The sequence below is a fragment of the Lichenostomus cassidix genome, chromosome 1, assembly GCF_008360975.1.
Source record: "Lichenostomus cassidix isolate B80296 chromosome 1, HeHo_3.0, whole genome shotgun sequence".
Classification (NCBI taxonomy): Eukaryota; Metazoa; Chordata; class Aves; order Passeriformes; family Meliphagidae; genus Lichenostomus; species Lichenostomus cassidix.
The window spans coordinates 107,844,441-107,969,429 of NC_139479.1; the positions used below are offsets into that span (position 1 = coordinate 107,844,441).

The 124,989-nt window shown below is 37.3% G+C and overlaps 1 long non-coding RNA gene across 1 annotated transcript; it reads right to left on the minus strand.

Annotated features, from left to right (window-relative positions):
• Positions 1-13,147: 13,147 nt before the first annotated feature.
• On the minus strand, positions 13,148-76,153 carry LOC146445507 (uncharacterized). The gene is made up of 3 exons (XR_014852376.1): positions 75,893-76,153; positions 13,470-13,643; positions 13,148-13,386 (listed from the first exon to the last, which is right to left on the minus strand). It is a non-coding gene; the product is annotated as an uncharacterized LOC146445507 (long non-coding RNA).
• Positions 76,154-124,989: the final 48,836 nt, after the last annotated feature.

The following is a 124,989-nucleotide window of genomic DNA, read 5'->3' on the forward strand; positions in this document are numbered from 1 at the left end:
AAAAGTGCTACAAGAAAAGAGGGAAGATGCACAGGAATGAGCAGGGGGATGTGACCTGAAGCAGCTGTGGCCTGAAGGAACTGGATTTTCCTGAAGGTTTATCCCAGAGGACTGTGGCCTGTGGGAAGGACCCACTCTGTGAGGAACAAGTAGGAGCAGAGAGGAGTGATTACAGACTGACCTCCATTCCCCAATCTTGCAAGATCCACATAAATTCTGAGTGGAACAGAAAAATACACAGATCCAAAGAGTGGCATCTGTAGAATCAAGTAAGAGAGCCCATGAAAAAAGGCAGGAGTTCTTAGAACCATTATAAAGGTAATTTAATTAGCCTTCTCTCTGTTAAGCTTTTTCAAAATGTGTTTGGCAAGAGCCCTCTTTGGCAATTAATTGATTCTAAACCATTCATTGTTTCAAAGATTCATTGCCAAGAGAAAGTGACAATAAAACATGACTAAGGAGATATTCTAGAGAGAAAGGCATTGTTGGACCTGTGGAAAAGGCAGGAGTTGTGACAATATGGTATTTGGCATAATTTATAAACTGCCACTTCAAGTTCAAAATTACTCAATAAAGCAAGCTTTTTCATGATTCAGTTTAAATTTTGCCATTTCTTCACAACTGATGGATTCTGTCGTTTAACCATTATACTGTTTATTTTGAAAAACGGAAAACAAGCTACTAAAATAGTCATCTTGGAGTAAAACTAAGTTACAATTTTATTCCAAGAATGCTTTCATAATATTTAGGTTTTTCTCCTTGATTTTCCTTCTGTGCATATATTTGTTCCATCACCCATCTACTTAAATTCAATGCAGTAGCCTATCATTCAAGCTTAGGTAGGCTTAGGTAATTAAAGTTCTTCTAACAATTACTTTAGGAACAGAAGGCTACTTTTTGAGGCTGCAGTTTTGTTAGAAATTAAGAATAAGGACTAAAGAATTAGTTGAGGATAGTCTGTGATACCAAAGGCAGCATCCTGATAACTGGAAGTGCATTAATGACTGTAAGAAGTGACCAGAAACAAGGAGGAGGAGAGCAGAAACAAGCAGCCAGCAGAACTCCAGCAAAGTTAAACAACCAGGCAGTTCAACAGAAAAGCTAAGTCTTGCTCAGCTTCCTCTGCATTATTATAGATTAGACTCGTTTATATCAGAAGACAATTGATCCATACTGCATTTTCCTGAAGGAAATGCAAAGGCATCAAATACTGGCTACCTGATAAAGCAAAGGCAAACTCATAAAATTTTCTATGACAATTTTTCTTATGAGTTTACATAATGTTAACCAGCCACAGTAAGTACTTCCCATATCAATTTTGCATTGAGCCTTACCTCATTCCTCAGAATTTTGCTTTAAAGAAAACATGTTTGCATCATTTGAAGGAAAATATTGAAGCTGTTGTTGAATTTATCTTAAATAAATAATCCAAATCCTCATTTAAAATTGTCCCCATTTTGATCTCTGACTTGTCAGAGAATAACTAATCAGCAGAAATGCATCTGTGCTGCCCAAGTAATTGGCTGACATCTAAAAGTCCCCCATACTTTGCTATCATGTTGTGATATCTAACTTTCTTAAAGCACAAAATCTTAACCCCCACGGACATTTTGTGCATTAAATTAATTAAAACACCACTAGAATAACAAGCCACAACCTGTATAAACAAATAAAGACAACTTAATTGCTGAATAGAATTTCTGAGCTGAAAAATATTATATAGATTTTGTATATCTGTTCTCATAATTTCTCCAAGAGGTAGATTTCAGATTGCAAAGCAAGCAAGCAGTGTAAGTATAGCCACTTTCCCCTCACCTTTTTTTTTATCTTGTAACAATTCTATCACAATGAATGACAGAACTGAAATGAACACTGAGGTAATACATCATGAACCAATGAATGAAATTTAATGTCCTAAAGATGGTTCAGCATGCCTGAACAAGAAAATTGTTTTAATTATAACACTTGTGACCATTAAGTTGTTTACATTGTAGATATTTACTGTGATTCTTCAGAAAGCTTTAAACAACCTAAGTTTGGTAACGTTTGCTAATCTTATTAATCTAAGAATTTTTTTTAAAATAACTGAGATGACTGGTGCTAAGAAATTAAAATGAATTATATGGAAGAGAATGTATGATACAACTCAGCTATTGAAATTGCCTTAGTATTGTTAGCAGTTACAAACCATTTCTCCCAAGTGTTCAACGTGTATTTCCAGAACTATTTTGGGTACTATGCACAGTTAACAATAATGCTGGAATTCTTCTGTGAAGCAGCTCAGGAAAAGATATTTGGATAGCCATTTATTCAGTGTCAGCCAGGATCCTGGCAGATTGGAAGGCCACATGCAGCAAAAATCTTGATGTACATAACCTGACATAAACAGCACTCCAGTTCCCAGAAAAATGTAACCAGAGACCCACATTTTGCACTGGTTCACCTCCAATAGATTATATGGAGAAACACAGCACATAATATGCAATACACTAAATATAACGATTACAAGTTTCTTGTATTTTATTCTTTCCTTTTATACCGTTCTTCAATAATGACCACTTTTGAAACAATATTTAATTCATGAGTCGTAGAACTTCATAACAACCATGCCACTGATTTGAAATGGTTTTGCATCAAACTTGTGTTTCAGCTTGGAACTGGCCCTTGTGTACTCAGCTTTGGCTTAATCCTATCTACTTTTGTATTAGGGAACGTTTGTATCAACAAGGCAAAAGCTTTGCAAAAGAAAACCCAAAACAAAACCCAAACAAATCAAAAAGCAAACAAACAAACACAAACAGAAAAACCCAAATAAAAAAAGCTGTAAAATTCTCTTCACCTGTGCCATTTCTCTTGCTGTTATTAATGTATACCAAAAACCTTTTAAATTGCTAGAATTATTTTTTCAGTGAAAACATCATATAAAATATCGGGGGGGAAAAAAACCCAAACAAACGTGGATAGTATGGGGGGAAAAAAACCCCTCTATTTTTGTTTAGGGGAAAATGTGTTGCTACAGTAAATGTTATTTGTATTTTATTTTAACACCTAAAAAAGGGCTTAAGCTGACTTCAAAACCCTCCTATACCTCACATGCACTGAGGCCATATAGAACCATGGGCCATGGGCATCAGATGGGGGAGAGGGGGAATCCCAGATAAACAAACCCCATAATTATGTAGTTTGCTGAGTGGGAAGCTTATTTCACAAGAAATTAAGGAGTTCTTTCTAAGCAATTGCTAATGTTCTTTCCCTTTAACAGAGCGTAGAAGGGTCTCGGCATAAAGAAATTAAGATGTCAGTTTCTGATGAGTCTCCTAAACACACTAAGAAAGAACAGTCATTTTCTGTGTACATTTTGGGTGTATATCCTGCCAGTTTCTTACCAGGCTGCTCAGCTGTTAAGGAGATATCAGTTAAACAAAATTTTGCTACTCATAAATGTATATTTCAACTCATGAAGAGGAGCCCTTGCAAGCTTTGCTACATCACAGAGTCTGAAGAACTAAATAAATAAATAAATATGTTCTTGGCATATTTGCTGTGCTGAATGCCTCAGAGCCTATGGATCACTGGATCAATCCCAACTCCTATGCTTTCCATCTTCTGCTTCTTCTTCTAATCTATCACCTTCTGCTGGAAACCACTGGCATGTTCTGACCTTCTTAAATACTGATATAAATCCTACTTACATTTTCTCCCCAAGCACAGAGACTGCTGTGCACCACAATAACACCATAAACATATATAAATATATATATATATATATATATGCATACTTCTGGATATAAATGTAATCTCTATAAAAGCAGTAGTGCATTTGCCTTTTATTCAGCTTTAAGCAGAAATTCAATAATGTACTTGCAAATATCTGCGTATTGCTCTTGGCAGTACTAAAAATAAGTCATTTGGATTAAACATTTTCAAGGAGAGCATTTTATAACTTAAATAATATTATTTTTGTTCAAGATCCCATTTGGTTTAATGCAATTTGTCTGAGATCTTGTACTAATTTCTGTTCCCAGCATAGCCTTGGGAAGATAAAAATATTAAATACAATTCTTTGTGGGTTTTAAAAAATCATCTTGCCTTATTTAGAGTAGATTATCACTACTCAGTGAGGCCCATGTACCGATAGCATTCATGATTTTATGTGTAAGAAAAATACCAAAAGAATTGTGTAACAGACTATATTCTATATAGGTAGCTATTGAATTGTAACCAGTATCATAAAATATTGTCACCTTCTCATTTTCTTAACAGTTGGAGTCTTTTGCTCAAATAAACTGCTTGGTCAAATAAACTGCTTTCTTACATCTAACAAAAATTATTGCAGTAACTGCTAAATCAAAAGTTTAATTAAAGTTGCTAAACTGAAATGCTCTTCTAATTGAAAGTGTCAAATACAGAGTAGTCCAAAGGTATGAATGAGGAGTAAATTACAGGTAGGTAAAAAGAGTGACAAGTAAGGAGCCCACATGGATAATTTGATGTTTATAAACTGGATCTTAATATACTATGGGTTTTGCCTTCCTATTCTATCTTTATTGCCTTCATGAGGTGTGGAAGTAGTGACTGGATTTTCACTTTTATAAATGCAAGCCACATACTTTCTTCAGAACTTATTTTTGACAAATGTAAGCAAAACCTGCTGAAAATTGGCCTCAAATTTCCACCTTCTGTTTAACCCTCTGTTAAACATGTATAATTCTCTAGTGAAACTTAAGAACAGAAAGAATATTGTTCTTTCTGCTAGTCTATCAAAGACTGGGTTGCTTCCATAGAATGAAAATACCAGGGTTTTTGCATAGTTTCTAAATATATTAGAATCCATGTCTTTTATCAGTTATCGGTTTGCTTCTGACTGGTAAGACACCAAACTGATTTTTAATTGTAGCCTTGAAACTTAGAAATGGAAAGTAGAAAAATAAGTGAAACAAATCATCTCTTGAAGAAAGCTGAAGGCAGTTCTAAAGTTCAAGAAGCTTTTCAAAAAGGTAAAATGAATATTACCTTCGTGAGAAATGTCTATTCTGGTTATCCGCAGTTAAATCATGAAGAGTTTAGCTGGAAGAGTTAAGAGTTATATGCTCAGAAAACTGTAAGAAGAAAATAATATGGGAAAAGGTTAACATCTTGATAAAAATTATGGGCTTTATTAAAAACTGTTATATATTTTTATATGATCAGGTATAATTGACTACTATGGCAGGTAGTAAAAGAAAAATGAAAATACTTGTTTCATCTGTCAGTATCTCGCTGCACCAGAGACCTGAAAGAAACTTAATCATGTGTGTCTTTGAACTGAGTTAAATTGCTGTGTGAAATAAATCATTTTTGCTTTCAACGCCTCTGTTCTATAGATAAAAGTATTGTATTCAGGCTGGTTTGCCTTGTTCAATAATATAGAAAAAAATTGTCCAAGTTTTAGACTCACCTTCACCTCTTATGGTCTAAAACTTTATTTTTTTTTCAGTTGCATATTTTCATTACTAAAATAATTGAATTAACATACAATTGAAAAAGTGCAATATGGTCCTTGAACCATATAAGTCAATCTTTTATGAGTTGTGTACTCCTACTTTGGAGAAATACTTTTCTAGAAAAATACTGCATTAGTGTAGTCATTAACAGCAATTTTATAGATTTTTTTGCTAAGCCTTTAAAAGACCTTTTTTTTTCCTCCCAAAATTGACTAAATAGATGAAGCCAATGGGAGTAGAGTATCCAACTTATTAAAGATCCTTGAACATCTTGGTGTTCATCAAAATAATCAGATGCTTAAATTCCTTAAGGGATCTGAATAATTCTTTCTACAAACATTTATGACTGATCTGATGTATAGGAAAACTTTCAGTGCAGTTTCTGTATAAAGTTGTTTTCATAAGCACACTTGGAATAAGCTATGCCTTTCAAATCTCCTGCATTTTTAGAATGGTTCCTCAACTTTCTTGTTGCTGTGAAATTGTTCCTAAGAAGCTTTTACTAGTGAAGCTCATTTCTCCTTTGGCAGGGAAATGACTCTATACTGGTATTAGGCATATTCATTCCACTGAGCAGATTTCCTATTTATATTACAGAAGCCACAGTCAAGAGTTTGTTTTTTAATAAATATTTCGAAAACTACAATGAAAAAAAATGTTTTTGCCCTCTGTATCACATATATATAATACACCTCATATAAAAATACATATACTTTTCATTCCAGATCAGTGAACCAAATTCTGGCCTGTAGTTTTGTAACATTATGGTATCATGAAGACTTTCACACAGGGAAAATAAATGGAGCTGTTTGACTTTACACATATATTTGTAGCTGGTTGAAAGAGCTTTGCCAGTTTATTCCTACCAATCTATACATTATTAAATACATACTAAGTATATTTTAATATTTTGACAATGGTATTACAATACACACATTAAAGATATACACTTCATAGTATCATATCATACCTACAGTAGGAATTAATTGTGAAATTGCAAAATATTTTCCAAAAGGAGCAGTATCTCTGAGTTTGCAAGACAGCTCAAATAATATGAACCTTGGCTTCTATGGATCTTGTTAGTAAATCCTGATCTTTGAAGCATTATCCTGTGTTTTTCAATTGGACTCGACTCACTTAAGGTTTGAAAGTATCATCTTTTCTGCTAGCTGCAAAAATTGATGCTAAGGTTTAAAGAGCAGAACTCTGGGAAAGATGAAGAGGAAAGCAGAGATAGAAACCAGCTGAATCCTTTTTTTCTGGATACAAACAAGTATTGAAGGAGCTGTGTGAAACACCTCCAAACAAATGTATCTTAATGTCAATATCAAATTATCAACTAATCCATTCTGTTGTTACCTGCGATGCTCTGAAAATACAAAAAAATGAAGAATTGCTGATGACGACAAGTACGTCCTGTGAATAAGTTGCTCTCTCAGAGCACTGCCAAGATCTGAAAATGGCCAGATTGTGGGAGCTGCAGGCTGTCTGCTTTGTAGATGACAGGTATCCTGAAGAGAACAAAGTCAAACGCTGCACCACATGTAGGCCTGAGATATGACATTGCTGGAGATGTTGTGTGCATTTCGTGACTCTGACAACTGCAGGGATAGCAGACTGGAGAACAGAAATTATAGAGGTGTATGTCCATTTGTTTTGGGGAAAATTTTCAGCAACATTCACTTATTAAGGTGATAATTCAACTTACTCTAGAGGTCTCTCTTCTCCATTTTAGAAATATCTCATAATTATATGTTTGCATAATTTTTCTTTCCAACTATATGACACATAAATGTGAATTATTTCTTTATACATTTTTGTTCAGTAAAACAAAAAAAATTGGAATTTTGCATGTTCTAAAAATAATCCCCATTAAGGAAAAATGTTAAATCTCTTTATAAGCTGCAGGATAATAAATAACTTTTATGACAGAAGGTATTTCCATCCAGAACACCTTTTCAGAAATAGTTTTGTGAAAAAAAATACTAGGAAGTGCTGGAACAGCATAATCAAAATGCTCCAGGTCCTTTGTGATCATACTGATTATACAGAGGTGATGATCAGCATCCAAGAATTAGTAGAGGAAGCTAAAGAGTAAAACAAGGTGTTGTTATGCCCTGCTACTTTTGCATTATTTATTGTTGGAATCAAGAGAAAGATAATCAGAAATGGACATAACCCATTTTGTGTGACCTTCATTTTGCTGGTGATATTAATCAGCGATGGAAATACACAGTTTTGTTAAAAAAGGCAAAACAAATGCATATCTGTTCATATTCCAGTAATATTTTTTATAAATTTCAAGTCTTTTTATTTATCTAGAAAATGATAGGTGCTGTAATAGTGACATCAGGCATAAGCTGGCTTTAAACAACAAAACTCCTTCAAAAACTTGAAATGCTTTTGGCTGCAGAAACATGATCAACTCTGACACAATAATAGCAATTTCCAATACCTTTTCTCCTTTAGAGATATTTCTGAAATACCAAAACTGTGAGGAACTTTGCTAGAATGCACTGCTTATATCAGGAAGGTCCTTCTAATAAAATGAAGAAAATTATCACTGTTTTCGAGAAGTGTAAGAAGCGCAGACAATCTGAACAGATGAGAGATGAAATGTGAACACAGTTAGAGGACAACTTCCACAACAGCTTCAGCCTAAAAAGAAAATGATAGGGTGGGCTACTGAAATCAGATAGAAGAGTAAGGAAACAGCCTCATCGTCACCAAGAGGAGCAAAAATCCAAGCCCAGAATAGCCAGTGGCATGTGGTGCAGAGTTTTGGGGGAACACAAGGTAAGCACAGACATTTTGGAAGTATTGTATGACTTTCTGTATTCAACAGGATCAAAAGAATTCCCCCCAGTGTGGATTACATTTTACTTCTGAATGTTGGTTGATCTCTCCTTACAATCTCAATAAGAACAGCGATTAAAAAAAATGACACCTCTAGTATCACAAATAAAGGGCAGTGCTTACTAAATGTATCTAATAAGAACTGCAGAACAAAATGGTTGTTTTGCATTCTGAAACTGTCAACAGGATTTTGGAGACTATTTACTCAGGTAATCAATAGCAAAGCAGACCTTACCATGACAACTATCATATCACAGATGTGGCACTTTCTATAATCTTTGGAGTGGCCTTTTTTAATAGTCATTTAACTTAAAAGTCGACTTGCTACCTGGTCTTCTCCCAAAAAAATCTTAAAACAAGAATTGAAAGCATTAATTCTATTTTTTTTTCCACAATTAAGGCAGCCAGCTTGCTAGGGTGTATGTCTGCAAACCTAAGGATCTTGGGATCCTTATGTGGGTGAATATATATCTTTAACACTCTTGACACCACTGTCCTTGTCACCAGAGCTACAGCTAGGATAATATCTTCTATTATCTCCATCAACCTAAATGTTATTTTTCCTGGTTCATATTTTCACCTGCAACACTCCCTGCAAGCTGACTCTCTACAAAGTGTTTGTAAAGCAAGTAAGGGTAAGATCATCAGGCCTTAGGTGCATGGGGGACAACTTTCATTAGCTTACATATAAACTATGAGAGGAATGCACAACTTGAAAAAAAACCAAAACCAAACAGAACTGATAACATGTGAGTTAAAAGCCATTCACGAAGAATCAGTGGATGATTTATATTAGGGTTCTATCTGTGCTCCATCTAGACCAGCAGGAGAACTGTAGTTGGTATAAAAATGAAAGAGAAACAGTTCTGAGTATTATGCAAGTGTAAGAAGGAAAAAGAGAAAAATTATAGTGTTAAAAACTCTCATTTTAATAAAAACATGCGAAGTTCTGGAAGCAGAATTGGGCTTTTGGCAGGGGAGCCAGCAGGCTGAATTTAAATGTTAATTTTGATCTGTAGTGCAGAATGCATTTGGTAATAAAGGTTAGATACAATTTTTTGTAGCAACTATCCCATCAAATGGTGTGAATTATATCCTAATTAGTTTACAACACTGTAGCTAGTCCATCTTACAAACAATTAGCTGGGAGATTTTCTTAGCCTAGCATTTGATATGAGTACAATAATTTCTATCTTTTCTTCCTCCAGTCCCCTTCATTTCTTTCCTCTGCTGTTTGCAGCTTAAGAACAAAACCTCCAGGATAAAAACACCCTGAGTACTGAAATGACATTAAAGAATACAACTTACCAAATAGTAGCCTCTATCTCCAAGCCAAGTTAGCCCAATTACTTGTCAGATTACAGCATCTGTGATTGATGCACATTATACATTTTGTGCAAATATCTATATAAAGTTTATAGTGCTAATAATGGGAAAATCCTGATTCCGTATTTTGTGTGGGTCTGAGAGACATGAAGAACTGCATAATATTCTTTAAGATAAATTAATCTCTTCCATTGTTCTATCATCAATTGTCTGTTGATATTTCAAATTCACAGAGTCTACATTTTAATGGTATTGTACTGTGTTGTACAACAGCTTTTGGGCATTATTTACAGAGAGAAACATTTCTGCAAACGCATATAAGACATCACAAAATAAACTTTCAGGAGCAATTGCTTCAGGCTGAAATCTGACACAGGGAAATAAACTTATCCACAGTAAAAGAAATTTAGTAGGCATTTCACTGAGAATAAATTTGGCCTTCAGTTTTAAGATCAGAGCAAGAGTTACTTTAACTTAAAAATTAAATACAGCTGGTGACAGGATATTCCAAGTGAGAATAGAGATGCTTTATGATGACTTGTTTTGCCAAAGCAGACTCAAGAGGGAATGGGCAATACCTGTGAGGTGCCAACTGCTGATGCTGTAAGCAAAGACTGAGTACAAAGCACTCATAACCTTCCAGAGTCAAGGTCACAATTTAATTTGTGTTCAGAACTGACTGGCATCATCATCAGTACACACTCTCAAATCAAGTGATTTAAAAATATATTGTTCTGATCAAGAGAAAAATTAGTTAGAAGAGAATTAACAAAACCATGGAAGGAGAATGTCTTTTAAAGCTACTGATAATTACTCAAATATATTTTGGGACAGAGATAAAAATAAAACTTGGTCACAATTGCTGATGCAATTTTGTAATTACAAGTTCTCACCTTCACTAGAAGACTTTTCCTGGTATATCCTGATGTATCATTTGTGGTTTTATTCCATGAAATCCCATTAGCAACACACAGCCAGCCCATGATCAAAGTAAGTTCTTATTAGGTGTGAACCATGTTTTGTGAGTTGGGCTTGGCTACAAAATAGAAATTCCAAATTTAAACTAGTCCTCCTGCATGTTGGCTGTTACCAACAATAACACCAAAATATTTGTTGATTTTGAAATAAAGAACAAACAGCTTGTGGGTTCTCTAATTAATGGTCTGATTTTGTGTTGATTCACTAATATTTACAGTGCGACTCATTGTGCAACTCTTAGCTGCAAAAAGTTCTTAAGAAAATAATTCTCTCATCCTTTCTTTTAGTGACCTCTTTCTTGAAAAGATAAGTGAGCCAATAGAGTTAATATCTTGACAGATGGGTAATTTCATTTTTCCTTGTGTTAGAATAAACTTTTGGACTCCTTAATTAATTTTTTTATACTCTTTGCAAAATATTACAAGATATAAATGTCCAGTAAAATCACAACTCCTACTACATGATATACTGTAGCAGCTTCCTTGGAGTTCTGCAATCTACAATGTCAATAACGTCTAAATTAAGGTGTTTAATCTGATTAGGGGCAGATTAAGAAAGCACTGACATGACAGAATTAGTCTAGACTCTTAATTATCCATGGATTATGGCATTTGTCTTTCCAAATGAGTCTTACAAGTGAAAGTGCATATATTAAGGAAACAGGTAAGTACTACGCAAAGCAAAGTTGCACTGCCTTGTATTATCACCTCCAAGTATCCTTCTATGATCGTAAAATTAATGCTACAGGCCCAGCAAATCACTGTTAACCAAAGAGAAGTCACATATGGTTAAACTAGGAATTTGAGCAGAGCTTGGAGGAAGAAGCAGCACACAAGCCTTATCAGCAGGAAAGTGATATAATTGACTCCAAGAGGCAATTATAACAAGAATATGAGGTTTATCACAATTTTTTCCCTATTTCTCTCTACTTCTTCAAGAGCCTACTAAGCCTTTTCCTACCCAGCCTACTTTCCCAGGAGAAATGAAAGCAATATGAGGGAAGTTAAGGTCTTATGTTGTTATTTTTCGCCACTCATCAAACCTGGCATTGCTTATGATGTTCTTCCTTCTCAGTTGCAAACCCAGTAAGAAGATGTTTTGTCTTAAGGAGAAGGTAATGCCAGAAAATGGAACATTTAAACTGGAAGAATCCCATGCTATAAATAAGGCTTATTAAACTGGAGCTCAGATTATTTCCCAGGTGGCAACATTTTCATACTTATGTAGTCCATCGTGTATAATTAAATGAAAACCTGAAGAGAATTATGCATCTATAGGGGCAGAATTCTTATTCCTGTTCTACTTTGCTAAATCAGAATATAAGGATTACAACAGCATGACCTTTCCTTAGTTAAACTAGTGAAAAATACAAAATTATTCCTTTTTTACACAATGAATGTATCAATCTTAGTCATGCTGTGAAGAAAAAACAGGGCTTGTAACTCTAATTCTACTCCTGCTTGGCCCAAGCATGCTCTCTTTTTTTGGCTGTGTGTAAATGTGCACTGGCAAGTGCTCATCTTTTGCAGACTGAAAATCAAAACCACAATTTCTACCCTGAAATAAAAATAAATCATATATTCTATTCCAGATTTGACAGCCTTCCCTATAAGGACACATAAAAAATTGGGAGTTATTTAGGCCACATCCCACGAATCATCTTGCATACTCAAATGTCAAGCTATATTTTGCATGAGTCACTGACTATCTCGATTTCTTTGGCAATGTTTTTCTCCAGTTGGATTTGTATCCCAAGTCCATGCACTTTTTCTTCTACTACATGGGAAACCTTCACTCTCTCATGCAAACTCTAAGGGAAAAACTATTAAAAAAAAAAAATCAAACAAAAAACCCCAACTGAACTGAACCCCATACAAAGACCATGAAGTAGCAAATTTGAGAAAATTGTCTCATTTGCAATTAGTGACACATGGTAGCTGCATGCTTAGTTGGATACCAGATACCCCAGTGACACCATTCATACACAAAGCTGGAAGACATCCATTTTTCTTCAAATACATGTGAAATGCAGAATCCAAGCCTGCAATAATTTACACTTCCCTCTTCACTGAGTCTCTTAGCTAGTCTGATCCTCCTTGCCACCTTGATATAGGCAAAACACCTCTAGTCTGAGTACTTCAGGCACTGAAAAACTTGAGCTAACATGAATTTAATTCTCCCATTCCGTGTTGTAGTTACAAGTGGGAGGTCTGAGCACCACACTGTCACCTTTTGGGACCATTCTAGGGTGTAATTTATAACGGTGGGTATGACATGGCCAAAGCTGGTGTGTGGTCAGACATGTAATTAAGTAATTCCATGTGAAGCCCACATTCCCTTCTTTTGCTGCTCCTGGAGGAGCATGGGTGCAGCAGAAAACGTAGGCTCATATTTTCCATGGCTTTTGAATATAATCACTGGCAACATTTAAAATCTGTGACAATTTCTAGCTCGTCAGAAAAGCTTAAAAAAAATGGCATAGCCACCTCAGGAGAATGCCTTTATTATGCTATCTCCTGAACCAAGCAGTTTCAGCTCATTGGGATTCAAGCAATTAAATGCTCGAGCAAGCCCTGCAAGTGGAGATGGGAATGGCTGGATACACAATCAAGTACAAAGTGAGCGAGGCAAACGCCGTTCCAACTCCTGCTCCTTGCCATCTGATAGTCTCTTTGGTCATTCTTTACTGCCCACTGGAGATGGTTACTGTTAGAGAGGGAGCACTGATGAATCATCTTGACGTCTGTTGAAAGAGATCAGACACATCGCTGTTTTTTTGCTCCAGCAGACTTAATCCACAGCTCTGGAAAATACTGCTGAACTTACACTGGCATAAGACAAAGCTTTTGGATTCTCCAATGGGTTGGCATCTGTGAATTGTTCCCCACAGAAGGATATGTCTTGGCAGCAGCGTAGCTTGATCTGAACTTTGAAGAGCAAGGCTGAGAGTACACATTCACTAGGTAGTGACACTTGTCCTTTAAAGGTTGAGATGTGATTCTAAGGCAGAAAAGAGAAAAAGAGAACATGACGATTTTACAAATGAGATTTTTCGGTGAACTTGTAATATGCAAATGTCTCAAAATGTAACTCTTTTTTCCCAGTGAAAATCATGAGACATACCACGATAAACAAGCATTTTCAGAGACATTTTGCAGGGCTTGTTGCATCATTTAAGAATCTTAAATATAAATTTCTTAAGCTGGGTTACCAAAGGTAACATTTAGGCACTTTTTTGCCTTGAAGTGTGAGGAGCAACCAGCCTCTCCACATGATTTGTTGTAGGTTCCTTGCACCACAGCAAAACAAACAGATGCCTAATTACAGCCTAGGGAATTCCTCTTTAGGTTTCTCCTTTAGCAAGCCTTGGCCTTTATCCCTTCCTGCAGGTGGGAAATCCTGTCCTTTTCTATATTACCTTGGAAACATTCACACTTTCTCTTCCCATTTTTCCTTCCAAGATTTATACATACACGCACCGCTAGGTAAAGCAAATAATCTTTTTTAAAATATATATATGCTGTAGCAAAGTAATATATACCACATATGTATTATTTATGTTAGGTATCATTAGGATTATATGCACACTGCAGTAGAATGTTTCAAGACAAGCCTTCCACTGCTCATCTCTCTCTCAGAGATTGTTACAGCTTAAGGAAATTGCAAAATATACTTTCCCATATCCCAGTCTTGGAGACACAGGTAAACAGGACAAATTTAGCCTCTGTGACCACCTACTCTGGTGCTGGTTAACAAGTGCTTGCTGATCTAACATTCAGGAAATACAAGGAGCACAGGTTTTTTCACTACTATTTTTTTTTTTTCTGTTTTCACAGTGAAGTATTGTTTCATTGGAAAGGGATCTCTTAGTTAATCTGGGAATTTGCTTCCCTTCCTCTATGACTCTCCACTAAATTTGTCATTAATGTAGGAGCAGTTCCAGCGTGCGTTCAGTTATTTGCAGTAAAATAATAGAAGTTAAACACAAAGAACCAATTAATGTGAAAAGGCTAAGTTTCTTCATCATGCCAGGGACTGTAAAATTTCAGACTAGGAAAAAATGTTGAGGTAAAACAGCATTAAACTGATCCTTATGATCCTTATGCTAAGTCACTCAGTCAGATCTGGCAAACTAAAACACACAAATTTTCTAAGACAGAAGATAAATGCAGATCCCCAAAGTTTAACACTTGTCAGTGTTCTTGTCCTTTTGAACTCATTTGTATGCAAACACCCACAGAAATGTATGACAATGTTCACCACAGTCTATACTAAGAAAAAAGAAAAGAAAAAAAAAATCACTTGCTTTAATCTTATTTTCCAATACTTTCAACAGATGTCCCCTACTTCCTGTATAAAAACTAGGCGTTGACACTGAAAGATTTTCCCCCCATTAACTGATTTTTAGGCCATACCTCTACTTCAGCCACTTGCTTTCCATGGTAAGTAATCCTAGTCTTTTTAATATTTTCTGTCATGGAAGCCTTATTGGCCTTGCTGTTCTCCACATGCTGTTTTGAGCTCTAATTCTCCTTTTCTGAGATGGGGAAAATGCCATGTCACAACATTCAAACTCTTGATGTACTAGAAATACAGGGTGGTGTGGTTGGGGATTTTTGAGTCCTCAGAAAACTTGATCTTCACAGTTAATAGGTCTCTCCTACATGGTAGCTTATTTGAAGTTCATCAGGGCTGCAAATACATGCATATATGCATGCATGTAAAGAAACATACACAAAACTGGGAATATCTACTGCCTGACCCTGTGTTATCTAATTGTTCAGCACACAAAGCATCTTTACAGCCTGCTTGGTATCACCATGTTTAATTTGCCGATTCATCCCTTTCTCCAAGCTGAAAATATGCATATGAAGCACTGTGAGTCCCAAACAGAGGACCTGGAGCCTCATCGATAATGAATTTCCATTATAAAACCTAACCTCCTAATGATTTATCATCCAACAAAGACACCTCCTAATGATAATTTCCTGTTTTCCAGGAAGCCCTCTGTTTCAGGGCTAATTTACATAACTAGGTAAATGACACTGACTGTATCACCTGTGTCTGTCACATAGAGGGAGAAATCACTTCCCCTTATGAAAAACCTATTGACTTTCATTTGCTGCATCATATTTATTCATGGATAGGCTAATTAATTCTCTTTATTTTACAGCTCCTACCATTTTTATTCTCATGGAAATCTGATTTGCTTGTTTATATTAACTAGGATTGCTCTGGAGTTCTTTTTAGAATTTTCTGTCATACTTACCACTTTCCTTCCTCAGGTACTGAGGATGATTCAAAGAATATATTGCAAGGCAGAGTTAGCAGTTCACCAGCTTCATATTCATGGGTGAATGGCATCTGGCCCTGGCAATTTATTCTTATTCATTTTTTAAATTTGTTTTAAAACCTTTTTAGTGAGGTTTCATCTCAAGGTGCTTCCTGTCCCCCTCCCCTGTAATGAGAGGTTCCTTCTGCTGTGGAGCTCCTGATCTGTGACACAAGCTGCCTCGAGCTGTGACAACTATATTATCTATACATGAAGCAGAGGTTTCCAGCTCAGCAGAAGCTGGGAGCTGCTTTCTTCCTGAGGCTGCCTGTTGGGCAAAATCCTGACTTTGTGGTGGGTTGATCCTGGCCAGCAGCTAAGCCTGCAACCAGTCACTCACTCGTTCCCACACCTCTAGCGGGATGGGGGAAAAATCAAAGAAAAAATGCTGAAAACTTGTAGGTTGAGGTAAAGACAGTTTTGTAAGTAAAACATCACAGAGGCTGCTATGGAGAAAGTTAACTCCATCCCATCCAGCCATGGTGCCATTTTGTAAAAGACAGGGTAGGCAAAAGGAACAAAGAAAATGTGAGAAGAGGAGGAGGAACTGCTTCAGAGGCTGCACCAGAGCTTCTTCTGCAGCCCTTGGGGAAATCATGTGGGCATAGATAGATACTCCTGCAGCCCATGGGAGACCCATGCTAGGGTGATGGATATTTCCTCAAGGAACTGTGGCCCATCAAGAGCCCACATTGGAGCAGCTTTATCCCCAGGGACTGCAGCCCATGGGAAGGGCCCATGCTGGAGCACAGGACAGGTGATGTTAAGAGAAAGAAAGAGCAGAAAGGAGCTGTTATGGATTGACCACAACCCTCCAACCTCCTACACAGCTTGGAACGGGGAGGAGGCAGAGTGGGGAATGAAGAAGTGAGGCTGAACCTGCGAGAAAGTGATGGAGTGAAAGGAAGGTGCTTTAGCTTTTGTCTTTGTTTCTCACTATCCAATTCTAATTTAATTAGCAATAAATAAATTTTTACCATTAACTAATTTCCTCATTAATTAATTAATGCCAAGTCTGTTTTTCCTGTGGCAGTAATTAGCAAGAGATCTCCTTGTCTTTACCTGAGCACATGAGCATTTCTCTTTCTATTTCACCCCCCTTTTCTTCTGAGCAGGGAAAGTGATAGAGAAGTTGGGTGGCTGCCTGGCAGCCAAGTAAGATCAACTCACCCCCTTTCAAGACATTTCAGTGTGGGGAAGGTTCATCAATTCTTCTCCAAATGGCTAAAGCCAGGGATAACTTACTGACAAAACTTGAGTCACAATGGTTTGTCCAGAACCCTCCCAGATATTCCAGCAGGTTTAGGATTAGTTTGGTTATTTCCTCCTTCCTTTAACCATTTTCATACCACCGCAGCATGGAACTCTGAGCCTCTGCCTTGCACAGAGACAATGCACAGGTTTTTTCTGGTGACAACAGCTCTTTTCACTTCTATGGGAACTCAGGCAGAGGAAATGCCAGAGTTCTTTCCAAAAGCAAAGACAACAAGCATGGGATCAGCAGCAAGACACAAGCTTCCAGCTCTCGTCATATTCAGTATCACATTCTCACCCCACACATCTGTGGATTGACAAGATCTAGCTTTTTTTGCTGACTCTTTGGTCATTCATAACTCCCATCAAAAAACAAACAAACAAACCAACCCCAACAAACAATAAAATCGCAATCCAAGCACTACTGCAGAAAATAAGTAAAGAAATATGATGCATTCTTTACACAGCTATTGTTGACCCTCTCCCCTTGTAGCAGGGAAAAATCCAGCTTTCAAAACTATGATGAATATGTTGCCAATATAATGATCTTCTAACATGCAAAAAAAGAGGCCAGGAAATGATTTAAAATGCCATAAACTTCCTCAGAGCAGGTTTCCTGCTGATATGCCTTTCTCCCCGAAGTGCTCCCCATGCTCTTTCTGAAATATTCATTGCCCTAATGATTTCTTCAGGCACTGCTCCTGTACATAAAAATTAGTTCCTCCTATCAAGAAAGAAGTAGTTCCAAGGGAACAGTTACGGGAGAAATCCACAGGATCCAAAAATGTATGCAAAAAGTGTTTGCTTTTCTTCCTTTGCACCTAAGGAGTTGATTTTAACCTTTGTTTTCAGAAGCGGCACTGTGACTGTTATCCATGTGTTTACAAGTAGAAAAGCATATTTCTAATTTCTTTTTTTTTTTTCCCCTAGAGCTGTTATACATCTCTATTTTACCCATGATCTGCCTTATTTCATGGACTTCTTTGTGCCCTTGCAACACTGCAGGGCTAAACACACTAGAATTTGCAGGATCCTCCTCTCTCTAGACACTTCTGCAGCTCTCAGAGCAATTAAAAACATGTTTCATCTGCCGCTTAAACTGAACCCTTTTTCCCCCCACAATGTTTGCTTGCAAGTTCATTGCAGTTTTAGGAAGTTATTCCTTAAGTCCTGACACCTCTGATACATGGCAGTTGCTTTGTGAGCAAAGGGAATATTTTAGCAACTCAAGAAATGGAAACCTAAGAGTCAAAGTGTCCAGTCTGGCACCCACCTGAGCACCTTGAAGGTTGATTCTGCAGCTGAAACATTTCAGTTAAGGGGAGCATCTGCTCTATGTGCAGCTGTTTGGACTTCTGAAAACTAAATTTAATGAAATGAAAACAAATAGGTGGCCTTCCTTAAGATCTGGTTCAAGCAATGATGTACCAAGTCCTGCAGTGCTCATTTGTGGGATGTACTGAGTGCAGTAGAAAACACAAAGAGTATGAGAATAATTCTCACCAGGATGAATCTGAACTGGAAATCAGTGGTGAAGAGCATGATTACATTGGCCCAGAAGAGAAAAAGTTCTGACCTAAAGGAGAGACACAAACACACATCTCAATCACAAGTGTTTTGGTGGTACAATAATTCAGGAATAAATCTGCATTTCACAAAGGTTTCAAATATCTCATGCTGGAAGGAATACAGGACAGATCTCTAATGCCAGGAGCCAGCTCCCAAGAAGACACATTTAAATAATCTTGTCTTCCATATGTTTAGAAAAACATGGGGGTGGATATTCCCTGGTTCCCACAATTTCTCCACGGTTAACTGTACCAATGGTAATCATTTGAGCATCTATTAAAAAAGCACAAATCACAGAAATTTCATCAAATCACAGGACCAGGGACCTCACTTACCTCTTCTCAGTTATTAGAAATGAGAAGAATAAGTAAAAGCTAAACAAACACTGATTTAATCTCAAATGGTAACAGCATATGCAAAATAAACTGATAAGGTTATGAACAAAAATAGCAGCAGGTAAAAACTAAAAAATATAGAAACCCCAGAAATTACTAACACACTTCACCCCAGACTCGGCAGATTAATTCCATTAAAATTTTGATTAGTTAAAACCTCTAATTCCCACTGAAAATACAGATACTTAATATTTGATCAATCTTTGTGCTTGATAAATATTGGCTACAAATTAATCCATTGGTTTTAAAATATATTTCACATGTTTTTTGCTATAGTAACAAAGTTAATTTTAAGCATTTAATTTTAGAAGATAATAAGTAAGTTTACAACCCTAGGGAAAAAAAAAAATACAAAACCAATCAGAAACTAGACCTGTAACCAACAGGAAAAAAAGAAAAAAATATATATTCTGTATTGTAGGAAGAGAAAAAAACATTTGCTGAGAAAATAGGCCATTATCAACCATAGACAGAAAAATCAGAAGTAGACGTAAATAAATATACAGCTGAAAATTGTAATCATACTTGGTACAAAGCAAAAGGATGTTTCTTCATGTAATAAAATGTTATGGCAAGAACAGCAAGTTTAATACTGTTGGATGGAAAAAAAATCATATAATGAGAGAATATGATTCAGTATCAGAATCTCTAACCTTTTAAAAATATTATGTTTTAACTTGGCTGAAATGGATGTTTTCAAAAAAATGTCTGGAGAGCTTATCCCTACTAAGAAGGGATCTTGGCTTGAATCAAGGATCTGAATCAGCCTGAGAAAGTGTTAAAGGATTTTTAAAGTCAAGGTCAAATTTTGATTTTAGAAAATGCTTCTGATAAGGAGACAGCTAGGGGTACTAAACAAACACTGTCTCCATTCAAACTTTACACACAAATAAAAGGCAGTTCACTCACGATTCTGTGGCACCAAAACCAGAAAGTTTTGTGATATGTGTCTCTTATTAAAATATACAGGACTGTTATCTCTTTCTGGACACAATCACGTGCCAAGTTTATAAGGCAGTGCCACCAATGGAACATACCAACACTTCTCAAAAAGAGTTTACCTTGTTTCTACTTTCATCTTGGCAAGATTTTTAACAGCAACATTACAAGGCACAATAGATGGAATAAGAGTTGAATAACTGGCAGATCTCTAAAAATCATAATTGGTTTTAGAGTGTAAATGCACTATTGGCAAAGTCCAGTAAGGATAAATCTATCATCCAAAATTATTGAATAATTTTATCAGCACTCTGTGTGATGCCTAGTGATGTCTGTGGATAGCATGAAGGTTACACTATAGTAAGTAACAATAATAACAATAAAAAGTGATCTGCTACAGAAAGGTATAAATTTACTGATTGAGATGTTATCAAAGTGACATTGGGTATAAATATAGCAAAACACAAGGAAATCCACTTAGTAACAAGGAATGAAGATTTTACCCAGCAGGGCAGAAGAGTTTGCTCCAGAAAACATCAGTGAAAGAAAGTCTACTGAGTTACTGAGTCTTCAGAGGGAGCAGCTTGGGCATGAACTCTAGTGTCAATGATGTAGGTAAATGGGTTAGTAATTGGTTAATTCAGAGTTCACCACAAAACTACAGCACATATGTATTGTTTGGCGGTTGCCAAATACATTGGAAATCTCACAGCACACCATTATTTATAACTGGGGCTGTGTCTTTGTATTCTATGCTCAGATTTCACATGCAGGAAGCTGTTGTGCCTTCCTGCATGAACCTCATGTTCCATTTCCACATTACATTTAGAATTGGCTGACACATGCCTGGAAATCCTGGCGAAAAGAACAAGTTCTCAAAATTGACAGGACAAGGTGTCCAGGTGGAAAAAGAACAGATAACTGGAGAAACAAAATGAAAATCAATACCTAGCTTCCTTGCACCCAATAAGCTGTAGACCTGGGAGGCATAAAAAAGTGAAACAAAATTAGGAATGTGTTTTGCCTCTGGGGACAAGGTAGCTACAGGTGGAAGAAGGTAACATTTACCACCACTTGGTGCTTGTGCTTCAAGGAGAGATTTTAGTAGAGTTCTAAGAAGATCCCCAAAACAACTCAGAGAGTCATGCTATAAATTCTATCTGTTTTGTTTACTATGGAGTAAAATAATGATAAAACTTTCCAGAGTATATAGTGTACTTATACTTTGAAGTAACCTGAAAATCTGCAGTATCAGAATTCATTCACAATACATGAGCTGAAGAAGCTAAAAATTTAATAAATTCAGCATCCAAATAAAGAGCATTTCCATGTATTGAGAGCTAATAATTTAGCCTGGAAAACAGCAGACTCACTCTTGCTTGGAGTATTTAAAATAAGATGCAATATACTTTAATGTATCTTTTGAAGATGGCTCTGTGGTATGTGTATAAGGAAGCTCAGGCTGCTGACAACTTTATTGGATTAAATAATTCAACTAGCATGTAATATGAACCATGCAGCATCATAGGACCAAATTCAGAACTTTCCTGATAAAAGGCTTTGCTTTCAGTAATGACTTCTTTGTTGTGTTCTTAATATTTGAAGCATTCTGTGACAGAAGGGAATCTAAGCCAACCCTGAATTTAGAGGTAAAGGCACACTTCAATTACCCCAATAGATCTGGCAGCACCAAGGGTTGTTAACCATTCTCATTTTCATGACCATGATATTACAAAATCAAACCCTCTCATAGCTGACAAGTTAAAAGAGTGACTGGTAATAAACCATGGTGCTGCTCAAAATGATGAGCTGGTTTTTCCACTGCAATAAATCAACATTACTTCCTTGGCAAATGAAGTCTTAGATTTATGCCAGGTAAGGGTCTGGCCAGCATTTAGTGTTTTGAAATCTGGAGAAACCATTTTTCTTGGTTGCAATGTGCCTCGTTCGTCATAAAAAACACAATAAAACATTCAGAAAGGTTACTTAATACATTGTCAAGGTAAATGCATCTCTGTAAATCAGAGTCAGCATGGTTATGTCTCCAGTGATACTCAGTGTTGCTAAGGTAACTACTAATTTCCACCCTAGAGTAAAAATTACATAAAGCTGACAGCTTATTCAATTTTATGTGTTAGACTTTGGGGCAGAGCATGTCTTTTATTTCCTCCTGTGATATTGACCCTGGTTCACTGGTGCACCCTCTTGGCTTGCTTAAAATCCTTTATCCTTTAACCTTTATCACCTGCCAAAAAAAGTATCAAGGTAACAGCCAGCAAAACTGATCCCTCTGGTCTCCTACTTTCTCATATGCTTTGCTTTTATTTCATGTCAGGTTATGAGTCAAATTTCTTGACTCACACAGTGAAGCTTAGAAACAGCATCTCTAAAATACCATGTAGCTGGTTTCTAAGACATTCAGATGCTATCAACCCAGTTTTCCCCACTTAATTTGAATCTCTGATAAGTAAACCCACTTGTCTGTCCCTTTTACACTTGTTGGAGCCTTTGGTGGGCAGCTGTAAGCATCTTGTTGAACAAACACACAGCAGTACTCACATGTTTGTAGGAACTCCTCTAAAGATGTAACTTCAAATGCAAAGTGTTTGGTGGCAATGGCACCTTAAACTATTCCTCCCCCTGTCTCATGGTGCACTTTGCTTTCTACTATGCTGGCACAATAATTTTCTACTCTGTGCTACAGCTCTGATTAGGATTCTCTCTTAAAAATGAAAAAAGCCTTCCCTGACTGCCTTTTTTATTAGCCCAAATCAATTCCTTGATTGGGTTGAGAGAAAGCCCTATAAACAAGCGTCCTAAACATAACTGAGAATGTTTGTCTGCATGGCAACAGGAAAATGAGGATGTAAGAGGAGAAGGGCAAAGAAAATGAAATCTAAAATTTCAATTTTACTACACTCACACTTAAGCATCCCAAACCCACAATACCCATTTTTGAATTCTACATTTACCATTTTCTCCCTCACTTAAGAAGAGGCTGAACTGCAGATTTCATATTTAGGGCTTGCCTCAGCTTTTGATAACATGGTCTGAATATGCCCAGAACACATACCTGGAATGTGCTCTTCCAATATAATTCACCTGTAGCTAAATTCAGACATATCCTTTGAATTTCATGGAGTGACATCAGTTTACACCAGCAGAAAAACTAACTTAAGAAGATGAAACTTGCCAGGGCAACCAGCACCTGCACACCTGTCAGGCCTGTTCAAAGAAATGCTGAATAGTCACTGGCCTGTAGCTGCTTCATGAAATTACTTTTGAATACAATCAGTTTATAAGAGGTTTAATCTCACTTGGAAATGCAGTGCAAGAGAAAAAAAAAAAAGTCAAGCCTGAGTTTACAATAAAAACCCTTCCTGTCTTTTGCAAAATAAGTAAGTTTATTTTATGAAATACCCACAAATTTGCATGTACCATGAGTAATAGAAAAAAAAAATAGCTTCTTTTTTTGTTTCTATTAGTGGAAAATGAAATAAAGGCAGATAATTTTCCAGGTGTGGAAATAAGCTGGCCTAAATTCCTGAATTTCATACCTTTAAAATGGCTGCAGGAAAGAAGGCTTGCACTAGTTATTTATGTGCTCACATCTATACATTCATCACATTTATGCTGTTTATATTGAGAACAAAAGAACATAGGACATATACTAAAAGATATGGCTTTGACAGCTTGCCAGATGTCTTGTTTTCCTCTGAAAGGAGCTAATCACTGCCTCACACTGAAGATGCAATCCTATAAACATTAAACTGCAACAGTGGGAATGTGGGATTGAAAAAATCTTCTTCACGAGCTTCAGAAAATGTTTAAGTTCTGTATCAGAAAATTATTGCTTTTGGGACAAACAGATCCCCATTCCAACCTCAGTGATTCAATGCAACATCTTTATATTTGTGAGGAAATATCATGGACTCTCTCAAGGAAAACAGCCAAGCAAACTGCCTGTAGTTTGCTTATCGTTCCAGAGCTGCCAAGGTCTAGGAATCAATTAAGGATTCCAGAAAGCTCCCAGGAGGAGCCAGGGCTGTGTCTATTTATTTACACAACCCCGCTGCACCCCTGGGCCTTTTCCTGAATGCTTGTTTTCTATGCCTGTTTAGTCTTTGAAATCTAACCCAAGAGCAGAGATGATTTTATTAAGCGGACAGATGCCCTTAACAAACCAGACTGGAATCATCATTGCCTTTGACGTAAATTTATGGAGCAGTTGTCAGATGGTAATGACTTTCAGTCATCACCATGTCTGAATCCGAGGCTGTGAATTGGGTAATAATAAACTTGGTGTTGCATTACCAGTTTCCTGAGCCATGTAGTGTTCTGCATCCATCTTGGACAGAATAGATCTCAACGTTCCTAACAAAATGTTAGGAAATTAAGATTCTCTTTTCAATGTCCATCTAACGTGCACAGACTGAAGGGCCAATTAAGATTCGTGCAGTCATGCTTGACTTTTAAAGAGAAACTTTCAACACAAATCCTCCTTCTTTGGTAATTTTTGTGATTATCACAGTTAAAATATCCCTTTAGAACCAAACCAAAATAAAAAGTCCCAAAATTTAGTGCAATCATTTGCATATCCCCAAAGTGAGTAGAATCAAGGTCAAAAAAATGTCATTTGTGAATTTCTTAGGCTTAAGGCCATACTGTCAGAAAGAAAATGGACACAAGTGTTTGCATTTTGTGCTGAATTTTCTCAAAAATTATTCAAAGGAATAGATTTTTATTTCTTGAAGGAAATAAAATTAAAAAGAACGTGTTTAACTTCACTTTGTCGAGCAAGTTAGTGTATGGACAGCAAATGATTTTATGCAATATTGATTTATAATACTTGTTTATTGGAATAAAAAAAAAAAATAGTATGACATCTTTTAAATTAACCTATTTTGCAATTGCATCTTGGTATTCCTGTTTCATGGCATAACTTAAAGAGGAATTCTGAAGGACAAATGACCACAAACACCAAAATCACAGTGATCCTCAGGGGTGACATCACAGCATGAAACAAAATTATCAGAATACTTACAAATACATCCTAAAATCTTTGAAGTAATTAAATCTTTCCTCTTTTCTTAGGATGGCTGTAGTTTTGCTAACAACTGAAACAGGTTTTAAAACTCTTTCTTACACTCGTCTGTGGCAAGAAAACCTCCATTAATGATACGAATAGAATAGAGGAGATCAGCATTAAGCCAGTTATAAGATTAATGTGCAAGAAAAGGTCAGAACTAAAGTAAAGTTAGTCAAATGTAAGAAGCTGGCTATATCTGATCTAAGTCAATATGACTACATATTTGTTAACTACTGTGCAGAACAAGGGTTGCTCCATTTTCTCTCCAGGGATAGATGGAGACCTTAAAAGAATGTATTTGGAAATGCTTCCTAGTGTTCCAGAGCAGAAGATTTGAGAAGTTTACCACAAGAGTCATGCATAAACTCATGCAGTTTTCAGCCAGTAAGTGAGTTGCTAATACTTCCCATCCAAGTCCCTCCAAAAGTCCAGAGTCTATTTCATCAGCAGGATATAAATTAGGGTGAGCTCCACTCTCAGTTACACTGCAGACAAAGCTAAGCTATGTGTGTGGTGTGCTGCTTTGCTACAGTCTGTCTTTCAAAGATCAAAAGACTCTTCACAATATTTTGTGGTGGGCAGTAACTGTGGTAGCTCCTGGCCTACATTCACACAAACAGGGAAGTCTGTCTAAAACCTCTTCTGTCCCTGTATCAAACAATTCCCTCTTTTTACATTTTTTTCCTTAGTAAATAATAGATTTGACCATCTAACAGGCCTTTTCTAACGTTATAAATTGGGTTCTGGAATTCTGTGAGTTCTGTTATTCTGTGATTCAGTCTCATCTTCATATGATCATTAAATACGTGAGGTTGGAAAGGCTTTGGGAGTCATCTGTATCCAGCTCCCATCTCAATGCAGGGATAATTTAAATTTAGCTATCTCTGGAAATGGGGAATCTAAAATTCTCTGAACAACTAGGTCCAGTGTTCAACCATCCCCACAGTGAGGAATTTTTTATCTTAGATCTAATTACATTTTCCCTTCCTGCAGCCTCCTTTCATTGCCTCTTGCCCTTTTGCTGTGAAACTCTGACAGAAGTCTAGCTCCATCTTCTCTATAAATCCTTTTTAAGAAGTTGAAAGTGACATTTAGATCTTCCCCTAGCCTTATGTTCTTCAGTCTGCCACTATTGAGCTCCATGACATTTCTGTCAGCCCATTTCTTGGGGTTATTGAATTATCTCTGAATGACAGTCCTTCCCTCCAACTTATTTGTTGGTCCCAGCACTGGTGTCATCTGCAAACTTGATGAGGATTTATCATCATTCCCACCACTCTGCTCATTAATAGAGACATTAATCAGTATTTGCCCCTGTATCAGCTGCTGAGGAATGCCACTAATAATCACACGCCAGTTGGACTCCACGCCACTGATCATATTTGGCAGCCTAGCAAGTCTTCCATCTGTCCAGCCTATTTTTACCACTTTGGCTGCAGAAATACTACTGTGAGAGACCATGTCCAAAGCTCTGCTGCCATCAGAATAAACTACATCCTCTGTTCTCATCCACAAAGCCAGTCGTGTCTTCCCCAAAGCCAAGCAGAGGTTTTTAAGATACAACTTTACCTTGGGGAATGCAAAGTAGATAATAAGTCAATGTGTTGGGGTTTTTTGGTGTCCCTACCAACAGCAAATCAGTAGAATTTGGTCCTTAGTCTTATTAAGGACCAAAGGTGGACTGACTGGCCATTAGTCACCTGAATATTTCCCCTTTCCTTTAATGAATGTAGATAGACTTTCTATTTTATTCGCAATTCGTGACATTCACAAATGGCCACAACCTCTCCCAGATGACAGAAAGCAGCCTTGCAATGCCTTCAGATTGTTCCCTCAGCATCCAGTCCTGTAGGCTTATGCTTCTCCTGTTTGCTTAAGCTGTCCCTTTCCTGGTCTTCTTTTAGCATTGGTATTCTACATTTCCAGGGACAGGCACTGGACACAGGACATGTCAGGGGCAAGAAAGCCAACCTTGCCACGGTAAAGACTGAGCCAAAGAAGGCAGAAATCTACCTCTTGTCATTATGTCACCATCCAAGATCACTTGTTCATTCTTTATATTCTAGCAAATTGAACAAAAACCAATTACGTACTTTACTAATATATTCAACAAAATAACACAAACATTTTTATTGTCTTTACACACCAGCTGGGAATGAATCTGAATTGCTGTAGTAAACAGTGTCATTGTGCAATTTTCATTGATATTGTACATCAATATATATAATTAAACTTTTTTTGGTATCTCTCACTCTTTGCAGCCTTACTAAGGAACCCCTGACCTATTGTAATTTAGTAATGTAGCCATTTTTGATCCACTATGACTTTCGTTTCTCTGCATAAATATTTCATCCTATACATTTACTGTTCAAGCTCAGCTAGAAACAAAACAAATTGCTCCAGGATTACTTAAACAGAAAGTTCTTAAGCTACAGAGATCTTTCCAGACAGCAAATCAACCCGTGATAAAATAGCAATTTTGTTATTCAGGCAGGTCAGTAATTTTGTGTACTGTGAGGCTGGGAATAACAGCTTCATACCAGGAATTAACCTTAGGTCTCTCTGCCAAGTTTTCTTCAAAGATCTGTAAGGGTAGCTGTTATTGTCAGAAAGTGTACTTATGAATCAGCATTGGCACAATTATACTGAGTGAAAGCAAAATTCCCCTTTTAAAGAATATTAATGTTTCAAAATCAAACTTTCAAAAAAAACCCCCAAAAAACCAAACCAACAAAACCAACCTAGGAAAATGCCATTTGCAGTTGCCTCAGGAACTTGAAATGGAAACTTTAAGGTATGCTGTGACTGTGCTTCCAGGCTGGCTTTAATCCTGTGATTTTCCTTTTCCCTACAATACTAGTGCCATTCAGGGCACACAATAGACACTTCACTCTTTGTAACAACTAGTCAATACTTTCTTTACTTCTTCTAAGGATACATCCCTTTGTTCAGGCTTTATTTACTATGCACTCTATAAATCTGCTCTGATTAGCATCACACAAGGACTCTGTAAGAGCAGGAGGAAGAGAAGTGCATTCTCCCTGGCACCTCTCAATAGCTTCAGAATGCAAGTCCTGCAAATACAAACCTTTTCACAATACATGTTCCAAATTATCCACGTAAATGACACTGGAATACATAATTCTCTCCATACATAACCTTCCTTTCAGAGACCAGTTTATTTCCACAACAAAAAAATTCCACATTTTGATCTCTGAAAGAGGTACGGCAGGTGGTGGGAGGTAAACAAGAGCACACAACCATTTGCGCAACAAGGAAGAAGAAAAAGGCAAAACAAAATGCCAAGTGGCTCCTGAGCACAGTTATTTTGTTCACCTGAATCCAAGTATCCCATCATGCCATATCCACACTGCACATCAGGTGTAAGCTATCCCATTCTCTGTTCCAGCAAAGGCAGTTCTCCTGTTCCGAAGCATGGAGGTTATTCCCTTTAGCAAGTTTTAGAGTGAGGGAAAAGAACATGACATATTCTCCAACCTCATGCTCAGAAAGGCTGAAATCTTCATGTTTCCTTGCTTCCTAAGCCCCCAAGGGTGAAGATGACATGCTATAAGGTTATTTTTGTATTGCATGAAAACAGAGGAGGGAATGAAGTGCTACAGCTCCTGCCTTAGTCTCACCAGGCAGGTGACATGTTCCACATGACATTGTGGTGTAAGCTCTGATCCCACTGAAGAGGGAGTTTTGCCATTGACAGGAACAAAGAAGAGAATTTCCCTAGCTCTCGGCCAAAATTAGAAAGTATGGGTTGCTCTATAATACGCAATTGCCAGGAAAGGGCTTTGACTCTTTGTCTGTGTTTAGATATTGTATGAGACATTTTTTCATGAAAAGGGGTAATCTGCAAAAGTAATAAAATATTAATTCTGAAGCATCTACCCTTTATTTCTTAATATAATCACAACTATACATATAAAACATATCATACAGCTTATCCATACACATGCAAATAACTTTCTATATCTCATGTATTTATATGTGAATGGACTTAGGTTATACATGCTCTATGTACACTGTTACAGTCTACAAGAAAAAGAAAGCATTTTCTTATATATTAAGATTCTGTCAGTTCTGGTCATTATTTTTTCACTCCTTCCTGATCCCTACACACAAGGTAAGCCCTGAGCAATCTGGAATTCTGTCTCCTTCTTCAAGATTTTGGAGGTAGGAGGAAATAATTTTTGTTTCTTCATCTCAAACGTCTTATGGGAAGAAGTTGGCTTAAGTGTTTATAACACAAGGTCTCCTTAGCTTGTGTTATTGTTGGGGGAGATGGACTCACTCACTGTGATATGTAGTGAAAAGTATTGCCTTCCCAGGGCAAGAAAGTCAAGATGTCTTCATGCTGTTCAGCAGGGAACCAGCAAAGGAAATTTCCCTGTGGCCAGAATCACAGATTGCAGTGGAAGACAAAATTTGAGCCACATGGTCCTTGAGTACAACCTGACATTTGACCAAAGAGCTGCACTGAGAAGGTCTCAATATGCTAAAACAACAGACAGCTACTTTCATAGTGCGATTGCAGTGGGTGGAAGTAAATAAATTCCTTTTCTGCTACCTGTGCTTCTTGGTCTGTGTCAGCCTCATTAATGCAAATAGGGGCCTTTTGCCTCCTGACAATCCATCACACATGAAGACTGGCCAGGAGAATGATTTTTCACTGAACAAGGAACAAAAAGGTCAGAGAGGTACCAAAAGATGAGAAAGTGACTAAGCCATTGGAGGAAAGGGAGAGCAGCTGTAAAATGCTGTGGAGTGACTCAGTCATTCCTTTACAGAACAGCTCAAAGAGAGAAAAAAAGTTAATAGAGCAGCGATCACACACCCTCAAAGCATCACCTGTGCATTCATTTCAGCCTGGTTCTTCTATTTTTACCAGAATTATCTAATTATTACAAAGGAATTCATCAGTCTATATGGATAAATCTGCACAAGGCAGACTACAGACTATGTCATGTTCTGGGGGATCCCTCTTTCACAGGCACGAAAATAAAATCCACAAATAGAAAAAGGTTTGCAAATTGCCTGACAGATGTCCAGGTAAATAAAGAGAGGATCTTTTTGGTATACAGCAGTATTACATGACTGCAAGGTGCGCCACTGGTTAGTTAGGGGGAGAAAAAAAATATTGCTGAAAAATATTTCTCTCCTTTCACATGTTTCTGGTTTTAGATACACCAACTAAAATATATAGGTCTAGGTGATAAATTGTTTATTTCATCCATGCTTGGAAACATTCCATCTATTTATAGCCTCCAGTGGAGACAGAGGTGTCTCAAAATTCTACTTATTTTAGTTTACCCAATATTATTAAGGTATTTCTACTCATGATATTAAATGAATTATTAAAAAAAAAAAGAAGCCCAGAAATAATTTTATACCAAAAAAGATACATTGAAAGGAACATCTGTTTAAATAAGTGCAGCCAGTTCCCATGCTCATTCATAATTAAAATGAAGAAGGAATATTTTCTTTGATCCAAATTCTGAGACATTTATTTCCCCAGACCTGTGCATAGGAGATGGTTAAGTCCATTTTGATTATGTAGTGCAAATATTGACTTGTTCACTCGTTACTTAAAACGTGATGCTTCTCTGACATTTCCTTTCTGCTCTGAATTTTATTATAAACCAAAACATAACTCTTTTCCATTTTTCCTCAAAAGTTCTGCGTTGTTGGAGTTAGCAGTGCACTTGGCTTTACAGATTTTAGGAGGTGTCTCTATCTGGTTTGCTCCAGTTTCATGAACTCTTTTAATTACTTTTTTTTTAGAAGGCACCATAAAATACATTACAAGATATTTGACTATATGACCTTTGCTGGCTACAGGGTTGTTTTTAATTTCTAGTAGTACATGGCATAAATTAATATAAAATCTTTTTATTCCCTGAAGAAATTTAAAAGTATATTAAAAAATCAACATAAATCTAATAATTTCATGTGATGCAATGGAATTATTGCTTTTAATGAAATAAAGTGTTTGCAGGACTGAATTACCATCTATCTTTTTACTAATATCAAAGTCAAGTTATTGATGGATGAAAAAAATCAAAACCTATGATATTTGGAAACCCAAATTGTTAGTGATTAGTAAATATTAGCTCCCTGAGCACTTTGGATAGACTATCAACAATGGTTATTAGATTTCCTCCCCTCATAATTAGGATACATTTGAGCTTCCAAATTTTAAAAGTTCTCCTTTGTCATAGCTATGCTACAATCAGGAAATGTTAATCCTATATTTTGATCTCAGAGATGCTTTTTTTCTTAACCAACTAAAGAAAAATAACCCTTAAGCAATGAACTGGAAGAGCTCTAAAACTGCAGACATTATCAGCAGATGAACTGCTACTTAGATAAAAGGATTAATATATTTTTTGCATATATGATCCAAAAAAACTGGATTTAGATGTGATATATATGTAGTGGGCACCCTCAAATGAGCATCTGATAGAACCTTTTATGCAGAAAGGGTTATCTGAAGGATCTAAAGGAATAGGAAATGCAAGAAACCTGGACATTGCTGGAGAAGGGGGTGAAAATTGCATGAAATGTCATTCTGTCTGCCAGAGATAAGGTCTACAAGCTGACCAGAGGCCACAAGGAGTCCTCATGGAAATGGGTCTGCTGATGAGTTTGTATATTGAGATTATAAAAAAAGATTATTTTGTTGGCATTACCCAAAGATGGCTGTGCCAGGTGAAGGAATGAAATATATTATGGTGAGTAGATAATGTTAAGTGATATTTTCGCATCCAGAGATGAAGATTGAGATGTACAAGACAAAAATAATTTGGAATATTTTGTAACATTCCACCTGCAGAAGACAGTGATTATTCAAAAGATGGTTTTGCTTGAGCATATAGTTACTGTACTTGTGTAAGGATCAAGATATAAACTAAGCCCAAAGATGAGTTATTTGAGACACACAGAGATCAAGTTCTGAAAAGAACAGCTTTACATTTAGAGCTAAAATATTCTGAAGTTAAAAAAATAAATAGTAGGCCTGATGAAAATGAAATCTGAGATGTCTCTGAGTTTCTGTAAGAGATCTGAAATACAGTAAGAAAAACAAAGGCTATTTTTATAAATAATGCATAATCACTTAATAGCACTTCTCTTTCTTGCAGCTCACGTGTGATGGTCGCCTCTCTTCTAATCCCATTAATTTAAAGCAAACTCTGGTCGAGGGAAAAATACACAATGACACATCTGCATCCATACAGCAGGCAACATTTTTCCATAACCTACATTTTATTTCACTGTTTCTATATCAAAATCCTGAGACCAGTTCTCAGGTCCTCCTGTTTTCCTTCCTGCTCACATTTTACCTACAGATCACCACATTACCTCCTTTGATAACCTTTCTCTCACTGGGATGAAAAGCCCAGAGGTCACATTCTTGACAGACCACTCACATTTCCCCCAGGTGATTATTTATATATAATCATTATTTTCTCCCTTCCTTTTTGCCTTTCTGTGGCTCAAAACTCTCTCCCAGGTTTCTGTCCCAAGCTCCTTAACCAGATAGCTTCACCTGTCCATCCCCTGGTTTTCTGCCTTCACCTCCTCTCACACAGCACTAATTCTGGCACCACTCCACTCACATCAAGTTGAAATCAGCAGGAGTAATTTATTACTTCACTGCTATAACGCTGTCTTGGAGTCACTTAACAGAGGAGTGAGGCAGATTGCAGGTTCCTAAATTTTTAGGTGCAGTTATGAGGAAATCATTGCATATCTTCAACCTCCAGCACCAGCACACATTTCCTGGCTGTCAGCTTGAATACAAAAGGAAACAGAATCTCAGAAAAAGTTACACGAATCCAGCTCCCTGACTGAGATAATACCTTCTCTTATTATTCTACCTGCATCACCCTGCTCTGAGTGTATAGAGAGCAGCAAACTCCTACCCATGTCCTGGGTAATTCTGAACATCACTGATGCCTGTCTGTTCCCAAGGCCATGACCTTTATGCCTTCCCTCTTGCCCACTTTCATGCTTTGGTGTGTGCTGTCAGACTTGATAAGTAGAAACCCACTGGCTTTTCTTTTCTCTATCCATTTTCTTCTATTCCCTTAAACATACAGGCTTGTAAATCTGACAGGGAAATATGGCTCAACGTAAGACTTTGGAAAACATCTTCCTTGGTTTATAAGTGATCTCATTACAAGGCACACAAAGATAGCAAGAAAGCTCACAGAGGAGAAGGAAAGTAATTGTAATTCTATCAAGACTTCTAATTCAAACGGCCTCAAATGTTAATAGATTTCCAACGCAGCACCGGCTAATCCCACACTGTCAATTTTTATAGTGGGAGAATCACCTGCCCTGACATGTTTAATGTGCTTTTTGTAACCAACCACCTTGAGCCGCGATCTCATCTGTTCTCATTAAGCAAACGAAGTGGAGGTAGGTCAGCATGTGGCTAGAAATCCTCTGGGGACAGCTCCCACCTGGAAATCTGTTCAGCCATTACTAAAGCCGCACAGGAGCAGCTCCTGCCATCCCACTGAGCCCCACGTGTCCCACAGACTGCCTGTGGCAGCCAGACAATCTCTGCACTTTGCTCGCACCCCAGTGTCCCTCTCCGCTGAGCAGGGAGCAGAGGTGGCAGTGGTGACTTGCCACAGGAGGTGACACCATTCCTTGTGGGTCCATGTCACACCAACACTGCAGTGAGTGGCAGGAGGCACTCTGCTAACAGAGGTTTTGTCCTCAGGATGAGAAATAAAGGGTTATCTGACTCGTGGTCATTAAAACCCCACAGTGCTTCTCACCAGACCGGGGTTTAGCGCTAGTATCCTGCTCATATTCCAACACTGGTAATTGCATTTCACCTGCTTAAATTCCCCTGATGCACCTGCTGAGCTCTCCTGCTCACCTCCTGAGCTGAAATCAGTAGCACCAGCAACACAGAGGTTGCTACAACTCCCTGCCCTGCTGATGGCTGTGTTTTAGCTAAGAGCATTGCTTCCTACACACACAGAGCATTCCAAATCCTTTGCAGAGCATCTTGGTGCATGTGAATGGTGCTATAAATACACTCAAAATAACCAGTCAATAATGGGAAAATTGTGCAGTATTAAAGGATTTCAAAATAAATTAGGCTACTCTCCCCACAAATCATTAGCTCCAAAGAAATAAGAAAAAAAAAATCAGAAACACAGCATATAGAAATTAATATCTTGGTCAGGTAAAGAAGTAAACATTTCTCTAATATAACTGAGAGTACAGATATTGATTTCTGAGCAGATAGGGTACTGCAGCCTCTAGCAATCCTATGATTAAATCACTAGCTTCAGCTCTGGCAGCACTGTTTCCCGCAGTTAAAAAAAATAAATTAAAAAAATATATGCAGAGGATATCTCCAGATCCCCAGAGCTGTTCCTCTGAGTAAACTGGCAAGATGTAAATATTTCCCTTAGGGGTTCTGATCTAGTGCTAGATTACCCGAGTGAAGTTGATCATTTTAGCACTTCTTTGAACAGGAGGGAGTTTCTGCCTTCCAGCCTTGATTTGTTAAAGCTCTGAATGGAAATAGATTAAAAACTGCAACCAGCCTTTATGACAGAGCATTCTGAGCACTCTGTGGGCAAACAGGTTTGGTACTCACAGGTCCTGGCTGAGTCTTCAGAAAGTTCACACCGCTGTTTCTTTGGTTTTACTGGACTTAAACCAAGGCTTCCCACTTGGAGGCAGCAGGCACTGCTGAGATGCAATAATTCCATGGCCAGAAATAGAGGGTTTCATATAACCCAACAGCATTAGCCACAACTGTGAGAATGCAAAGGTCTGTAAAACCCTGTAACTTATCACCAGAGCAATCTGTGCCATAAACTGTGAAAGCAGAAGTCTAATTAAAAAAAAAAAAAAATTGAGATAGGTGGGCTGGGTTAATTTAGAGGAAAGCTAAACCTAGAGATGCCTTGGCAAAGTCAAATTTCAATATTGATCACATTTCTTATAGATTCAAGATTCAGTTCAAGAAATTTTATCATCTTGCTTGTCTTTTCCGCTATATCTTATGGAAGACCACAGAGAAGAAGAAAGTTTTTAAAAAAAGTTTTCTTTAAAGCTGCTTAAATGGCTGAAATATTCAGTGGTATAAAAAGGGATGTATTTTCCATTTTAATTCAAAACAATGAGAAACTAGAACATTTAACTGATGGAATTTTTTAATATGTAAATTAAATGAGGAACTTAAATGACAAGGCCAAGAATGAAGCACTGTGAAAACAGCAGCCCCAAGCAGAATGGTCTGCTAAAAAGGGTTAGACAAGAAATTCCCTAGATATTAATAAAAAAGAGGAGTTACTGGAAATTACGCTTCTTAATTGAACACCATTTATTCCTTATAAATATTTTCTATTTAAGGCCTAATATACATTAAATATTTATGAAATCTTTATTAAAGGAATCTCACAGTGGTACAATGATTTTTTGAATTGCTGAAACAATAGGTCAAAGAAGTCCTAAGTTGGCAGATTTGATTGCTAGGGAATTAGGAGTTCTTAGGGGGTTCCTCCCAGACCTATGCACCCAAATAATTTATGCCCCATGACCTGGGCACTCCTGACAAGGGCAGGGCTGTAGATTGGGAGCATGGAAGTCACACTTGCTTGTGTGATTCCTGCCAAGACAGATTTGGTCACTCCAGGAAACAAAAATCTATTAGTGCAATTATGATGAGCACTGTGCTATAGTAAACAGACTGTAGAATAAAAAAACGTACACTATAGGGAGCTTGTGCTACATCAAGACTCTCTTCCTGGCAATAATATTTCCTCAAGAAAATATCATTCCTGCCACCTCTCCTTCTTTGCTTCACTTGAGGTGGTAGCTATAGTTATGACATGTGTAAATGTGCTTTTATTTTACATCTTTCTCTTTGTTCCTTCCACCTCCCCTTCCTTCCTAACATGTTTTTATATCTTTGTGACAGTGATACTGTCCCAAAAGGAGCAGGTTTTGCTAGTGGTTATTATTATTACTACCAATATGCTCAGCCAATCATTTAATGTAAACTCTTTTTCTTCAACTCAGGAGTAATTTTTTTTTTAAACAATGAAAAAATGCATACTATTTTTCTTAGAGAAATATTAAGGTAATATGATGTAGCAATCAGCAGCAGCTATTATTTTAACTTTCTCTGAGCTTTAACAGTCTAAATTTTATTGTTCCAGTGCTCATAGTCAGAATGGCTTCGTTACTCCTAAATACCTGTAAGCACTTCTTAAGCATCTTTCAAGCGACCATGAAATCATAGCCAACTGAAGTGGTGGAAGGAATGTTAAATTTGGAATTTGCAGAAAGATTTCTTCTTGTGAACAGAGAGATATAAGTGGCATAATGTGGCTCAGTATCTATTAGTGTGTTTTTGCCTTGCAGTGGAATAATGCAACAGATCTTAGCAAATGCTTAAATCACTTCTGCTATTGACCTTGTCCTGCTATCATCCATCACAGGGAAAGTTTTATTTTGATGTACATATCATAAGGTTGTCTTCAATTTTCAGTAATATATTGAGAAAATGAAGGAAACAGAGGAGTAATAGCAAACGCAACAGCATTATTTTTCCCCTTTTGAAATTTCCTGAACTGCACTTTTCTTTCAAAGCAAGCAAGCTTCCTGGGCATATTTTAGAAAATGACAGAGGACTCATACTCATAGCCTCAGAAGCAGGTTTCCTGCCTTTGTGCTCGTCATACAAATGCCACTGCTGCGTTTTATCCCCACTCAGCAATCCCCTTTCTCTCACCACCCGCAGCCCCGCAAGGAGTGGATTATATAATTTGCACACAGGGAGAACAGATCCCTATCGCCTCTCCACGCACGGATGAGGGAGCATTTTGCTTCAGTTATTAGGCTGAAGTGTGTTTAGTCCTGCCCAGTTGACACTGCTCCACGTACCAGAGCATTTCTGTTGGAGAAAAGAAGGTGAACCTCACTAACTCAACTCCCATTTCTGACAATTTCTCCTCTCAGCAAGAAAGGAGACATTTCACTGAATTTAGCTGTTTATAACTAGCACTGAAAATACTTTTACTGACACTGTCAAACTCTTTCTGAAAGCAAAAGCTGCGCTTCTTCTGACCCAAACAGTCTCCACACTTCAGGCAAAACCCACGTTTAGTATTACAGAGTGGAATTTTAAATTTCTACAAACTCTTTTTCAGTCCGTAGGCTCTCATCTCCATGGCAACCAGGGACATTTGGGAAAATCTTGAAACTATGGAGTAGACACACACTTTATGTTTTATTAATGCATTATTTCCTAAAGGAAAGTCCAGGTGACTGTGAATTCCTTCTTTCTCTATATACTTATCTTGGCCTTATTTTCTGATGTTTTCTTGCTATTGCCCAGCTGTCCACCAACCTCAGCTCAATCCAAACAGAGCCCTCTTACTTTTCCTTGCCTAGATTTCTTTCTCTTAGTCTAGTCTCAAAATCAAGAAAATCTTAACTTTTCTTCAGTGGAGTTACACAATTTATAATCCTTTTTTAGCTGTCCATCCATATAATCTCATGTAACATAATCTAGAACTTGAAGACTCTTCAGGGACTTGAGATGTCCAGAATGAGAGTAAAAATAAGTTTTCATCCAAGTCTTCATTCTTGTGTGTCTCAGCTGCTGCAGTTTCCACCCCTCTGGCCTAAATGCCTTCACTTCTATCTGTTCAAATTTTTCTGCCAAAATAACTGTTTTGGCTCATAGATTTCTGGCATCATCTCCCTCATTTATCTCTGCAGACTCCTTTCTGAGTGTAAGATATTTTATGGGTTTGCCATTTTATAGCTCCTACAGTCAGCAGTTTCAATGCTGAAGGTTGGATGGTAAAGGTGACTATCTGAATAATGTGGAGGAGAACAGCAGCACCATTTTTTAAAGCAATATTCACTAGTCCTGCTTCAGTTTTGCTCAGAATCAAGATGGAGCTGCAAGTGTTGGTTTTCATCCTTTCCCCTTTTCAGGTCTATGAACACCCCACAGGTACAAGGCAGTTTATGTCCTATTGCCTCAGATTATTTTCCTTTTTTTTCAGAATTATTTAACCCCCAACTTACTCTTCCTTCCTTACTTTGACTTATCAATTATCTCTCACAGTATCTCGATTGGAAGTTCTGCAGGACAGAAATGTTTTTCTTTCCATGCTTTTGTTGGACAATGGTATAGAATATGATGCAGCAATAAAGCTTGAATTTTTTTTTTTTTTTTGTCCTCTGTATATTTGATTTCCTTACTGAGAACAAGGAATCATGGGAATCATGACTAGGAAGACATATCCTGCTTTTTCACCCTTTCATGATATAACAGTTGAAAAAAGAAAAACATCACTTAAAGAAGATTACAGGAACAGTGGATCATAAACATTCTATTTTTTCATAATATATTACATTCAAACTTAGAATTCAGCTCTGCAGTACTGCTTGGGGTTTTCAGTATTAACTGATGTTTCATGTGATTGCATTAGTTATCTTTTTTTTAAAAATAAAGTTTAATATATTTTTGTTAGTGCACCATCAGATAGCTAATAAGGTATGAAAAATACCATTAGCTTAACCTCAGAAAGATATCTTAACTAGTGAACTATAAAATTCTTTTAAGCATCACCTGGAGAACTGGGAGGCATCTTGTCTCTCCTTAATTCACAAATCTGAAATTGAATATCCTGCAATACTTGAATAAGCAAATAACAAGTGCTGCTTATGCAGTTAGCTCACAGATGTGGCCACTGCCAGAAAGGGCAAGAAAGAAAAGCAGATGTGACAAAAAAAGTGAAAATATATTAATGAGATTTCAAATGCAAAGTGAAAAGTCATCATGCACTTAAAGTAAAACAAAGGAGTTGGGTTTTATTTTATTTTCTTAATCTAAAGTCATCTAAAGATAACTATGTATGGAATGCTGTCATCTCATTAGATAACTCCAGCCAAGAAATTTGACCTGCACAGCTGAACATGCAAATCCAAAGAGACTTCCAAGGAAGCCCATGGGATTCTGTGTAGGTTGGAAGAAGAAAATTACATGATAACTTCATTAATTTTTGTTTATATTCTGTACAGCTTTATAATTAATATTCCTCACATCTACCTATATGGAGAGCTAGAGAGATGTACACCCACACAGGTAAAGACTGGTCATTTGCCATGGCTCTTTGTTAAATATTGAAAAAAAAAAAATCAAATGTTAAGAGCAAGCACAGATTTATAGTGCTTTGAATATGTCCTATTTTAGGCAGAGGAAACTTGCTCAGAAAAAACACCAAGAATCAAGGCTCCACTCTGTGCAGTCCAACTCAGTCTCCTTTGTTTAGTATGAACCACCATGAGGAAAGTTACAGGACAGCCAGTGGCTGAACTACAAATTCCAACTTTACAAACTTTTAGATGCAGCTGACACTAAAATATAAAGTAATAACGTATTTTCAAAACTTTGACCAGAGAGCGAGTAGATCAGAATTGCAAATCTATTGAAAGATGTGGAATAAATTATACCAGATGGAGATTAATATTTGCTTGAATTTGACCCTGTGATTTTGTATCTCCATCTCTATCATTTACAACAATTCTTTCTTCATTATTAAAGCAAAGATATATCAGAGATGGGGGAGAAAAGGGATATAAAACCTTTTGTCACCTCTACTACAGCAAACCTGTATCATATTGAACAGTCCTTATACAAAAATAGGCAGGCTTCTTCTACTTCTTAAATAACAGTGGGAAAAAGGCCAGCTATATTACTTCCTCTCTTCTTCAATAACCCACTGCTTTCTTGTCCATTTACCATTATATCTTAGCTGAAATCTCTATTTATTCTTCATGCTCCTAACCCATTTTTTTGCCTTTGCAATTATCTCTCTAAGTACGTTATATATAAAGCATTTGGGGAGTGAATTCGTATGAAAAGGTGACACAACAAGAAAAAGCATACTTTAATCTGTGAGCCAGATTCTCCACAGCTACCTCCACAGCTAAGCATAGAATTAAATAATAGCAATGCTGTACAACTGGCAGCATAGCTTGACCTTTCCCATTTCCTTATGTTTTCTTCAACAGACCCATCAGCAAGGATAGAATAACACAAGTAGTTTTTATGCAAATTGCAAAAGAAAAAACCCAAAACCAGACCAAACCAAAAAAATAAAACCACCAATCCTATGTAATTCATTGGAATAAGCTACTATTAAAACAAACAAACAGACAACAACAAAACAATCCTGTCTCTCTATAAATGGATACAGTTAAACAAGTTATTCTTTCTTCTGCCTTTGGACATTGTCACACATTCTGTGCACTCTTTACTGTCTGGTCATAGGTAAAAAGTGACTTTAAAAGGAAAGACATATTTAAATTCTGTGACTTCACAGCCCCAGGGTGCATGTCCAAAAGTAGTCAGAGAGCCCCAGTCCTGCAGCTTTCACCATTTCTGCTTTTCGAAGGTTTACATCACTTGACCAAAACAGCTTGATGAACTGCATTTCAGTTTCTTGAACCTCAGATAGATATGGACAACCTTTCTTATTTCTAGAAGCTGAACTTACCATTTGAATACCCTAAGATCAATGCATTTAATGCTGACAGCTGTTTATCACGCCCAGCTAAGAAAAATTTCAGCTGAAAAAAACTCTCCTGCTGTAAAAAGGGCTGTTAGGTGTCCTAATTGACACACAAAACTAAGTACCTCTACTCTCTGTGGTAGGGACTAGCAGGTTACCACATCAACAGGGTGGAAAAAGAAGAAATAAAAGCCTTCTGTTCACTAAAGATTGCAGGACTCTACTCTTCTGTCTTTGGCAAAAGTATCCTGGGGAGAGTTTGCTGTGCCTGATGATGAGAACTTGGCCACACCATCTGCTTGAGAACAGATTCCAGCCAAACACAGACCTGTGCAGGTGATGAATATAAGCAACCTGATCCCTCCAGCTGCACTGAGCAGGGCTGCAAAGACATCTGTTGGCATTTTGCTGCAGACCTGGGTGTTTGCACCTACTCCATGGTCTGTGGCTTTTTTCCCCACAGAGAAAGCATCACCTCTCTCTACCTGCTGGCAGTGCTCTCCTCACACAGCCCAGGAAGCTGCAAGAGTGCATCACTGGTCAACTCAGTATCCACCAGAGATCCCAGGTCCTTTTCTGATCACCTGCTTTTCAGCCAGCCAGCCAGCCAGCCAGCCAGCCCTCTGCTTTTATTTGTATTGCAGTTTATTCTTGTCCAGGTGTGGGGCTTTGCATTTCCTTTTGTTTGAAATTTTTCTCCCACTTGCTTCACCTGCAGTAAATTATTAATGAGTACCACAAAGGCCTGTGCACAAATGATGAGCTGAGCCTAAGAAACAATACCACAGCAAATAGAGGAGTAAAAAGAAAAAAAAATTGGAATGGGTTTGCAAAATGACAGCAATAATAGGGGTTAATTCTACTCAAAACAAGCAACAGAATATTCTTCTTTCAGCTTGTAAGCTTCTACCATAAACTATGTAATGTGCCAAATGAATTGTATGACACAGGCCTGTAATATTCCTTTTACTTTGCAGACTTCATCCTTGAAGTGTGCTCAGATTTTAAAAAAAGATGTATTTATAAAATGCTCACTTCACCAACTAAGTGTTCCTTCATATATTACATGTATTGTAAGCAGAGCTGACAACAGCTAGAAGTAGAAACTGTGAGTCACTTCCTGTGACAGGACTCTCTCTTCAGCTGACTGTAGTTATAAGATGTTTTAGCCCCAAGGCTCAATTTTTTACTTTAATTTTTTATTTCTCTTTCCTATGTTATTTAACATATTTCTTCTCCTTCTGAGAAATAAACTAATTTTGACATAAGGCTCATCCTGATATGAGAGTATTCAAATTGTTCTCCAAGATAACATCCTCCTATTCTGCTCAGTTGAAACCTTCAAGAACCTCAGTTCACACTTGTACAGGAGCAATGTGTTAGAATTTAGATAATCTCCAGCATCAGACACCACTCGAAGATATTCCCTGAAATTAATCCTCTTAGAGATGATGACTCCTTTGCTGCAGAGTCTCAGAAGTGAGAACAGGGATGATGGCAGCACAGAAGAGAGAATGAAACCATTTTCTGGCCTATAGCAAAGCAAAAGATTCTATCCCGGACATCATCCCACAAAATAACCATGTAAACTTAAAAAGAGTCCTCCTTCCTTCTTTATATCAGAAGTAAGTAGTTAAAAGATATATATATATATAGTTATTAAAGAAGTGTTTTTGCACATTTGCTGTAGTCACTTTACACCTTTGGGCATTTAAGTGTATTTTGGGATAAATCAGAATGAATTTCAATTTACACCAAGTTTTACAGAGTAAGGTCCATTACAGGAAATAAAGAATCCCATACTGACATCCAGTACAAAAGCAGAATCATCAACAACTGGTTTATAGGACAGTTATACAGACAGTAAATATAGAAATGCCAAAGACTCCCAGGCCAATATGTAATGCAGTATGCAAATCTCCACAGAAACACACAGCGATTTAAAAAGAAAAGTAACAAAAAAAAAAACCCAAACCAAACCTAAAAATAACATCAGCAAAGGATTTGCAGATTCTCTTCTGAATGCCTACGAAACATTTACCCTTCAGAAAGTTTCAGTCTTCAGTACACAAAAATTTTGGGCCATGCTGGGTTCCAGCAAGCATTGGATTTCTTAATAGAATTCCAGTACAGCAGTCAATCCCACTGACAAGCTGCAAGGAGACATAGAACCACAGCAAGTGCAGTATTTATGCCCTTGAAGACAAGTTCACTAATTTCTTTTGTGATTAGAAGGCAATAAAATGGATGGGATAGAATTGTAGTTGGATGTTTAAGAGTTTGCTCTTTGACTACCAGCTGACTTAAAAATTTTAATTACAAATATTTCACAGGAATCATGCTGAAGTTCTAATGCATATGACTGAAGGAAAAGCAAGTAGTAACTACATATCAGAACATTAAAGTCCCCATTACCACAGCTGTCTGCATGGGAGTTCAAATTACAAGCTTCTACCTAAAAAGTACAACTGGTTCTCACAAAACTCACAGTGACATGGCCAATATGTCTCATTATATTCCTGGAGATGATTTAAAAGAGATGGCAGCATGTGTTTCAGGAGGCACAAAACCAAAGAGAATAGGTTTAGAATTTTCCAAACAGTATTTCCCTGTAATGCTGTCTATTAAATATTTAGGCTCCTGGTGGCTCAGAGCATCTGGAGAAACGATGGCATATGTCTTAATGTGAACCATTACCTATCAACCAAAGCTACTCCCAAATTTATCAGGTATAAAATATAATTCACCAGGGAAGAAGCCATAGATTTAAAAAGCAGTGTTAAGATTTTTAAAGGAAGAGGAATAGAATAATTAAATTCAATCAGAACAAAAGAATCAGACAATTGATTTTTCTTCTTTATTTTGCTGGTCTTTTAATCTTCAGCTTAGTTTTCCTAACAAATGTTTTGCCAGTAAAACTCAAGGAATTGCTCTGGCTGTCAAAGATTAGGAAATTGTTCACCTGGAAGAAAGGGTGGTATCCTGTAAAACACACATTGGATTTCCAGGAACACTTCCATTACATTCACTGAAGCCATTCCTAATGTTTTCTTTTCTTTACTTTCTTTTAAATCATTTTCAGTTCAAGAATTTCCAGGGCAACATAAGCTTGAAATTTAATGAAATAACACAGAAAGAAGTTTCTTGTCAGAACTCTTTTCAAAGTACTACAGTTGTGAAGAACAAAACACCATCTGAACTGAGTCAAGATATGCAGCCGAAAGCAGTTTTCACCTCAGGAATGAGGAAAAAAAAGCACATTAAACTGAAATGCAGGAAATAGTTGGAATACAAGAAATAACGATGAAAAAAATTCATTTTCACTTGAGTTTATATCCAGGTGCTGTCTCCATATAAATCCATCTGGATACCTAATGCAACTGAAACACCTAGAAAAAAAGTTATGCCTGAGAAGGAAGACTGAGATTTTCTGGTAAGAATCTTTCCAATAATGGCCAGCAACAACTTATCTTCAGTTCAAGCAGCAGAGAAATCTCTGATCTCTGCTCAAGTCTGAGTTTTGGCTTCTCTATTGTAAATATGTTGGGCACAAGTGAAATCAAGGGTCTGTTCCTATAAGAGTGATTGTTGAGGCCCTTGGAGTGCATCATGCTGAGCAGCAAGCATGACTGGGCAAGCAGAACTAGGCTAGGGATTAATTCCTTATTGGAATCTGGAAATGGGGTACATATGAATGATTTAAAATGTATATTCATAAAAAATATGGGTATATTTTATTTACCCTCTTTGCTACATTAAATCTACCTTAGCTGCTTAGTTTCATAGAAATTATGTAGGCTAAAGATCTGAAATTCCAAAGAAAACAAGAAGAGCTTCACTTTTGGGCTATGGCCAGAATTATGCTCACAGAGTTGAAAGGGGGATTTTCCAGAATGTACTATAGTGCAACTCAGTCAGGAAGTCACATCTTCCCTGTCCTCTGACTCTCATTTCTTACTTTATCACTGATATTTCCACTAAAAGCTTTCCCAAATCAAAGTTTCCTCTAATAACATGACCCCTCTTGAGTGTGAAACACATCTAAATAAGATGACATATTTAGATGGTAGGTAAATCCTTAATGCCAACACAAACAGCTTCAGAGAAGGGAAAATGTCGTTTTAGTCTTAAAAGGAGACCAAAATACCAACTGATAAACTGGTCAAACAGGGCTGGATCACAATTTATTTCTGACCTTTTAATGTCTTCTGCTCTCAATGATTTTCTGTCATTTCTGCCTAGCTTGGACCCAAGACGTGTCCCAGAGGTGTTTAGCTTTATGTGGCTACTTAACTTTCAACCTCCATTTTCAGGATTGAAAGATAAGTAATTAATTGTAGCTATGTTGGGGTTTATCAGCTGTCCAGATCTACCAGGCTGGAGAAAGCCCTACACTTGGAAATTTTGTCGTACTTATTTTGCATGAGATAGAGTGTTAAATCCACTAAATATACACAAATATGAACTTCTTTATTATTATGTTCCTCTAGAACTGTGACTGGTTGTATCCAAGAAACACATTCTGCTCCTATGTGCCCACTGAGTGCACAAACAGTGCTGGAAGTGTATGGGAAATTTCTCCACTGATGTTTATGCTGCCAAGTGTTTTACCTCGTATCACTTTGCTTTTTATTTTTCTATATAACATCTGACAAAGCACAGATGCTGCAGGAAGGTAAAAAGAACTATTTGAAACACAATTCTGCATTTTTTACGTGCTTTAAAGCAGCCATTCATAGGGAAGTATTAAACACTGCTAAGAAAAATGCCTCTTTGAAAGACAGAAGGAAGCCCATGCAGGTACAGGTGTGTACAAGGATTGCATCAAGATAGCAACAAAATGCTTCAGCAGTATGCTCATAGTTTAGAAAAAGAAAAAAAAAAAGCCACACATCCATCAAGTCTGTTGTTTATCCAAAGCAGTTATTGCCCTTGAGTTACATTTCTAGACCTTATTGAAGAACAAGCGATACATTGTTAACGTTTGGATCAATAAACAATTATTGTTCTTTGTGAGATGCTGAAAGGGGATTTAGAGACTTTACAGGTAAGAGGCATAATTTACCAGCAGCTGTCAAACAACTGCTACACATTCTTTCTCCTTCTCTCTTTGTCTGGCTCTGGCAGAAGCCACATCTGCTCCCAGCCAGCTCCCTGCCCCGTGGTGTGAATCCTCATGGGGTCAGCAGGATCCTCAACTCCTTCCCATACCAAGTATGGCTGTAGAAGAGGCTGGGAATGCTTTTTCCCTGCAGCCATGATTCACCTCAACTATTGCTTCATCAGCTTGCAATGATTTCAGCTTTTAAATAAAATAAGGAGATCAACGGACAAGTTTGCTTCCTTGCAAACACATAAATAATGCTGGGAAGTAAAGAGCTTCTTCTCAACTGAAAAGCAGAACAAGCTCTCTGCTTTCTTTAGAAGTAATTAATGCTGCCAGCCACAAGCATTTTGTAAATAATGAATGGCCTGAAATCCCAAACACTGTGTCTGTTTCCCTCATGCATCCCCACAAGCTCCCAGTTTCATACTTGCCCACTTACAATGGTGTTTGTACAAAATGCTCCCAGAGTGGGACATTTTAGCCTTTGCTAATAATAAACTCATCGATCAGCTGGGGTTTACTAACCAGCATTGTGTCATCCTGCTTCTTTCTACTCATTTTCTCACTTGCTTAAAGAATCTTCTGAAAAACATCTCCTCTCCCTGCTTTGTTACTGCCTTTGCGAGGCTTAGTTTGATCAATCGCGTCAAGAGCAAAGCTTAGATTCATGAGCGTGGTAGGATCTATAAAATAGATCATAAATTGTTTCTGAGGGAGCTTAGAAATGATAGTTTGCTAACACCTGCTTCTACTAAATACTCTCTTGTCTGAGTTTTAGAACCTCAAGAACAACTGAATCCCAAAAAACCTTAATAACAATGTGACACCAAAAGCAGTTATTGCGAACTGAGTAGAGTATGAGACTAACTGATGCTCTCCACAGATCATTGGTGTTATTAAAACGGCAGCCAGTGCCCTCAGACCAGAGTCTGCTTCCCCTTGTGATACCTCTCTTTGGTTGTACTCAGGTGCTGCAGGGTAAATTCACAGAAACAAATCAGTACCTTGTAAATATGCAGCAAATTTCACTTGAAACTCTGATATCAAAGTGCTATACAAGCATTAAAAGCCCAGTTAATGATATGTTTTTTTGAATAAAGGAACAGAAGAGCAAGAAGCCATGTTTGGCTGTTGCAAAAGACTTTGCAAAAGCTCTGGATAAAAACCAAGGAAGCCTCAAAAATATGACCCAAACCTCTGAATATGGAGTGACAACAGCTACCTAGTTCATTGCCATCTAAGATTTATTCACCTTACTTCAGCCTAAATACATGGATGTGTTATATCTTATACCCCATCTTGTGAGATTAAACATATTTCCTACGTGTTGTATATGTCTAGGTAACTTGTGCACTTCTTTTCTCAGTTTGTTTCATGGGCAGTGAAGTGTGGAGTTAGCAGAGGATCTTCCATATCAATACTCAATACCTTTTACAGAAATGTACATGAAACAGTAAAGAGCAGCACACCCTTTACCATACAAATGATAAACTCGTGGTAGGAATTATCTCAACTTAATAAATAAATATGGAGGAGAATATGAAAATAATTTCCCCTCACATATATTTTTAAAGTATCACAGGTTAGCATCAACTTCCCCATCTCTCTACCAAATATCACAGATTAGCATCAACTTCCCCATCTCTCTATCACTATTCCCCCAAGAATCAATTGGATTGGCAAGACTAAAATAAACAGAAAAAAATTGATTCAATTCCCCATCAGGGCTTCAGAGGCATTTTGGAAACATACTTCTGGTGGATTCAAAGAAAGGAGCAAGGATAAACCAAGGTACATAACCTGAGAAATTCTGAAAAGACAAATGATCTCAGTTGTGCAGTTTACCCCACACAATTACTCAAATCAGCTCAGGGCAATATTATGGAATCACACACCAAAAAAAACACTAACCAAAACCAAAAAACTCAAACCAAAACACCAAACAAAAAAAAACCAAACCAAACCAAAAAGATAGAACACGGAAGACCTAGAATGTAGAAGAACCACATAGTATTCTCTAAGGCTGTATGCTTGTACATCATATTTTACTCATGAAGCAATTGTTTTAAGATATTCTCTAAAATTCTGTAGAAATGCAAAAAATTGTTGCACTCTGTCATCTTATCCTCCCAACTGAAATTTCTCCTTCCTAACTGATCTGCAATAATCACTTCAGATTACCTTGATGAGTGATAATTTATCACCCAGACTTTAATTCAATGGATATATTAACTATGAGTTCCAAGATGCTTTTTGAAGCATGAAAGTAACACAAATCAGAAAATGATCACTGAGAAGCACATTCAGCCCTTTAGGATAAGACATAGGGCTTATTTCTCAACAGGCACCAAGAAATTGTTTCCAAACAAGTCTGAGAACTGCAATATATATTTCTGTATACATCAGAAAACAACTGAACTGAAAGAGATCATTCAGTTTTGGGCAGATTAAAGGGTGTTTTTTCAGATTTTGGGGTGTATTTCACATAAGCTCTATGTGTCTCTCAGAGTAGATTTAGAAGTGTATTTCAGCTTCTAACAGGCAATCCTTTTAAACTTTAACAGCAACGTTTGCTGCTGTGACTGCTGTCAAGTATTTGGTTCTCTGTCAGCTAAGCAGAGCATCAAGTCAAGTTTCCTTGCTTCACGAGGCTCTGTATCATTTATACTCCATTTAATGTCTTTTCTGCTTGTCAATACGATAAGTGGGACAAGAGTGAATGCATGAGAGTGTATGTCTGGTTTCTTGCAATGGATAATTCAGAGTATCTTAAACATTTTAGGTGCATCAAGTATAGCTTGACATGCTGTAACACAGTTTTCTTGACAAAAGAGAAGTCAGCAGCTCAAAGATGTTTCACTAGTGTAAAAACATCTGAGTCTTCTAAATGGTAAACTTGGTATTTTTGTACAGATGGCTTTTGGAAGCATATCCTTCCATCCTTTCCTTTTTTTTTTTCCATTTTAAAAAAGCTTAGGAAAGCATGACTGGTTTATTATATGTTATTCACCGCAGGCATGACTGAAACTACCATTTCCTCCTGCCTAAATAGAATTTCTACAGTATCAACTTCATATTTCCATTTTCAGAAAGAAAGACTATATCAAAATACAGACCTTGAACTCATAATTTTTTGTTGTTGTTGTTGCCATGCTGTCCCATTTAATAGGAGAACTGTTAAAAAAAAAAATCACTAAATAACCTCTGAAAGTTGCTTTAACATGCAACAATTACTGCAAGAAGGTAATTTTAATTACCTTCTTTCCTGACTTTGGACTGAGACCCTTTCCAGCTGCCTCCTGGCTGTGATGTGTCACCAGCAGGGGACAGCGCAGGGAGAGCAAAATGCCAGCGCTGCTGAAATCACTGCCATCAGCTTTAACAAGGGTGTAACATAAGGTCGTCTCAAATAGCTGTCACAGCTGCCCTTTTCCTACTCACAGGCGTGTGTAAGGGCACGAACTGTCCTGATAAAAACCCTGCTGTTTCAAATGAGAGTGGGAATGTAAGTTTTTACTAACTTATGCAAGAAATTATTTTAGTAGACGTCTTTGGTTTCCTACTTGTCCTTTTCATTGTCGTTTCTCCCACTCCTTTCTTCACAGTGAGACTCATTGTAACAAAACCCTGACACCATTACAGCTGCTAAGAGGTTTGTGACATTTCCTTGTCTCTACTGGGCTGAGTTAGGGAAGCTTCAAGGTCATTTTCAGATAAACCTGATCTTCCCTTAATCAGCATTAACAGGGATGATAGTCCATTGTGACAGAGAAGTGTCTGTGACAACCCCTTGCAAGATAAAATGCCCACAATGTATTTCTTGGCAGTATGAAATCACCAAAATATGCCTAAAATGAAATGTGCATCACTAAATTTACCTAATACCACTGCTCGATCTACTGTCTGTATAGGTCAATGTCACAGATTTAAAGAACATCAGGAGAGGCAGGATTCCCAAAAGTAACACCTATAAATTATGCTCATAGAAAACAAGGGTTGTTCTTCTGTATTGCTGCTTCTCACCTTGAAAGGAAAAACAGGATTAATTGTAGTTGTGCAAATACCTGCTGTTCATAATGCCTATAGTTTGTGAGAGTTCCATTTTTCTGGCTCAGAAAATTTTGCCTTTCTGTTGGTGACTGTTTCCATTGTAGGTGACCAGTTGTGCATTCATCAGTAGAACCATCATACCCTTGTTTCATGGAGCAGTGGAGAAACACTTCCCTGACCTCAAACCCAAAGAAATGCTGCTTCTTTCCTTGTGAACTAAGATTAAGCAAGAAGATAAGTGAAAAGCATCAAAATGTCTATCAATGGAGTGAGAAAAGTACTGAAATAAGATTGAGTTCCCAAGGTTTAGGCCTGTTCTTATTGCACCTCAAATTGATGTAAGGCTTTTCAAAGAAATAAGAACTGTTGCTAGAAAAAGTATTTTTCTCTTTAAGAGCATAGGTACGAATTCAGATAGATGATTTGACATTTTCTTAAAAATCAATGGTAGCCTCCCAACCTGAGTTTCTTTACAGTTACACATTGGCAGAAGTTTTCTAAAATGATAGAAATCTAAATCAAGTGACAATATGTCCTATTATGACTAATACAAATGTAATGACAGCCTAGGCCACAAGAAAGATGCATAAAATCATTTTCTACAGATGAATAAGAAGTTCACTTTTCCCCCAGCCTCTTGCTATGTGCATTTGAGCTCTTCATCTGGAATTTCTTTAAAGCAAATTGCAAGATCGAGGGGTGTGATTGACCTTGACTTAGGGTAGGAATCTAAAATAAATCAGACTAATCACAGTCTGCTCCTCTCTAGCATCCAAATAGGCAATCAAGACAACTAGCTAACAGAATTAAGTGATATATTTCAAGCAATTCAAAAGAAAGTAATTTCACTGAGCCTGGGGAGTAGAGACTTTTCAACTCAGTAGTTGTATCAGTCATAGTTTGGGAAGACATTCAAACATATTTCTCAGCTCCTTATGTCTGGACCCTCAAGCCTCTCTCCTACAATATTGCTGCACTTAAAAAAAAATTAAATATCAAGATTAATATCTGAATGTTTTGAGTCCTTCTTAAGAGAATGCGAGCAAAGTGCTGAGTGATAAATTGAATCTGCTGCAAAACAAAGAATTTTTGTTGTCACTGAAAAAAATAATGACTATTCCTAATTTAACATTGGTTTTCAACATCTGCAGACAACCTCTCGGTGAAACAGCAGCCATACAGGGGCTCACAACATCTAAAGGCTGATATATTCCCTTGACACATAGAACCACAAAATGCTTAGGGTTAGAAGGGACCTTAATATCCTCTACTTCCAGCCCCTTACCTTCCACCAAGACAGCAGAGAGGCTGTAAAAATGCATCCAGAGTGTTTGAAACTTGCTCTGAGCTTGAAATGGAGTCTCAGAAGACAAACATGACTTTTTGGCAGATGGGGATTACAGCTCTGAAAATCATGCAGCAGGGTATGTGCTCACATTATGGATGCTATGCCATATTTATTCAGGTTTTTTTTTTATATATAGTTTTTTTCTATTTATAGAGGTTTATATAGTTATTTATTTATTAAAAAAAATACCTCTTGGAAGCTCTGTCTGCTACTGCCGAACTGCAGTTCATCTCCCTGGTCCCGCAAACTAATGAAGATACATCCTAAAATCTCTCATCCACTCTCCACATGAGAAATCATTGAGATGAGGAGAAGTATAATAGCTCTGAACATTTAACAGCCTAAGGTGTTAAAAATTGGCCCCCCCAAATTCCAGGGGGGAAAAACCAATGGCTGACACACTCTGTTTGCTGAGCCAACCTAACCTGAACTGAAAACAGTTTTCTGGGACAGGAAATCCTGGATGAAGAAAGGACTGCCTTCCCCCTTGAAGCACAAAGCACATTTTTATGACCTTCAACATACAATCAGAAATACAGACCATTTTGTGTAAATTAAAAAAAACCGAAATCCCAATCAAAACGTAACACTTCACTGCCCATAGCTCTTCCTCTGAGGAGACAATGAGATAACAGACAGCATCTGACAGATATTCAGTCACATTGCGTGATGTGTAAAGTCCAGCAATTGGAAAGTACAGAACTAGGGGTGGTGGAAAAGGAGCCTGGCAGATATTTCCAGTTGGTTCTCTAAAATGGGGATCCAGGGGGAAAGAGTGAGGAGAGGGAAAGAAACTGCTTGCAGTGAAAAGCTTTGTAAAATCACAGTTTTTTTTAAAAACATAGAGAATAATAAGGCCTTTTGACCAGCAGTTAACAGTGCACAGATGATTATATAACTTTGAAAATTTCATGCCTTTCTTCAGAGGGTATTCTAAGATGAAAGACACTATAAAAGCAAAAAAAAAAAAAAAAGCCCAAAGTCAAAAAAACTTCCCCAGTCCACTTCCAAAATTACTTGCCCTTAAATAAACTTCAGGACTGAAATGCTGTAAAGCTCCTGCAAGCCTTTCTCTTTTTCAGTCTTGCTTCCCCATAACTGGAGAAGTAAAGTTGAAGTAAGATTTGGCTTCTCCACAAGTTTATTCCCCAAATTAGAATTTGTTAAACACTGTCAGCTCTGTAAGATGGACAGAAGGCCAAAGATAAATCAGTCTTTGCTAAGAATTATATTTACACTTCTCTCTCAATCCCAGCCAATTACAGACAGTGATATTTAAAATATACACACCATTAAGTACAAGGAAAAAAAATGACAAAAAACCAGTCTTGTTCTGAGGAACGTACAAACCTGGAAACAGAAAACGATCACTAATGTTCTAAATACACTAAAATTTGGCAAAGTATCCAGCAGGGTTTCAGGCTTTTTTTGCTGGAATTTGTATTATGGGGCTAGAATTATTTCCCTGTTGATCAAAAATAATTAATGTTGAAGCCTTCCAACAAAGCTCACTTTTGACCTACACTTTAATTTTTTACTGAAATTTGGGTTGTGGTCAATCTATTCTGCAGAGCAAGAGAAAGCAAGAGCAATTTGCTTTTCTCTCCCCTTCCTCATGGCCAACAGGAAGAAATGATTTCTGGCAAGAAGAAAGATCTGCTCTTACTGGGGTGTTTCCAACACGTGAATGTTTGCAATGCAGACGAGAATTGTAAAAGGCACTGTTTGGAAAGAGACTCCTTTTCCAGGTAAAATAACCTCATTTTTACTGCTAATTGCCTTAGTCATGGCAAATAGCATGAAATTGCCCATCAATACCCAGTTTTCCTCCCTCATGGTTTATTTTACTGCTACTGTGCTGCAGTTTTATTAGCACAATTCTTGTAATGCTGGACACATCATTGTCACAACATTTTCAGCCTGTGTTAAACAAACACACTGAAGGCCTGTTGATGCCAAACACAGTCCAGCCATTAATTTAAGATGCAAACTCAAAAAGACTAAACCTAATAAAATAATCAGATATTTTTGAGGCAGGACCCATATTTCTGTTTTGCTGTACCAATAACAGGAATGAAGTTTTTTGCTTTACAATATCTACACTAAGTGGATCCAAATTCTGCAGCCTTTGGAATATATAATGATGTTTTTGATTTTTCAAGACAAAAGCACTCCTGTTACAAAATGTCAGCTGTGAAATATATAAGGAAAAGTGACATGGCAAAAGGGACACAGGTGCCAGGAATTGCAACACAGCACCAAGTGTCCTGTTTGCCTTAACTGCTTTAAACTAGAAATAAGGTGGTGTGAAGTGTCCATGAATTCATAACTCATAAAGTTAAAATGAAAAAAAAAAAAAAAAGGAAAATGTCAGTTGCTTCTTTAGGAGAGCAGTCTGAATCTTTTCCAGGGGTATATTTCATATTCAGTACAGTGCTATGAAGCAGCTGAGCCTAGAAACTTACACACAGCAGAAATTACTCTCCTCTATATTCAGTTAAAAAAAAAAAAGTAAAGATTGTCTCTATAAATGCTGCTCCTCATTATCATGAGGATGACAGCTATTTTAAAAACAAACAGAAAAATCCCCATGTGAGCACCTTACATGCTTATTTAAAATATTCAAAATGTAAGGTATTAAAGAAATCTCAGTGAGCACCACTAAAATTAAGAGGAATATTAAATTCCAGAGCTAACTGGTTTTATGGATTATTTTTTTGACACTTCAGTTTCAGGAAAGAATTGAGAAAATACGAATACACCTGAAGCACCTTAATTTATGACAACTCATTCATGGAATCCAGCAGTGAATCCCTAGAAGTACCACCCCCATTTGCAGTGATACAGTATATAATGAAAGCATAAACTTATTTAGAAAGTCCATGCTTTCCCTCAGATAGGGAGTATATATCAGCTTTTTCTTGACCACGCAGCGTGTCAGAAAGCACAACAGCAGCAGAAGAAAATGAAAGAAATCTGTCATGGTGGTTGAAAGTCATGCAAGAGTAAAGCCTGATGGATGTGAGTGAGTCTCTTTGCAATGACCCTTCTTCAGACCTCCTGCCACCCTCACTGACCTAACTGAATTCTGTCCCAAGATAAATGATTGTCACTGATAAGATGAAATAAACAGACAATCAACTACCTGATTGAAACTCCCTCCTTTTTTTTTTCTTTTTTTCTTGGTGACAGTGTTTAATCACTGATCAATTGATTGATTGACTGATTGGAAAGAAAATCAGTTTCTGTCTTTGCCTGGGGTTGTCTTCTGGCCAAGGTGGGCTCAACCACCACAGCTGGAAGCATCTGAGATCTTCTGACCTGTATTAAGATTTGAGAGCCTTGCCTTCCTGATTCTCATAGTAATGAGCTACCTAGATACAAACAATGCTCATTTTCTGTACAGATAGGTACACTCCACCCTCATTATAAAACTATTTTCAAAAGCCAAGCGTATTGAATGCTATAACAGCAATGCCAGCTCTCATGATTTAGTCATGAGGCACACGAGTTTTTTGTTTAAATTTGATGTTGTCATGATCTCAATATTTTTCATGCAAATCTTGTTATTTCTGCATTCTTTCACACTCTAGCTTAAATTGCTTGTCAATTGTATTGCTCTCCTTGAGAGCAGTGCTTCCGAGATTCAGTGGTATGATTTTACACAGCTATTTATAACTATTACTTTAGCTTTTTAACTCTTAAAAAATATGTAATACATCATCCAGAATCTCTTAACAGAGCCAGATGATTTGGAAGCAATATTTTGGCTTTGTTTTGGGGAACACTAATACAGAAACAGTTTAATTATCAGTTTTGAAATTAGCCCAGCTGTGAGGGTTCAGAAGAACTGATTAGAACAAATAGAACAGAGAGACAATGTATAGGAAGTGGATAACAGCATTGTGTTTCAAATATGTCTCACTAGAAAGAGAGGAAAATGCATTTATCTTTACTACACCTCCGAGCAGGAGGGTCTCTAGTGCTTAAATTAGCAGCAACTCCTCTAGCTCCTACTTTTGGAAATTCTCTCTCCCTACCCATCCATCCTGCTGGGTTGCTTCCTTTACCCTGAAACATCACAGCCTTTCATGTCTGTGAGACCAACACCAGAGCCAATGTGCCTGAATCATGGCAGGATTTTTCCCTCTCTAGGCAAGGGGACATTAAAAAACTCTAAGAATCTGCCTCTATGTGAACCTGCATATGCTCAGGCTGAGTCTAACTAAAACCAGTAAACTAAAGCTGACCAGGATGGCTCCAAGAGCTCATCCTCCCAGGAAAGTCTGGCAGTCAGCACAACCCTAGATTAACCAAAAATCTCATTAAAAGAGAAACAGAAGTTTGATATCCACACACACACACACACACACACACACACAGAGGCTGCAACAATAAATCATCCTCTCCCACAGAGAAAACTTTTTAAAATAAAAGTGCTCTAAATGAATTAAATCATTGATGAAAAAGAGAAAACTAAAAAGCAGTAAAATTGCTGAGCATCAACAAGAGGTAAAATATGACTTGTTTACATATGGGCAAGAACAATTATTCCATAAACTCCTTTTAGGCTTGTCTAAGCACATTCTTGATACAGGTAGAGAGAAAGACAAATAGAATATTAAATCAAAGCACATTTCATATCCCTGTTTAGGGGCCGATTGTCCCTGGATAAGCCTAGCAAAACTTGAGTACTCAGGAAAAATTCTTTGCAGTTTTGGAAATACTGAAGGTTAGAAGTGATAAACCTAAAGCAGTCAGAGATCTGCTCAATTTGTGCCTGAGAGGAAGGAAAATGCACAAAATCCAAACACATTAACTGGCTTTGAATGACTTCCATATAAATTATTTGTTTGGAATAAAGACACCAACAGTCCCTCCCCCAGAGCTTTTCACATCTGCAGGCAAAAATTATTTTTATCAAGGCACACACAACAGCAACAGCCCAGGCTTGGGACAGGACTTTCCCCCCACAAGAAAGAAAGTTTAGAAGGAAAGAGCATAGGGTGACCAGAAAACAGAAGAAAGCCCTGCCAGTGTCAGGATATTTGCTCTTTCCACCTCTGGAGCTACAATGGGGCAAGAGGGGCAATGGCTCTGATAGCTCCAATTCCTTTTATCAGTGGCAGCAGTGCCAGAATCCCGAGGTGATGCTGCTGGGGACAGTGACACCTTTGCTGAGGGACAGGGATGGCCCTCCCAGACCCCTGGGTGTGTGAGGTGAGCCCCTGGCTCTCCTCTGGAGGAGAAAGGGAGGTGAAAACCCAGCTGCCTTCATCATCCAGGAAAGAAATAGGACAAAAGCAGAGCAATGTAGCGTGACGAAGAAGGGGTGCCTGCTCAGTGAGCTGGGACAAAGGCTTGTAGAAATCTGTCAGAAATATCATAAGGAAAAGTATAGAGTTATTACCATTTCTATAGCCTTTAGGATCCTCTGGTGGCAGAGCATTTTCAACGATTGTTTCTGTTTGGTGGAATCAATTATCTCCTGATAGATTCTCCTTCCAAGCTTAAGATTGCATTTAAGAACTCATCTGCTTTCTGAATTCTAATTGGGCATGTTTTGAACTGTAGATTTTTGGGGTGAATATTTTGCTTATGAATCTCTTTCTATTTCAAAGTGGTTGCCAAACCCATTTACGTGTCTGCATGGTATAAAGTGTTCTACACGCAGTACACAATTTGACTTGGGTATCTGGTTTATTAAGCATGGTTTGATATGCTAGCAAAGTGAGAAACAAAAAGACAAAGCGGAGAAAAATGAAGCTCATTAATGTTTATGTATTTTTAAAGTCACACTTGTGCCTTGGAAAGTTGATTTATTATTTCAATAGACATTCAGACATGCTAGAAATAGTATTATTATTAATTTTATTTCAGACAACAAAGTGAAAATGGAGGGGGAAAACTGGGCAATAAAGATAAAATTGCCCTTTTTATTTTTTCATTGTTGAATCAAGCAGTCTTATACGTAGCTGATATGATAAATGCATTATACAATTCCTTCTGAAGGATACTCAGATCCTTCATAAAATAAATATAAATCCCAAGTGACATATTAATACCTTCCTTACTCAAACAAAACACTTTGAAAGTTTGTGGGCATTTGTCTGGCTAATTAGAGAAATAAAATCCATTTGATCAGGACCTCATTCTGGATGAGTACCCCAGACCTGGTCTGTTTGTGTAGGTGTGGCTCCCAGGAGATGCTGTCACACCCCAGTGAGGTGTGCCTGGCCTTGTCAAAGAGCTCTGGCTGAGAGGCAATTTGAAGCCCAGGTGCAGCTGCAATTGTGGACAAAGCCTTCCCACCATCTCTAAACAAAAAGAACTCTGATTGCCTTTCTCAGCTCCCTGCCTTGCTTCTGCCTTCAGTGGCTCTGCTGACTCCCAGAGAATAACAAGAGGCACATCTGTGTGAGTTTGCTTTTGGAGGCTGCCTTGGAGCTGGAGTGGATTTAAGTTGGAACATTCAGTCTATAGGTTTCACCTGCAAGGAATGCATTATGTATTATCACTCAATCCTTAATTAATGCTCCATGTGCATTTATTTTACAGCTGCCAAATTTGTGCCAGGATTGAGGTACTTTCAAGTATGGATAACGTAGAAGTGAAAAATTAGTATGAAGATGGAAAGCAGGCTTGGGGTTTACAATGGGTGGTTGAGGATATTTTGTGGCTTAATTTTTCTATTTCTGTTGATGCAATTGTCCCCTGGGCCAGCTGAGCTCGTGTTTTTCTGTGATGTATTACTAGTAAGCCTTTAAAGAGTTTCAGAAAGATCAGTCCTGGCTGCAATCACTGTTCTTCTCTGTCATGATTGGCATTGGTATCAATTCTGCTTCCATGGTTCTCACACACATACAGGTAGGAATGCAACACCAGGTGCAGTTAGATTAAAAAAACATAGTAATTTTTTGTTACTTAAAGTTAAACAAAAACTATAGTCACAGTACTTAGAAATCATCTTCCTTTGCAAACTTTTCTTTTTTTCGTGATAAAATTTCTCCATGCAAATATTAATCTGTGAATGGCAGATTGCTTTTTGCAAAAAGCAAATACAAAAGGGAAGAACCCACAGCTAAACAAATTATTTTATATAAGTTTTCTCTGGAATGGTGTGTTTTTCTTTCTACCTGTCTCCCTCATAGAAACCTTTCCACAGTCCATACTTCAGAATGTTATGACCTGACACAAGCATTGCAACACTTTAAGGGATAAAGGGGTTAGCTTGATTTTTTAAGTCTGGGATTTCAATTGGAAAATCCATTCCCAGTTTTTCCAATTTCCATAAGTGATGCACACTTGGTAAAACTCCTACGTGAAGTACACTTAGCAAAATTCCTGTAAACCGATGGCAAGTTTAACTTCTAAAAACCACTCTGATATTACAGGGGAAAAAAAAAAAAACACCAAAAACCTCTTCCTTAGAAAGAAAAGAAGAATATTCCCTATGAGGAATCTTAATTTGCTCTTATTTACCAATCTATAGCTGATTATGCACTATGCCCATTACACAGTAATTCATCTCGAAATAATAAATAGAATTGATGACACATTTGTTAGCAAACATCTGATGAAGGAAAAATAATTCCCTTCATGCAACAAAGCACTATAATATTTCCCACTTGAAAAATTTAATTTAATGTCCTAAAACCCAAACAAATCAATATCCCAAGCACATCAGAAGGTCAGAAAATATTTTTTTCCCCTGTGAATGCAACCTTGCCCCTGCTGGTTTTTTTGCTCAGCCCCTCAGAGCCCAGGATGTGATCTCACCTCTCCCTGCCTCCTCTTCAGTGCTCAGGACAAAATTGCACCTAAAGGAAATGACAGTGCAGCTGTTTGCCGATTATGAGGTACTCTGGCACATCTCAAGATGAGATGAAAATCTTCCAGTCCGCCTGAATAAGGGTTTTATTATTTCCCAGGCCTTTCCTCTACAGCATAATGAGAATAAAAGCTTCTGAGATGCACTGATTTTACCTAAGATGCCATAATGTAGAGAAAAGAGCCCCTCTTTCTTCAGCAAAGAGCCCAAAGATTTCACAAAAAAAACCCAAAAAACATGGGGAAATGAACTAATATTAGGCAACAGAAGCTGTTTTCCTTGATCAAAAAAAACCCAAAAAGTCTGAGTGAGCCCACAACAGATTTCAGGCTTGAAAAAATACATAGATCTGGTGAGATGTGGAACCTCTAAGGTTGTTCATTATTGGCATTTAAAGCTACTTTCAAGCAACATCTGGATGTGAGTAACCAGTGTGATCAATGTTAGCAGTGGTAGGAAGTTTTACAGAAAAAAAAGAAAAAGCCATTCAAAAGCTGCAAACTGCATTATCATCAAACCAATAGCAATAACCTAAGTACACTAAAATATTTATCATTTATTCTAGAGCTCCCCTATAGGGGTCCAATGCTCATTCAGTCAGATTCCAGGTACAGTCTCTGTACTTTAATAATCACAATATGATTAGCAGCTTTACCATTCATTGTTCTAAAAATGCTTTTCTATACGTTCTTCTTTGTCTTGCAGTACTTTTAAAAACGCTTATACCAACATTTTCTAAAAGTCACAATTTCCCTGTACCAATAATGTGAGTCCCAGGATGCAGTCATTTATCTCATCCATTAAATTTGAGGATGAAACACTTTGTTTGCTTTCCCATTTGGATTATTGTCTGAAAAGCCCAAGCTTTCTGCACAGTTACTGAGCCTGTGAAGTCACTGCCAAAACTCAAAGAAGCTGTAAGGTTTTCTATTTTCCATGTAGCCAAAAATACCTGATAAGCCATTTATGCCTATATAGCTGTCATTATGCCCAGGAAGAACTTGCACTGATCTAATTAATATCACTGCTTCCAGATAGTGATGCTTAAACAGAGATTAAAATTGCTTAGAGTATGAACACTATTTCACAGATGGGGGGAAAGATTATTTGATTAATTGGTTTGCATAGGACTTCACAAAGAGAAGGAAAGAACAAATTTATTTGATTCAGATCCCAGTTATTTTTATATTACCATCATATTTTTACCTGGAAATATATCTATACATATGTATTACACATACAAATACACATGTATCTCTAAGGATCATTTAAAGTAAAAAAAAAGTCTTCCAGAAAAATACTGTTCTTAAAGGAACTAATATTCACATATATATCTTGTGCCTCAAACTGGGGGAGTAACAAGTGTTATTTTGGAATCTAAATATCATAGAATGGCTTGGGTTGGAACAGACCTTAAAGATCATCCAGTTCCAATCACCCTGCTATGGACAGGGACACCTCTAACTAGACCAGGTTGTTCAAAGCAGACAGTCCCATGCAGTAGTAAGTTAACTCATGAGAAAAAAAAAAAAAAATAAAAAAAGCTCATGGTAAAAAAGAAATGCAGTCCCATGAGCAAATAACACACTCCCAACACTCCCCACCCCTCAAGCCCTAAATTCCCATCATGCACCATATATTCAGCCCATATTATTAAATACAGGTACTTGGAGTTATTTGTACTTCGAGGTACAAGGAGAAGAGAAGGAAAAGGCACTGTCCAAAGCTACCTTTTCCAAGTTAGAAAATAGAAGGGCTTCTCCAGGACACTGATAAATTCCTCCAGAAGGAAGGAGGATAGTGCATGTAGTACACATAAACACGTATTTCTGCAAGTATATGGAATGCCAGAGGAGCCAGTTTAATCATGTTGGCACAGCCCATATTGGTACCAACCACCTATTAATTGTTTTCATGCTTTATATGATGATTTCAGGGTAGCAGTTCTCCATGTAGCCCACATCACAAAAAAAACCAAACCAAACCAACCAAATTTTCAGAAAACAGAACAAATCACCAACACATTTCAGAGCTTTCTCTAATCCAACCAGAAGACAGGCACAGGCATAATTTGTGCAGTGTGGGAAAAGGTCTGGAGCACAAGCCTGGGGAGGAGCAGCTGAGGTTGTTTAGCCTGGAGAAAAGGAGGCTCAGGGGTGTCCCTTAACACTCCCTACATCTCCCTGAGAGGAAGGTGTAGCCAGGTGGGATCAGTCTCTTCTCACATATAACAAGTGACAGGACAAGAGGAAATGGCCTCAAACTGCAGCAAGGGAAGCTTAGACTGGATAAGGGAAGAAAATATTTCACCAAAAGGGCAGTCAGACTTTGGAACAGGCTGGCCAGTGTCTGAAAGATGTGAAGATGTGTTTCTAGGGGCATGGTTTAATGGTAGGCTAGGCAGTGTTAGGTTGATGATCTTAGAGACCTTTCCCAACCTAAGTAATTCCATAACTCTCTCCAAAGCTGCCCATGATCTTTTTCATAGACAGAGTGAAAAGGAAAAGAACAAACAGAAAACTAAACTCTTACCAATCCAAATGACTTTGCATTTAGAATGAAGTCCAACATGTAAGAAACACAGAAAAACCAGAAAAATGCTGAGTAGTTCCAGAGGACAGATTTAATTTCCCATCTATGTGACTGCTGAGCTGATGCATCTTTTACTCTGCCATGACTGTTTGTTTGCCCACAGCTTCCAAACACCATTTCATTTATTGAGTCAATTCACCAGCTTGGGTCAGGTTCAGACATAAATCTGTGTCCTATACCCACGTTGCTAATATGCTTAAAGCAAAGTAATGAATGCTGCACTTCCAGATAAGCATAATGAATACAAAACCCCACCAAACAGCTGGATGTGTGTGTATTTGATGAGAAAATAATGCTCTGAGACACAATAATCTTTCCTGTTAGTAACTTATTCCACAAGCTTATTGAATTTTGAGTTGTCCTTATATTTTAGTGTCTTCTCATGTGTAATGCATATGAGAATTCTACACTTGAGTTCCAGATGGACATCCAAATCATCTGATATATTTAAGCCATAATTTTGAATTTCTTAAACAAGCTGTTCTTCACTATGAATTTTTTTTACAACATTACTCAGAGCCTTGCAATAAACTCCAGGCCATATTTTCTAAATTCAGAATTTAAGTTGATCTCCCAGAATGTCCTCGTAAAACTTACCATACACAAAATAAATTTGTGCACTACCTTTTTTTTGTCAAAGCAAATGCATATTTTGTACCCAAAGAAAAATCATTAATCCACAATTTGCAGGGGAAGTTTCAGATACCACATCAAAAATGTACCAGTTTACTTAATTGCAGTCTCTTTTTCAGGTAATGAATCATAACCTCTGTTATTCCTGTCCATTAAAAGGAGTCAACATATTTTTGAAGGCACACATGAAGCAAAAGGTGGCATAACTCAATGGACTAAGATTATATTGCAAGATTATATTGCAGCCATTACATTCCAGCCCTTTTTGCCTATCACAAAGTTTTCTGATTAAGGGCTCAAGCTGGAAGATGCTATTTGTGCCCAGTTAAAACATCCTCTTCCCAGATTATGCAGCCACCCAGACCCTGCCAGGACTATTTAGGAAACCATTAGAACAACGTTGCTGAAGTGCAGAATCACAGTGCTCACAAGATGCTCACAAGATGCTCACTGAAAGGGAAGGTCTGCCTGGAGCCTTTTGTCTTGCTTTGCCAAAATAGTTTGATGCAGCAGAGTGGTGAACTAAAGGAATAATTATTTTCAGATGGAAGTGTTTGGCCCTTAAGGAGAGAAGGCAGAGAAATTAGGGGTGGGTGGCAAACCTACCTCCCGCTAGGCAAAATAGATTTTTGAGATTCATCTGCAACATGTAGTCTGAGGCTCTGGTTTTCATGTTCCCAATTCAACACGAGAGAGTTCAGACTGCCCCTAAGTCTGCTCCTTCTGCCATAATCAAAACAGAGCACTGAAGAGTTTTGCTCTCTGTGGAGAAGTTAATTTTTGTCCCTACAGATCTGCAACCCGTTTGCACTCTGGTAGTGCACCTAGTGAACTGGAGCCTACAGTAGTTTCATGATGCTGCAGAGCAAGACAGCAAGAAGCAATGTTTGCAGCCATCAGGGAATTAGAGAGAAGGCTAAATATTACACTTGGATGAGATTGCAAGTTTTAAGTAAAAATATCAGAGATAAATTGTGGGATCATTTAAACATCAAGGGATAAAACAAAAGAACAATTTTTTTTCTCCAATTTTGCTCTAAATGGAGAAACAAAGAAGTCCTGATGTGGCATTTACTCCTCCACCTGAGTCATAAATCATTTGCATCTTAGACTGAAACCATGGCTTTGACACTCTATAGAGCAAACATGTTTCCCAAAATGGTGCCTGGTGGTTTGTTTCATGCATCTCTAGAACACAAAAATTATGCAAGCCCTTCCTTCAGTCAGATTGGAGATGTCAATCTTTTACTTTGGCATTCTATTTTAACACACACTCCACTCCCTTTGTCTTTCAAATAAATGCCTCCCTTGCTAACATGGATCCACAGAAAAAGCACAAAACCAGCCAGCTATAAAAACACCATCAAGACATGAAAGTCGTTGTTCACTTGACTCCTACACACCCTGCCTCTTAATTGTTCCTCTTGCACCTTACTTAAAACTCCATGCCACCAGGTCAGACACTGATTTTGTATTTGTGCACTGCTTGGCAGCATTGGTTTTAATTGCTCCTTTTGCACTAATATAATCTAAAAGATCTGTAAACTGGCTGAAAGGTCTGTAAACTCAGCATAACAAAAGTCGAAGAGGCAATCTTTAATCTTCTCCACTGCAACACTTTGTATTTCTGCAGGAGACAGGTAATGCCCTTACCCACCTTATGAATCCTTCATCTCTTCAAGCAGAGGACAAAAAGTCAATGTCACATCTGACTTGGTCTTTTGACCTAAGAGGGCTCAGAAAATATTTCCACTTCTGATATCCTCATATATGCTTTTGGGGATATCTACAGCTGCTGAGCGATCTGGATAGGTCCCAGAGAAAGCACACCATGTATTTGTGTCCTGAATTTGCATTAGATTGATATATAAATTTCTGATAGAAGACTTGGTTGACTGACATTTTTCAGAAAGGCGTCAATAGACTTTTCTTCCTTTGCTACTTAACTGTCTAGAGTTTTGCTTCAAACACTGCAGTGAAATCCTGAATGTTGTGTTAGGTGTGCAGAAGTCCACTAGAACCAAGTGACTGCAGCAGCTGCAGAAATAGAAACAGGAATGGCATTGTGGCACACGGTTTCCATTTCAGTGACCACTTTGGAAAAGACACCCATGACAATTTCTCATATAAACAAAGGCTCTACAAAACAAAAATAAACCAGAGTCAAATGCTCAGGCAGCAAGGTGTGCTGTTAAAGCCTCGCTGTGCACATCAGTTACAATCAGGAGGTCAGGCTATCAACCTGATCTGTGAACTCAAATAGGAGCTGTTCAATGTGACTATATTCCTGTCTTGTGCTGTTAAAAGCATCAGTTTCAGAACAGCATTAGAGAGTTTTCATACTGACATTAAGGCTGTAGAGTGTAAGGAAAACTTTTCATTACATCACTTGTACTCATACAGCAACATTCCTAATCTGCCCATTATTCTACAATTCATGTGTCTTGCCCAATTAAATATTGGCATACATTGCCAAAGCCTTTTATGGAGTTTCAAGGACAAATGTCATCATTCTTAGGGATCTTGTCTACCTAGAAAATCTTGTGCAAAAAAAGCTGTAAAACATTTTCAAAAGAGGATGGCATATTGCTAGCCTTACTGTAAGAAATAGCAAGACATAAAGCATTGGAGCACCTAGCACAACTTGGATTTTTCTGCTCTGGAGAACACCAGCAGTTTCCAAGTGAGCAGCATCCTGACTGGTAACAGAAACCCTGAGCTGGAAGAGAGGGCTCATTGTTTTCATTCAGATTATAACAGTAATTAGAATTCCATATTATGCATTTACCTTGATTAGTTATGCACATCTATTACAGGCAACAAACTTTTTCTAACTAAATACTCTGCAAGCACTTACTGACTGAAGAAAACTTGAAAAGACTGTCAAGTTGGACAATAAATTATTTTGCTGAGTCAAGAAAAGAAACATGGAAGACGCCAAAGGCAGCAAGAAAAGATCTGAGAGACAAGTAATACAGAGGGAAAAAAGAGTGATGGCAGCTGGAAAGAAGAAGGAAGCAAACAGCAATCAGGATCACAATGAGAAGGAGGAAAAGCAAGTGCAGAAGTTTCTCACAGCATTAGGAGAGCAACAGTGAAAGAAGGGAAGGTTTGTGCATTTGAGTTCAGCACTTTTAATGTGAAGCCTCATTTTTCCTCAGTGACTCTAGGGGCACCAGAGACATAAATGTCATGCCCAGAGGAGCTCTGGCATAAAGAAAATGTAAAAATGGTGCTCTGCTCCAGAGCAGGAACCCTGCAAAGTGAGCAACAACTTGGCTACAATGATTCTGCTGATTGAGGCGCAACTCCTAAACAAACAAATAAATAAATGTGTTATGTTTTAACAACTACAACAAATAACCTATGGATTCAAGAATCTTTTGTTTTTAAAGGGTGTCCCCAAGTTAACAGCCCTGTACACAGCTGGTTGAAACATCTACATAGGTCAAGTCCTCAAATGACCTCTTTTTTTTGGAAAAAAAGTAACAATAAGGCCTACATGATGTTTAAACATCTGCAGCGTCCTACATAATTATACTGATGATGCCATGCAAAACTAAAGTGCCTTATTCTCCCTCCAAAGTTTCTCTTGCCTTTGGCTGATTTGGTCTCTGTTCAGCTGGTGTATGAGATGGACTAAACTATTACAAACATCTTTGCTGTGGGGCTCTTCAAAGCACAGCAAAATGTTTCCATCTTTATGACATTTACCTCTTAAAGAACCATGAGTTTCCTGCAAATATTTTAAACATGGAATTTTTCCTCCCTACGAATTATGGATGAAACTAACATTTCTCCCCCCTTTGCAATTTTCATCCTCAGTTTTCTTTTATGAAGTAATTTCACTTTACACTTAGATGCAGTACGTCTCTAAAGCCAGTTGTAGATTTGGTAGGAAGCATGCCAATTTAATTTTTCTAGAAACTCAAACGAGAAGCGAATATTGCAAAAAGTAAAAAAAAAATATTGCAGTGAGCATCCATTCTTGTCAGACCAATTCTGCCCTTCCTTTTGTTTTTCCCAGAAGATTACCAGCTTACATTTGACCAGTTTGCAGCAGGAGCAGATAGACAATCAGCTGAATGTATATTCTGTCACCAGACAAGGCAGGGTGACAAAATAATGACTACCTAAGACTACCTAAATATTATAATCAGCTATCCTGCTTGGATATTTCACAAACATTCCACTGCAGTAGCTTAGAAGCAAAATATAACTTGCAGAAGACTGTGGATACAGACAGTTAAACAGGTCTTCCAGTTTTCTTCTGTAGGTGACTAGTCCACATCAACCCCAGAGGAGCCAAAAAACATCCACAAACCAAAAATGTGCACCAAGTGGTATCTAATATAGTTTGTCCCATGAGAACTGCAGAAATTTTTTTATTGTGTTGTACATGTGTGTCATTTCACATCATGCACTCATCATCTTCATCCCAATCTCAGAAAGAAAGCCAAGATTTTGCAAGCTGGGCTGCTGCCTAAGCTTCATTTCTCAAACAACAGGAGATATCTCATGTTTCTAAAGGCTGAGTTGAAGATAGTATTATAATCTTGCAAATGTTTCTGAACCCCAGTTCCGGTTTACATTCCACAGATACACGAACAGCTCCTCTCCTCTTAACATTAGTAACACCTCTGTTTTCAAACAAGACCTGACCCAAGCACAGCTGTTTGCTGCTGGGGCTGGGAGCTTCATGTGAGCTCTTGTGTTCCTCAGATTAGGTCACACTAAGGGACACAAATTTGCAGAGTGGGAGCTACAAAGGAAAGTCAGGAAAACGGGGGATGGATAAAATTCAGGAAACAAACAACACACCAAAGAAAACCTACAGACAGGATTAATAGCAGCCTTCTCCTCACAGCCTTGAAAGTATCACCACATGGCAAAAACACAGTCATGGTATATTATGCACTGATGCTTTGGAGATAAAAGATCTATAAATACTGTCCCCCCCAAAATTGTTACAGAAATATCTACAAAACATACAGTGATAGAAATATTTCCTGGTAATACATACTTTAATGACTAACATTTACAATGCCTGTGTTTATTTTCCTATACCACTCACTGCCATCTTTGCTCTATTGCTAATTATCAGGAAGATTGCCTTATTTTTTCTGGCAATGCTGCCATCCCTTTATCCCATCAGATGCTGAGCAGCCACCCCAAATCTCCTCTCTCTGAGCTTCCTGGCATAGTTTGATAGCAGAAGAGTTACTCCTGTGGCAGAAATAGAATGGCAGAAATGATACCCTTAATACCAGCAGTTTATTCATGGATATCCCACCAGAGATCCCTGACATGCAACATCACTATGTAGGGTGAGTATGTGAACAAACCCACAATCCCATAAAATACAGCAGTGGTTAAACACAGAAATGGAATAGAAGAAAGAAAAAAAATGATAGTTCCTTGTCAGGAGGTGACTGTTGGATGCTAGCCTTGCAGGCTGCTCCAGCTGGGGATATTTTTGCCTTTTTAAAGTCACATCACAGCGATGATTCCCCAAGCACAGATTCCCTGACAGATATAGTTTAACAAATTTATTTATCCAGTCCTGAGTGTTTTTATTAATGACTTTAGAGAATTACAAGAGAAACACTCTTTCTTTACCATTGTGCCGTGAAAGCAATGCATTCCAGCTTAAACCACATGGTCACATAGTGAAAATGAACCATACTGCAAAATCTGTCACTGTTTTGGTAGACAGAGTCTGTAATGTACCCATTGCAAAAAGTATAAAAACAACCACAATCTACTCTTTTATGGCTCTTAATCCTTATTTGAGTTCATTGCTACAGGCCTGCTTCACACTAATGGGGACTTCTACAAATGAGCAGATTCTCTGAATTCAAGAGTAATTAATCTAATGGGACTACTAGTGCTGGTATTAGAGCAGTAGCAATACAAGATTTGCACATAAGCCTTACATTTCCCTGCCATTCTATGAGCTACTTGTTCCCAAATGAAAACTCTTGGTAGTCTGTGTTTATTTTTGTTTTGAAGTACTTCATAATTTGTTTCATTACTGACACAAAAGCTTCCCTAGAAAGCAAAAACATTTGTTTATTTTAATTGACCCTGCCTTGAAATCATCATAGGATTTGTTTGTTGGCCAAAAACATTTCAACAATGCGTGTGATTACAAAGCTAGCTGGAAACTTGGATCTGAGTGCTTTTTCTCTAAGGAAACCATTTGTATTTTAAAAAACAAATTCCTCTCCTCCATCTTTCCAGGTCAAATTCTTTGAAAATTTTATTTGAGCCCCTAAAATCGTTGCCAAAAGCAAACTGTTTACTTCATGGTGCACACAGTAGTTTTTCAATATTAAAACTATGCCATTTATATGGAGAGTATATGTGCTGGATACAGGTGTGGAAGTAAGAAAGGAAACAAAACAAACCCCACATCTTACCAAATAAAATCCACCAAATAGACTCATCACTATTAATTGGCCCTGCTGTGCACGTAGCAAGTAATGCAACTGTGTGGTTATGCTCCATAGGGGCTATTTGTATCCTGTGACACACTGAAATACTCTGCTGGAAAAGCAGAAGTCTAAAACAGCAGCAAAGCCCAGTCTCACCAGCCAGCTCTTGTCTGCTTCTGTTAGCATCAGTGGACTCTAAGAAGGACTGACACCTTTATGTGATGCAGAGAATTAGGACCAAAACGATCCTTCCACAACCTGACATGGTTTTACACTCTGAAGTACATTGACCCTTTTAAATTTGTTTACTATTTTGACCTTTCTAAATGAAGCCCTTACTGGTTTTTTTTTCCTGTGGACAGTAAAGTACAGAAAACAATGTGAACTAGGTACAAACTGATCAAAGATTCATTAAGAGCAAGACAAATAACATATCAAGTTAAATGCACTGTACCATTAGAAGATTTAAACAGCTGCTCCAGTAAATTGCACTTCACACTGCCAAAGTAAGACTTAATAGATAGAACCACCTCCCTAAGAAGTCAGAGCAAGCCAGGTTTTTTATAGCTGATATTTCTGCATTTGAGACATTTCATACTAATGTAGTGCATTAATATCAAATACACACGATGCCATTTTAAACCTATGATAAGAGAAGGAAAAAGTTAAAGAATGAGACATTTGTGTAAGAGAGTCAATACAGGTCTGAGGTATTTAATACTGTTACTAATCACCATAATCTATGTAAAATATGCAGAAATAAAGACACAGTTGGACAAAACATAGCTGCAACACAGTCAGTGGAGATCAGAAAGAAAGGGCTGCTATCTATCACACTTTTTCTATTCTAGGAAACGAGAAGCCAGGTGCCAGCATTAGCTTCCTGCACTTTGTATGCATGCATGGAAGAAATCAGGAATCAGAAATTAGAGTTCAATTAATTTAAGAGACCAAAAGAAGGACTCTAGGGTCCAAGAAGGATCCCACCATCTTTTTGCCAGTGCAAAGTAGAAGTTCTGTTCAGCAGTAGAGGCACTATCTCAATACAACTGTTCCCAATTCCCTATTCCAAGATTTAAATGGTAAGACTTAGACAGGCCACATAAGGGATATCCCCATCAGACAAACCAACACAGGGCACACAATCCCTAAGACACCATTTATTGAAATACAATCAAGGAGGTATAAAACACGATGAGATAAATCCATTTCAAGTACTGTTCCAGCCTCTCAAAGATTAAATCAGTCTAAGTTTGAGAAATTTTAATGGATGTATAAGGTCATGGCCAACCATTGATCTAAACCACCTCTGCTTTAAGTATGGGAGTGGCTCAGATGAACTGCAAAGGTGCTTCCCTTCTCAATTAGTCTATGTTTCACCCATTTATGCCTTGTCCAACATAGCAAACAGAGCATCAGACCCCCTCCCTTTTCCTAGGCCACAGCTGAACTGCACCCACTAAATTTGCTCCCCATACTGGTTTCAAGATTAAGGTCATACTTGAGAATTTTTTTTGCAAGCTTCCCTATTTCCCATCCAAAACTCAAAATGCAGTAAAGCAGCAACTCTAGCAGGAAATTTTGATAGACATTTTTGAAAAAAATATGTCTTCACAAAGCTTAAAATCCTGAGTTTTGAATACAACAAAATGATGGAAACACCACTCCTTAATGAAATGGGCACATGGTCTTAAAATCTACAGCTTAGTTCTAAGCTTCCACAGTGTAGCAAATTTCCAACAGCTTTTTAGATGCAGGATCCATAGAACCCAAATCCTCAACCACTCCACAGTGCACAGACTGTGCATTTGAGTGATTATACAGAACAGAACCAAAATTTTCTGTGGCTGAGATGCTGTTGGAATTGAAACAGGAGGCCCTGCTAAGAAATAGTTTATCGAGTCAGGTGCAATGCCATTCTGACATGGTTATCACACTGGATATCACTTGGTTATCATGGATATCATGGTTATCACTTGGATAGCATGGTTATCACACTGGACTGGAGCAGGTATTGCCACACACATTCCAAACCCTTGGAACCAGCCCAAGACTTCTTTTGCAGTTCTTTAGTACACACTGGAAAAACACTATAAGCCACTTCAGAAAACAAGATTTCTCAAGATGTTAACCTTTACCCTCTTAAATATGATTCAATCATAACAAAATATCAGACAGCATGATATTTCACTAGTATAAATGAAAATATTATGAAAGAAGGCACTCTTTCTGTTAGGAATAGATTGACAGGAGGAAAAACTTGTGACAAGCATGTGACTCACATTCTGGTGAATGAAGTGTTGTTAACTCTGTTGACATCAACACTTCTTTAACCAGTAAGTTAGGATTCACCTTACAGAGACAGCCAACCCCACTGAAGTCATCCCAGATTTATAAAGTTGTGAGGTCAACACCAATGAGAGATAAAATCTTTCTAGTAACATCACTCAGTGAGGTTTTTACAAAAGTAACATTCAGCAGGAGATAACAACTCCAGACAGTGCAGAGGGAAGGAAAAAAAAAATCTGACTGATGTGAGTAAGACACGAGATTTGTGGAGGTATTTTTAAAAGAAATTTTCAATACTTTAAAATCTCTTTTAAGCCTTTACTAGGATTTTAAACCCTTGTAATTTAGAAGACTTTTTCAAGAGGGAGTGGCAAAGTTGTAATGTCAGGTTGATAGTAAAAGAGTGCACTAGCAGTCAAGAAAAAGAGGAATATTATATATGTACAGACAAAGCAAAATATCTTTATCCATGTGGACTTCACAATACATATCATTGAAGCATTATAAACTTTACTAACCATAGGAAAAGAAGAACAGACATCAGTTGCATCACTCTGAAGCTGGCAGGGCAAAAATAAATAAATCAATAAACAAACAAAAATCTATGAATGTTTATTCTCAGTTGGTCCAGAAATTTAGCTTTGTCACCAGATGTTGCCTTATGCTTTTAATCAATGTGAAACTTTTAACCTGGCATGCACAGGTACTTCCTTGTTTCTAAAATTGTTTGGAAACACTAGCAGCACATCTATTGGAGTAAATGAGCAAGAGAATAGAAACGAAGAAGGCTAAAGCAGTCAAAAAGGCCCCAAACTTTTCTTCCCTTTAATGGAAGCAAATAAGATATTAAATGTACAACCAGATCAGGTTGTGCCAAGCCCTCCTCAGCTACAAACCCATGGATCCAGCACACTCCAGTTGACACCTCTTGTGTAAACACCAGACTGTTTACTCCTGCATGGCTGAGAATTTGCCAGTTCTGCAGGAAGCTACAGCTTAAGCCATTGGAAATGCAGATTCAGGGAGTTTCACAAAGTCCTTGGGAACAGATTTTTTTCTTCTGGTTTATTTCTGCCTGGAAATGACCATTCAGAATGAAGCGCTCAGAATATCATATATACTTCTTGATCCCATTTCAGTATCTATTAAGAGGAGAATCTCAAGAAAAAGGGAGCTCTCTACAGTGAACAACTAAGTCCAGCTCCCCCAGATGAGCATGCAAAACTAATGTGAATATTCAGTAGCAAATGTGACATATTGAATGTCCACTGAAAAAACAGAAATATATGAAAAACCTGGGAAAAATCCTTCGAATTTCATCCTTCCATTCCTATCATGTGTGTTCTGATGTAGGTTAATTCCAACCCCTGTATTGTGATCATAAGAATCACAACATCCCCAACCCTGTGTGGGATCAAGCAACAAGTCGGGATGGAAATTCTTAAGAGCCACTATACACCTTATTTTATTTGTAATGAGAAATATTTATTCTTCATTGTGATGTTAGTGTTATATCAGGAGCAAATCCTCAATAATTTTTTGATTTTGAGGCTTTTTAAACACAGGAGACCTACACTTAGAATTGCAGCATTTTCTATGGAATAAATACTGGTAGAATTATAATGGCCTTGGCTCATATTTTGTTAGCAAGGGCAAATTTCCTTTAAAGAAAGAACTAATTACTTCTGTTTCAGATTCCAAACTCCCTCCAGGTTGCATTGTAATGAGATTCAAAAGACATGCCAGAAGTGACTTGAAAGCACATTTGGCATTTTTAAATATGCATTCAGATAAACTCGATAAATCTGTTGATACACTGTTATCTATTGCTCCATACAATACCCTGACATGTTATTCTTCACACAAAATCTGCCATTAAACACCCTGCACTTTTAGTAAAAAAATGTAAAGCATTCAACAGGGACTAACAATATAAGAATGTGGAGAAGTTTTTTCTCCACAGCAAATAAGAAGTAAAATAAAAAGCAGAAGTAAAAAAGACAGTGCAAAAAAAAAGAAGAAAATGAAAATGCAAAAGAGGTGGGAAGTAATTACTTCCATATTGCATGGATTGAAACCTCACCTGTTACACTCTTGGAGCAACATGACAGAATTAAAAGCTAGCTTTAAAAGAGGAAAAAAAGACAAACATTCTCAGAGAAGCATTGAGGCTTTCTTGATTGTATAAATATGTACTTCCATGCTGAAAGCTCTCTTTGTGGCAATGGCATCTTTATATTCAGCAGGATTGCATCGCCATTCACATCACACAGAGTGTTTTACTAGATCTTGTTCTCATTAGCTCTGTGCAAACAACTGAACTAAGAGAGAGAATGCTGAATCCTATTCTTTCTTGAGCATTGTTTACCAGATCCCTCACTAACTTCCAATCAGTTCCACCTCTGCAATTTTATTGAAGGCAATGAGTTTCCACAGGTATTGTCATATACCATAATTAGAAAGCAGTCTCAGTTCAGTGAGACTTTATTGGCTTGACAAGCCATACAGAGCTTATAAGTGTGTAAGAAGAGAGAGAACATTGCCAGCTCTGTCAGAAATCAAGTAACATTCATCCAGGAGAAAGTGACTTTTCGAGCCTGAGCTTTGAACTCCTGTGTTGTCAGTATCTGCAGTGTATGGGAAGGAGACAACCTCTTTTTGTATGTTTGTGATCACTTAGAGAGCTTCATATTCATGCTGCATGTTTCAGGTCCCAGCTAAAAGAGCTGCCACACAAGTTCTGGTTGCATATTCCTCAAGCACATCTAATTCACATGATTTCTTTTGTTTTAAGCAACAGTGTGCATTCTACCCTCTGTCACTCTTTTGTTGCTTTGTAATAACCCTTATTAGTGACAACACACACACAAAATTGTTGTTCTGCCTCTTTGTATTTCAGTTAGCAAAGCAGATAATCTCAGCAACCTGCCTGAACGTTTGCTGTTGCACTCCAGTACTCCCCTAATGTCAGTGAAAAGCCTGGGGCTCCTGAAAGGAAAATTAACATCTCAGTTAGACTGTCTGCAGGGATTTTCTAAGAGCTGCTCAGTACCAGGTATCTCTTTTCTATTGTTAAGGAATCTGCCCAGTGTGACCATTAATGAGATTCTCTGGCAGCCACACTCCTGATGACGCCGATTTTCACTGCTAGGACTGAAATCCCTTCACAGGTTCAGCTCCAGGGTCCTTCCAGAGCCACCTTGTGTTGTGTTCCCCACACAGTTAAGTCCTGCCCTTACTGTTACAGCTGTCCCACATATTTTTGACTGATTTAGATCCTTCCAGGAATGTGGACTTCCCCATCATGTTCCTTGATGAGACTTGGCAATGGCATCATTGCGAAACATGTTGCCACTGAAATCCTCATTTTACACACTTTCACTATTGAGATATGTCCCCCTGTATCTACTTCCCATATGAAATAAACCCAGATTTAAGTAATTCTAGTCCCATGTTTCTTAGCTTGTTGAATCAACCCCATTAAATATTCTCTCTATCATTATCAGCATCATGTAATACCATACATTATTATCTTCCAGTTATATCCTTGTTGTTCCACTGTACTCTGTGACTCCTGGGCAACCTTGTGGACAGCTGCTTTTAAATCCTTTAAGTAACCCAGCCACTCCTTCCCATAGGTACTTCTGACCCTGTAATCACATGGAAGGACCATAATCTCCTTCCTCATGTTTGCCCATTCAGCTGCCTAAAATGAGGTTTCTTTGTAAATTCACTCCTGCAGCATAGTTCCTCAAGTAGAATCCTTGCTCCCTCACTTTCTTCTGCGTAAATGAATCCCTTATCAGTGTTTTCACCTTTACCACCATCTTTGCAGCTTCTTTATTTCTACTTCTCTTTTTTCCCCAACCTGCAATAGCCTCTAGACCATTAGCTTTATCTAAAGCCCTATCAAAAGTTGTAACTTGCTACTGAAAACTGCATTTATTACATTCAATTGCATTCAGTTAAAAATACTTAAACACATATGCATTTAAACCCTGTAGACTTAATTTTGAGAAAGCAGGCTATGTCCACACCACAGACACTATGGTTCTGCATCAAAATATGGACATAGAGGCCTCCACTAGCTTTCAGAGAACTCTTAATTTCCTAGAGTCACATTCAGCTGCACGAAATCATTATAATACTACAGCCTTTGCCCATGGACGAAGGGGACACTGACTTTCAGCAAGGTAAACTTTATTTTTAGAGCCAGGTAGAGCTGGAATAGTTTCTGGTTCAGTGCTCATGAATTCAAATGCAGGTTCCAATAGTTACCTCTCTAAAGCCCTAGAAAAGTAATTTTACCTGTTTATTTCTTTATGAGACTATTACTCCGTTTTTGTACTGAAAGAATTAGGTGTTTTAAAGCATTCTCTTACCCTGAAAATGCCTTAGTTCTAGAAAATGATGGTGTAACCTCTCTCTTTCTTCTTCTGCCCCTTCCCCAAAATCCCAAAACCCCACATGCCATCAAAATGCAGGAGAAAAGGGAATGGGTGTGCAGAGATTTACCAGTCTGTCAAAACAGAAGAATAGAAGTCTGTCAAAACAGAAGTCAAGAAGGAAATAGTTGAGCAGGTAATTTACCCTTATAGTAAGAAGAAACCCACAAAAATCACACTCATGAATAATTCAAGGAATAAAACCCAAATTTTCCCTTTCCATAGGGAATATATTCCTGAACCTTTTTTTTTAAAAAAAATCAAAGTTATTGCCTACAAGTTCACCTCATCAGGAAAGAAAAAAAAAAAAAAACTCATTAATAACATCACTCAAGAAAATAAACCAAGACAACTTCACCTCCTTCCACTTGCAGAGCTCCTGACCCAGGCATCTGCCAATCCACTGGAACACCCAGAGCTCCGGGACTCTCCTGCATCCCAGGGAGCAGCTGAACCCTGGCAGCTCTGAAACAACCCTTTCCCACCTCAGCAGCTGCTGCCAGTTATCTCATCACAGCCAGCTGAGGAATGGAAAGCATCAGCTCACTTTGCCCCACTGAGACATAAAAAGCCTTTACAAAGTTCTCTGTAAGAAAGTATTTTCTTGCGGTAATTTTTCAGAAGTGGTTAAAAGTTTATTTCAAATTAAACAGAATGCAGGGTTTTAAAAAAGAAGAAAAATAATACTTGGTCAAGTTTATAAAAGAAATGAACAAAGAAGTGATGTTGCTTTCATGAAGAGACAGAAAGTTGATACTGTTCCTCAGGTCTTCCCTTTTTTTTTCCTTCAAAGTGGGCTGAGATGCAAAAATAATAAAAAATTATGCAAGATGAGAACCAGGGAAAATTCTTTTCACAGACATCTGGTAATTTCCTACCATCTTCCCACTTAAGAACCTGAACCTTGTTTTATAAATAAATTTTATGTCCTCAAAATACCTTTTTCTCCTTATAAAAGTCAATCACTTCTCTAAAGTAAATTATGCTCAGGTAACACTGAGTAAGCCAATAAATTAAAACTGAAATTTACAGAAAAAATAGTATTGGTAACCTTCAAACCCTTAAATACATATTCTGAAGTCCCATATTTCAGCATAATTCAGATCCAGGAGTTTAACTGTTCATCCCTCATTAAGCTTCCTGTGTATTGAAAGATGACCTGTTCTTCACTGATCCTGGGAATAATTATGCGCATGCTAAAGTTAATATGCTGTAAGTAATCATTGCAATGACCCTCAGTGCAAATAAAATTAAGGAGGCATGTATATCCTAGCCAGTTTAAGGCCACAGTTTATTTTATCACACAATTTCTTTTTTAGTCACTTTGTTTAGATTGGTAATGAAGAACGGTAAGAGAGGCTTTTGTGAAACTTGGAGGAATCAGAGACAAGAACAAACTGTGTGAGTCACCAGCATGGTCTGCCTCTTCTACAATGTCTAGGCAAACAGGGATTATTAAAATTTCTTTCATTTGTAAATAAATGATCATCATGGCTAAAAATGCTGCTCTGGCCATTTCTTCATGAACAAAATTCTCCAGGCAAAGTCCTTTGTGCTTTATCAGGAATTCACCAAATTCACTCAGTTTTTGCACACACAGGGATCTCCTTCCATGAAACTCATTGCACACAGCCTGAGCAGGACCTTTGGAAGTGAATTGTCTCTGTCTCTCCTTGTAACTTCACCAGAAAAGGACCTGAAGGCTTGGCTGAGCTCCTGAGATAGATGGCAGGGAAGAGACCAGCTTGCAGCTTTCTGGTTTGGTGAGTATTTGGAAGCTTGGATCCTGCCAGAAGGGAGAACCATCCCAGGGAAGTCTATGATGCTCTGCAGCACAAACACTTTTTGTGGAAGAACTTCTGTGTCAGGAATGGAAATTAAAATACCTATTTTCTACAGGAGCTCTCAGGTAAAGTGAAATAGTGTTATAAAGAAAAAAATAAATGAAAGAGAAAAAAAGAAAGACAATTTCACCAGAAACTTTTGTAAAGATGAAATAAACAATGTGTTCCTCACTCACTGAGGGATATAATAGTGACTTGAGAGACTAAGTAAGACAACAAAGGACAAAAAAGAAGAGAAACAATGCAGTTACAAACTTAGCTTTCCAGTTTTTAAAGGCATTGAAGTGTGGCCCTTTTGGCTTATTTGCAAAGCATATAGCAAACACAACAAAACAGTTCAGTGGAAGTTCAGCTGTGACTCACTGTGTATGTAGATTGCACAAGGACTTGATCTTCTTGAAATAGTAATGTAAAAAGCAACACTTCTATGAAAACAGGTAGCTTTGCATCTGTATCATTGTACTTAAGTATCCATTCAAGTCTTCCTTAAATTTGTGCAAACAGAATAGACACTATAAAGAATAACAGACATTAGAATTGAGTGTCAATTCTTGAAATGAAGAAAATTTTTAAAATCATGGTTCATTGAAAGCAAGACTCTCAAAGGCTTCTTAAAGATTCAAGTATGTCTCCTTTACAGTCCAATCAGGAAAAAAAGATAAAATACAAGTCTTCTCCATTTTCAGCCTATTTACCCTTTGGAACTAAGTAAAACTGCCTCTGTTTCACCAAAGAAGAGGGCGGAATTGTATGTATTTTTGCATGACCAAAGTATGGGGCTAAAAATCCCCATCCTCCCTAAGAACCCTCATTGATAGGGACATTCCAGATCCTCCCTCCTCAGAAACCTGTGTTCCATTGTTAACAGCATCTATTTCTATGCCTAGAAAGCCTGGCCTCCTCATCTTGTGATCCTGACCTTCCTGTCTTTCTCATTTTCCCAAGGCAAGTCCCTCCCTACAGGAAGTAAATAGTTAATGATAATTCCCTGTCTTCTCCTCACAGCCTCCTTTGTCATCCAAAGGCTTGGAAGCATCTCCTACACGTGGCAGCAGTTAAGTATGGTCTAATTTAATGTGTGAATTTCAGCTCATTCGGCACAGCATTCAAGCATATGTGAACATTTCAGCTTGTGGGAAGGTTCTCCTGGAGTCAAGGGGGCTGCAAACACAACTTTTATGTCAAGCAAGGGTCTTGCTGGATCATATTTACTTCAGAGGGATCTCCTGAGTGTGTGGCCATGGTGTGAACAGCAGGACACAGCTCAGTTCTGAGCAGCCATTTCTGATGCATTGAGCAGGGGATCACATATATATGCATATATGCATGTGTATGCACATGCAGAGATAGAGATGTATGTCTGTTTGGGATGTATATACATCCCACACATTGCTTCTGGCAAGATATGAGTAGTGCAGCTCTTCTTCCAAAGCCCCAGCTAGTTCCATATCAAGATTCCATCACACTGACTTGGATGAAAAAAACACCACCAAAGGCTTTCAAAGTCTATCCTAATTCACCAGTTTGTTTCAAAGACCTTGACCTCAAGGTCTTGATTTGGACATTGACAGACTTTCTGATAGACACCAGGGATGGACCCTGATAGTCTTTCTGATAGACTTTCTGATAGACATCTGATAAATATCTGATATGGACCCTGGGTTAGAGTGAGTGACCCCCAGGTCACACACACCTCTGGGCACTCAGTGTCCCCAGCTCCTCTCTCAGGGATAAGGCAATGTCTGTAGCTGCTCACCTTTGCCAGGAATCATGGAAAACTCCACCTCCCACCCCTGCTGCATTCCTCTTCTGCTCTCTTCCCCCAAAAGTGCCACCTACCCCAGGTGTTTATTCCATTTCTTCACACGCTTTGGGCACTTTTCTAAAAGGAAGGGCAGTCACTGCTGCTGCTCTATGGCATTTGTAGATTTAACCCTTGCCATCTTGTCAGATGTTGCAGAAATAATCAAACAGCTTCTGTAACAGTGAGGAAAGAATTTCAAAGAGTTTTAAATCTGTTCCACATGACTACTCGTGGCACCAGTTTATTCTAATAAACTGTGCTTGTATTTAACATCATGCAGAAATAAGAGTCTGCATATTGAAATTCTTGGGGTGATCTCTTGTTTCCTGGTCAGTACAGGAAAGCTCTACAGTAATAACAGAAGCAATTCCTTCTTTCTAAGATGTTTCCAGCTCTTGATGTCCTGGAATCCAGATTCACCAGATCTATGTATGCCCACATTCCCTGGGAGAAAAGCATTTCCCACCATTCCTGTGCTATGAGTTCCCTGTGCTGACTTCTTCAAACTTGTCCCTTGTCCCTCATCCCTGAGACCCTGCACTGGAGATCTGGGAAGGAGGATTTGCACTCAGCTGTTAACATTGCCTCCCAAATTTTTAACCTGAAGCAAATGTTCAGTGAGACATGAAAGGGATGCAAGAGCAAGCAGAGGTTAATGCAAAATTAATTTGTCAAAAGAGGATCACAGAAGCCAGGCTCAACTATGAGGTTAGGCATGGAAAAGGTAGCTTCAAAATAAAAAATAACTAAGATAGGAGACAGAGGTGTGTAGGAGAAGGTGGAAATAAGGTAAGAAAGAAAGAAAGGGAGAGTCATATTTGTCCAGAGTAGTCTTTTATCTATTTCTATGATTTCTCATGCTCTTGAGTTCTAAGCCAAGATCAATTGGGAATAATCAGTTGTATAGAAAACCCTGAGAACTCATTGCAGGCTTTTAGAGTTTAAATTTGTTTATTGAGCACAATTTGGTTAGCATCAGGTGCTGAAGTTACAGACACCAACACTAGCATAGAAATTACTTTATTTAGCTCCCAGTTGGAAGTTTCTATAGCAACTGGGTCCTATAACAGAAAGCTGAGTTTCTGGCACACGAATACTGCTGCTGCTAGAGATTGTTAATACTGTATTTTTGGAGCACTCAGCTGTTCCTTAATTCTTCCTAAGCCCCAACCCCCCTTTTTCTGAGGTCTTTCTTCAGCATAAATCTGCCTGCTTAGTCATACTCACAATTGTACCTTTTGCTTGTAACCTTCCTTCTCTGGCTGTAACAGAAACTATTTCAGTCCCAATTCCCTGGAAGGGAAGCAGGGTGTCCTGTGCTGCATTTTCCTGCTAGGCAGAGCTGGAGGGAGAGGGACCTGGGTGCTGAAGTTGTCAGGAGTGCCCAGATTAAGATGCCTCTCCTCGACTTACCACTACTTGTGACTTTAAACTTAGGGCAAATTCTGTGGATATAACTCACATTCCAGAACACAATCACACCTTGACCTGAAACCAGCTTGTGCTTTTAGGTAGGGTCAGCAGTAAAGCTGACTTGCAAACATTAGAGACCTCAGTGCAATTCCTCTATGTATTGGAAACTCGTGGCTGAGTAACACCTTTAGATATTGAATTCCACCTGTCAAACTCCTCGATGCACTTTCAGTCTTCTCCCTACACTATTGAGCTGTGCTTAAAAGCTGTGGGAGTACTCCATAAAGAGAATTGTATTATTGCAGAGTGAACAGATGTCTCTTTTACCTGCGAGACATCTTTATTTATACATCTTTCACAACTGTGAATCAATAGCCTTTCTTAGCTACTAGATTTATTTTGAGGGGACACACTCAAATGTTTGTATGAGGTGTTGGATGGAGATGTAAAACATTGTTAGGAGCAGAGAATACTCACATAAGTAGGTGTTTGGTTGGCTCAGCAGTTAAGTCATTTTGAGATTCCTTTCTTGGTGAGTGGGCTGTGGTTTTGGGGGTTGTTTTTGTTTTGTTTTTAATTGCTTTTCATGTTGTCATTTATAGATAAAACAATGGCAGTTTGAATCATTAGATGTTTATACTCTCTAGTACGCTTTTTAACTTATCTGGTTTAGTTCCTTCTACATCAAAGAGAAATATGTTATTCTGCTCAAAACCCTCTGGAGATGTCCCTCATGCTGTCCTAGAGACCTCTGTCCCGTGAGAAAGAGAACCAGCTATCTCAAAGCCACAGAAAACAAAACCTCATATCAATGAAATGCAAATTTAAATGTGGCGACTCAGGCACAGCATAGAACATATGTTTTGAATAACAATAGCTTCAAGTATCCCTAGGCAGGTGGCCACCGAAACCAGAATAAATTCTCATGGCTCTTCACACATGGCAGTCTCACTTTGCAGCTCAGGCAGCAGCTCCAAGAGGACAGAGGAAGTGAGCACTGCAAGATGACCTGGCTGTGCACTTCAGGAGAGCTGAGTGTTGTGTGGGCTTTAGGGTTTTTTTCTGCAGAAAAACTTTCAGGAAGAAATATGCTGAACCTGCAATTAACTACTATCAGGTCCAGCCCCAGCCTGTGTTGGGGAAGTCTAGGTGGCTTGGATATTGGCTTTTTGCTTCTGTTATCTTTCCAATACTATTCACTTTGGCTGTCTCTTATCATTCCTAATAGGGGCCTTTGCTTTTCCATCTGACCTTAATAAAATGGGATCATCCTTGCTCAGGTTTACAGGATTGCTATTTCAAGTGTTGGCAGTTTGAGAATACCTGTCTGAAGAAGTATTCTCCTTTCTCCTTTCTCCTTCCTTTTCCTTTCCTTTCCTTTTTCCTTTCCTTTCCTTTCTCCTTTCCTTTCTCCTTTCCTCTCCTTTCTCCTTTCCTCTCCTTTCCTCTCCTTTCCTTTCCTTTCCTTTCCTTTCCTTTCCTTTCCTTTCCTTTCCTTTCCTTTCCTTTCCTTTCCTTTCCTTTCCTTTCCTTTCCTTTCCTTCTGATTTTTTTGACCCATTCCTGGGATGGTTTCCCTGTCCTAGAATATTGATCTAGGGCCATGTGGGATGCTGCAGCCTGTCAGGGGTTTCCCATCTGTCCAGGCACATTCTGTCTCTGGCAGCTGTGGCCATTTCATCTCTCTTGCAGATCTCTTCCAGGCAATTTACAGCTTGTTCTCTAAATTCTTAACATCTCACTGCTGAGTTGCTGGGAGGCCCTATTTTGGAAAAGGGAACCAGAACCCCAGAGAAACCTGTGTTTCCACACAGTGCTGAAGGCAACAGGAGTCTCTGGGAGACTGGTGAGAAGATTAAAATGCTGGAATGGGTTGCCTTAGAATCTCTCTTTTCATCCCCAATGAATCATCCAGCCTCACAAGCAATCTCAGCATGACCTTCTGCTGCTCCTGGTGCCCAGAGAGCCACACAAACCCAGCAGAGGATGTGCTGCCACCAGCTTTTGGCAAAACTCTTCTCCCTGCAGCGCTGAAGGTTTTCATTTTCCTCTGCTTTGCCGTCCCAGGCTTCTGGCTTCTCTCTTAACAACCTTTGAAGAGTTTTTTTTTCAAAATGGCAGCTGCAAAGGTCATCTCTTTCTCGGTTTCTTGCTTGCTTGGAGACAGGAATCGTGCTTCAGAATAGAGATACAAGGCAGCTTTCCAGAGCATGAAAATCCACTGACTTAACACACTGTCTTCAGCCTGCAAAAACAACTGACTGGGAAAGGATAAAAAAAAAAAGGGAAACAAAAAAATTAAGCAGGAGGGACTGAAAAATGGTGAGACTGTATACTGATTTGACTTTTCAGTATGCTGGCTTTTTTTTTTCCTTAAACATTAATAGGTGTGTAAACCATATTTTAAGTTTTCTGTGCTAGATGGAGTGATTGGAATTATATTTGAAAAGAATAGAGGAGGTTCTCTTTAGAAGAGAAGGAAAAAAAATGGTAATTGCATCACTTCAGCGTTTTTTTGACTTATATAATTTTCCGTCATTAATCTACATTGATTATTTTTTACCCATTTCAGGTCATACCTCTGCTATGGAACATGTGGCTTATCACATACTATACATTATGAAGAAAAAAAAAAATTACTAGACATGTTAATTCCTTCATGTAAGTCCACTAGGAAAACACTTCAGTAATAGATTGCAGATGAGAAGTCCATATTTTATGATAATTTCCAAGGAACGTTTTAGGATACTGTGTGGGTCTGCTTAGAGTAGACAACTTCTAGCTTTGTTGTCAATTTGTGCACACAAGAGCACAATGGTTCTTGTTACTGTCAGTCTTCCCATTGTAAGAAAAGCAATAATTATTAATGTTCAAAATAACTATTTAACTCAAAAACGTTGATGATTAAGACAAACATTGGAGTTAATTTCTTATGAAAGATGCCACATTTTATTCATGAGGAGAGGTGGAATCTAGTTTTTTGCACCTACAAATTTTATGCAAAAAGTTAATTGTCAGCATGCCACTCAATGGGAATATAATGCCATTCATCAAAAAAAACCCCAAAGATTTAAAACTATAAGAAAGATGTTAAAAAATGTCATACAAATTTGCTAGAAGGACAAGTTGAGGTGTAGAGTGATTATATCACATACTTTTCAAGAGCACACTTTTTTTCCAAATTAAATTTATGTGCATTTATAAAAATTAAAAAGTTGCTATTGTCATGGTTTAACCTCACCAAAACTGAACTAAATCAATATTAATTCTAACATTAGTATTTATGCAGAGATTATCTTTGTAATATATGTTATGTCTTGGAGCTCTGAGGTAGTGGATTGAGCTCAGCATGGCTCATGTTAAAAAAAATACCTCTTTTCTAGCTGCCTAATATTCTCAACTGTATTTATCAATTATAAAAAACCAAACCAAAACTAAAAACCAACCTCAGCTGATTCTAGGTTATGAGCACACAATTTTTGAAGAACTGAATATATAAAACAAAGCTTTAAATTGGCACTAAGAAAACATAAACCAGAAATAAAACCTGAATGTGGGAACTGCAGTTCCACGTTGAGTTGGAAATTAATGAACATGAGGGAAATAATGGAAAAATTAGAGCAGAAGACAACATTTCATTGAAAGAACCCTAAGTAGAAAGGAATCAAACTCTATTGACTCTCACTGTCCTTTATGCTCTAAGCATTATGATATGTTGCTTGGAATTAAACTGACTACGTGGGCATGCCACTCTCAGTGCACATTCTGAGTATTTTCAGTACAGTGGAATTACTAACAGCTAAAATATTATGGAATTGTCCAATTCAGGCAAATCCTGTGCTGAAGATGTTGACCTTTTGAAAATTGATTCCTTCTGCACATTGGGTTTTACTTCCCCTATCTTGTTTTTCCTTGAGCAATTATTCATCTTTTATGGCTTCCTACAGCTAAAAGCCTCAGCAACAGGAACATTTATTCAGAATCAGAATGGAAGATCTGGTACTTTTCTGTACATTAAAGGAAAAGAAAGTTCAATTTTCCTTCTGGAAAGCACAAGAAAGGCCATTACATAAGATGTAAAGACAGAGAGAAAAAGGGGCTGAATTCCCAAAATATTTGATGGCAGAAGTAATAATAGCAATGAATGAGGCCACATAAATGATTCATGAGACTCATTTTTTTCCTATTGTTACTAAAAAGAGGCTCATTATTACCCAGAAAAAATGCTTTGTTGGTGGTGTAAAAAGAAATCAGTATTTGCTATCAATTACTTTCATTAACACTGGGCCTTTGTACACAGTTTTAGAAATATATTTTATAACAATATAATTTTGCGATTTCATCCCTACTATGCTTTGAGCCTTCTGAGGCCTACAAATCTCTTTAATACCTCCACTCTTGCTGATAATAAAAAGTCTTGTGGGTGTAGTAACAGCTAAAAATACAATAGTAAATGATTCATATATTACCATTTCAGAGGTCAAAATGGGTAACAAAGAGACCCCAAGCACATAAAATAAACATCCTACTCTAGAACAGAGGCAAGTTGTAGCTTCAGGATGATCACTTTGAAGAGATGTGCCTCCTTTAAGGACATTTTCTTCTTTAGTTTGAAGGCTGTTAGAAATATCTGAACATATGTTCTGAGGCAATGAAATTTCAATGGGATATTATTTCCTTTTAAATCCCAATCCTTAAAACACTGACTTGCATCATGAGACAGCAACAATAAAGAGTCAAGCTAAGAGTGCACATTTAGCAGAGAGATATGAGGAATAAATAGAGCTAAAACTGCTCTTTTTGATTTTGTAAACAATGTGTCATTAGGAACCAATGGAGACAATAAAGAATGGGATTACTATGCATCCATTTGAGAGATTTCAATCAATATTTAAATAGTTTTGGAGACTTTAATGTAAAACAGGGAGCTTTCTCAAATAAGCAATCAAACCAGCCCATTAAGACTGTAATCACCATTATGCCTGGGTGTTCCTGTGCTTTAGAATAAACTGATTGAGTAAATACTATTGAAGTGGTACCTTTGGCATTTACCTTTCTAATGTTTAAGTGTTGGTTTTTGATGTTTGTTGTTTTTTTTTAATTACTGTATTTTATCTTGCTTGATCTTACACATCTAAATATAATAAATCTTTCCTAAATCTAGTTAATAAAAACTGAAGAGGCAAAAAAAAAAGAAAAAACACAACAGAACATAATATTCTTGATAAGGTTATAAATATGTAAAAATGAATATGAGGCAAATTAGGTCAACCTAACAATATTGAAATACAGAGCTTGTGCAGCTGCGTGAATCATGTCTAATTACTATTAAACTGTAGAGATTTGCTGTGAACAATGAGCCTTAATTTACCATAAAAACTTGATATTGAATCCTTCAGAATCAGAAGCTGGTATAGGACCTGTTGTCCATTTTCCCCTGCAATTGAGACACTAAAAAAAAGGGCATTTGAGTAATATGAGCTTTACAATCATGCTGGGGCTATATAGTGATGAGGCTGAATATTTCTGTATAAATGCAAGAATGCCATTGCAGACATGTGATGAAAGGAAAGGAAAGAAACATCCAAAATCTTTGCTTCTTTCAGAGAAGCCAGAAAGTTTAGGCAACTTTAGTTTGATTAATCAGATGAAAGAAAACACTTGCAGGCGGAAAGGCTGATGGAGGCAATACCCTCACATGTTCTGTTCATTTTGCACTGCTCTGTCATGAAGAATTTTATAGCTCAACAACAAGGAATCCAGCACTGGTTTTATAGATTATCTGTAAGAAGGAGAAATGCAAATCACACTGAAAATTAAAGGATTCTGCAGTATTCATGTTTAGTTTTATTTTTTTTCTATGAGGAATAGGTTTTACCAGCTTGTTTTAAGGCAGTGGATATACTGGGGAAGAAGGATGAGAAATAAATCAGTAGATGGAAATCTTGCTTTGAAAGTAGCAAATAGAAGCAAAACTAGATGCTGTTGTAATGCTAAGGGGAATGGTAAGCAGTTTCAAAGCAGGGGAGAAATGCAAATTTGGTATCTTACATAACTTCCTATTTTGCACATTAATATTAAAACTGTATAACTGTGATGCAAACTACAACTACTGCTGGGAAGAGACACTTCCTCTCACGGATAAGCATATTGCAAAACCCCCTTATTTTCTGCTCAAAACTTCAACCTGCACACCATAGAATTTTCTGGTCCCTGTACTGTCCTGATGAATTCTTAGTTTGGATGAAAGTGGTTTTCCCTGGAAGTCTTCAGTTCAGAGAGACTGAAATACATTTACATTTGCCTAAATTGCTGGACCACTGAAATTGTGGGTCTAAAAGGTGGCTTTCCCAATATATACTCAGAAATTCTTCCCAATCAGTAGATTGTCCTACCTTTGTGCCCTGATGTCTAAAATTTTGGGATAGCTCAAATATGTATTTCAAGTGAATATCAATTAAACATGGAGAAACAAATTCAAGATGAACAAGAAGTCACAGAAACTTTGACTATAGATGGAGATAATGGAAAAATTGCAAATAAAAAAATAGTAGGGGTGATTAAGGAAAGGATAAAACAGAGCACACAACATCAATTTTAGCTGACCATTACATGCAGCCTATCATTTAAAATATACTAAATATTAGGTTTTGGACTTCCACAGAGCCAGGAAGTTCAGTAAATGTCAGCTTTAGTGCCTTGGAACCAGGTGCTCGGCTCTGCATAACAGCAACCCAAAAAAGTGACAGTCAGTCTCTTAAAGGCTCACTGTTGGCACTGAAATGTTACTGATAGCAAAGGCTTGGAATCACAGAACATCCTGAGTTGGAAGACACCCACCAGGTTCATCAAATCCAACTCCTGCCCTGCACAGGACAGCCCCAAGAGTCACACCATGCGTCCAAGTGCATTGTTTAAAGCTTGCTAAGAATGTTTTCCCCTTGAAAATGATATTAAAAAAAATATTTCATGTAACAACAATATTTTGCAAGATGTGCTTGCCAGGAGATGTGGTTTGGTTGCTTTGTCTTTCCATTGCCTCTCTGCTCAGACTGCCTATTCCAGGAAAGACAATAATGTTTCCATTTGTTAAAGGAAGGGCTCTAATTACATTTCAAGTAATTGAAGGAACTAAAGTAACACTTCTAATGGAATCTTTTACTTTGGGTAAACAAAATCAAACAACATAAGCTTGAGGGGGTGGGAGAGAGAAACAAATTTTTGTTTCTGTAGCCAGTCCTTCATTAGAGGGAGCTGTTTTTAATGAACTCAAATCAACTCTCATACTTTATCTTGAAAACAATGAAGCTCATAGTTCTAGATCCTGTGACCCAAATGTCCCAAGCAGTATTGATTCATCAAGCCATTAAGAATCCAAGTCCCTTAATGGAGTAAATGGTATCTTTAATGGGATATCTCCTGTGTGAGTTACCAGAAAATGCTTGTATAATGGCCTCAGTTATGCTGGACATAAGGGGCTGCATAATTGACCTCTGTATTAGGACATAAATATGGAACACAATTCCAAGAAATGACAGTCATGTCCATCCACATCCCATTCCCATTCCTCACCCCTCCATTACTAGAAATTGTAATGATATTGCAGCTGTCATTGAAAAGAAGAAATATATGGGCATGACTTTTACTTATACCATCTCTGAGCATAATTTGTAATGTTATGCATTAGTGCTCAATATCTACAGACCTGAACTTGAAAAGCAGGAAGGTTTTCTGCACAGATTGAAAGTTGACCAAAAGGAAAAAAAAAGAAGAAAGTAGAAACTGAAGATGGTGATTCCATTTACTGCTTTAGGTAAGCTACTACTCAGGGGTAAAAAGGTAAGCATCAGGCACTAACTTTTATTGTTCATTTAACAGAAGAAGGAATTTGGAAATTGAAAGGAATGGCAATTGTGAGTAATGCAGTCAGTACCTGCGACAGCTTGCAAGCTCATGGTAGACAAAGCATTGTGTAAAAAGGCTAGTTTAAGGTTTATGACTAAAAAAATAAAGCATGAATTAGCAACAGAAGACCAGAGACTGAATTAACTAATGCCAGAGACGAGTTTTTATACTATTATTTAAAAGCACATTTATATATTTTCTGTCCAAGCTGGAATATAAATTCAGTAAGCCTGCTTTAACAACAGGAAACCAAATGGAATTACTGTTTTAGCTATTGAACTTGATGCCTAGAAATTTAATTAAAACATCTAAAACCTCAGTTAAAGGTCACAGATCTGAAAGGCAATGTCAAACAAAGAATGATCTAAAAATTCTAAAAAGATGTTTCCTCTGCTAGGAATTTGCACTAGTTTACCAGGTTAGTTTATCAGTTTACCAGTTAGAACTGAAAATTCATTCTTTCAGAGGAGCTGGGCAAGAGAATCAGTAAAATCTAGCCACAGTTTCTTATTCTGAAACAACCTGAGCCCATATTAAGAAATAATTTAATGGTCAATTGTTTGTTCACACTCTGATAACCACCATTATCATAATACTAAACATTAAAAAAGCAATTTATTTTGAATAGCTCTTAAGTCATGACCATAAATGACAGCAGTTGGATTACCTATGAAATCAGATCAAGAAAAACTCATGTTGTGAACGATGATAATATCTATGAAAATTTCAACTGATGTCAATGGAATTATTTGCAAAGTAAGTTATACATGGCAGAATATAGCCTCTCAGAGAAACATGAATAAAATTTTGCCTTTTCCCCAGAGGGAAAAAAGAATTAAAAACCAAGGTAACCAACGAATCAAGCAAAAAACCATAGGTGGTTTTATTACTAGAGAACTACAAATTATGATAGAAAAGCATAGTTCATGTTATATATCAGCATAATACAACATAGTGATAATCATGACTACCAAATGAGCAATTCAACTGGAACTTTAAAAGTTTAACCAATGTTGGCTTGAATTTTGCTCTGACAAAAACAAATCCTGTGGATTCAAGGAAGAATGAGGCAAGCCTGCTCTTCCGAGACGAAAAATAACTAGGAATCTCTACAGAAAACCAGCGAACATGTGGCTGAACATTTAAATGATATTGTTATAGTTGTGGATAACTGCCAGACAACAATGATGATTATATGAAAATTAGCATATATTTTCAGGCAAAACTCAGGCCAACTTTGTCTCAAGACACTTTGCACATCGCTTTTCTCCTCCTCATCTTTCAGAAGAGCCCTTTGTGCTGCAGCAGGTTGAGAGATGAGGAATGTATATGTTATGCATCTGAAAGTACTGCGAATCTCCTGGGAAAAAACCTGTTCTCAGGAGGCATCTCCGAAGAGCAAGACACTTTGTCTAAACTTCAGAGGTTTAATTAGGTTGATTTAATTTTTAAGTCTTAAGTCAAAGGTCCATTCCCAGCTGTGAAATGTTTTTACCAAGCCCCACTGAAAACATGCAAGTTGCTGCTTCCTAATAGCAACATTTGTTCCTATCCAAGCACTGTTGTGGCAGACTGTGAGAAATTACATGACACAAGTGGGAATTAATATTGCAATTAAAGGTTTTGAGTTTTGAAAAAGATTAAATAAACAGATTTAATCCACATTTTTCTTAATTGGAAACAATTAAAAAGCAGAAACAAAAATTAAGGCAAACACAATCTACAAAATTAAGAACGGATGGTAGCAAGAATTTGTCTCCCAAAGGGGACCAAGTACATAAAAAAAATTACTTAAAAAGTTGAGTTGAAGACAGAAGTAAATAAATTAGTCAATGGAGCAGTGGGATAGAAGCAGAAAGAAACTGGGAACACAAATAACTCATATTTGTTTGTATGTTTGCTTTTTTTGTCTGGCATGAAAGCATTGTGCTCACTTTAAGTAAGACAAATATGGTGAAAAAATGGAGTGTGGAGCCCGGGATAAAGAAGTAACAATTTGTTGGCTGGTTCATGTTTTGCACCCCTGAGACTAGCATGATCCTATATGTGTACCAAAAATCACTTCTATGGGAAGTGTTGGAAGTGTAAATTGTTGTAGGGCAAACTCTAGGCAGAAGAATTGGAACTGGTTGAGACCATCACTGAAAACTCAAAAGAAAATACAATATTCAATTAATCTGGCAGTCAAGCTTGATTACATAAGGCCAAGGAATTAATTGTATTCCAGGGAGACAAAAGCCTCTCTCTGACTCCAACCATGGAAGTAAAGGGAATGACAATCTGTTACCATCCAAAATTATTCCAAAACTGAAGTGTAGTAGAAATGTCATCTAAAGGAGCTTCCATCTTCCATACTCATGGTCCAGGAACATCTGTGGTCATTTGAAATCAAGTTGATTTAACCATGCATCTTAAACATAAGTAATTACGCAGAATGAATTAAAATCACAGAATGGTTTGGGTTGGAAGGTATCTTCCAAGATGCCCTAAACCTTCCATTACACCAAGTTCCTCAAAGCCCCATCCAACCTGGCCTTGAACACTTGAAATGATGGGACATCCACAACTTCTCTGAACCACCTGGGCCAATGTCTCAGCATCCTTATGTGAAAGAATTTCTTCCTTAAGTCCAGTTTATGTCTACTCTCTTTCCGTTTAAAACATTGCTCTTTGTCCTGTTACCACAGACCTCAGAAAAAAGTCTCTCTTTGTCTTTCTTAAAGGCCCCCTTCACATATTCAAAGGCAAAAATGGTCCTACTTATATTCTTCAGGTACACAACCATACTGTCTCACCAATGATTTCTTCCAAATAATGTTTACAGTCTCTCCAAATGTCACTTACAGAAAATTGAGTTTGTGGGGGTCAATGTTTCTCAAGAAAATAGTAAAGTGACATATTTTTTCTAAAATTATTGATTTCTGCTAAGAGTTCTAAAGAGGTCTGATATGCATTTTTTATGTTTATGAGTTCTCTATATTACCTCTTTTCTCTTTAGATCCCTGATTCTATTAGTATCCATAATAATACACTGTTATCAGGTTTTTTAGCCTTTCCAACTAGTGTTCTGTAAAAACTGCATTAAAATACTTATGCTGTTGATTTTTTTGTTTCTTTGTTTTATGGTGGAAATTACCTGAGAAATCTTTTAGTTTTGCTCTGCCTACAGACTGACTTTCACTTAAAAGGGAAGTTTAAGATATATTTCGAAGTTTTAATTAAATTCAGAAGTTTTTCATTTTATATAGAAATGCCAAAATAACAGATTAGTGGCTACCTTAATTTTTCAATTGACTTAGCAATGCAATGTATACATACATGTATAAGATATAGAGATGATAGAAACACTAATTTATCTATATTTTTCCCCAGTAGAGAACTACAATCTGGTGAAATTGAAGACAGAAATCAGGATGGGAAAAGGACCCATAGAACCATCTTTCCTCTGTAAAGAGCAGAGGGAAAAATCCCTTGTCAGTACCTGAGTTTGATAAATGACACATATTCATTCTTAGAGGTTACAATGCAAACTTTCTGCTCCTCTTTCCACCTACTGAACTTCATTTTAATCATGGGTTAATCCTCTTTAAAAGTCTGAAAAATAGCATGACTAAGAAAAGCCTTTCCAATGGCTGGGTTCTAAATCTCAAGGACTCTTATCTGCTTCAGACCTTTTCTTTTGAAATTTTCTCTTTTGTCAAGGTCTTTCAACAGAAATCTGGCAACAGAGTTGGTACCACTGAAATCTTGAAAAATGGTAAAAAGCTGCAAAACCCAAACACATTCAAAACAATGGCATACAAGTTAATATTTTAAAATCATAATGAATTTCATAGTAAATAATCTTTATTATTATTTATCTATTAAAATTATAATAATTTTTGCAATCAATTAACAGCAGGAAATGCCACCATAAAATCATTGCTTTTGATCAGGCTGAATGTAGTGGAAAGTTTACTGTTAGGGCAGCCGAAAATCTCTGATGCTTTTCAGAGTGACCATGTTTTTGGAAAGAAAAAATTAACAGTGCAATGAAATTTCTCCCTGCCATACAGCAGGAATATTCAATATATTACTCGAGTTACCAATATCAAAACTCCTAGACTGTTCTGTAGGTTGGAATGCAGTAATTACCCTTCAGATGAAGGCACTATTGTTATAATTTGGAAGTCAGATTGTATGGTGTGTATCCTGATGAAAAATAAGGACCATTCCAGATGCAAAAGATAATGCATCTCCTTAAATATTTATCTTTATGTCATACCTAGAGAGGGAAGACACAGAAACAAGTGTGGTGCATCCGAATCTCTATTAGAGAGGCAGAGTTTTTTTATTCTGTGATGGAATGTTTCAGTAATACAAAGCAAATAAACTAAAAGAAAAAACTCTGAAACTGCCTATCCTAATCCTGGTAGATTTTCCTTCAACCTTACAAACTTCCATATGAAATCTCACATCTAACTAGACTGAAAAAGGGCAAATGATGAGCTCCTCAATATCCTGCTTGCTGCAGTTTGGGAAGAATAGGCTGCTGAACAAAAATTAGGTCAAATCTCCTTGCCTAATGATAGAAAATGTATAAGTTCCAAAGTGCACCTCTCAGACAAGGCTCTGCCACAAACTACTCAAGTGAAAAAGGAAGAGATGATTCTTAATTCTTTACCATATTGTGAGGAGGAGAGAAAGGCTGACTAGAACAGCAGAGCTTTTCAAGAACACTAATGAGATTTATGCAGTTTTACACTTCCACACAGCCAGGAGGCTTTGGAAATTTGTTTTGCTGAAGTGGTTGGTGCAGAAAGCATGAGGGAATAGTTGACAACTGAAAATCATCTGAAATAAAGGATGCAGGAACACTTAGAGGGACAAACTGACCCACAGCTCTTCTGAAGTTGACATCTAGGTACTCTCAGGTCTCAATCTGTCATCACCCACACCATGTTAGTTGTATTTTTAAAGCATAACAAATTTCATAGTAACTCCTAATGATCTTTTACTACCAATATGAATTTACAGCCAATATGAATTGTACACCCTTTGTTTTGCCATTTTGTCTTCTTGACAGCAAAATCCAAACATCTATCCAAGACTCCTCACCCTAGGAGCTGCTAAAATGGACAGAGCAATGCAACTGCTCCAGCCTTGGCTCTTTGCACAACCCATAACCCTCAGAAACTGTGTGATCAAGCTTTACAATTTCAGGTGCTTCCATATGCCATGGTACCACCCTTGAGCACACAGGAAACATGCTGAGCTTTGTGCTATAAAACAGCACTGCTGAGCTGCAGCATGGTCCTCATATTGTTTCAAATGGTTTGAAAAGAAAACAAAGCAAAAGGAAGAGGCACACAGAGTTTAAAGTTGATTTTGAGGCTGAGAAATGGGGATTTGAACAACCCTGCCCTACCTGGATGCAGCTGGCAGTGTCTGTGTTGTCACAGATTGGCAATCAGGAATGTAATGAACAGTATTTTACAAGGCCACATCAGACACCAGTGCTACAGGAATATCCTGTAATTGTAGGAATCTGAACTGCTTTTTTCAGGACACTAATTCAATGGTGGTTAAATATTTCAGTCTAGCTCAGGGCTACCAAAGTCTCTTCACTATTTTATGTCCTTCATCAGAAAGTGATTTCTGCAGTTAACTCAGACTTGCAGTAGTTAAGACTAAGAAAGAAAAACAACAGACAAGATCAAGAACAGAGGAATTTCTGTGCAAATCTGCAGAATTTTATCCTATTCAAAAGACATTTACCTTGATTTTGATGTTTCTGCTGGTGAGATTGTTGCAGCAGTGACATCACAATAGAGTAAATCCCTGTGCCATTCTTCTCAAATCCAGGTGGGATGCATGCTGGCTATTCCACACACCCTTGGCAGCAATTCCAGCCAATCCCCCCTTAGTTCACACAGGTGGGATGGGGTAGAGGAATCCTCAAACCTTAAATCTTGCCTTTTATAACAGCTCAGAACCAGTGGGGAAAATCCCACCTTCAACAAGTTTGGGACAGTTGTGTAAATTAAAAAAAAATGGGTTGATTGCTCAAAGATCCATCACGCTAAAAATCAAACAGTGATGTAGTTTACATTATTTTTAAATTAGAAGGGAAAATATGATTAATACTTCATTATTTTCTCATGTCTTCACTGACATTAGCAATTCCAGTGTCAAAATGAAAGAATTATGTCCACAGTATTTCTTGCAACAATGCCAATATGACAGACCCTCCTTTGATTACTTTGCTTAAGGAAAATTCTGATACATGCATATTAAATAGCTTTTTGATTTTTTTTTTTTAATTTCCTATTGAAATATGTCTGGCTTGGTCAACTGGAGATAACAGATTGGCTGACTTTTAAAACATCTAGAAATGTAAAGAGAAAATTCTGTGCTGATCTTTGGAATAATAAAAGGAACACTCAGTAAAGGATAAGAAATAATAGTAATATTCAGTATGAAAAAGCCAAATTCTTTCTTTCACCCACTAAAAATAAATTTCCTTTAAAACAGCAAATACTGTGTGTAGTTTAGAGCACAAACCTACAAAAGGAAGGAAAATCTGAAATAATTAATTTTAATAAGTTGAAACACCCAGAGACAAGAAATTGCAGAAAAAACTATCTCCCTGGAGATCCATTTATTAATTTCAGCTTTTGTTGAGAATTCAGAGAACAGAATTTTCTCATATAGTTTTTTCCATTTTTGCTGACATGCATAGAAATTTTTATATCTATTCTAAAATGGAGCTACTTGAACAAAACAACATATTGATGCTATCATATTTTATAATGACTCTGTGGTCCCACGACCAGAATGAATTAAGAAAACAACTAAAATGTCAAGTGCTTATTGTCTGAAGCTTCCACGGGAATTAGCAGCTCTGAATTTTTCAATAAATCCTTTAAGGAGCATGAAATTTGCACACAAACACAAACACACACAATACTACTTGCTCTGCACAAGTTAGTCAAACTCTCCCTAAATTCTTTTGGCAACTTATATGAATAAACTGATTTTTAAAATGAAAGAATGAGGAGGAAATGAGACTAGGAAAATGGAAAAGAAAAAACTATATGCATTTTCTCCCAAACCTTGGAGTTATATAGCATTTTAAATTATCATTCAAGCACATGGAAAGGTGTTTCTCTTTTCTAATGTACTGAAAAAAAGTCTATCTATAACTAGGTAATATAAATTCCTATTGCAATGATCCTGGAGTATGGTGATTTCCTTCCTGATTTTGTATAAATAATAAAGAACTGCTATGAGGGACAGTTTTCCTGCAAATAGCTCAAACAAGAATAGCAAATAACACCATCTAATCTAGAGAGAAATATTTCTGTTCTGAGTAGGTGTTTAAATTTTTTTTAAAGATCAGTTTGCTTTTATTATAGGATTTCAATTTTTGTGCATTTTTTGAATATATTACTTCTTGGAAGATCAGAAAAAAACCCGATTTATATTTATAAGTCTTTCATCTGTGCTGAAATCCACAGACACAAAGTTGTTATGCTTTGTGACTCAGGCAGGTTTTAAATCAGTTTATTCTGAATCTTAGCAGACAACGATTTATCAAGCAACACTGTGGGGCTGTTATAATCTGCAATGGTGCTGACAAACTCTGTACTGCAAAATACAACTCAATTTTTTAATGCCTTCCAATTAAATTAAGATACTTACTATCACGGTGAAAAATACAGCAAACGCACCCAGATAATTTCTGCTGACTACAAGCTCCAGTTCAGTTCTTTCTCTCAGCTGGTGGATCCTGGGCAAATCCTTTGTGATTTACCTGGGAAATATGTGAAAAAAAGTGCATGTTTTCAAAGGAACTAACTTCCTCAAACTAGAGAAACATGAGGCCACACACTCAGCATTACCTTCCAAATGCTTCCACTGCTAAATTAGGAAAACAAAGATTACATTAAATCATCCTATGGTAGAAACCTAGTGAAGATAAGGCGGTTTTACTTTAATTTGAGGATTACAGGCAATGTAATTAACATAAAACATAAAAACCAAGTATTTAACATAAAACTACAAGAATTTATCTTAACCAGCCTTTTGGCATGAACCAGATGTGAGTTTTTATGGGAATAAATCACAAGTTTGCCAAGTGGCCAATCTCCTTAATGTGTTTAATTTTGGCTTGTTGTCCAATAAAGAAGCCTCCAAAAATCATGATGGAGGAGGAAAAAAGGACACGCTTCATTTGAGGCTTGAGGATGGGCAACACAGGGCAACATTATTAACACAGGTTTATATGTCAGCACTTATCAGGAGAGTGTTTACACTGATAAGGGTTTGCACCAAAGGGAGAGAGAGGCTTCCTGCCTGTGTGTAGGAAAAAGAAGACATCAGTGCTGAAGATCTGTCAGGGAAAAAAGAACTGTTTCTGTTCATTCTTTCCATTTTCAAAGAGAAGATGGGCTGAGTACACTGGAGCCATAAACAGCATTCACACACATTTCCCAGGCCACAGGAAAGTGGTGATCCCACTCCTGACATTCCAACTGCCCCTAAATTCCTCCAGCAAAGCACTGGTTGGTGTTTGTAGCCAAAGGTACCTATCGAGCACAAAACAGTCAGCCTGTTTGAAAACTATCTGGGTGATAACAAAGCAAGAAGAGTGTTGATCTGCTTCCAGGATGAGCTGCTTGAAGCCTCTAAATTTTGCCTACCTCCCATAAACAGACATATGGCAACCTGAATATTTAAGTGTGTGCATTCCCTGCGAGTTTTTCCTAAAGGAAAAAAAAAAAAAAAAAAGTTTTAGGATTTTTTTTACATATTGGAGCATTGAAGTACTTTCAATAAATCTTATTTGAAACTGTATTTCTGGTCTTTAAAAATTTGTAATGGAAGAGACAAAGGTATGGGATTTCTGAATTCTTACGTTTAGCTGCTTAATTCATAAGAAAAAATTATACCAACAAACATATATTAATTTTTGTTCTATTAACAGCAAAGTGGCCAGAAAATTAAAAGATTAATTAAATGACAAGAAAGCTGCAGTACTTGGGTGTACCAGTGACCTCTGACTGGATCCTGCCCTGGGAGGTTTGTGTTCTACAGCCTGAGAGAATGAAAGAATATGTTTGTTCCTCTGGTAGCTGCAGCTTGGTTGTACTTTTGGTACTAAAAGGCTTCTTCAGTTTGTCAGCAAGAACAGCTGCCTGTCTCCCTAAACAGATGTTCTTCATAGAATAGAAGATTAATGACTTCTCTGACCTCTCTATTGAATGCAAATATTATTGTCAACTTTAACCAGAACTAAATGACAAGTTCATTTCTGATGTCACTATGGAGAAGGATGTAAAAACCAGAAATTTGCCTTCAGACCCTGTGGTCACATTCACATGTGCATCCCTACTCAAAAATGACCCTTGATCACCCCATCATTCCTTTGATCTATGTAAGTTAGGAAGTCTCTGGGGAAGGATTTATACTCCTGTTCAGATCTATTCAAAGACACTTTGGCATTGCCACCAATCCTCTTTTGCCAATTTTGTCAAAGTCACTAGGAAAAAGTTCCAATGAGGGGGAGAATGTTTCTGTTCCCCATAAGAAATGTGATGACGTCAATCACTTAAACCATTGAAGTCCACCACTTAAACACAGACAATGGTATTTCACAGAAGTCCATAATTAGCAACCAGAAAACATAATTTTCAGAGTCCATAAAATCTCACTGATCCTGTCACACCCAGAACACATGTGTTTGTCACCACTGGTGGTTAATTTAAAGCTTGAATTAGGTTAATAACCAGGACACCCCTCTAACATGCTGGAACAAACCATAGTGTTCAGTCCAGAATAATACAAAAAGCTTTCTGCTTCTCCTTACAGTTTCTGTGCATGCAATATCTTCTTCTAGTCCCCTTGCAGATAAAGACTCCAAGCTTGTACAATCAGAAACCTTTAATTAATACAATTTCAAGTTTTTTCTTTCTTTATGCTACCAGCAGATGGTTTGCTTATTTCTCATTACAATATGCAGCAATGAGTCAAAATAATCAACAGCATATAAATTATTAAGTACTTAAGTGAATTGTCAGCATTTTCCACCCCTATATTTTCTGACGAAAAATTGAACAGCTGACATGTAATTAATGATACCAACTACAAAATATCAAATGCATGTGTTTAAACAGCACTGTATTCTTTAAAATATTGTAGCTAGAGTAATTTAGCCATAGTTTCAATTTATTAATAGAATTACAGCTCTGATGTACTGCTTTTTTTGTGTGCAACAGTGTGTGATAATAATCCTTGTTGTTTTCTTCTAAACAAGCAAATTGTGTTTTATAATCACGATCAAACTATCTTAATTTCTTATTCCTCAATTTACTTTTCATTACAATTGAGATGATGAACACTAACATGTACAGACATATCACTAAATAACAGAGTAAATTTTTAACAGAGGCATATTGCAGAGATTTGTTTCCTAGACCTCCTACACTTTGATTATTTATTTCTTATTTATTTCTCCTGAGGGCTGCTCCATACAACAAAGGAAGATGGCAGGTTAGTTCCTACACCCTTTGGGCAATACAATTGCCCAAAGAAATTCAGAATATGTGCACTTAGAATACATTATACTCAGAGCTGCTGCTTGAACGAGGAAAAGTTTCATTACTTGGAGCTTTTCTTGTGACCAACTCTGTTTAAGAACTGATATCAGAACAGTAATTATACAGAGAAAAAAGCCAGCTTTTGTCCTTGACTTATTTTCTAAATAGGATATCTGACACCAACAGTATATATTTAATGGAAAATGAAGGCCTAGTAATTAGGTTTTGATTTCAGTTTTGATCTGTCATTTGATCAGACAGCTCCTCTAAAATGTCCAGTGAATTCTGAAGCTTTGCATCAATTTTATCTTGCATTCACAGCTGAAAAGGAGCTCTGTTCAGTATGCTATGATAAAAAGAATGTATGAATGGATTACAGATAAATATGTACAGGCAGGGATTATAGACATAGATATGGAATATTATTGGACACAGGTAACAAGTATTGTTATCACTAAGTAATTCTGTCAATACCAAAACTTTTGTCAGTCATTGTGTGCCTGTGCTGCAGAGTGGCAGCTGCTGAGGCATCATTTAGGCTCTTTAATGACTACTAAAGAACACATAATAAAGATGCAAAGGGTTAAAGCTGTTTTTAGTTAGGGGAATCAGCATGTCTACCGTGGTTCATTAATCAGGCTTCTTAAGTCTAATAAATCTCTCCTGGTCCAAGGGCCCAAATGACTACAGCATGACAGCAGTATTCTCCTGTGATAGAAATCTAAACATACACACAGTTTGGCTTTTTACAGCTGTAATGGCCTTGCTCTCTCACACTGCTGTCTGTGGTTTCCTGTGAGTAATAACATACAAAAATACCTTTTTCCCTTGTGCAGGTTGATATTATCAGTTCATTTTTAATCACTCAAATATCATTCCAGTGCAGCAGTGTACACACACACACACACACACACACACACACACATACCCATAGAGGAAACCCTGAAATGTGTTTACAAAACTGCAGCATCTACAGCTGCAGCTCAAACACCATTGCAGGAGGTCTGAACGCAGAGCAATCCCACTATCTCCCCATGCCACTGGTTTTGTGCACACCAGACTTGGATTCTGGAACTGCACATGCAGTTGGCTTGGAGCTCCCAGGGCAGCAGAATGGTTAGGGGAGATTTCAGTCATTAATTATGAACAGCTTCTGTCCTGCACAGTTGCACTGCTGAGAATTTGGGATTATGCAAGCCAGACAAGTCTAGCAAAAGCAGTGTTTTACACTGTGTATATTTAGCACATTTCATCAGGGTTTCAGTTAACATCATCTTAAGGACTATTCAAATCCACCAGTTAAGAAAAAAACAGGATACCTAGAAAGTTTTGCAAGCAAAACCTCTCAGTCTTTCTCTCATCTATAACCTCAGTAACTCCTGTCAAAATCTAAATCTTTGAAACCTCTCTATTGTACTGAGCTCTATGTGAATTCAGAGAATGCTTCATATGTTCACAGAAATTAGACAAGAGAGTGACTAAATCAGCTTGTCCTTCCTCTGCCACTGAAATACATTCCAAGGTTCAATGACAATGTTGGACCAAATAGGAATGGGTCCATTGAGAAAAAAAAAAAGCTGCTGTTTAAGGACCTGAAATACATTCATGACATGCATAGGGAGTTTTAGTTCAGAATAACTGTAGTTTGAAGGCTCATGCACATTAATGCTTGGAGCAAACAGGCAGATTCCTGGAGCACAGCTTCTGGCTTACTTTAACCCAAAAGGAATCTCATTTGCATGCCATCAGGCTGCTCTGTGATGAAAACCAGTGCACAGAGGAAGGACAGTGAGGAGATGAACTCCAAACCCTCACTGTTATGCTAATACAGGCATACCTGGTGAAACGTTTAGATGGGCAGGGTCGGAATGTAGGACACCCAAAATGTAATAAAGTTGCTGTTTGCTTTCTTCTTGACAGCCAATGTTCTTCCTTTCATCCTCTCCATCTGTGGCTCATCCCACACACTTCCTGCTGTTCAGTGTTTTGGAGTTTGAGATATTCATAGCTGTATTCCCACAGATACCGTCAGACACCTGAGATTTACACTGGAAACTGGGAGGGGAGGAGGGGATGGACAGTCTGTGCTTTCAGTGCTCCATCCTTGGCCACTTCTGGTGATGCACACACTGCTGCTGCTCCATTCTCAAACCTTCAAGTGGAGACTTTGGGCCAGTGAAACAGGAGTATTTTTGCACATGATTCCAAGGCACAATTCAGTGAACAGTCAACCTGTGATCCCAGAGAAAGTTTTTCGTTCCCTTGATTATAGTAATTAGCGTACAAACATCTCTGTCCATCTATATTCCAGGACCACTGATTCCATTGTTTCAAAACAGTTACCTGTTGATTCTCACATGGATTTTAGACACATTATATTTAAAATATGTTACCTCGGAAACTCAATATATTTACTAAAAATTACCTCAGAAACAAAAATATTTACTAAACTTACTCACTAAAATGTCACTTACCGTAAATTCCTTTGTATTTCCACGCTTTTCTTACTAAGCTACAATTTTATTTAATTTGGTGTCTTTAAAAGGTAATGATTTGATTTTCAGTCAGAGGAATGACTAATTACAAAAATACACAGAGAAAAATATATTAGACTGTGTGCTGTGATCTTGGAAGAGCAGTTTCTAAACAAAATAAAGCTACATCCTTTGAATTATTTTCCAGATTGTTTACTGGCACTTTCAGTAAACTGTATTTGTTTAGGTCAATATTTCGTATTCATTGGGGGATTCACAGGAAAAAAAAAATCTTAGAGAGTGTCTCCTATCTGTAAGAGAAATCTGTTTATTTTGCTGTACAACAAGAGCTTGCTTAAATTTTTAAACAGAACTTCTGATAGTCAAAAGGAAAACAACTAGGGAAGGGTATTAGCCAAAATATCTGTCAGCTAAACAGAACTTGTAAATCCAGTCAAACAACTAAAGGGCATTGCACTGTCAAATCATCAGATTGCAGATCCCTGCCCTGTGGTTTGCTGTCTTTTAGAGAAGGATGCAAACTGTTTAGCTTTCCCAAACCCTCCCCCCTTCCATCTGCCTACTGACCCATGCAGCTGCCTTAGCATTCGCATTCGCTCCACTGGAAATTTCATGCCTGCCTTGATAGAAGAAAGTAAAATGTTGCAGTGACAGCAGCTTCAATGGGACTGAGCAAAGAATGATGGAGAAGACTAAATGTGTTATATCTATGGATAGCTGAGAATTGGATAAGAAAACTTCGTGAATCACTGTGCACCAGAACTGTCAGAACAGAGTGTTTTAGGAGAGAAATGAAAAATACACAAAAGACCCAAACCCAAAACTGTAGTTTGTATCACCATTGGGAAGGGAAGGCAATATATGTAAAGAATATGCACTGCACAGAAATCGAAGTGCTCAAATGCAGAATGCAAGCATAAGTGCTTAACCTGCTAAAAATCATATTAAATTCTACTGAGACTAGTTTATAATAAAAGAGTCTTGTCTGCTCTTGACCATCATTTTCTTCACCCTGGCATTAAGTAAAAATGCACTCTAGAAGGTAATTGAGCATGCTTTCTTCCTCTGGGGCCCATAAGTTTATTTACAAAGGAATATTTAAACCAGTAACAATGTGATGGATCTCTACAGAATAATTTCCTTAAATATTCATGCAGGTAATCTTCTGAAGGGGCACATACTGGTTGATCAGCTTCCACAGGATTCACTGAGGCAGGATACCCTGTAGACATGGTAAGCAAAGAAAAATTGCAAGCCATTATACTTCACTAGAGTGCAAAATAAGTTTAGCCTCAGTAAAAAAGAACCTTCTCAGGAAAGTCAGTGCAGCAAAAAATGCTATTTCAGGTAACATTTTGCACAATTAATAAAACCTTCGGGTGACATGGAAGACATTGCCTGTGATAGCCTGTGTTACAGCCTCTCTATTTTTTGCACATTATATTTCTGTTTTGTTGCTCTGTAGGCAACTCAGGCATACTGCCAGACACATCTCGGGAGGTAAGGTTGAGACCACAAGATTTTAATAGAGATTACAGGCAGTGTTGCAATTAGCTATATCCAAATTTTAAAAAGCTATCCAACCACAAACCCGAGATTCATTTCAGCCTGAAGTAATACACTTTATTCCCCATTTTCAACATACAAAGTTAGCTCTGTTTATTCCCACAGGCTGTATCACTGGGCAAGAGAGATCAAGGGCTTCTCATTATTTTTTGTGAAACTCAAACTTTAGGAGAGATGACTATTGTACTCAATGATACTAATCTCTTTAATCACAGTGAGCTGAGTTCAATAGTACAATATTTACTGCTGATGTCTTAGAACAATTTGAAGTCTTTGCTTTTGAAGACAATGATAATCACAGGGAAACTGGAGCCACTTTTATGAATAAAATTCACTATGCTGTACTGTACAGTGCCATAGTTAAGAACCTGTGAACAATGAAATTATAAACACTATTAAAAATTGTTGGAACTAAAGCATTTGGTAATTGTGATCTGAGGAGAAAATTACCAGAGAAAGTCTCTGCATAGCACATGATATACCACATGCACCTAGTTTCTCTTTTGGAAATGAATACACACATTTACTCTCAATGCAAAACTAAACAGTTTCATGGAAACTTATTACAATAAATGGAACCAAAGTACAGCAAAGGGGTCACTGAAAACAGAGAACAATGCCAATTCTATTCCTTGTCCCTACTGTTCTGCCTGGGGAATGGCTCTTCTCTTTCTCTTTGCATATAGATGTCTTCTCCTGGATCACTGGAAATTATGGTGATACCAATCCTGGCAGTTAAAGGTACCAATCTGTGAAGCCACCTCCTCGTCTTTCAGCCACCCCACCAGACACACAGCACTTGTGATCATTTCTTCAACACCACTTCTACCTGGAACATGCAATATCTCCTTTTATACCTCCAAACAATCTTCCTCAATCACTGGAAGTTTGTCACTGATATCCCAGTAAGACAGGTTGTTATTAACACTGGTAAGTACATCACATCTCACAGCCTGTTTTGTCAATAGATGAGGATCATATGTTTCTACTTTCCTATTTACATCATGCCTCTTTTGGTTGAATAATTTCTCCTTTTTCTTGTTAGTCTCCTGAAGTTCCACCCACCAGCATGTTTACCCACAGCTTTCTCAACACAACGATGATTTACCTAACCTACATTATTGTAAATGGGATCCACATGCATAAATTCCAGCCACCTCAATATACCCTTTAACACTACTGTGATAGTGTTCTAGATGGGAAAATTATTTGTAGAAATTTCTAGACCAGAATTGACTTTTTTGCATGCAGTAAAGTACTGAAGAATGGCTGAAGAAAACAATCTTAAGGCTTATTACAGTACTTATTTGAATGCAACTACACAATGAGCCACTCACAGGAATTATCTAGCTGCTCTTCATAGACAATTGCACACATTATCCAAAAGCAACCGCCATACAAACAGAATTCCACTTCCAAATTGATGCAGCAGATATGGCCCACTGCTCAAGGTGCTGTATCTCAATTATCTTGAAGGACAATTTTAGCAAATGAACTTCATTAAGGCTAGCTAGGTTTTATCAGTCTCAACCTTGGCTGGACATTGCCATTTTCTATATGTGAAGTCTGTTCGCAAATACTTACAGCACGGAAAAACTCAAGACAATAGAAAAATATTCCTGATGTTAGAAAACACTTTTTTAATCACTGAACATCTCAACGAAAACACTGTGGTGAAGCATTACACAAAGAGTTTGCTGAATCATGAGTAATGAGAAATTAACCTCAAGCAATACAAGAGATGGCTATTTGCATAAATAAACAGTTCAAGCTGACTTAGCACCTCTCTACATCCATATTCGTTTTTCCTTAACAAAAGTTTGCCATTCTTTGGCATCCAGTTCTGCTGGATCCTCAGCTGTTTTTCAGCCACACCACAGTTCCTCTGGCAAGAAATGTAACTTCTTGTTATTGAGAATGTAAGTTCTCAATAACTTATTGGTGTAACAAACTGGTCTCTGTTTCTTTTCCCCTTGGCCATTTAAAATTAAACAATCCACTATTTCTGCTCCCATTTACTTTTGTCAGGAAAGATTTTAAAATTTCAGAAAATGTAGACGTTTGGGCAAACAAGTACCCATAAATTCTGATCCTTTCCAACACTGACGTAAACTCTTTCCACTCCATTGAAAATGAGTCAGAGATGGGCAAAGATTAAGTCTTAGTTTTCTCCAGCCCATACTCTAGAGAGACTCTTGACTTTCTTCTTCAGTGCTAGACAGGATTAAGAAAATATAGTACTTTACAATGTTAAGAAAGAAAAAGTGAGATCAGATTCTCTTGATATTTTGGTCAAAAACATGGGCAGTGGGAGAAACAGTACAAACTCCTAATGCTTGTGTTTTTCTAAACTGACTCAGCCATGCTTGGTCTTCAAACAAAACCCTGAATCTTTGGCCTTGGTTTCACAGTGAAAAATAATCTGAAAAAACCTCTTTCATTTCACTTGTTCCCAGATGCTCATATTTTATACATTTGTGCCCACTGTTTTCTTGAAAAACAAGTGATCTGGAATTCAACTAGCTACTCAAAGCTCCCTCTTTTCTTTCATCTGATGAAATGCCTCAGACCACCAGGGTAATAGTACTATGCAGTGAGAAGTAAGGAGGCAAAGACCTGTGAACATCACCTAAGAAAACAGATTTCCCCTCTCTCCCACCTTTAAAACTGCCAGTTCTCAATCTGTAAGTCACAGAAGACAGAAGGGGAAGGGCTTTGATGAATAATTACTGCTAGTAACTCTCTCATGTTGCTTTGTTCCCTTGTTGTTCTACACTGCAGAATACTGGTGGATGTGAGGAGTAGCTCTCTGGGCAGAGATAGGTTTGGGCAGCCTAAACACTTTTGTGAGGTATTTAAATTGCTTGCATTCCCTGTGGCTAGCTGGCAGCCTGCTGTGAAAGGATGAACTAAACACCATGTGTTAGCATTAAAGATTTCTAGTATGCCAATTTTTTTCCCTTTAATCTAGGAGGTTACTGTCGCAGATGAGGCACAGACCAACCCCTTCATTTACTAATCAAATTAACATATGACTCTAGTTAATGATTTTGTGCTTTCTAGTACTCAGAACTACCATAACATGGTTATTTTGACCTCTTCTGCACAGAAAGACTAGGGAATAAAGATATACAAATTCTGCTCTGCTGTGATGTTTCCAGTTTGAATTTTCGAAGGCCAGTGTTTTGCTCTCAATTTCATTTGATTTGCTGCTTCTTTTGCTGAATGGCCCAAAAAAAAAAAAACACCAAAAAAAAGAAGCTCAGCCCTAACACGGGAAAGGACCTTGGGATAGAGAAATTTTTTAATACTTCCTGTTTGTCCACATATATCAGAACTTGTTACCTATTAGAACAACAAACTAGGGACAGCAGGAGCCCCTCTTTTCTTCTGCTAAGGGATAAACTGTTTAACCTCTTATTCCTATGAATTATTTGGAATGCCCAGTTATGTGAGCAATTATCAGAGAGACTGGAAGTGTTGCAAATCATTTATAAGGTAAGAAAGAGATTTTCAAAGTCAAAAGTTTGAACATTAGGGATCACGAAACATTGGGAAACAAGAAAGTGAGCAGCGTTCTCCAGTGCAGCTTTTAAAAAGGAGCTGTTTATAAAAGAATATATCACTTGTTATTTTCTGTGAGGATAATTAACATGAAGGCTTCTTACAAATGCCACTCAAGTGCAGAGCTGGTTGTTTTTTGAGCTCAGAATATTTTGCTGCACAGAGCAACAAAAGGCAGCAGTTGGAGTTCACTGGAGTTGTCACGCAGCGCACAGCTCTATCAGGCACACATGGAAAGCTCTGAGGGGGTTAAAAGTCAATTGCAAGACCTGGGACCAGTGCCAATAAAATTGTACCTGGCCAGGCTTAAATTGAATTTTAGCTGCCAACTGTACATTTTCAGATCTCCAGAGGAAGCCGGTTCCTTCGTGTGGGTGAAGTAGACAGAGGCAGCTGTTGAAATGGAAACCACTGCATCAGACAACTTGGGAACTGATTGAATTTAAAATTGGACTTTCTTATGCCTTGATTTTTTTGCCTCAGAATGCATTGAGGAGATGCAGGTGGCTGATAAACAGAAATTTATCACTCAGCCAAGAGGTTAAAAAACCCCTCCAAATAAACAAGGATTTTGTCTTTTGGGAGCAAAAATAAACCTCAGCAAATTCAGCAAGAGGGCATAGAACCAGACTCTTATTAGGTATAAATCAGATGAGTTATTCTGCTTTACATCAAAATTAGTAGACTGATGCCTAGATTACTTAGTTAAGCCAGTGTAAAATTAATGTAATAATGCATTAATTTGAATAGAATTACATTAAAATCTTACCCCAATATTATTGGAAGTATATAATTAGAGCTGGACATGAAATAATATGTACATATATGTTTTATACAGGTGTGTGTGAGTATCCCCCAACAGAAAAAATAAATTGTAATTTTTTTAACCTGCACATAAAGACAACAGAATGTATGTTAATATTTCCAGGTCCAAAATTGCACAGTGAGAATTCCTGGCATTAAAGCTGCTCCTGTATTATGAAGAAAGTGCTGGGTCACATCCTAATTCTTTCCCCTACAGGATTTCAGACAAATCTGATGTGGGATCCTCAGGTGGTGTGATTTCTTTCAGCATCAGTGGGAAACTGCTTTCCATTTACACCAGTGAAGGATCTAGTTTAGCATGTTCATTCAGCTGAGTCCACCTTCCTTGCCACCACTGCTGGACTTGGTGCCTGCTTCCAGTTCCTGCATAGGATAGGGAAAGCCTATTTTTTACGTGACAATTTTTCTATTAAAAAAAAAATGCAGAAAGAAAGAACAAATGAGGAAAATATTTAATGCCCTTCCAAAAAGGCAAAACAGGCAGTGAAATAAAGTTTACTGTGATCCTTCCTTGCATATTAGTCATTCTTGGGGAAGAGTTGCTCAGTCTTTATCTTAGCTGGAAGCAGGATGCTAAAGTGAGCTTACACTCATATGGTGCTGTCAACAATAGTAAAAATACAAATGTACATATAGAAAATACATTGTTTGTATTTCGCTAATCCCAAGCCTATGGATACAATTTTAAGTTTCCTGATAGAAGCATATTTCCTAACAAGAGTTTTCACAATGAGAGCTCTGCTGAATTTGTCATCACTGATGGTGAAATGATGTAAGACAAACTGATGATCCAAGGTCTTTAGTGATTTTCCCTTGGTAACACATCAATACTTCCTTATATAAACCAGAAGCTAAAATCCACCTCAAATAATTTTTTTTGCCTTGAAATGTCTTTTTTTTTTTTAAATGAAATTTTAAACACAAATAAAGGGAAGATACAGGTTAAAATCTAACCTTTCTTTACAAAACAAAACAAAACAAAACAAAACAAAAACAACAGTATTTGTAAAGCTCTAGTGCTAGCAAGTCCTAGCAGGATCGTCCAAATTTTTTTCTTTCCTCACCATATCCAAGGTGAAGCTAAGAAAATTAAGCTAGAGTGTTTGGCCACCATAACATTATTTTAGAAAGTATCATAGACTATCTCTCTCTAAATTATCAAAGAAAAAGGACTTATGGAAAGATATTTGTCTTAGTGATCTTTGGCTGTGTTATCACATGACAAAATCAACAGTTTCGCAGACATAAGCCAAAAAATTGGAGTGGGTGGGAGAGAAGAAAGGAATTAAATAAAAGCCATATTGTCTTAAATAACTACATACTTTTATATTGCGAATCTATAAACTCCAATCTCTCCAGAGCAGATCTTTGTGAGAGAAGAGACATGGAGAGATGAGATGAGATCTCCAGATAGTACCTGCTAACTCCTAACTTGCTTACAACTCTGGATTGTGTTGCAGCAGGAGATCACTCTCCCAGTGCCCAGAGCAAGGATGGCACAGAGAAGTTGGCCATCAGCACATGAGATGAACTTCTCATCTCACAGTGGGTTTGGTCCCAGTGCATTCAGACCTCTCAGTCCAACACACACCAGGTTTCTCTCCTGGGGAGCATATTTAGCCTGGAAATACACTGAACAAGTTAAAAGTAATGAAATTTTAAAATGTAAAAACCACCCTTTTATAAGAACAATGCTCCTACCTCTTGTGTCAAATGCATCTCATTTTCCTATATTAATAGAGAGGCAAAAAATATTCTGTTAAGTCTTATTTTAGGTAATTACCTCACTGCTTTAAAAAAGGAGGAAGCATTATCAGGTCAGTTCAATTCATATTGTACCTGTCTTTCACAGCCCGGGGAGGTAACTTCAGCCTGAGCTAGATCAAAAAATAATGGCACCAGTGGAAAAAATTAAATTAGGATAATAACTGACCTTGTATAACTTTAAGACCTGTTTGACTTTCAGATAAAATCAAAAAAACTTCGATAAAGTGAGCACTCATTTTTATATGAAGCTTATTTTTAGCCTTAGTGATATACTGTTCTCTGAGGAATAAGAAACAAGCATCATGGTTAACTTAATAGGGAATTTGACTTTGAATTTATTTCCTATTTAAGCTTCAAGAATTTTGCACAGAGACTGGAATGTTTTGGACTATTTTTAAAGAACAAACAGAATTCTCCCTGTTCGTACTCTGTCTACAAACTAAAAAGCACTCTCTGACAGCTGAATTAAATCCCCTTTGAGGGGAAAAAATGGAACCCCAAGTACAGTACTTCCCTGGCATAATATCATTGAACAGTTCTAAGCCCTTTGTTCTTTCTAAGCCTACTTTGAAAAAGGAAAAGAGCAAAGATGTGCATGTGATATAATGGGGATTTTTCTTTGGTTGAGTATTTCTTTTTTCCTTTCTCCATGATTTATGTGAGTGCATAGGAAAATTTGCAATGGTCAGAGACCAAAAAGCTCCCCTATTGTAATTCTCTTTTCTTTTTTTTATGGTATTTTCTGACATATTCATCCTTTTTCCATCTACAGATGCTTTCAACCCCTTATTTAAACCACTGTTTTTTTTTTACCCTGGCACCTTCATGATACTTTAAATGTTTTATTCTCTGTAGATGCAAAGTAACAAGTTAAGAATGCAAGGTGACCTGAAGCTCAATCAAAAGAAAACTAATAGAAACTTATTCCTCTGAAACTAGAGATATATAATTTCCAAACCTCAACAATATAGGTGGGTTACATTTCAAAGGGGAATACCTAATGTGTGACCTCAAGAGAAACTAACATACAGGTACACCATTATCTAATTTGGTACATATTTAATTTGCAGTTTACAACCATATATGAGCTTATCCCTCATTTTAACAAAGTGGACATTTAATCAGCAAATCTACAAAGGACATATATATAGCAGATTAACCTCACCTCTTTCAAGGCAAATTTAATTAAATTTTGGTCCCACAGAAATCAACAGAAATCTTCATACTTGGCAAAACAGGTCTAACTTTGATAATTTATAAGGGATCATCATATTGCCATATTCCTAAATGTTGCAGTTCCGTTACCTTGCACAATAGTCTGGAGTTATTTTGCATTTTAAAGTGGTGATTTTCCAGCTGGTAATGCCACTGCCATTAATTTTAAGTGCCATACAACATGGGAAGACAAAGTATTTTGGAGGCTTTGTTGAAGTTAGGTTTTGATCAGAGAGCCCTCTCTGTGCTGCAAATGCAAACGATTGCATCAGTGTTTTACAGCTATAAGTTACTAGAGAACAAATTTCACTTTACAGTGATTTGTTTTCATTGGCATTTTAATAAAAGGTGATTATCTAAAGATAGAATTCTAAAAAGGATTTGCCAGCTATATTTTCTGCTCTTCACTCAGTAATTTATCACAGTGCATCATTTCTTAAAGTGCGAGCAATATGCGCGACTTAATTAATTTGCATTGGATCTGAACTGAAAAATGCTAAAAACAGTGATTGATTTACCATACTGGTAATCATAAAGCAAATAATAAAAATACATTGAATTAGATTTTACCTCTAAAAGCAAGGCTTGAGTCTGAATTTATTTGGTATGCTAACAAATACCCACTTACACATTTATCCAAAATAAGAGATGTGGGAATAAACTGATATACTGGGTTTCACAGAAGAATCTGTTATGGAATAAAATCAGGTCATTGGAATTCTGAACCAAACATTTAATTCAAAGTATTTTTTAAACAAAACATACAAACAAACAGCCCCCACCTCGAAAACAAAACAAAACAAAACAAAACAAAACCAAAAAACCATCCTCCCTTTTCTCCCTTCCAGTTTTATTCTTGGGTAGCAAGAAGGAGAAGCAGTTATTTTAATAAAACCCATCACTCTTGGGCTGCACTTAAAAATTGTGTTTGATGATTTTCTTGCTGTAGATGTCATCTCATACTAATTGAAATTCCAGCTTAGTAGACAACAGACATTGCAAAACCTACAAGAACAAAATGTCCCTTTGGGTCATGAGCAATTTATGGTAAAGCTGCACAAAATGGTGAGTTTCTGAGAGAGAATTAGTTTGTAGCCCACCAATAACTGTTTCAAACCAGATGCCTGTGCTGCAATATATCACACTGAGAGTATCTATAGGAGCTACTACTATCTCTGAATTCCAAAATTTACTGCAGTTCTGGGGTAGATGGTTCTGTATAAATTATTCCCTCATACGTGATACTTTTTCAGCACCATGGACAGTGGTAGGTCCTGACTTTCCTGAGTGTCTTCCAGAACAGTTTCTGTTCATTCTAGTCCTAATCATGATTACATTTTATTTATATATTTATGATAACTAGTAACTAACAGGTGTCCTGAAGAGAATCTAAGGATAAGCAACAAGATTGATGAAATTTTAGAAGGCATAATCTTCAAGGAAATTTTAAACAAACTGAATTTAAGGTTGAAAATGGAAGATAAAGCAATTAGTTTTTGAAAAGGAAACAAACCTGCACAGAGGGAAGAAAGGTACTGTTCACTGCTTCTATCAGGTGTAGGACAAGAAGAATCAGTTTTATTTGCCATGAGTATGATTTAGATCAAATACTAGCAGAAATGCTAGGAGCGCAATTGAAGTTATATTGCTTCTGAAAGATATCAAAATTTTAATTAATATGAGGTTTTAAAGAGAGTGCTGCACAGCAATATGTATGCACTAAGTATGTTATATTGTAACTAATGGTATTGGTCTCCTTTATCTCTAAATTTTTAGTGTTAAACTCTACTTTTGGATCGCCAAAACTCAAGTGTTTAAAAATGCCCTAATTTCTGACACATGTTGATCACATAGCCCATTATAATCAAAATTACACAATTATTTGTGTCACCCATCCAAAATGAAATCACTCAGACTCAACTGTTGCTGTCTTGACCTTATAAGGGAAGCTAAATCAGATAACTACAAAAAAAAAACAAACAAAAAACCCCAAACCAAAAGTCAGGGCGTGGCCACATTTATGTTCTTAAATCTAAAGATTTACCGAAAGTCACACATACATGTGGAGATTGTATGTTAACCCAAATTCCTAATGTTTTCCTTTATGTACTAAATAAAGGATACTAAGTGTAAATGAAAAAAAACATTGTTAAAATATATCATTTCACTGCAGGATTAATAATTTTCTAGCAATTTTTGCTGTTTACAATAAGTCATACAGAGCAAAACCTCTTTCAAGCTATGTAGAGTTCAACTATTGAGAGTCAAAACCAGTAACTAGCAACTCTATCAGAATCTCAGTGAGATAACACCAAGCTACTTATAATGAGTAATTTACATAGTAATTGCCCAGGTTTTTTTTAGCAGTTTACATGGCAAGAGATAGTGCTTTCCCTAAACATTCCTCAAGAAGTTAATGGCCCAAAAAAGAACCATGTAAAACAGGTAATCACTTGTTAATTGATCTGCTGCTAGTCCTTTATGAAACATTGAGCAATACATCCACCGTGGAACCTTGAGAATACATTTGCTGGTTGTGCAGTGCCTTGGGACAGGCTGCAAAGATGAGCACCCGAAATATTTATGACAGGGACAGAAAGTGCTGACAGCTCATTAGTGAGATAAATACACATCTTCTGGGAACCTAGAGATACCTGCACACTTCTCAAGATCTGTGAATATGGCAGAGACACCACCAGATAATCCACCACGGTGCCCACTGTGGAAAGCTTTCTTTTTGCAAAGAGAGAAAGAATACATAGTGAGGACTAAAATTTCCTTCAACTGAAAAAAAACCCTCTGATGAGAAGAGACATGGTTCTTGGAGGATGCAAATCACAGCTTGCAGAAGGCTGGTTAAGTAGATTTCTATTTCTGTCCTCGCAGAGTTGTCTTTGCTTTGTTGTAGTTGATAAAGGTCTTTATAATCCATTTTGCACACCAGAACATGTAATCTTTCCTTTCCATTTCTCAAGGCTCAGATCATGCTCATTCCTATAAAATGGCAGAAGACCACAAAGGGTATATTGTGAAGCACATGTACATGTTCATGGTGTTTATTTGCACCTCAGTCTCTGGCATGCTTTTATAACACATTGTTTTTTTCATAAATAAAACAGGATCTGAGCATGGGATGGTAAAGAAGGAAGAATAGGAGGAAAGAAATACTGAGTGGTTTGAGTGACCATCCAATGGTTTGGTCTTTTTCCTGTGCTTAGCAAACAAGAATCTCAGAGGCTTTTATGAGTTTTAGTCACAGCATTACACCTTCCAGACTGACTGTGCAGAAGTTTTTTTTTTTCTGAACGAGCAAAAGGCTTGTGGCACCAGAATGCTCTGGAATTTGAAAGAGGTTGGAGAAATTGAAAAGGCAAAGACCCAATAGGACTCAACCAACTCAGCCATTCTACATTCTTGAGACACACCATACTAGAGCACATTAATCAAGCAGTGAAGAGGTGAAGATGACATCCTGAATAAATTTCTAGCCAGAATTGATGACCGTAGAGGAATTTGGGTTTATGGTCTACATTAGCAATAGTACATGATTTCAACATTCAGTGACATATGATAGAATTTAGTGGTCTAACATTAACTTCATTTTCAATTAAATAAATTCTATCCACATTTACAGTCTGAGCTGGAATACAAAATAAGGCTGCCAGATGCTGAATATGATTTAAAGCAAATAAAATATAGAAGCAGCATTCACAGAGAAAATATTACAGGGAAATTTTAATTTTCATATCAGTCTTTCTTGGGATAAACCTGATCAGAGAGAGTGCAAATGACACAGAAAGGATTGTGATCTTCCCAATAAAACAGGAAGAGAAAAAAACTATCTTGACTTGCACAAGTGTAAATGGTGTGTGTGAAGAATCATGTTGTCACTGTGTGGCTGATAACCAAGTTACCTGATTTTGGGACACACAGATCACAGTAAAAAGCAGCATCATAAGAAAAACATGGAAAAAAACCCCACCAAACAAATTAAAAGGTAAAAGATCAAGTAATATGGTTATTTTTTCTTTTACCCTTGTGATGCTCAAGGAAAAGAAAGAAATATTCAAAATGGAGAATACTAATGAAGAACCTAGTTTTTTAGCTATAAGATTAGGACAAATTTGTAGGGCCATTGAAGCCCCTAGCCATTTTCTAAGTATACAGTAGGGAAGAAATCCATTTGATCTGAGGATACCCTTTATAGTTTGCCCTTGCTTTTGGAAGCAGAAGTCAGCAGGCTCTTGGGGAGGCTTCAGCTCAAAACACAAGCATATCTGTAGTCCCAATTACACAGGGAATGGGGACAGCAAAGACATAAGAAAAAGAGCCTAGATTTTTTTTCAGTGAGACATAAATGCATATTTAACTCCATTTCTGTTAAAGAGAAATTTCAGAGATTGAGGCTAAATTTTCAGCTCTCCATCAATGGAAATTTGTCCTTTGACAATTACCTCTGTGCTCAAATTTCGCTTTTACTCCTTCCTTCAATGACACTGGTGAATGAACTACACTCTGCCACCCACAGCTGCCACTGCCATCACCTGCAGGCTGTTTTTCAATTTTGTTTTTCCCCTGGTTAATATGTCTTTGGACTTTTTCCATTATATGGAGTAATGTGTAGGCCAGAAGGATGCATGTGGTATGATGAGTTTACTACTCTGTATTTTATAGAGCTTTACTAATACTTTTATTTCATTATATGATCTTTTTTCTCCTTTTTGTGGACTTCTACACAAAGCTCCCATTTTGCCTTCTGTGGCTAAATCTTAGCTGATTACTTTGAAAATGAGAATAAAATCTATACAGACTTTGACAACACATAGATTTTTCTGGCACATGTAGGTACACACATATTTCACTCTGCAGTTTAAAGAAAATGAGATTAGCAATGTCTAACCTTGGATAATTGATACAATTAGCTGTTATTTAAGATTAACTGTACGTGCACTATAGAATATTGAGCTAATGTTTTTTCTTATAACACATTTCAAAATCTTTAATCAATCTAGTTTCCAGTTCTTCTTTTAATTTCCTTTCTACCATTAAGTGGGAAATGGCCAATTGAATCTGTCTCTCTAACTGTCTGAGAGAAAACATTTTCATCTGCTCTGTCTTGACAAAAGAACAAATAAACACATGAGCCCTTTTCAAAACTCTACTAATGGAAAATGTTAAGACAGAAACCATAAGAAAGCAAGCTGAAGACAGATCAGAACCTTCTCTTTTTTACTGTATTCTTTATAATTACTCCTTGAAGTGAGATTTTATACTAAAGACACATAGTGGACAGGATAATATAGAGGTAGGAAGGAAATTTTTTAGCTTATAAGTGAGTTGAAGAAATCTGGATGAAAGTCATGTTGAATTAATGTAAGGACAGGGACTCAAAACTGAAGGGGTTTTTAAGGTCTTATTTTACTTCCCATTATCCTGCTCTGATTTTGTTAGCAATAAATTCAAATAATATCTCTACTTTTAGTCTGTTTTGCCCACGACAGTATTTGCTGGGTGATCTCTCTCTGTCCTTATCTCAACTCATGAACCATTTATTACATTTTCTCCTCCCTCTCCAGTTGCAGGGCGAATGAGAGAGAGATTTTGGTGAGTGCCTGGCATTCAGCCAGGGCCAACCCACTCTGTATCCCTACCTGAGCAGGTCTGTCTGTGGCCAAGGAATCCAGAGTTCTGACCACATCTGAAATCACAAGGATTTGAAGGTACAGATATTTAGTTATACCATCTTTTATTCCTGGAAGCAATTTGAGTTCTACTATGCACAGAAAAAGCAATCAAGCTATGACTAACATGAACAGTAAATGCCTGAAGAGTATATGACAAACTCATAAGCTGACGTTTGCTCAAGACTCATGCTCATATTGTCAGAAATAGCTGCATCTTCAGAATTGATTCACTGAGAGAAAACACTCATATTAAAAAGGTCAACATTTCTTAAATGCATAGTTCAGCTTGTTCTAATTATTATGTAAGGCAGAGTGAAAATTAATTTTCTGACAGAAGTTCTAGAGATAGCAGAGAGTGGAGCAGTTGTTCATTTGCCATAACACACGAGAGATCACGTCTGGCTCCTCCAGAAGCAACAGGTTTAGAGTACCTGCAAATCTAGCATAATGGACTGGATAGTCTGTTTCAATCTGGCAATTTTCTATGATCCTTTGTGAAGAGTGGACCAGATGTCTGTTGTTTTGTTAAGAATTAACATTGTAATTGTTAAAAAAGATACCTAGCATACCAAGGCCACATGTGTGGCACAGGTGCATTTTAACTGCTCTTCTGTGAGTTTCTCTAATTAATGACTAGGACTCTGGAAGTTCAGCCAGATTTCATGTTTTTGCTTTGGGGGTTGCTTTTTGTTTTGATTTGTTTGGGTTGGTTTTGTTTATTTGTTCATTTTTTTTAAGGCCACATGCCCGTGTATTAAAAAGAAGAGGGAGGGCAAAATGATCAAGACCTTCAACACTTAAAGCATCAGACCAACACTTCTGTGATGAACCTTATACTGAAAAATAAGCTGCTGCAGATATTAATAAACATTGTTCATTAAATAGCAGAAAAGAGGAGGTCGACTTCTCTGCAAGATTAAAAAAGTGAAGATTCCTGTGGAAGGGCAGGCACTCAGAAAAGGAACAAAACTACAAAGTAAATATCAATCACCACTCAATCAGAGACTCACAGTTCTCCAACAGCAGGGAAAACTTCTAACTCCCCCATGTTTGGTCCTACCTTGTCTTTTTTACCTCTACTCTTGGTCACTTCTACCTTTACTGCAAAAACTACAATTTGAGTGGATGTACAAAAATATGTTTAGAAGTTCCCCTTGATGCCCTGAGCTCAATCTACATCTGATGGGCTGACCTCAAGAAGCAGATTTGCATCATTTTATTGTCTTTTTGTCTGATGGGTTGAACAGGAAAAAAACAAAACAAACATGCATAATATATAGAATAAAAATCTAAACTAATCTTTTTTTTTCCTAGTGCATTACAAAATGTCGTCTTCTAGGCTTTAGTTTTTAAGAACTTATTAAAAAAAATAAAAAGAGAATGGTTTCCATATACAACCTAGTTCTGTGGTTCTCTTAACTTCTGGATATTTTGCTTTGTTACTCCAGTGTATTCTTAATTTGCATCTAATAAGCCAAAAGAGTGAAAATGTTTACTGTAATTTCTACTAATTGTTTAAATGCATATTTGATATATTATGACTACAGAAATGCCACTGTAGCTCAGTAGGGTAGATTTTTGCTCAGTGGTGGCTAAATCTTCCCTAATTGGTATATCTGTTTTGAGAAATAAATATACTACTGTGGTAACAGAAGAAAACACAAAAAACCAGTCAGAATTCTGAAGGAATCATCTTAAAACTAAAACTATGTCTTTGCTCAGTACTTTTTAACTCATCAGTGATTTTATGTCTTTATAAAGTACTGGTTTATATAGTAAATGGCTTTTTTTGTTGTTTAATTTATGTTTCTCAAAGTCTGTATTTATCACAACAAAATTAGGTTCATGCTTGACATTTTAAGTGCCAGGCATGAAAGTATAAATAATGTGGATTGGTACATATCTTCTTATCTTTTGAAATTCTAACACACATGGTCAAGTCAAAAATGTATACCATGGAACACTTTGTCTGTCATAAAAAAGTGTAATTTACTTCTCTAATTCACTTTGAACATCATGGGCTTTTTAGTAAATTACAATCTCCAAAACGTGATGCTACCAAAATTGAATAGTAGTTCCATGCAAGCTTTTCAACATACAATAGAATATAAACCCCAGTAATACTTTCTCATATTGAATATATTCTTTGGGGGTTAGAGGAGTAATAGGAAAGGTTTACCTTCTTGATAAATATGACAGCCACCTTTTATATCACTAATTCAGAATGAGGTATATGAAGGTACTCCTTGATACTGCCTCAACTGAAAATTATGTTTATTATCAGTAAGACCCTTCTCTTCATCCCTCAAAAACACAGAAACAAAACCAGACCTTGAAACAACCCCATGCAAATCTATTCTTACACTTAACATCTCTCTAAAGGAACAATTACACAGTCAGAAAAAAAAGCCAACAAAACAACCCAAAAAAGCACAAACCCCTCCCTCCTATGACAGAGAAACTTTTACCCAAAAATGAAAGGAGCTAGAGATTTTATGAGGGTTTTTTGAGCTGACAGCACTGTATTTAATTTCATGTGAACAACTTTGAGATCCTCTATAAAGAAAGCAATTTAGGGAGTTAGAAAGTGAAGTTGTATCTGTAGCTGCCATCACCTGGCATTCAAAACCAGTAAAACTTGCAGGTCTGAAGAGAATCGTGAGGTTGCTTGTGAGACCTTTATGCCCATACCTCTCAAAAATGCAAAATAATTTCTGTGAAGGTAAATTATTCTTACCTGCTCCTCCCTTCTATTGAGCTCCTCTCTGAAAGGCACCAGCTCAGGATACTTGCAGACTCCAGAATTCAGATTTGGGATCCATTTTCTTCTGCGTGGGCAAAGTCTGGGCTCCTGCTGATATCTTCACCCTGTCAACATGAAGGGTTGTAGTCCCTCACTGCTTTCTCCTTGACTTTTAAAACACTGGGAGCTACAAAAGGGAAGATCCTGTAATTCACAAAAGCAGGGTGTTTCCAGCTCACCTGATGAAGGAAATTTTGTTTTCTTGACAACACACCTACCAGCTGAAAACCATCAGAAAGAAATTTTTTAAAAAGTGACCAACAGTGTGAATAATTAATACAATTTTGCAAAGGAAAATAATATAGAAAGGATAATTGGTAGATATGTATTAGACCAACATTTACTTTCACAGTCCCACATGCAGTAGCTTTCTCCATCAGTAACTTCTCTTTTACACATGACATTTCAAAATACACAATATATTTCTTCAACATTTCCCTGTGCATTCAGTGAGGAAATAATGGATGTTACAAATTCCCTTAGCTCCAGGGACTTTATTTATATCAATAAAGATCTACCTGATACCAATGCCAAGGGATCTGTGTAACAGCAAGGACAACAGAGTATTTTTTTTTTTTATTCCAACTCAGAACTTTATACAAATATTCCCTATACATCTGGTGCTGGTTCTGTGTTATCCTTGTGAGATTCACTGAGTTTCTGTGGTTTCTCAGTGTATCTGAATCCCTGCTGCATCACAGCTTCCTCATGTCTTCCCTGGGTTCTGAGGTCTTCTAAGGTAAACTGCTATAAAACCTCTATGAATCAGAGCTGCTCTGAATGACAATCTACTGTCTAGCAAAATGCACAAAATAAATCGGAATAATTTCTACTCTGTTCTGGGTTCAGTTACTGACAAGTGTGAACATAAAGTCCTGATGAAGAGCAGGTCATAAGAGGAAAACCTGAAAAGATAAGGTAGATTTTTTTAAGTGAGTAGGAATCAAAGGGATGAAGGGGTGATACCAAAAAATTCATAGCATGTATGAGATAGAAAACATTGAACTATCACTTTTTTTTCTTTTTCTTTTCTTTTTTTTTTTTTAAGGGAAAAAGAGCAAAAAAGGAAAATGCAATTAAAATTGACTTCTCTCCAAATTTCACCTACTATGTCTGTCAGAAATTGCAATGGTTTCATTACACAAAATGTGTGATCTTAGCACATTATTTGAAAAGACTCTTACACAAGAGTCTTGGAATTGCATAACACGTTTTCTAGAGCTTCTTCTCAGTGATTCCTCAGATTTGGTACTTTGTCCAGAATTATCATTCTCCAAGAATAAATGTTTACTGTTTTGCAGTATTTTTCTTCTCGGTCTTAATAAAAAAAATATTTTGCCCTGTCTGATTTTTCAACATATTTCCAGTAACTAATACAGGCATTAGAAATGCCACAAGCACACACACCTTTCTTCTTGAAAAATGTTTAACGAATAACTGGCTGGAAATTCCCTTGCTGCTTTGCCTACTTTCTATGGTTTTTAGTTTCAAAACAGAAAACCATCTCTAGCTTTTGGAGGAAGATTATAACTGCTTCATTCCGTGGCTGGAGCTGCCTGAGAGCTTTTGGATTTGCACACATAAATCTTTATGTTTTTCTGTTTATACTGAATGAAACATTGATTTGCAGATGCATTTTTAGTCTCACGTCAAACAGGTCATTCTGCACAAGCACGACTTCTTTTAGCCCACTCGGACAACAGCCAAAGTCATACCCAAAAATACAAGTTTTAAACTGACATTTTGCCAATTTTTTAAAACTGACAAGTGCACTGAAGTATCCAAAACAACCATATTCAGATTACTTGTACATCAGAAAATCTAAAAATTAAGCACAACAGCAGAAAAAGCAGTTAAAACAAACTTATTAAAAATTTCCAGGTTTTTTGCTGTTGGTCACCCAATTATTTTCTAATGGAACCTGGTATGAAATATAAAGTAGCACTGGCTCATTCTCTCAAGTGCTTTTGAGCTGAAGAATCCTAAACCTTTTCAGAGTTACCAGAAAATCCTAAAAAAGCCTAGAGAAGCTGATGGATCATGTCTTTGGATCAAGGGTTTTCATTTGCACAGATGCTCATGCCAGGACAAAAGCTTTCAGATTTTGAGACCTGTTAAGACATTAATGACTGCATATTACAGAGGCTGCCAGTCCTGCTTTGTAATTTTTTTCTACTCCAGAAGACTCTAAAAAAGGTGCTGCTTTGGCATATTTTTAATTTTGTGCTCTTCATTTGAATCCTTATTACTAAACAAAAATTGCGCTTATTTTGATTTTCATCTGTATTTTCTGGATGCTAAGTCTCATGTCTGGATCTTTCCCAATTTATAAGGACCAGAAAAGGTGCTAGATAAATAAAATATAATCAGGTTCTAGTGAATGAAATCTACCCATAAAACTTCCACAAAGCAGTCACTTTATTTTTGCATGAAATTGGACCATTGCTGTATTATTTTATGTATTTTAGATTTTAAAAATATTGTTGATGAAGAATTATATCAGGGCCTGTAGATGAACAAGGCTAAAGAAATTGTGGTATATGTTATGCATTGATTTTGTTTTGGTGTTTTTGTTTACTTGGGTTTTTTAATTTAAAAAACCCTCAGTTTAAGGGGAGTTATCCATCTTTGTGACAGACTTAGATAGTGGACAATTCTAAATTGGAAGTGGCATTCTAAATCCTGGGGATATCTTAATTTATTTATTTTTTTTATCTGGGTAGGGAAGAGATTCCATCTACAAATGGAAAAGATTTTTAAGGTATCAGAACAATATACCAGTAAATGGCCTGGTTCAGAGTACAGAGATGTTTTTTAAAGACTTTAATCTACCAATTGTTTTCATTGATTGATTAGAATTTTTCCTGCTTAAGTAATAGCAGGGAAAATCAGGGAGAAGAGTTTTTCATGGAGAAGCAAATGGACTTTGTCACCTGCTGCCTTGGTCACAGGGATCTTTTGAAAGCTGAAGAGGCTACAGAGCTTGACAGGTTCATGGAAAAAACAGCAAGTCCTTATTTAGCACAACACGAAATTGCTGTTGATCTTGGAATTGCAGTAGAAAACTGATTTATTCCCAGAATTTTTTCTCTCCACAGAATTGAGAAAATTAATGTCTGATGTACACCAGGGAATTGTCCTTTACGTGGCACACTAAGGCCTGAAGGTGCAGACAGCCTGAAGTTGTCCAGGAAGAAAACAAAGAGTTCTATTTCAGATTGGATACTATTAATTATCATGTAATTTCTGGAGAATAAATGACAAGGAAAATGTGCAGGAAGGCTGGGAAGGCTGACCATAGGGGAAGCAATGGTGGAAATAGTAAGACAGGTGATGCATAACAAAGATCTAAGGGAATCAATGCTTCTTAAAAACCTGTTCTACCTCCCTCCCCTCTGTCACAGAGCTTTGTTTCCTAAATTTGGAGCAGCATTACTTGACACATAGCAGTAATGTAAATTACTGATACTTCTTTCTACCTGGCTGCTTGGTACAGATTTTACAGAGGATGAAGCTAAAAATCTCACCAGGGAGAAATTGCTTCACTGTTTCTGAAAAGTAACACATTCAGAACTGGGAAATGTGAAAAAGAGCTGAATGTGAAAAAGAAATACACAGTTCTCTGCAGGTCCCCTCTCCTGTGGTTACTATTAGCAAGGATCCACTGAGAATAAGCTGTTGAATTAGAAGGATGAATGTTCACTTAATAAGAAAACTATGGAACTTTATTAGTATGGCAATACCTTCATAGTGCTGCAGATATGAGTGTATTTGTCAGGGTTTCCTTATCTCCTAAAGGATTTAAATTTAACATGGATGTGACTAAACTAAAGCAAAAATTTGCTTTGTGACAAGCTTTATTCGAAAACTTCTAGTCGGGAATGGATTGATTTGATTCTGATTGAGAAAAAATAAAATGCATATTAATAATAAAAAATAAATAAGCCAGAGCTCAGTGGATTCTTTCCTTCTTTCTGCCATCTTGAGATTTTTACATATCTAAATAGTATCACTAGTAACTCATTAAATCCAGTATAAAAATGTTCAGTCACTAAGTGACTATGTTAAGCACAAGTTTTCATGCACTAGTTAACACTGGGGAGACTAAACTCCTAAAAAATATTAAGAAATTGGGTATGATTTGTACACACACATCTAAATCCTTAATAAGTGGTCATGAGGAGGGATTTAGGTGCTTAAATCACAGCAAATTGCAATCAAATTTTTAATCTGTGTTTAATTACATCTTAAATATTACATCTGCAAACCCATAGTTCAAATTTGAATTGAAAATGAACCCTTTCAGCAGTTTGGAACACAGAATAAGACTCAGTATGCAGTACTCTAAGTATCTAGTCTAACCAGATCCTGTGGAGATTAACCATTTAAGGTGACTTTAAACAATTAGGGAGGCAGTCATATGTATGTCATACCAGGGAAAGAATTCCAGTGACAACAGTGGGTTTGTAGCAGGGTGAAATCATGAATAAGTATCAAAAAGCATATGTTTAGGTTATAGGGAGTTTATCAGTAAAGCCAAACAAAAGCAAAACTGCTTCATGGCTTAACCTTAACTTGAAAAATTTCAAACAATCTGCAGAATGGGCAGATTACAGCAGGATCACACTACGAATCTGAGAGCCTTGGGTTCCAACACAGTCTCTACTGGCAACCTATACTCTGCATAATTAGGGCTAATTACAATTACAGGATTTGTAAGGAACTGTTGTCAAAACAACTCAGTATTTTTTATTTTCACTAGACCTCAGTACAGAGGTCCTAAGAACTCCCACATGAAGGACAGGAAAGTTCTGATGGTCCCTGACTGGACAAAGCAGCAAAACACATATCACATATCTGGGAATTACCAATGCTCTATTGAACCAGATATCAGTAGCAAATCCAAATTTATACACAAATACATTGTGTCTATGTATAAATATGCTGTACTTACTCCATATATATATATGCACATGTATGGTGTATATATAATTTCACTCTATTTCATACATATATATATATATATAAAAATAAAACCACACATGTGCACATTGCCTCCACTTGAACACTTTATGCACTACATATACAATGAAAAAATACTGAATAACAATCCAGCAGGATTCTGTAACTTCCACAGGAAGAAGGAAATGCAGAAGACTCTGTAGGCTACAAGCAGCCATTACTTTCTCCAACAACTTCTGTCATTCCTGTCACTTTTTTTTTCCTTCAGCTTTTAAGAAACAGTTTGACATCCCTTTGAGGAGGCTTTGAGGACAGAGAAGTAGGAAGAAGGTTGTTGCAAGTTTAAACTGGCAAACGTAGGTTTGCAGCTGAAGAAAGGAATATGTACTAGAAGAATATTCAGTAGAAGCACAGATTCAAGAGCAATGGAGTGTGACTACAGAACTGGGAAGGAAATGTTCCTGGAAGTTTTGTGTTGAATTAGCTCTGACACTGGAGGGGTAGGTCACTAACAGCAAAGTTATTTGAGCACTGGAGAGCAAAACAAGCATTAATTATGAAGATGCTCTAGGACTACATGTAGTCCAGGAGCGGTAAGCTGATTTTGGTTTAGAAATTAGCTTTAGGACATGAATAATAAGGCAGCAGGATTTTTAGATTAAGAAAATGCCTTTGGTTGGTTTAGACAGATCATCTGTCTATTTAATGCTTTATTAAAAACTTTATCCTCTTCAAGTCCTTACTGCCAATTAGTGTCAATTAACATAAATTTAATCAGCCTTCCTCTGCTCCCAGTACAAAGCCGTAAAAGCAATGTAGTTCTAGCAATTTCAGTGTGATTTATACCAGAGTAAATGGGAAAAGAATGAGCCTTAATAGGTGTGCATTTAAGTGTATGTTCTTAAACCACAGCTTGTAATGTGCCCCAACCCAGGTAACTAAATTCCTATGGGGCACATTTGTGATCATAAGCTAGACTTTTACTTTAAGTTAATCCAAATGATTAGCTTCCCTGGCAGAGCCTTGCA